Source organism: Copidosoma floridanum, unplaced genomic scaffold (genome assembly GCF_036245765.1).
Source record: "Copidosoma floridanum isolate Cflo_tuat_1 unplaced genomic scaffold, Cflo_Japanese_pri ptg000021l, whole genome shotgun sequence".
NCBI classification, from domain to species: Eukaryota; Metazoa; Arthropoda; class Insecta; order Hymenoptera; family Encyrtidae; genus Copidosoma; species Copidosoma floridanum.
In genome coordinates this window covers 12,702,995-12,844,117 of record NW_028321898.1, presented here as the reverse complement: position 1 = coordinate 12,844,117, position 141,123 = coordinate 12,702,995, and the positions used below count along the sequence as shown (strand labels likewise).

Sequence of the window (141,123 nt, the reverse complement as noted above, 5' to 3'; positions counted from 1 at the left end):
ATCTTGATTGCGATGTGCATCTCCTCCCATGTATGCAACAGTTTCATTATTTACGGAAAATATGGCCTGGTTGTTTTTACGAGTTACTACCACCTCGTCTAGTTCCCCTAGATCGTCTTCAATCTTTTTATATGCGTCATTTAGCATATTGAGGGCATTTTGACCTAAAATTAACAGGGAATTAAAAGGTAAAAGTATTTTATATTTTGTTATCGTGCGCGTTAGGTTATTAGTTTTCTTGTGAAAGTGACACGGAGATCGGGCGTAAGCAAATGCGAAGGAAAATGGCGCTAGCATCATGTGTGACATGCATAGAGAGAGAATTAAAATGGCCGATCAACATCGCTTACTACGACGCGCGCCACCAGCCGTAGCATGAGAGGACGCGCACACTCAGTTCAGCCGAACGCAAGCCATAACCAAGACGCGCAACCCCTCCTCGCCTCAAGGCGTCCCCCTTGGCAGTGACTGGCAGGTTCATCAAGAAACGCGCTTCCTTTGTCACGATGCGGGCCTCTCCCTCACATAAACAAACGCGTGCCGGCTCTCTCGAGTTCTGCGAATCTCCGTAAAAACAAAGGAAAGCCTTCTAATTAAGGGAATCTCAATCATGCAATCTTAAGTGAGCTGTCTTGCTCCATCTTAAGGCAAGACACCAATTTTTGTCTTTAGAGATTTTAAGCGAACGTGACCCAACGACAACAACACCTTACGCAATTACCGAGTCTTCAAAACAATATCTATTTCTAGTACTTACTACTGCTCACTTTCTTCTTCACTTCCTCCCTTCCTACAGCTCCGCCCGAAGCCTCGATAGTAGGGGCGACGTCCATATCTCGAGGCGATTCGGCCGCTGTACCTCCATCTCGATCCCGATCCGCTGCCTCCTGGGGCTGTTCTTCTGCCGCTTCGGTGGTAGTCGGGGTGAGAGGACTGCCAAGCTCTTCCATCTTGCAGTGCTCGCTGCCCGACACAGAGCTCCCGGTTGCTTCCGCCATTACGTTTCCCGCGTAATAAACAGGTAAAAAGAAAGCACACAGAGAACGCGCGACAAGCTCAAGCGCGGAGCGGAAAAAGAAACTAAAAGAGGAGAAGAACACAAGACGCGATCGAACAGATTTCACACCCACACTACCAATTAGGGCCCATAACCTGTTAGCAGTATGGGATTAGGCGGGTGACTTGGCGAATAAAACACACTCCAAATATCGAATTGAACTTAAAAACGTTTATTTATACTATCTTAAGGTTTGACTATCTTTACACTTTACTATCTTGAGTACAATGGATAAACGAACAGAAAAAGGTAGGCTAAAACGTAAGAGAAAAGCGAAGACAGAGAATGCGTGTGTGTACAGACTGGCTGACTGCGCGAGAGTGAACAAAAACCGAAGTTACTTGACGCTGAAGTGCAGCGTCACAGCGTCTCGTCTTGGTCTTCTTGCTGTTGCGCATGCGTAATAATTCAGTTACGAGCGCCAACAATACATCTAACAATTATTTAAAGCATTAAATTTTAAAGTGGCCAGAAAGCGCTCCGGCTTGTGTGGTGATTGGCGCTTGTGTTATTTTATGTATTATTTTAATTAACAAAGCGACCAGTAAGCGCCCTGGGTTGTGTGGTGATTGACGCTCATGTTATTATTTTATTTATCATAAATAATTAAAGCAACCAGTAAGCACCCCGGGTTGTGTGGGGATAGGCGCTTGCGTTATTATTTTATTTTATCAATATTTAAAGCAACCAGTAAGCGCCCCGGGTTGTTTGAGCATTGGCGATTGTGTTATTCTATTTATTTAAGGGGGCTCCTACGACTACTGCTGAGGTCAAAGACAAACAAAAAATAAAGTTTTGTTTTTCAATAAACAAATGTGTCTGAAAATCATTATGATATTTTTAATAACGTATGAAGTGGGAAAAATGATATTTATGTGTGTAGTTTAACTTTGTACGAAAAATTAATTATTATTTTGACCAGTCTAGTGCATACGAGGGTACACCACCAGACCAGACCACCTGTGTTGGTGTAGTATAGCGATGTAATATATAGGTATATGGTATATATATGTCGTGAACAAGTACGTCTGCTACCCACGTGACCTTCTAAACTCCCGGACACTATTTATTTATTTCCATCACAAATATCTCGCTAAAATGGTCCTTTATCCACAATTTTTAATACAGCATATTACAGAGGAAGACTTCATCTACAAAACGTATATATTCAGTCTGCTGAGACATTTAATTTAGGTTTATTATAAACGAAAACAAATTGTTTTTCACGCTGCCCCATAGGAACACGTGCTAATAGTTACAACTTTGAGCTCGGATTTCTCAAAATTTTGACCCATTTGAAATATAATTTAGACCACAATTAAATTCAGTAGACTTTTATTCACAAGAAATAATATATCTCTGTTTGGGGAGTTTCGTGAAGGAGCCCCCTTAATTAATAATCAAAGCGGCTCGTAAGCACCCTGGGTTATGTGGGGATAGGCGCTTGTGTTTTTATTTTATTAATCATAAATAATTAAAGTAACTAGTAAGCATCCCGGGTTGTGTGGGGATAGGCGCTTGCGTTATTATTTCATTTTATCAATATCTAAAGCAACCAGTAAGCGCCCCGGGTTTGTGGGGATAGGCGCTTGGGTTACTATTTTATTTATAGTCATTTAAGTAAGCGATCAGTAAGCACCCCGGGTCGTGTGGGGATTGGCGCTTGCTTTGTTAATAAATAAATTTTATTATTCATTCAAACTCATGAGTCTGCTTATTGGCCCATTGGGTTATTGGGTTTAATAGCTTGGGATTAGTTATTATGCATGAAATTGTGTAGAGTTATCTGGGGATTTGCGTCTTGCGCCACATTGCCAATTTGAATTTCCCGCAAGTTTGCCAGTCACATTTGGGGAGAACCACTGGCTTCTTCCCTCCTCCTGTTTAGCTTTTGCATTCTTCTTACTAGGATCTGTAGCTGTATATAGGTCCTAGTGACAAAAATGCAAAATCATATCCTCTTCACCCAACACTGATAGTAAAATGTTAAATAACAACACAAGCGCCTATGACCCAGTGACTCAGGTTGCTCACTGATTACACTAATTAGTAATAAAATGTTAAATAATAAGGCAACCACCTATTACCCAATGACCTAGGGCACTTTCTGGCCACTCTATCTATGTTTATAATTGTTTATCAGAGTGGCCTATTGGCTAATTAGCTCATTAGCTTCCTAGATTATTAGGTGAGCGACGCTTGTGTGATTAATTACCAATTTTTTGATTGATTGAGTGGCCAGTAAGCAGACAAGATCATCAGATGATAGACGCTTATGTTATTATATAACATTTCATTCTTTTATATAGCGATCTGTAAGTACCCCAGGTCATCAGGTGATAGGCACTTGTGTTATAAATTAATATTTTATGATTTAATAGAGTGGTCAGTAAGCACCTTAGATCATTGGATGATGGGCGCTTGTTTTATTAATTAAAAAATTTTGAATTTTTGAGCGTTGTGGAAACCGTCTTTGGCAATGCCCCTAGCACTGCTGTCTGCCCGGCGGAACATTTTTCCTAGATATATACGATCTAGGGAAAAAGTTCCGATATTTAATCCGTCTCACCCAACGCTGAGGGTTATTTATCAGTTAGTATTTAACGAAGTTTCAGTTTAGTGTGAGCAGTCCAAAAGTAGGTGACGAGTCCACTAACAGCTCTGAGACGAAACACGTTAATAGACCTGAGTATCGGTCCATTATTTTACCCCACATTGGTGTGACTCTGACGTTAAAATTCACGTCTCACATATATGGTTTCCGAGTTCCTACTTTGCCATTACTCTGCTTTCTATATTATCTGTATGTCACTTTCCAACTCTTCGTAGTCGTCGTGACTGGGGGGAAAGTATGTGGGGAACTTTGGTATCACTAGATGATACTTCGCTAACTGTCCGCTAGGCGTGTCATCTCTCTCTTGTGCTTACTCGCTTACTGCTTATCCGCAAATGGCAGGATTATCCATTAGTTTGTGTGTAAGGAAGTTTCAGTTTAGTGTGAGCACCCTAAGTAGGTGTCTAAGGCATGGGAGCTGGCGGGTATGACTTACTGAAGAGTCCACCAACAGCTCCGGGACAAAATACGTTGGACCTGAGTGGCGGTCCAATATTTTACCTCAAAAGTTCGTTACCCAATAAGGCACGAAAGTGCCAGGCCAAGGCCAGGAAGATCCCTGATACTCTGGGAATCGGTCTCTAGGTATTTGGAAGCTTTTGGTGCTCGGGCAGCCGTTTGTATTCCTGATGAGAAGTTCTTCTCCAAAAGCTCGTCGAGATGATGTCTAGGTTGTCAACCTGGGCCTAGGAAATCGTTTTTTGATTTTCGGACTACCCTGGCTAAGCATAGAACGTATACAGAGGCTTACGAGCCTTTTGGTTATTAGAAGAGCGCCAAACTGATCGTTGCAAGCTCTACAGCAGTCTGGCCTCGATGGAACTCAGAGTTTCACTATCGGCCTGCCTCCTGGTGTCTGTCCCTTTTATATGCTCCTCCGGGTCCGGTGATGTGGATCTCGCGTGATTTGCAGATCGTGTGGGTCCTGGGTACTATGCGTCAGTTCGCAAGCTTGCGTGATTGCTTTGGGGTGAGGGCTGGACCGTGTTGACCTAGATATCTTTCGTACAGGTTCTGGGGATATGGGTGTGATAGAAGGAAAGCGAATGAGTCAGAGCTTGTGCTAGGGCTTGCGCCGCTTGCGGGCTTCTTGGAAGGAACGTGCAGGAATGTAACTGAGTCAAAGCTTGCACTAGGGCTCCTTGGAAAGTACGTACATGAATACAAAGAGTCAGAGCTTACATAAGGGATTCCGTACAGCTCTTTTTATATTAATTAATGTGTACTAAAGTCGTCTGGTATCATTTTATATTATTCATTATTATTATTATTATTATCATTATTGTTGTTGTCATTGCCATTGTTACAGCTAATTTATTATTTGACTAATAATAAAATGACATTTTCATTTTGGCGCACATATCACTCGACTTTTAAGGTCAGTGCGATCGGTAGCGCTATATTATCGTGAGAACTGTGAGAAGCCCATACTTCTCTATAATACATATATGTATTCGATATATCGAAACAGTACGCCCTTGGATCGATAATACACGGAGCTGGCTCCTTACGCAGTCCTTACATGTAGTCCGGGAGCCAGGGTACTTTTCGAAGCCGATGGAGGTCTATGGTTGCACCAAAGTTTTTTTTATGTATTTTGATGCACTAAATCCGATTTTCGAAGGTGCTTGGCTGTAAAGTTGGCCGATTAATTGTTATAAACATTTTTTATAAACAAATAAGAAATTTTCATTTTTTTGACATAAAAAAATTTTTTTTAGATTCTTTGGCCAATTTTAAGGCAAAAAGTATTCTTGTCATTTTTTCGTAAAACCCTTCGTTTACGAGTAAAAAATTCACGAAGTTTCGAAAAACAGGGTTTTTCACGAAATTCGACCATACGTTGCACATTTATTAATGCATATTTTTTAATCCAACACGGCTTAAAACTTTCGTATAATATAGTACTACAATAATATGGAATGAGCAATGTATGATTTGAATTGGATTTTTATCTAGCAATGCCTCATCGTTAGGTCTATTGCGCGCTTACGCGGTAAGTATGTACTGGAGACCACGCATGAGAGTTCATTATGTTTATTTATAAAGAGCTGCATTTAAACTTTCTTCCGATATTCTACTGTAAAAAGGAAAAAGAATAAGTAGTAAAACAAGTTTATGCAATGCAAATGATAAACTGAGACTAAGAATTCAGTTAATTTAAGTTAACCCCTGTTTTTCGAAACTTCGTGAATTTTTTACTCGTAAACGAAGGGTTTTACGAAAAAATGACAAGAATACTTTTTGTCTTAAAATTGGCCAAAGAATCTAAAAAAAATTTTTTTATGTCAAAAAAATGAAAATTTCTTATTTGTTTATAAAAAATGTTTATAACAATTAATCGGCCAACTTTACAGCCAAGCAACTTCGCAAATCGGATTCAGTGCATCAAAATACATAAAAAAAACTTTGGTGCAACCATAGACCTCCATCGGCTACGAAAAGTACCCTGGCTCCCGGACTAATGTAATAGGAGGATAGCAGAAGGTACGTAATACGTATGGACTCCGCCACATAACTACAAGACTACAAGATGTGTTCTTTTCGACCAAAATGATCAGCTAAAATCACAGCGTTGAAGCAAACAGTCTTTCATGTTGAATTTTCTAATTTTCTACCTGTCACCATCAAGCGCACGAGAAATACGAATAAAAATTATGTACTCAAGAAAATACAAATATTGAAATACAATATTATTACTTTTTTGATCATAAAAATAAATAATAAACAGCATGTAATCTATTTTGATAAAAAATCGATACTGTACATAAATTTTTAAATTCTCTGAAACGTTTGAGAAGTTTTGACGGAAAAAAAAAAAACTCCGGAACCAAAATCTAGATTTATTGACACAAATCAAGATGAACATTGAAGAAAAAGGTCATGTATCAATTACAATTGAGTAGTATGCGTATGTGTGACAATGTAAGGGGAAGGACCCAATGGTGACGACTTCCAACGGTCTAACTTCCAACGCTTACAATTCAAGGGCAAGAAATGACGGAGGAATTGAACTCCTGTGTAAACCAGTGGACATCAGATTCCGCTTCTAACGGACGAGTCGGGTAGACATGTGTGATTATTTCAATTAGAATCCCTAACTCCTTAACTTTACGGCGATATTTTTTCAGCATGAGATTTTGCTCTAATTAGTTGTAAAAGAGACTTATGTTTCCTTATTGCTCGTACATGTTAGCTATATTGCAGGTAATGTAACTTACATTACATTCACAAGCGACAAAGAAATATATATCTTTTTCACAACTTATTAAAGCAAAACCTCATGCTGAAAAAAATATCATAGTGAAGTTGAGGAGTTAGGGATTCTAACTGAGATAATCGGACTATAAGAAATGATCTTGATAATAATAAAAAAAATTATTGACATTAGGCAACTATGCTACTCCGTGTATTCTCCCGAGTAGAAATTGAAAGTGGGCGAAAACTGGGCCCAAGCTTGGCTGCCACACCGCCCAACTTGGCCACAGCTTACTTGCCACCTGACTTGGCCTCCAGTGGGTTTGTAATACAGCACTGACTTGGGCGCAGCTTGGCCTGACTGAGCATAACTTTCGCCCAATAATCGCCCACTTTCGCCTGTAGATCAGTATAATACAGAGACGTCTATGAATAAGTATACAAATATAGTATGATATGCGAGCGCGCATCACACACATGAATATGTGTACATACTTGTATGCTTGTATATAACCAATATCAGTGCAAACGAAAGTGGGCGATTACTGAGCGAAAGTCATGGCAAGTCAGGCCAAGCTGCCCTCAAGACAGTGCTGTATTACAAACCCACCTGCAGCCAGGCTTGGTTGCTTGATTTGGACCATGCGTTTTAGCTTGGCTGCCCACTTACATTTTTACTCGGGCTCGTATGCTCGTAACCACGTGGACTCACCGTTGAGCCACATGTTGGCGCTGGGGGTTTTTGTGCCTGGAGCCTATACTGCAGTGTAATTACTATATCTTACACCACGCATCGGTCACAGGGTATAGTCCGCAATCGCCGCCAGCAGTTACATATGTAAAACGCGACAACGTTGCATGGTTGGGGGCACTACTGTCGATTTACTGGTGATGTGATCCGCAATCCCGCCAGCAGTAAAGCAGACGACGTCAGTCTACTTGCTCTTTTTCGTGACATTTTTGCTGTGATCCTGCGCAATCCCGCCAGCAGTAAAGCTGCTATTTCCATATTTGTTTTTGGCACTAGAAACTATTTTTTTTGGTCTGCGTGTTTGTTTACGTCTAGCACAATAAGCTTTGTTTACCATCAGAAAATGTCACGAAAAAGAGCTAGTAGACTGACGTCATCTGCTTTACTGCTGGCGGGATTGCGGATCCCATCGACAGTAGCGCCCCCAACCACGCAACGTTGTCACGTCTTACATATGTAACTACCATAGATCTATGGTAACTACTGGCGGCGATTGCGGATTACACCCACAGTCGGAAGCAAAGTCAGAATAGTCCATAGATATATAAGAAATAGACTGCTCGTTCTTATGTACGGCGCTAAACATAGAGATATAAGGAAGTGCGCTTATTACACTAATGTACGTAAAGGTGTGTGATACGGTAGAAGAAAGAGATGGTCGCCGAGTGTCCTCTCCATCTCTTTCTAGCTGAGCGCTGTGATTGGCTTCTGCTCAAGGGGGTATTCTGGCCGTCAGCGGCACTTACTGACACAGCTGTAGAAAGAAAGGAGCCTAGGTAGAACCTAGGTTATTGCCTCTTGAGCATCAGCCAATCACAGCGCTCGAGTAGACAGAAACAGAGAGGACACTTGGCAACCATCTCTTTCTTTTACCGTATCGCTGTATTCAGCCTCTAGCGCCCTCTATCCGTATATCTCTATGGCGGCATGGCGCTAAAGCACAAGTAGAGAGAGACACAACATCGAAGTGTGTCTCTGTCTCTCTTGCACGTAGCCAACGGTGGGAGCGTAGGCTACGCTACGGAGCGCACTCAAGGAGTCCGTAATCTTCATGTGACCGCACCCTAAAACAAAACCAATATCACTATAGATCTAATTATTACGTAAAATTAGAGACGTGATTCGTATATCAATTTAGAGACTAAGATAAATTCTTTTTGAAATTTCTCTATTCAAGTACAATACATTCGGTTTTATTTCATTCAGACATCTAAATAGCAGTTGTTATTTTTTAATTACTTTTTTTTCTACATTGATTATACACGTAAAAGAAGATGCTGATTCATCATTTTAATTCATTTACAGGTCGTCTTCAAGAGTCTTCTTGTCTTCAACCCCTATATCCTATTGTGAGTAAAATTCGTTCTTGAAACATTACTTCGAGAATTAATGGCATATTACTTTGGTAATGATCCGTCGTATTCTTTCACTTTATTTTGGGTAGTTGTTGCTAGTAAAAAAAGGAACTATTAGATTAGCTTAAGTTTTGTAGAATACTGCAGTACTTATGCCAATGCCTCCATGACACTTATTACAATAAAGAATTAATTGTTGTCATTATCATTATGAAATTCACGTTAAATATCAAGAATGATGCCGAATAAAAAATTTTTCGCTTGACAATATTAGTATATTTATGAATATTGTAGCCATTGTTGTATACTGACTTGTTTGTAAAGTATACTATATTTTAACCGTATTTTCTGATTAGGGTACTGAAGATAAACTGAAATGTTGGAACATATTATTTTTTTAATACTCATCCTCATTAGATAATGCTCAGAAACATTAATATGTCTATTAAGTAAGTGATTAGTGACTTTAATGTGACAGCATTATTATTCAGGATCATAAGTGATTTCAAATAACCAAATTAATAAAATTAAACAGAGAATTTTTTTTCTCAGTTTTAAATTAGCAGTTATGTTGAAATTAAATTATGAAATCAAAAATTAATGTGCCATCAAAAATTAATCAATACTATTCATCAAAAATTGAGCTTCGAAAAAGAAAACCGAAGTTCCAATAGCATTTGAATAATAAATTTTTAATTTTTGCAAGCAGACACAAAAATCAAATTAGACAATTGTAGAACTATAACATATATTATTAAATACATTTTCTGAATTTTAAAATTTAAACATTTTAATATGAAATTATTATTTAAAGTTATTAAAAAACATTTATCCGTGTGGTCTTCCTTATGTCTTTCATGTAATAAACAAAATATAAAGTGTAATGTTAAATTAAAAAATAACACTTTCAATACTTTACAGTCAGTCCACCCATTGAACAAAGTAGATTCGCCAAAAATGATTTGGGACACCGTCAAAACCAAACCACTCAAAACCATATCTTCTACAGCTTTTTCTACATTGGATCCTAAGTTGCTAGCCAAGTATAAAAAATTTCAGGTAATTCAAATATATGATACTTGTGATTTGTAAGAAATACATAAATTAAAATTTTTAGGAAAACGTGGAAAAACCGGTGTTTCTCATGGGTGGACCTCGTGATAAAATATTGTTCGGCATAACTGTTGGTTTAGTTATTTTAACTACAGCGAATAGTTTTAGGCTGCTGTATGATATGGCATTCCCTAAAAAAAATTAATATTGATTATAACATAGTAATATTTAAATAAAGATTCTGCTGAGAATTAAAATTTTTACTAATTTTAATTCAAGATGTGTATGGTGTTAAGTATGTTTTCATTAATATTATTTTTCACAATCCAAGCTAAACTTGAAATTACCTTGAAAATTACATTTTATAATGATCCCATAGTATAAGACCCTATATCCGAAGCAAAGACGTATTAAACGACATCGTGAATAACATCTCAAACATCTTTAAGGATATCTCGTAGGTAGGGTTGCCATAGGGCCGAGACTCACCGGGATTGTCTCTAATCGCAGACATTTCTCTCAAGTCCTGAAATTTTAAAACAGTGGACAGTGGGTTCTTGGGTTCCCAAGTATGAAGGTATACTCTAAGGCAGTCAGTTAACGAATATAAATATATCCTCCATGAAACCATGTTCTGTACGAAGGTGGTGCAATCAGCATTGAAATGACTTCATGTACTTTAATTAGGTTTGGTTTTGGTATATATTTTTATATTTAATACATATCAAAAAAAAGCAATTATAAAGAATTAAAGAATATAAATGTGAGAAAAGTACAAGTATAGCCATAATACGTCTTGCTACCAGGCAGGCCAGTACGAGAGTACCCGTTTCACTGCGTTTTCCAATTATTTCAAAAAAACTACTTACTCTAATAACATTTGACATAGTGCTCGCATCTGTCACATATGCTGATACATTCATTCATACAGTTGCGTATACAACACCCACAATAGTTATGTTATAAAAAAATGCTTTTAAAATATAGGAAAACTAATTTTATTAGTAAATGTTTATTAAAATTTAATATCATGTGTAAAATAGATCATCAACATTTTTTCAATAAAACATGTTACAAACATAATGATAATGCATACATAATCAATGATCGTAAATTTTAAAAACCGAAGATATATGAAAACAATTGCCGTTAACTTGGCACGGCTTTCACGCTTGTTATTAGATCCATTTGGATTATATTCTAAGTATGACACGATTGTCTTGTGAAAACTAAAGTAAAAAATATAAACCTTGTATTTATAATATAGAATAATAAACGTTATTACAAAGAAAAAGGTTATGTTGAATTTAAAAAAAAAAAGGTTCAATTAAATGAATTATTTAGTAACAAACATGTGTAATGTATAACTAAAGCAATTTAATTAACGAACAGTAAATAAATATTTATATCAAAATAACGTTACAAACCACACAATAATAAGAAGTTTTATTTTACCGGGATCACTGGAAGAAAAGTGGGGTTGATTTCAGCTCGCATGTCGAAGATCGCAGGTTTGATTCTTGGAGAAAATGTTTTTGTTTCTGGATTAAAAAAAAAAAAATGTTTTTTTTTTCGAAAAACCAGGTGAAGAATAAAAAAATAAAATTGAATAAAAATAAAAATTTGTTTTCATGTAATAATGTGCTCGTTGGTGATGCTACGAGAAGTGGTGGAGTAGAGTTAGTGTGAGCAAACTAGATAAAAACTTCCCCTATTTGATGAAAATCCAGGGCCAAAAAATTTTTTTTATATATCTCGAGCCCGACAACAAACGTAACTTCTTCAAAACGGGAAAAAATGTCAGCAATAGGTCCAAAAAAATGGTAAAAATGGCCAAAACGGGTTTATGGCTTCTACCGGAAAGCTGGAATTCGGACAACAAAACAATCTGCTGCATCAAAAAGATGCGCAATTTCAAGACAAACAAAATGAGCCCTGATTAACCTAAATCAGCTATGTCGTTTTTCCGCCAATTTTCAAAAAGTGCCGATTTCGCCCTCTTTTTAGGTAATTCCAGTAGGCCTTAGGTAAGGCCATTTTAGTCTAACTGGTAACATGCACTGTGGACATCTCTTTTTGAAAGATCTCTATTTCAGCCGACGAACCAAGGACCCTGTTTTCAGTTTATTTATCATATCATAACATTCATAACCGTACTATCCTTGTCTTCTATTAGTGTGTAAATACTTACTGATTTTTCACTTTGCCTTCGAACTTTGGAGTCTAAAAGTTGTAGCTAGTATACGCACTTTATTTAAAAAATGAATTTCTTTACCTACAATACTATATTTAGTATTAAATACCCTATTTCTTAAATGTATATAAAAATAACTGAGTTGCAAACAGCTTGTTGTTATTTAAAAAGTTACATATTAACAATAAAAAAAGCTACTTCATACGAATTTCAATATTTTCATTTTTTATTCCACTGTCTCATCGAATTTTTTTGAAAATATGTGTAATTCTGTCTTATTAGTATTTAATTACAATGTCACTATTTTAGGCTGACTTCCTAACCCATTTTGAATGTGGCGCGTTTTTACATACTAGTAATAAATGAATAACATTAAAATTTGAATATTAAAATTTTTTTAGATTGACAGGTAACCTGTACTGTTTTCGTAACTGATCGATAGGGTTTAGTTAACACTATCTTCAATTATTTTTTTGTGCAGGAAAACGGTGTTTCATGGTCTAAATAATGCAATTTCCGATGAAAAGTTCAGTAGCTATCATAAGAGACTAGTCATAACCTACAAAAAATTTGAAGTTTCAACAGCTTTTTATCAATATTTTTACTGGCAACCGTACTTGAAACTTTTCAGGTAAATTAATAAAATAATTATTTAACATCAGGTCAAATTTTTTGGAAATAAGCGATAACTTCATTTCGGTATTGAGCCTGCTAAGGCAAAATTAAGTAAAATGTGACTTTAAGGCAAAGCATTACTCTCCACCAAAAATGAAATCTTTGACACCATTGAAGACACCAATATTTTTTACAAACATATTTAGATCCGTAAAAACATGGCACAAAATAATGGATGAACTACTTTAAAACTAAAACAAAAGAAGAAAGCGTTATCTCCTTTCCTAATAGAGTTATTAATAGAGTTAAAGGCACTATCCAAGAATTAATTAAAGATGTCTCCGCAAAGATCAAATACATCAGGAATTCTATTCGCAACTAGAACAGGACATAGAAATACTTCATCCCTTACGAAACCTTCCTGCAGAAAATGCTGCACCAAATCCTGCAGGTCAATCTGCAGTAATCCCTGCAGAGTTATTGCACTCATTTTCTGCAGGATCTCCTGCAGCTTTATCTGCAGAAACCTCTGCAGACTTAGATGTCTCTAATTTTCAAGAAGAAAAGATGTGTCCAGATAATCTTATTACGACCTCCCTTTCTTTGAATGTAACCCCGACTATTTGGCGGTAGTTAAAAAGGTTCGAGGCAGAGTCCCCTCTACCCACGCAGCTTAGCCCTCTTTACCGCGCACCCCCTCTAGTATCCCACAAACGTTTAACGTTTGTTTGTTTAAAATGCACTATAAAATGCCTCTAAATTTTGCTCACCGAATAATTAAACAAATTAACTCGTAGGTAGATTTTTTTTCAATACCTTTGCATTTTTCAAAAAGTTTAATCCATTTAAGCGAGGCAAAGAGGTTACTTTCCACAAGAGCCTATGTTAATCACATGATTTTCGTTTGTATAATTCTTTTAAAAATGACCTATAAAAAATATTTAAAAAATTCTTGTAAGTTCTACGTATTCTAAACTATCAAGAAAACTCAGTATTATTGTGATCTCTGCATTTTGTTACTACTCTCGAACCTCCTTAAGGAAGAGCTAAGAATTTTAAACTGTGCCGGGAAAACTCTAAGATTCGGAATCAACACACAATCAGTATCAGTAATTATATGTTGGAGGGCGGGTTCGTTGCCCAGTGTAAAAAAGCGAAATTGCTCGGGTTACCCATTCTATGAAGAAAAACATCTTAAAGTACCTTTTATCCAAATTAAAATTAAGTGTTAAATAATCTATAAATCCCTGCAATATATACAGAAATTATTTTTGATTATTGATTTATAGATTTTTCCTTTGGTAATTCTTTCTTATATGATAAGTAAATTTATTTATATCTCTTTGGGCAAAGATAGAATTCTTATATGTTAAAACTTATTTTTATGTTATATAACAAAATTTCTTATCTACTCGTTAACTCAGCAGAAGATAAAACAATCAAAATTCCTAATTAATTAAATTGGAAACTAAGTAACAAAATCCTTTGTAATTACATTCTCAAATAAACTATTAGGATTCGCAATTACCTATAGAGGGGTAAGTTGAAATAAATAAATACAACTAATTATTCTTCTTTTCAAATTCATTTGCTTTTTTAAATAAGGAAATCATGTTTTTAATCACGAGGCTTTCCACTTACATTGATAAAAATAATTAGCGCAATTTTTAAATTAACCAAAAAATTTCTTTTTTATTTCAAAGACTGTAAATCACTTCGAGATGAGTTGAATTTCGCGCTTAAATACAAAATAAATTATATTTTTAACTATAAATTTTGCCAAGCTATATTTTAAAGAATTTTTCAATTTTCCCGCACAAATTTTTTTCGACGATTTTGGCCCGTCACAACAAACCCCCACCACCTACGTAAGAGCTTTCCATGATGAGCAAAGACGAGGCACGCGGGGCGGGGGACATGACCCCACTACGGTTAGGGCCCCTCCCAACTTTAAGCGTGGAGAGAGGGCGCCCCACGTTTGAGTTACTAGATAGGTTAAAAATTCTCCCTCTTGATTAGTATGGGTATTCTTTTTATAATATTAATAGGTTTCTCCAATATGAAGGGTCCAACATATTTTTTAATTTTTTTCATGACATCAAAATAAAATGTGATTTATAAGGATGTGGGGTGAATTTTAGGTAAGTAACAACAAAGATTCATACGTTTATTAATTTATTTTAGAATTTAAAGCCTCTACAAGTGCAATTGTTTGAAATGACGCCATATTGTATATAAAATCGCATGTACATTCTTTTGTTAAATATTCGCATTTCGTCGTATCTGTAGACACGACTTTTTCATACACACTCTCTAAATCTGAATTATTCATATCTCTTACAATTTTCTTTACAATATCGGATCTACAATAATCGATTTGCGCTTAATACATATTACTACCTTTTTTTGAAATGTAATCTACAAATTTCTGCACAACAGTAGGCATTAAATCCGACAAATCACTCAATACACGTAAATTACAATCAATACATTTGACAATAAATTTACTTAAATGATCAAAGGTCATATTTTTTAGAACTAAACTACGACGATATTGCTTCGTGACACTACCACTCACGCCTTGTTTTCGTCCTTCTTCAAGCTCAATAGCCTTGTCGTTATAACTTACAATAAACTTTAGAGACCAGTTGGAGCCATAAATTTTGATATCCTGCAAGTTGCTGTCGTCCGTGGTAAAACACTTCTCAATGTCTGTAAACGCCAATTTGAATTCGTTCCAATCCGAAATTTTGAAAGGAATCCCTTCGAAATCTGTACCTAATAGACGAACTACAGGTTCCCAATCGTTGTCAAGTAATTTCTTATATTCCAGACCAACTATGACTTTTTTGCCAAATGATTTATTAAATCCATAAAGCTCGTACAAAATCTGCGGTGGTGACTGTTGAAACTGCTTTGCGCTTGAGAGATCGATTGCTACCGACGCCCCAACCCTCTTTTTCTGGAACTCCATTTTTCTGTTTGATTGTATTGACGATATGACGAGCAGGCAGAGACTAACGACTAATCCGACTTTTTATACCAGTTGTAGCTCGAAAGAGACAGTGTGAAAACCGTTTGGAGGTGGTAAGTCACGTTTCAGCATGAAAAATTGCGTCGACAGCACATTCAGGATCACGTTAATTAAAACAAGTATGATCGTGTATCGCGTACGGATAAAGAAACGCTGCGTATGAAATTTTTTACAAACTATAAACATTCAGAGGTAGGATTGCAAAACGCAGACATCGTTTATTTTTGGAATTCATAATAATGTAACATTAGTATCTGTCACTAGATGTTCAAGAATACGCAAACTACAAGTATATTTATGGATAAACTTATATCAAAGACATTTCACTAACTTTTTTGTAAACATTTTACCAGACAACCGCTGCCGACCGACACCGAGCTTCTCAAATTTTTTTTGCTACATCTCAATGACATAAAACGTCTGGCAATTTCGTCATTCTTTTTTAAATCAGCGGAAAAACTGTCGAGAAATTTTTGAAAACCTAAACCGTTGCTCACGTAAAACAAAAACATCAAACAAAACTGACCACATACGTTTGAAGATATGCTTTGTAACTGTTTGACATTCCCCACCGGAAAAAGTTAATGTGAAAAAACGTAGCAAACCGTAACTTTCTGTGATGTAATGTACAGTTTGGTTGGATTTCGGACCATAGTTACAGTTTGTCACGTTTTGTTACGTTGGATTATAGTCAACTACAACTCAACACATTGTCTTACGATTCGTTACATATTATTATAATTCTAAAAAGACACTTGAATCTCGTGAAAAAGCAACTGTAGTAAACTCTAATAAACTGTAAGGAAGTGTTGTCATCTGTAATGTTTTATAACAGCTTACAGTTTTTTGCAGTTTATTACACTTTTTTATTTTTTTTTTTATTATCATTGATAACTTTTAGGCACATTTCCTTACATGTTCGAATAAAATTTGCCTTAAATAAAAAAAACTTGAGTAACTATTATGAAAAAGTATAAGTGTAACAGCATGTGGTAAATCATATTAAAACGTAAGAAAATGTAAGAAAACGTAACAAGTAGGAAAACCATGGCGGTTCTGGCACCCCCCCCCAGCTCCCCCCTGAGGTAGTGGTGGGGGGAGAGTCTCTAGCTATAGCTGTGGGTGGAGGAGAGACGGTGGTGGGGGAAGAGGCTGATCGGGCGGTAGAGGAGAGGTGGTGGTGGGGGGAGAGGCTGATCGGGCGGTAGAGGAGAGGCGGTGGGGGGGAGAGGCTGATCGGGCGGTGGGAGGAGGGGCACGGGTGGTAGGGGTGGTGGGTGGTGCGGACTACTCGGATGGTAACGTCAGGGGGAGGGGGCCTCTTCCGGATGCTGTGATGTCGGATGGTACTGACAGCTCCCTTCCTTTCCGACCGCGAATCAAGCTCCGACGTCATCAGGATGGGTCCGAAAGGTGTAGGTGTGACAAGCCCAACGTACAGCGCGAGAGGAAGATCAAGCATGAACGTGTATTTCTTACCAGTGGATGTAGCGGATCGCGTATCCCGTTCAGCTGCGACCAACGTTGGCTTACTCAACGCAGTACCTTGCCAAGTAATGGAGCTATTATTTCTTATCTATACGGATGTGTTAGCCGTGGCCGATGACTTTTCGCTTCTTATTTATAGGCGTACAATGTACCAGTGTAATATTTCTTTCTTAGCAACAGCGGGTGCAACGAGTCATGCTAGGATACACGTATGTGTAAGCCGTAGCCGATAACTCTTCGCTTCTTATTTAGGCGTATAATGTACCAGCATCATATGTGGGTGTAGCGGATCGCGGATCCCGTTTAGCTGCGACCAACGTTAGCTTACTCGACGCAGTACCTTGCCAAGGAATTCAGCCAGTTTATGAATTTAAGTTTAAGATTTTTAGGATAGTATGTAAATGGGTTTCAATAATAACAAAACTTTAAATTTAATACACATACATTTTTGCTAGCTTCAAAAAAAAAAAAAAAATACACAAGAATTTCATGGTTATTGATTTTTTTTTTCAATGTATCATATCCATCTTTATTTGGATAAGAGCGAATATTTTCGGAATAATAATTTCCCTTCACTTTTGGTTGAGATGCCTCAACGTGCTTTTCTAAAAGAGGTTTTCGGCTATTTTCATCTTTGTCCTCCTCCTCCTTCTTACCGAGGCTCTCATATTTTGGTTTGCTAAAGATCGGACCCATGTTGTTGATGTTGCCTGATCTATCGTCACAGGATAACTGAAGCAATACGCAAATTCTCATCAGCTTATAAGACGGCGCTAATTTCTTTGTACTACCACACGGCAAGATGTACTTTAATTTTTTGATCTTAAATTTTATGCTTACTTTACTCTTTTTTTTTTTTTTTGCCTACACACAGTCATCGTTTTTGACACCAACATTGGTATCAGTTTCAGAGTCACTATCAGTATCAGTATCAGTATCATTAGCATTAATTCCATCAACAGTATCCCAACTGGGAAGCGTTTTAGAAAATTTCTTCTTATAACTATTAAGCGCATCTAAAAAACATTCTGTGTCTGGTTCAATGCTACTTTCCACCAAAGAGCAAAGCCACAATTTTATTTAATGAGCTTTACTAAGTGCGCAATATTGCTTTCTACGTAGACTTTTTTGTACATCATGAGTACCACACATTAACGCCTTTGTTGAATATCCCATATTAAGAATGTGACGTGATGGTACCATATACTGCTGAATGTTAATCACAGTACACCCTATGGTCGATTCCAAATAAGTGGCTGTATTATCTTCATAAACGTAAATTCGATGTGCATTTTTTGCTACAGTGTACAAATGTTGCTGTAACTTTCTAATGGAACAATCACCCTCGAACCAGCGAAGTCCATGCACTCGCTTCGACTGAAAGTCGTTGTTTTGGCGCACATCCATTAGTAAGGTGGAAAAATTGCATGGGGGCCGCACAATCTAATGACTGATCGCTGGTCTCATAAGCGACACCACAGCGACTTCTTTTGGTAAAAACTGTCGAGAAGCGTTCAGAAAACCTCTAATCTCAATAACATAATCCTCGTAAAACTCCATTTTTATTTTGCAGCTCAAAAGCGTCGTACTAACTGCGATATAAACGCGTATCCGTCGCGTTTAATGCTGCGTGATGAACTAAGCAGCACTCTGCACCGAAATTAGTTTATATACACGTTAGTGTAGGCACTGCGCAAGTGTGTGTTTTATCAGAATGAATCATCGGTTCTTAATATTTTAATCTTAAACTAGTTTTGAGGGAAAGGCTACATAAATAATAACAACAATATAATTCAATACATTTATTTATGACATAATTTTAAAAAAAATACAGTTTCATTGAGTTTTTTTATTATACATCTTCTTTAGAATCAGTAACATCTTCCCATTCCATATGAAAGTAGAATTTTTTCATTCGTTTGACATTGTGGGTGGCACACATAGATCTATACGCACCATTATGGTGAGGACATGCAGTAGCTAATGCTGGGAGTTCAAACTCTAGATAATCAACCATATCATTAACTTGAAAATTAAACCTTTCGAGCCACCTTTTCTTCACTTCTCCAATCACAAAAATCTTCTTAGCATCTTTGAGATTCTCCCGAAGAACATTACCAATTTCTGTGTAGTCGATAACACCTGATTGCCAATCTAATCCATGATAGGATAGCTCAAGCCATAAATTTTCATGTTTGTATTTATCATTTTGTTTGCGCCAAGGAAATGGCGGCTTGAAGAGAAATACTTGAGGCTCATCATCTCCATGGAGTGGAAGAATCGCCAACTCTTTAAGCACATAATCGTTGCCAGGCTTCTTACAGCCCTGCATGTCCACCATGTACTCCATCATGATAAAGACTGACTTTACTGCTAGTATTTTTTTTTTTAATTTTATATACGTGCTTAAACAAGTTTTCTCACGTCACTACTAATGGGATTGTACTCTACGATGCGATCGTGTAGAATGAGACAGTAAGCAGATACATTTTCCGGGAAATTCTCTCGTGCTTCAAACTCCAAGCGCACGTCCACTGGCGTGCTTTTCAAAGCTTCATTCTGCTTAGAGCAGTCAATTACAATAAGAGGCATGTGTGTGATAAATCTTTTTTATTCAGCATAGGTTCTGGTTCTTTCCCGTAATAGGCGGCTTGAAAATTCTTATGCATATCATATAATGTTGAAAACTGATTTTTATTGATATCAAGATTAAGATTTCCATAAGGATAGTACTGCGAGTTTAAGAAAAGCTTTACATTGCTGATATTACAGTGATCAAAGAGACTGGCATTAAAAGCAGGATCATTTTTTCGCTTATTCTGAAAGCCCAAAATAACAAAACGAGGCTTTTCCAACTGATTGGAAGTTTTGACAGTCCACACATGCCTAGAAGTTTTTGGCAAAAGAGGATACTCATACAACTCCCAATTGCGGAAACTCATAGAAATAGGCTTGTCTTATTCAATAACATCAAGCAAACGAATTTTTCGTCTGTCTGATGCTGTTATGTAAGGCACAAGCCACTCAATCTGAGTCAATTTAAGCTTATACTTTTCGAAAATTTGATTTTCAGGTACTTGTATAATGGCACTAACATCATCTCTTGATCTTGTGAGAATTAATTCATGTTTTGCATTAACCACAACTTTGCGATAGTCTTCAGCGAAACCAAATATCATACTCAAAGGTATTGACACTTCAAAATAAGAATGATCATTGATAATAGATTTTTTCTCTTCAATGTCTATCCAACCAGCATTTTCAAGCATTAAACTCTGACTGGGAGAGAAAGATATCCATCCTTTCATTAAAGTTGTCAATCCAACATTCTTACACCTATCAATTTCTATACCATTTAGTTCGTATCGTATTTCTTCAAACAGATGGCAGATGGCGTTATTAACTAGTTTTGTTTTCTCAAGAGATTTATCATCTCCAGTTGTTATACGTCCAGAAATACGTAGGGAACTTTGAGAGGGTAAAAGACATAAATTTTGATGTTGAATTAAGATGCGAATTTCATCACTGCTATTAAATGCTGATGCAATGTGGGGTCGATGTGCATGAATTTCGTAGTGTGCAACCGACTCATCAAACACGACAACTGACTGAATCCCAAGAATCTCTTCCATCACAACTTTTTCTCGTTCGCAGGCAGCAAAAAAAAGCACAAGTTATTTTCCACCAAGAGCTCTTACTTTTAGGCCTAGGTTTTTTAAGAACTGCACGTTGTGACGTGTTAATGCTTTGAGCGTTCGTCGACGACTGATCCGTCTCATCCATTTTGGTTTATTCTTATAGCTTCGTCCAATTTTGTTGTCTCGTGGATGACTATTCGTCCTCACCCTCGTTAATTTGTTTTCATAGCCTCGTCCAACTTTACTATTGTTGTACACTATGCCCATTTCAGTTGAGTTGTTTCAAGTGTAGTCTTGTATTTATAACTTCTCCACGAAAATTAATCAAGTTACTTTTCTGATCAACAATGCGTACTTGAAGATGATCTATAATTTTAACAGCAACGGGTAAATAAATGATTTGCGATGGAACTTCGACAATCTTGTATCCCGGTGGTACAGCAGAGAAAAACTCGTGGATGGTATGAACTTTTTCTCCGTTTATATAGGCTCCACTAGTGATATTACACTCAACTCTCAATGTGTTAACCTTGAGAATAGCAACAGGTAAATCTGAGATGTGAGTACTGGTATCTCTAAGAATTTGTTCAGTAAAGCCTAAAAGACGGCCTATAGAATCTTTTGGCCTCAAGTCAATAGTATGACTACACGTTATCACACTGCGAAGAGTATTATTATTTGGTTTGATGCTAATAGCTATATCGTCGGGTTGTAACACGTCTATCCGAAATGACTCAATATCTTGAATTTCGTAGCTGCCAGTTGGAAAAACAACCACTTGATCGCCTACGTAAAATTTATTATTACCTTCGTCGATATTTGGAATTGAATTGAAAGTTAGGAGTTCTACTAGACCAATAACGTAGTTATGTGCTGGTGACAACTCGATAGGTGGAAAATATTGTGCTTTAAGAATAGATGATGTTCCTGATAAACTTAATGTCAATGATTCTTCCATGACGGTTTGTCAATGACTAATGTTACTTGAGTATTGGGATACATTTATATTGGCTGATAATTAAGTTTTTTACAAAGAAAGCTTAAGCAAAGATGGCCGCAGTTGTATGTACCAAAATCTTGGAACCTTTCATAATTATATTTGACACATCTAACACCAAGATATAGCAGTAGATCAATCGGTGGCTGTAGGTCACCAAAACTGTCGAAATACGTCACGTTATTGCCTAGCTTTCTATAGGCAACCCAGTGAGTACCAGGACCATCCTTATCATCGAGATTGACTATTGCTGATTCGGAAAAACGTGAGCCATCGGCTGGCAAAGCATTTCTCATTAAAACTCCACGGAAATGCGGTATTTTCAAAATTTTTGCATACTTGATGAGGTCATAGTCTGTGAGAGCTCGGTAAGGCAGTTTTACGTGGAAATTTTTTTTTTTTTCCATCTTTTAAGCCTTTTCCAAGCCTTAAATGTAGACCTAAGCCGTTCTTATGTGGTTTTAAAAACAGCCCCTTTCCAAGTAAGAGTGCTTCCATTTCTTTATTATGCCTCTCACTCTCCTCTAGCTGTTTTCGAGCAACTTTAGCATCATTAATAGCCTTGACAACTCCAGTTACACCATTAGTGTTAGTGCCTACAGCACTTAGGCCAGCAAATGCAGGAATAAGGTATGGTAGGAATCTTCCAGTTTTCTGCGGGATAGGCAATACTCGAGGTATTACAATATTTTTCCTACCACCAGCTTTTTTCACAGCATCCTGAGCTCCCTTTAACGCCGAACTTATAGCTTTTCGAGCACTACGATTAGAAATCATGGACTTTGAAGCACTTCGAATCAAGCTTTTCAAAGTAGTTTTCTTCGGCTTCATTTTGTTCTTACTCACTTTACTAGAATTCGTACTAGGGAATGCTCCCATGCCGAGTTTGGATTTCAATTTCATGGCACTGGTAATAGTAAAAGCAGCAGCTTTTTTCCCTAAACTAGCGTCTGTGGCTTTGAATCTTTGCCACGCCTTTTCAGCGAGAATTTTGTCAGCGGTGTTTCTTGCTGTAATATTTTTTCGATCCTGCGAATAGGCTATATCGTGTTGCTTGCACGCCTGATCCAATGGATTGATACCCGGATCTCCGCGAGCTAATCTCTTGGCCAATTTAGTGCCCAGTCCACAATATTGATATCCTGGTACGTGCAGCTCTATAGGCAGTTTATTGATAAGTGTGTTTATAATTCCACAGCCTTTGCGATGATGAATGATCATTACTTTCCAAGTGCTTAACGATGAATGAGCTCGAAAATATATTTAGAGCACTATTTATAGTTTCATATTTCAGCATGCAGTAACCACGAGCTCCGAGGAACAGAATATTTAACTTCCTGTCATAAATTTCAACAAACTGATAAGCAAGATTAGGAAATTCGATGACAGATGAGTTTCAAAATATATAGGCAAACCATTTACAGTATCATGTTTCAGTCTCAGTTGAGTCAGCATACAGTAAACATGAGCTTCATAGATCAGAATATAAAACTTCCTGTCATGAATTTCGACGGAATCGTTAAGCAAGATAAGAAAATTCAACGCTATGGTGATTTGCTACCCGATACGATAAGAGCTGTTCTTTGTGGTCCGTCAAACTGTGGAAAAACAAACAGCTTGCTGGCTTTAATTACTCACCCCAACGGATTGAGATTTGAGAATGTTTATCTATACTCAAAGTCGCTGAATCAGCCAAAGTATAAGTTTCTAGAACAACTGTTGGAGCCCATAGATGGTTTAAAGTATTTTTCATACAGCGATCATGAATCAGTCATATCTCCTGATAAGGCACTACCCAACTCCATAATGATATTTGACGACATTGCCTGTGAAAAACAAGATAATGTGAATGCCTTTTTCTGCATGGGACGTCACAAAAGCGTTGACTGCTTCTATCTATGCCAATCCTATGCTCAAGTTCCGAAGCACTTAGTCAGAGATAATTTAAACCTTTTAGTAATATTTTGACAAGATGACATGAATTTGAAGCACATCTATAATGATCATGTTAATACTGATATGACGTACAATGAATTCAAAAAATTATGTGTAAACTGTTGGAGAGTTGGAAAACATGGATTTGTCGTAATAGACAAGGAAAGAGATGTTGATAATGGTAGGTATAGGAGAGGATTTGATTCTTTTGCTATAAATATTACTCATGCTTATTAAGTGCGTATTAGTCTCTTGTTAACCATCAAGCGATCAACATGGACACTTTTCGTGAGGAAAAAGACGTTCTTCGGCAAGTTGAAAAAGCTAGAGAAGCTGTTCGACGTAAGCATCGATTGTTAAAGTCAGGAAGAGAAAATTTTGAAAAGCAGATTGGAGATACTTTCAAGCCTATTACTGATCCACTTCTTATTTTTATTTTTTTATTTTTTTTTTTATTTATTTCATACTCCGTCCCTTACGGGTTTGGAGGGGTTCCGTAACATTTTGTACATTTAATATATACTTAATCTACGCTATATACTGCATTCATTTTTACTTTAACTGTTCTTAATATCTACTTTGTCTTTTTTATAATATAATTGAAATAAAACAAATTTAATATCACTACAATTCCAATTCTACAAAACTCAATTCTCAAACTTCAAAATTAAACACATGCCTATCAAAAATTCAACAATTTACAACTTACATTATCAAAAATTATCAAAATTTCCTATATTTAATTCAGTAAACAAATTTTCTAATACTACTTAACTATCAAAAATTTCAAAAATTAACAACTCTTTTCTTTAAATTGTCCATATATTTTTTGTATTCTTCATTCTTCCTTGCATTTCTTTTTCTCTCTTCTTTCTTGTCCTACTAATCCTTCTTCTCTCTTTACTACCTTAACTTTCTGCATACTTTCTTTTATCTTTTAGATCTTTTCTGACTCCTTCCTTTTTCTGATTACTTTTCTTAGCACTTCTATCTCTTTTGCATCGTGGCTTAGTATTTTTTCCATTTCTTCTTCATTTCTCGTATCTCCGCAAATATTTAGTATGTGTTTAAGATCTTCTTCCTCCTCCTTGCATAATCTACACTTTTTATCCTCCTCTCCTTTCCAGTATTCTCTACTTCTGCATTCATTTCCGCATCTAAACCTTGCTACTAACTTTCTATCCTTTAATGGCATATCCTTTTTCAAGTATTCTGGTTCCTCTTCTGTTCTTATACCTTTATATGTTCTGTTGTACCGTGAATTCTCTATCTTTTCCATTCTCTTCTCTTTTTCTTTTCTTTCCTTGTTCATTAATATTTTTTCTCTTACTTCCTCCCTAAATTCTACTCCTTTCATAAATCTTGTTTCTTTTACTTTCTCTTCCCGTAGTAATTCAGCTCTCTTTTTTGAATCCTTTCCTATTCTCTCTCTTTCCTTGTCCTTGTCCTTTTCTCTTATGCATTCTTTTACTAATTTTATGTCTGACTCCCTAATTTTCTCTTCAAACTTTAACGCTCTCCTTAACGCTTTTATACTCATCCTTTCTAATCTGCACTCCTCTTCCACTATATAATTTGGTGTATTGCTGTCTAATCCTAATATCCATTTCATATATCTTCTCTGTATACTTTCTAGTCTTTCTTCTTCTTCCCAGCCCCACACTTCCGCACCAAATAGCGCTATACTTTCTACTAGGGCTGTAAATAATTTTCTTCTTCTTTTGTAGCTATTCTTAAATATTCTTTCTCCTATGCTCCATGCATTTTTCATAGCTATCACTGCTTTTCTTTTCCTTTCTTCTATATGCCTATCGTTTCTCCCATTTTTCTGTAGTATATATCCTAAATATCTTATTTCATTTACTTCTTCTAATTCCTTACTCCCCCACTTCTATCTTCTATCATTCCTCTTTCTTTTTTCGAACACTAAAATTTTCGTTTTTTCCTCACTCAAAATCATCTTCTTTTTATTTGTGTACTTTTTGAATCTTTTTAACATCTCTTTCAATTCTTCTTCTCTATCTGCTATTAATACTATATCATCCGCGTAAGATAGACTCCATACTTTTTCATTACCAACTCTGCATCCTCCCACCTGCCCTTTCTTTAATTCCTGCTCCAGATCCGCTAAGTACACGTTAAACAGCGTCGGGCTCAGTGGGCAGCCTTGCCTCACACCTTTCTCTGTCCAAAATTCCTTGGATTCCTCTTCTCCAACTTTAACGACATTTCTCGTTTCTTTATAAATATCCATAATACTATTTCTTAGCTTTTCACTCACTTCCATTTCTATTAATCTTTCTTTTAAAACTTTCCTATCCACTCGATCAAATGCTTCCTTTAAATCAATAAAACATGTAAATAATTTTCCTCTTTTTTTGCTTAATTTTTCCTCAACAATGTGTTTCAATGTATATATAGCTTCTATTACTCCTCTCTTTTCTCTAAAACCAAACTGACTTTCTGATAATTTACCTTCGATTTCCTTTTTTAACATCTCATTTAACATACTCGCATAAATCTTATAAGCTGTACATGTCAATGTAACTCCTCTATAATTTTCTAACATATCTTTATCACCTTTTTTGTGAATCAAACAAATCGTACCTTGTCTCCACTGATCCGGTAATTCTCCTTTTTCCCATACTTTTTTCAGCAATTCCCACAGAGCTGCATCCACTTCTCCTGGCATGTACTTCCATACTTCATTTTCCAGCTTATCTTCTCCTGGTGCTTTTCCTACTTTTAATCTGGCTATCTGCCTCTCGAACTCTTCCTTGCTCATTTCTTCCTGATCCTCTGCATTTGTTCTTGCCTCATCCTTTCTTGTCTCTTCCCTCACAATTCCTTCTTCATTCTTCCCATCTAACTTTTCCATAAAATACCTTCTCCACTCTTCTACTGTGAACTTTTTGGATATTTCTCTCCTTCGTTTTTTCCTGTACTTGTTTATATATTTCCACACTTCGCCTTCCGATGTTGCCTTTTTTATCTCTTCTTCTTCTAATCTTTCAAACCTTTCCCTTTTTGCCTCACACCAGTTCCTATACTCTCTTTTTTTATCTATGTAATAACTTCTTTCTATTTTCTTTTTCCTCCACCTTTTCATTATTCTTCTTAAATCCTTCTTCTTCTCCTTCCATTCTTTATCGTGCCATTTTTTATCCCCCATCTTCCACACTCTACACTGTTTTTCGACCTTAGGTACTGCACTATCTATTTTTTCTTTCAATTCACTTCATCTTTCTTCAATCTCTTTTCCCTTTCTCTCCCAGTCTTTACACCGTTCTCCATACTGATCAATCAATTCTTGAGTCCAATCCCTCCTTGCCTTTGTTCTCTCTTCTTTCTCTACAATTCCTACCTCTACTTCTTTTTCTAGGTATACTTCTAGCGGCATATGATCTGATTCCGTTCTTTGTCCTATCTTCATTTCCTTAATCTGATCTATCGCTTCTTGACATCCTATTGCGTAATCTATTACCGACTCTCCTCTGCTACCAACGTATGTGAATTCTCCTTCTTCTCCTTTTTGCCCATTTACTATACACCATCCTTCTTCTGTTAATTCTTTTATTAGTCTTCTACCTTCCTCATTGATCTTTTCGTCTTTCGACTTTCTTAACCTTACGTCCTTGTCGTCACTATCACTCTCACTATCACTTTCATTAATCCAACCTCCTTCTCTCCCAGTTCTTGCATTCCAGTCTCCTAGTATAAGTACGCATCCACTTTCCTTCGTTTTTACTTTTTCCTTTATAATTCCCATCGTCTCTGCTACATTTTGACTATATACTCCTATGATCTTCCAGTTCTGATTTCCGTGTTTAATCTCCTGCATTACTATATTATCGCTCCATACTTCATGATTTCTACTCTCCAATTTTTTGCTTATTCCTAATATTACTCCTCCTTTCGCTCTACCTTTTTTATGCTCTCTAGTCGCTGCTATATACTTCCACTCATAGCTTTTTGGCAACTCACTTTCTACATTAGTCCACTTGTCCTTTTCCAACCATGTCTCTACTAACATTATCACATCAAACTCACTTAAATACTTCCACACTTCACTGTCCTTATTTAGCACTCCCGCAATGTTCCACGCACAAACAATAACATTTCTTCTTCTCACTCCCTCCTCCTCTACATTTTCTTGTTCTCTTCATTCTTGGCTCCTTCTTCTTTCCTCTGTAAAATCTCCTTTCCTTTCATCAAATCTAAGCCATTTACCATCGATCAAAATCTTCATATATCCAACTTTTGTATTTTTTCCTTTGTTCCTCTGCTCTTTTGACTTGTTTAAAATAAATCTTTGGATCTCTCTTTCTCTCTCTGTTAAATCGCTTTCTATGTAAACTCCTCTCTCCAGATGTTTTTTATTTCTCATTACTTCTTCTTTCATTTCTTTACTTGCCAGCCTTACTACCACCAACTTCCTCACATTTTGCCCAGCGTTTACACTTATCACTTTGGCCTTCTCTATCTTGACTTTTATTTTTATCTTTTGTTCAATATACTCTTCGACCTTCTTCTCCAGATTCTCTCCTTCAATCTTTGCTCCTTTTATAACAATGTTCGGTCTCCTTTTCTCTCTCTCAGCTTTTTCTGTTTCCCATTCCAACTTGCTTATTCTTTCTTCTAACGCCTTCTTTTCTTCTATCCACTGTTGCCTTTCTTTTATCCACATCTGTTTTTCCTCTTTCCAATCTTCTTCTCTTCTTTCTAGACTACTAATCATGCTGTCCAACTTCCTTTCCAACCTGCTCATCTTCTCGTTTAATTCTTTATTCTCCTGATTTTCTTTTGTAAAATTCAATAGAGTCTGTTCCTTTAATTTTGTACTTGTATTATTTCTTGTATTCATACTTGCTGCAGGCGGCTTTCCTGTCATTTTTAATTTTTGCCGATAATGCAGTTTTCTTCTTTACTGACAACCACTTCTATCTGTCAAAAATTCTATTTACCGGCCTTACTCGACAAAGTAGTGATCTTCCTTACCGACCTCACAATTGTTTTTTTTGTTGTTTTTTTCAGGGACCTTCCTTATCTACCTCTCAGATTACCCCTTTTATCGACCTCTTTCTCCAATTGCCGCTTCTTTCTTCCTGTAATATCTTTTCTAACCTCACTTTCTTTCGAACTTCACTGCACTTTTTCTTTTACTATCACCACTTTCACCTGTTTTCCTGTCCTCTTGTCTCTCGTTTTTCCGCTCACTAATACCTTTCTTTATTATCCCCTATTCTTACTACCCACTCCTTACTTGCCTTACACGTGTTCTCTTTACCCAGACACTACCACACTAATCTCACTTCATCCTTTCAAACTTTCATAATTATTTACTTTACACTTTTTTCTCTGCTGCTTCTTCACTTTTTACACTTCCTCGTACTTTTATTTCTTTTAATTTTCACTTTCATTACTTTTTAATTACTCTTTCCTACGGAGCGCTCTCTCGACACGTCCGCACTCTCTCGCATGCACAACGGAACTCTGATCCACTTCTTATTTTTATATAAATTTTTACATAAATTATCGATGACACAAAGAAAGTCAATAACGTGCCACTTAGCTTTGAATCTTTACTTAAAAAACGCTTTAAGCCTTTTAAGTCAAAAATTAATAATACCGACGCATCAATGTTCCAATCAGCTAATAGTAACAGTGATGATGAAGAAGATACTTTTTCGTTGAATGATACTATCAAAGACTATGATACCGTTGTTGAAAAAAGTGACGATGATGATTCAGCGCATGACATCGATAAAAATGAACCTATGAATCCATACTTACAAATACTTGATAGAAAAGAGTCAGAACTGGATCGAATTTATGGGATAAGAAAGGAAAAAAACGGACAACATATACTTGGTGATTCGCCTATATATTTCAAAAATAATCAAATTCAAATAAAGGATCTAAGATATCCAATAACTGATGGATTAATGGAGTTACTTATAAAAAAGCATCCTGATAAAAAAGCACATGACACCAGATAATTTAGTTAAATACAAACAAATCTTGGAAACGTCAAGTGCGCATAAAAGAAAATTTGACAAAAATGAGACGATTTGTCCATACAATAGTAATAAATTCAACAATGTTATTGCCCCATTACTTAATCTCACTCAAATTAAGAAGAAAGGCGGGTCCATACCTTCATTTAAAATTGCTAGGCTGAACATGCAAATGAACTACGTTTAACGGGACGATCCTAACAAGCTGGTCAATCGGCTAAGATTACTAGTGGCAGAAAAATCAGCCGGTAATCCTAGTCACACTCATGAAATGAATTCAATCGTTGAGGAGCTTCGTGAAGCTAATATAATATATTGAGAATCGTTACCAATTCTACTTCAGTGTAAAAATGAGCATCGACGTGTTCGGACGTGGATCAGCTAAGTCGAAAGGTGGTAGTCGAGGTCCTCGAGGAATTGGATGTAATCTCACCACAGATGGTCAATTTGACTTGGAAAATAAAAGGTTGTGCAATGTTGCACCAGCTATTCAACCTCACGATGCTGTAAATCTCACTACTTTACAGAAAGAAAAAAGTTTCATTCTGGATGAACAAGAGAAAATAAATCTACTATTGAGCAATTTAAGTGATGTATTCTCAGAAACAATACTAAATTTGCAGCGTGAAATAAATACAGTGAAAGAGATTGTAGCACATATATCTAGTATAACTCCAGAAGACAGTTAAGAGAGATGGAAGCAGTAGTGGAAGAGCTTCATAAACCTGCGAGACGCAACTACCTTCGCCGAAAGTTTGATATTCGAGGCTTGGATGAAACATGGCAAGCTGATCTTGTGGAGATGATACCTTATGCTCATGAAAATAAAGGTTATAGGTATTTGCTTACAGTTATAGATGTATTCTCCAAGTATGCATGGGCTGTGCTCGTAAAGAATAAAACCGGTAAAGATGTGACTGCAGCTATGAAGTCGATATTAACAGAGGGAAGAGTTCTAACTAATTTGCAAACAGATCATGGCAAAGAGTTTTACAATGTGAGTTTCCAAAGTCTCATGCAAAAGAACAAAATTAACTTGTACTCGACTTATAGTAACCTTAAAGCATCTATATGTGAGCGATTCAATCGTACACTAACCCAAACAGGAAATAAATTAGGGATCTGATCAGTCCCTGATCACGCTATCCTTTTTAGTGATCAGGTCCTGATCACGCTTGTAACGCTTATCTGACCAGGTACTGGTCAGACAGCATGATTTTATCCTTACTTATTCTGACCGCACATGCGCATTGCTTGATCTATGAATCTTTGTCATCCAAGTTATAACCATCTGATATGAGTATATGATTTTTATTTTCTTATCTTTATTATAAATATAATTATTTGTAGCAAAAAATTTAATTATAAGTATAAGTTTTTAGCAAAAAATTAATTTCTGTTATAAACTGATCTAAATACTTTTCTACTGAAAATGGTTTCCCTTTCCCACAATAAGTTGCAATATTAAAAGGTTTGTAAATGTTTGATTCACACTGAACTCTGCATAAAATTGGCCAAAACTCAACTGAACTAGACTTGTACAAAGGAAGACCATCTACATTAAATTGCAGCATCAGAACTTTCTCTTTATGTAAGTCTACGTTTATAATTTTTTTCAGTTGGTTTTCTATCCCGAAGTATACAAATTCAGATTTTTCACGTTCATTTTCCTCATTAAATTTTTCAATATTATAAAGAGAAGCACCAGCAGTTTGCAGCAATGTTTTTGAAGTCTTAGGTAGGCCAGTCAACCAGTCAGCATAATTTTATCTGGTTTGTTTGTTTTGATGTTATTTTCAAAATTATCACTGTCACTGCTATCACTACAAGAACCAACTTTTTGAGTTAACCTATACTTACGGACTCTATATTTGGTAAGCAAAGCCTTTCTTTTTTTGCTGTCCATTTTTTAGGAATTGTAGTCAACTTAATAATTTTTTTTTTTATTTATATTATAGTTATCTTAGTTTGCTTTTACTCATATATTTATAAAAATTTGACTTATTTTGGAGCAGTACCTTGGCTTTCTGCTAGACATATGTGAGTATGCATACACGTATATGTATATATACCAGACGCTCTAAGGATGAAATCATGCTGGCTGACCAGTACCTGATTAGATAAGCGTTACAAGCGTGACCAGGACCTGATCACGATGACTGATCAGGTCCTGATTTGAAATAAGGATGTCCTCCTTCATTTCTGCTCGGGAAAGCATGATATGTGGAAAAATTTCAGCTTGCGTGGCAGATATAAGTGGATTGACATCTTACCTAAGTTACTGACGGCCTATAATAATCGGAAACATCGGACAATAGCTATGAAACCAAAGGATGTGTCAGCTGCTACTGAAAATGAAATTTTGAAAAAAATTTCATCAAGAACAATCGGGATAAGAAAACAACCGAAATTTAAAGTGGGAGATAAAGTGCGAATAAGTAATACTAAGCAAGTATTTGAAAAAGGATACACACCTAACTGGTCGACTGAGGTATTCACTATAACACGAGTAGCTCTAACCAATCCACCAACTTACCATTTGAAAGATTACCAAAATCAGCCAATTTCTGGAGGCTTCTACGAGCAGGAACTGCAGAAAACCAAGCATCCTGATACTTATCTTGTTGAAAAAATTCTTCGTCGACGAGGAAATCAAATATTCGTCAAGTGGTTGGGCTTTGAGAATACCCATAACAGTTGGATTGATAATAACAAAGAATAAAAGTGATATGTACTTTAAAAAATTATTAAAATTCAGAAGTTGTAAAAAAATTTGTATAAAACTTGTTGTGGTCTTTTAATGTTATCAATTATGTGTGCAAATGAAATTTTTTTACAATACATGGTAATGTTATATCTTACATAAGATTCATTGAGATAAATAAAAACTCTAAACATGTAATAGATTGTATCATTTATTTTTTTTCACGTTAAACTAGTTTCACAAAAACAACTTTTTTTTTCTTGTATTTGTATAATTAAACATTTATTGGTTAAAAAATTCAACACTATCACCATTGTAGCGAACTGACAGCTTCTTTCTATCAATAGATTCCAACAAACTATTAAATGATAGTTCGTTACTCACAAGATACTCAGATACTTGATGAGGTAAAAATATTTGGAAGTGATCGTCTAGTTCAGCGATAGCTTTCGTGCCGAATTTAGTGTTAGCTTTTCTCAGCTTCGACACTACATGACTTTGCCCCTTGACCATTTCGTTGATCGTCTTTGTTGGAAGGAATCTTCCACAGGCCAGCCGATTAAGTGCTGCTAAATCAGCCATCTGAAACATAAGAAAATTATATGAGTTTTATAGATAGTAAAAAAAAAATATATGAATAAGAAAACACGTTACAAACCTTTATTTCTGAGCTTTGCTGTTCCAAACAGATCTGCTTATCTCTGTAGAAATTTTTCAATTCCAAACCTGTTCTTTTGAGAGCTTGTTGTTGTTGTCCTGAGCTGCTTGCGTTGGATGATGAAGCGGTCGATACTTTTATCTGCTCACTACAGCTCTGACTTAGCTCTGCTGGTTGATGCTGCCGATGATATAGGGACTCTCCCACTACTGGAGAAATATCCCCCTCTACATTGGCTGCTTTTTCATTGGCTGCTGGTCTGCTATGATTTTCTACACACTCTCCAGTTCTTTGTTCTTCTATTATTTTAATCCTATAATGGCCCCAAGGCAGCGTATCTGTAGTGTTTGATAAAACATATCGTTTATCATCTCGGGAACTAAGAGCAATTTTATTTTGCCTCTCAGTGTAGAGCTTATGATGACGTGATCTTATATTAATTTGCTCTCGATTAATGTTTATAATTTGGTCACGTAGGCACTCAGTATAGTCGTTGAAATCGATAGTTGCTTTTACGACGTTACTCTTAACACCCTTTGCTTTTTTAATCACATTTTCATTTTCAAGAAGAATACTATACATCTTACTTCTGAGCCCAACAAATTTTAATATAATATTTCCATTGCACTCATCTTTCATGAGCCCAACAATTTTTTTATTTTTTAACGGCATCGTAAATTTATTATTTTCTGGATAATCTGATGTGTCAAATTCATTAATATCCAATTTCATCATTTTATAAATATCATGGTTTGTTACCTCATATATCAGATTGTCTGTATCAGTGTATAAGAGTTTACAATCATTTTTGAGTTTGGAGAGCATTTAATCGTAGTGAAAACGATACACAAGTGTCTTCGATAAATGTAAGACACTAAGCCCAATGTATATTGGCTTTTACATCGTCACTTCTGCACGTTGTAGCTGTATGGCTACAAAATTCTCATCAAAAATATCACAGCTGTGAAAATTTTGCTTTGCAATGTACGATGCCGCACCATAGCGTCCATCCCAATGGTTGAGAAGTTTGACATTGATGCGCTTTCTCTCATTTTCCATCGTTTTTCCAAAAATAGCATTATTGAATAGTTTGAAAAGCATTTTTTCAAACTCATTCTTAGCCTTTTTTCTCTCAATGCTAATGAGATCAATATATTCTTTAAGCCATGCACTTTGCCAGAATTTTAAGGCTCGATATATTTTTGTCAGTCGTAATCCATGATTTGTGGCTTGCTTGAGGGCTTCATAATGAAGTACATATTTATGCTTGTTACTTAATGTTGTCATTAATTTAGGCTGCTTCGAACCTGGTGCTAAAGTGTGTTCGGAACAAAATGGCAAATCTTTATGAGAATCGTGGAGCTCCTCTGGATACTTCAAATCCGCTTCTAAAATATATCCGTAAGCACTTTCATTTCCAATATTATAAAAATCATGAGGCTGTTGCTCAACATTTTCGACCCACTGAAATCCACCATAAGGAAGTTTTTTAGTCATTGCCCAACCATACAAATTATTTACGTCAAAATATGCTATATATCTTTCAGTTTCATCTTTTTTATAATTTTCCATATAGTGATTATTAGCTTCTGCATATCTGTTACAGCACTGGCTTATTCCACCTCGTATGCCTTTTTCAATGAACATAAACATATCTATATCAGTAATGAGTTCTAGTGATATCTGAAAAAAATTCTCAATTAATAACTAAAGCACAATCGACATTATATTCTTATCTATAATACTTACTTTCGTTTTTTTCAACATGGCATCCCAAGTGAAGCCTGGAGTAGTGAAATAGTGAGCAGGATCTAATTTATAAACCTTGAGGCAATTATTTCTAAAGTTTTCAAATACTTCTGTTAACAGAAGTACATCAGTTTTGAGGTAAAGATCTGAACATTGTCCAAGAGTTATAATATCAAAAGTTTTCCATACTGTTTCAGCATGTATATAATCTTCACTACTTATATGTGCATTATATAATTTACTATAAAAATCATCTTTAGATGGGAGCCCGATTTCTTCAAGTTTTTCGAATGATGCTACATAATCGTATGGAAATACACCCTTCCTCTTCAGCATATTGATTTGCTCGAAAGAGTATTCATCATCTTGACTGAAAACCTTTTCTAGAGTATCATACTGCTCTTAGTAAGATCCCAACTTATCAAGCGACGACGGCAAAAATCTATACGAGTCAATGAAGCGTAAGTTTATGCGTGTCCCTTTGACGTACTTCGTAAAAGAAATGTATTTTTCTTTAGTTTGAGGGATAACTTGTACTCTTTCGGGAAATCAAGTTACAAGTTCTTGTATAAATAAGTGGGCATCATAATTGCTGAGATTATGGAAAACTATTGGTACTGCTCGCGAGTCCTGATACTTGAGATTACATACATTGTGAGCTGGGCCTCGATATCTGAGTAAAAAAAAGCGAATTTTAGTTTAAAGGGAAAAATTTTCTCAATTACAAACTCATAAATATAATACTTACTCTCCAGTAAAATAGCAATGATCGTAAACTTTTTCATCATTTTTAATAGACTTCTCACATATGTGACATAAATCAGCATTAAAAAAATCAAAGTCCTCTTCTTCAGTTAATGATCTCATTGGCACTGGATTATTGTACATTCTATGTAAATCTAAGGCAATATCTTGGATTTCTTTCACAAACCAGGTAGCTGGATTCTCACTGCTTTCAGTTCTTTTTCTGTAGAAAATGTATCGTGATTTCGCGTTATCAAAACTGCACTTTACATAATATCCAACACTTAATGCTTCATGGTGTTGTATTGCTCGCTCACTATTATGCACAGGTTTTAACAAACACCCAAAGTTTTCGTATATTATAAATGGTACACGATTTTTATTTATGTGATTTTCAAATTTTAAAATTTTATCATCATACTTCGGCAAGCTTATTTTACACTTATTCACTTTAACGCACTCCGCCGTATGTGTTTTTAACATTTCATCAGTTGTAAAGTAGTGAAGACAGCGGTCGCAAATATATATTTTATGTTGATGTTTTGTTAAAGAACTTCTAACCAACCTAGATAAGTCTTTAATATATACGTAGTGGTATTTTATGTCATTATCAGCACTATTATCACCATCTTGGATTCCTTCTAAATATTTTTCTCTATCTTCTTCTACCTTATCTTCGTCCATTGCCTCTGCATTAAAAAAACCTTCTCTATCTTCTTCTACCTCATCTTCATCCATTGCCTCAGCATCAACGAAATCATCACGTTCTCCGTCAATATTTTTTTGTTTCTTTGATTTTCCCTCACTATACGTGTCAATATAATAATTTTGTATAAGCAGCAAATTAATATGTTTATCCTTTTTTTCTGCTGTCAAGTGAAGGAGTAAAGTTTTATAACTATTTGTACTTTTCTCCAAAAAATACACGTTAATAGACACATTATTCTGTTTTTCAAATTTTGTAACTTGCTTGGGCTGCACTGGAAAGGTGTCCCCCTCGAAACTCTAACTGTTTTCGTATTGAGTATAATTTGACACTCGTTGTGCATTTTTATTCACTGGATGTAAAGCTGACATAATGGCCCATTTGAAGCATTGCTGATCTGCGTTCTGTACATTCACGTAAGCTTTTTTTTTCTCGATAGTAGTAGGGAGTTCTATGTAAGAACTACCACTCATTGCATTGTACTTATTTACATTTACTACTAAATTTAAAATTGAGCGTAAAGTCCATCCAGAATCGCGCTCCTAAAACTCTTCTGTATCTGTAAAAATAGGCTTCTGGACATTCGTTTTAAACCATTCATGTAGGTCAGTCGTATCAAAAATGGAATCAGATTTAGTATTAAAATATTTAACTTCAACAGTCTCTGTATCATTTTTTACTGTCAAAAACTCTGCTGTTAATACTGTATTAATTTTTAAAGCATTTTGCTCGTCGTGAATTTCTCGCACTTTTAAAATGAATATTTTTTCCGCAGACTTAAGAAATTTTATTACATCTAAATGCCTACTATTTGTTATAACAGCCGTTCTTATGCGATTTTTAAAAGCACTATTAAGATCTTTCCATGTCACAAAATTATAATCATCTTGATTGTCTAATTTTTCATCGAGCCCTGACCCTTGCACTTCTAGAATTTTATAAAATGCTGCTAAAAACGTTGATAAAAGACACTTAATATTCAACAACTTATTTTCCACTGGCGATGACAAATTTACAGACAGCTTATAGTTGGAAATACTTTTAAGCACTATTTCACTATTATCAATAAAATCTCGTATCTCGGTCATATTATCACTATGCAGCAAGCGTTGATATTCTATTCGCGCTATTTCACAGAAAATCACGTAACGCTCCACGGCGTTGGCGTTAGCAAACTCGCGGAGTTGCTCCATTATACTTACAGCTCGCGTTAACGTACTCAAATGAATGACAAGCAGCTTGAACTTTTCTTTTATACTGATTTACCTCTGCGAAAGCGATACGAGTGATAACTAGCGGTGACTAGCAGTTGTATATAAAGAGATGACACATCGATAGAGGGGTTAGTTAACTAATAATCGTCACAACGTTAAGATGACGAAGTACGTGGTTGATGTTTAAGGCTTTAAAACCATGCACAACGAATTTCTTTTTAAAGAGGTCGCTATTATACCTCTACAAGAAAATGCTACACCGTCAGTTTTTGTCTTTAAGCCCCCATATTCTTGGGCACAGCTCTTACCTAAGAACAAATGTGAAAATCGATGGTTGGAGTTTAATTACCACGGTCTTCGTTGGAGCTCAGGAGAAGTTCCCTACGAGGATCTAGCTACAACCTTTCGAGCCATTATTAAAGAAGATGATGTTATTTACGTAAAAGGTCTTGAAAAAATCGAATAGTTGCGCCGTGTGCTATTTAATAGGTACATTACTTATAGTATGATTATACGCTTTACTAAATATTTGCATAATATAATTATTTTTATAGGTACATTTATGATATTAAGCAATGTCCAGCTTTAAAAAAAATTAGTATGGATGATATCAAATGCATGAATCACCAATTTAATTCAGCTCATTGTGCTGTGAAAAATGCTACAGCTTTAAAAAAATAAATTTTTAAAGAGCAGCAACGACAAAACGATATTTTTTAATCAATGTACACCGGATACACAATACTTATGCAATAAATTAGTTCTTCATAAATCTATATCGATTTTTTTCATTCACGCCTCCTTATTACTGCGCCGATTAAAATTACTTTATCGTATTAACTGACTCTATTCGTTGGCGAGGTACTGCGGTGAAGAGGAGTAAGCCAAGCAATGTTGGGATACGCTTTCGGTTATGAAATGTTATACATGTTCTCTGGCAGCACGCATCACTCGATACGCCCGCTCTTGAGAAAAAAATATGATACTGGTACATTATACGCCTAAATAAGAAGCGAAGAGTTATCGGCCACGGCTTACACATACGTGTATCCTAGCATGACTCGTTGCACCCGCTCCTGCTAAGAAAAAAATATTACACTGGTACATTATACGCCTATAAATAAGAAGCGAAAAGTCATCGGCCACGGCTAACACATCCGTATAGATAAGAAATAATAGCTCCATTACTTGGCAAGGTACTGCGTTGAGTAAGCCAACGTTGGTTGCAGCTGAACGGGATACGCGATCCGCTACATCCACTGGTAAGAAATACACGTTCATGCTTGATCATCTTCCTCTCGCGCTGTACGTTGGGCTTGTCACACCTACACCTTTCGGACCTATCCTGATGACGTTGGAGCTTGATTCGCGGTCGGAAAGGAAGGGAGCTGTCAGTACCATCCGACATCACAGCATCCGGAAGAGGCCCCCTTCCCCTGACGTTACCATCCGAGTAGTCCGCACCACCCACCGCCCCTACCGCCCGTGCCCCTCCTCCCACCGCCCGATCAGCCTCTCCCCCACCACCGCCTCTCCTCTACCGCCCGATCAGCCTCTCCCTCCACCACCGCCTCTTCTCCACCCACAGCTATAGCTAGAGCCTCTCCCCCACCACTATCTCAGGGGGAAGCTGGGGGGGGTACCAGAACCGCCATGGTTTACCTACTGTAACACAACATAATAAAGTGTAAGAAACGTCCGAAATCCATGAGACTGTTACAGTTCCTTACATTTTCTTACATTTTCTTGCGGGTTACGGCATATTATTACACATTTTCACTTTTTCTAACATTTTGTTACGTATTAAAATTTTTGCTGGGGTTCCAATGCAGTTTCTTACAATTGCGATTGCGATTTATGGATGATTGAGCGTATTAGCAGCAACTAACCCGAGAGACGATTGGCATGTCCGAGTAGCGAGTGTAAGTATAATATATGTAGTTAGTGGCGCCATCTAACCGCTAAAGTCGACCATGATCGCCATTATAAGCTTGATTTTTCACGAAACCGACGATTATCCGCTTAGGTAACTGGCCCAAAATAATATTATCTAAAGTTTCGCCATGAATACCACTATGCATTGTCACAGCTTTCACTTGGACACGCGTGAGCGGATATTTTTCTGTACTCTTTGACAGAGCTTTGGTATGGGCTAATAAAACAGATGGGCTTATTTTAATGCGTCTCACTAAAAGATTTTCTTCTTCGGTACGAACGGAAACCAAGTTGGAAATGTCTATGAGACAAAATGCATCGTGAGATCTTACTAATCGCATTCTCACCTCGACGCCACTGATGAGTAATTTTTTCTGATTGCATTCATCGCAATAAAGATAACCAATCAGATCAATCGATTTCTTTGCTAGTAGTAGTGTACGTCGCTTGACGAGACCCGCGTTGGCATCCAACACATCGTCCATCTTTGTCGCCATATCGTCGCACCATAATGCACTCGTTAAATGGGATGATTTTGCCGCAGGACCGTAATTCAATAAAGTTTTCAAATACGCTCTGTCAGCGTACGCGTTGTTAGGAGGCGATACAGGCTTCTGATTGAAAAACTCATCGACTTGATTGAACAACGAATGCATAAAATTATTGATTGGTCCCGTCTTTGAGATTTTAGATGCTACGTCAGTATTTAATTCTTCATCTTCATTGACGGCCAACTTGACACGAAGACTGAGCATCGTGTGTGCGAGATCGATGTATTCATCACCATTACCTGGTACGACAAATTCGATTGGTGAATCGTCCGTGAGCGATGATATCGGCTTGTATTGAATCCAGTGCGATCCCTCGATAGTTGTTTGAGTCGGTGGAGTATCAAACAACAGAAGCTCAGACTTTAAGCACTCACATGAGTGACTGTGTAAAAAAGCCATTTTTAAAAAATTTAATTTTCAAAAATATCTCTTGCAGTTCTCTGTCCCTTCTTCTTGTTTCTTTTTATTGTTCTCTTTTTCTTCTTTATCTTGCTTACGCGCTTACTTAGTTTTTTTCTTTTTACTCTTACGCCGACCACGCTTTGACTGCATAGTTCTACGAAGCAATTGCAACTGAAATGGTTCGTCGAATCGGCCAAGTTTATATTGAACCTTTCATAAGCTTGTCCAATTTTTCCTCGGCTTTTCTCTTCAGCGCATTACCAGACTTCATCACATGATTGCGGAATCTTTCTTTAAAAGGTATATTTTTAGCGGTGACGTCAGACATAATGTTCATACCTGCACGAGCAGCTTCTTTGCCAACAGCTTTGGCACCTCGTTTAATGAGTGGTAAAACTCGTCAAAATACTCTAACAAGAAACGATCCGATACCTCCATGCCCTCGTTGATAGGGAGAACCAACGTAAATGCGCCCAACACCTCCTCCACTGTTTCCATAAATTGTGGTCAGACTTCCACCACCACCACCACTTAGTGCAATAAAGTAATCCTCGTAGGGATCCATAATTTTAAATCTATTCGTTTAAAGTGAAGCGTTACCATCAGCGTCCAAAATTCAAATGGTATGGGGGCACCAATCGGGTCCCTTATATCGATTTCGATGTTGTAAAAGCAGTTAAACAATAATAGTATATACATAGGTGGTGAGAAAATTTCATTTTTGACACATCCGTACGCGTAACCTTGAAGGTCCAACGACACCGACCGCCACAAACGCGATTAAACGTCTCCTACAATGTGTAGTTTACAGATGTCGCTGTAAATCATGAGCATTGACGGTAAACGTTGGCGAGATTTGCTGGATGAATGGATCGAATTTCATTATTTTCCAAGAAAAGACTCGTTGCACTTTCAAAGCCCAAGATTATACGTAATTTTTCGGACAATATTAAATAGCGATTCATGTATTCACTGCGCGTTGTTTTCGAACAGACTAACTTAGCCACTATGTAACCACCCCTTTCTAAACTAAAAACCACGTGATTTCGTGTGGTATCAAAAATATTGATTTCTTGTATCATTTCTTCGATATTTGTGTATAGACCCCCACCTGAAAAAGAAAGACGGAATTCCACGTGTGATTACTTCTGTAATATCTTCAGGAATGCCATGTGGCTTTACATATGGTTTTACGTATGGCATTACATACGGTTTTAGCTTGGTTATGCCATATGTGATTCCATTTGAAAAAACACATAGAATTACAAATTTGAAGAAGGTAAAAAATTTTGTCATCTAGAAATAACTGCAGAATACTGCGATGCGTCATTTACTGTAAACAATTAATGTTACTATCAGGATGTTGACTTCAAAACAAGGGAATTCAAGTTATATTTCAGGAATAAAAAAAAAAATTGAAAAATTAAATTTTTTTATATGGAAGTAAAATCAGCTGAACCCCCTTGTTATCAAGTTATCATCCCGATGGTAAGACAAATTGCTAACGGCAAATAACTTATTATGGTATTTTGCAGTTATTTCTAGATGATAGAAATTTTTTCTTTTTCCAGTAAGTAATTCCATTTGTTTTTCCGTATAAAATTACATATGGCATTACCAAGCTAAAACCCTTTATGTAATGCCATATATAAAACCATGTGTAATGCCAAATGGCTTTCCTGAAAGTATTACAGAAGTAATTCTATATAGAATTCCGACATTTTTTTCAGGTGGGCCGGGTCGTATGGCATGTACAGAAACGAACCCTGAACACTCCCTTAAAGGAAATAGAACGAAGTAAGAGAAACAGGAGTCCATCGGACAGCCCTGAGAAACGCCAGCAGGCTATGCCTCCAAAGAAAAAGAAAACAGGCAGTGGCAAACAAGAAGAAATTCTTCCGAAGGAAAAAACAAGCCAGAATAAAAAAGAGGATGCGACAACAACAGTAGTAGTGAAGATGGCCAAAGGGCAGACCTTTGCAAAGGTTCTAAGGACGATGAAGGCAAACTTTGACCCTGATAAGGCTAATGTGGCAGTCCAAAGTGTTGTCACTACTAGAAAAGGAGACATACTTATTAAGGCCAAAGGTGTAGAGAATGCTACTGCATTCTCACAGCAAATTGAAAAGTCGGTAGCCGGGCAGGGTACTGTCCAAATTAGCAACAAAAAAGTGACATTAGAGGTCCGAGACCTGGATGCCATTGTAGAGGAAGATAAGGTCAAAGAGGCTTTTGCTAGAACTTTTGGACATCAGAGCCAGGAGCCAGGAGTAGCTCTCTTAAAGCCAAATGCCAGGGGACCGAGGCTGACGTTGATAAAGGTGGACGGAGCAACTGCCAGACAAGTAGAAAAGGAAGGCAGGTTACGAGTTGGTTTTATAAGCTGCCGAATTCGAAGAAGAATTGAAGTAACAAGATGTTACAAATGCCTGGGATATGGTTACGTCTCAGGCAAGTGTAAAGAAGATAACAGATCCAAGCTTTGCTTCCGCTGTGGAAGCTCAAACCACCGGTAGAAAGAGTGTCCAGGCCCAGCACGGTGCTTCCTTTGCCCAACAACGGACAACAAGCACGAAGCAGGCAGCGGAAGCTGCCCTTTATTCAGAAGAGCCTTGAAAGAGGCCAGGGGCAAGGCTCAAGCAGGATTAAAATAAGGCAAAAAGGCCTTAAGTTGAAAGACAGGCTTATGTGGACCCACGCTGCGCTGGGTACATTTTACCTATCAGCAAGGGAAAGCATAAGGCTTATAGTGGTTCTGGCTGAGTAGGCGGCCTACTATGAAGCGCTAGACAAGGTGCTGGTCCTCAGGGACCCCGAGTCCTTTTCAGGACTCGAGAGCATCAGCACCTCTAGCAAATGGTGGCGAGTTAGCTCGTTAATGCTGTGAGATGCGATGGTCTCTCTGGTGGCTCTACCCTGAAGTAATGCTAACGCGGTTCTGGGGTGGATCAAAAGCCACGCAGCATGGGGAGGGTTTTAGTGGGTATGGGTGGTCTAATAAAAAAAATCCACCGAGTCCCACACTACTGCTGTCCCTGCGGTGTGCTTCAATGCATTTTCCCTCCCTCCACAAAAAAAAAAAAAAAAAAAAAAAAAAAAAAACTCCTACTACTACTACTACTACTACTACTACTACTACTACTACTACTACTACTACTACTACTACTACTACTACTACTACTACTACTACTACTACTACTACTACTACTACTACTACTACTACTACTCCCGGGTGGGGTTTTCGCTAGTTTCTCCATACCGAGCGCTTCCCCGGGTGTCGGATAGGGGCATCCTCTTAAAATAAGAGGTGACGATGGGCAGCTGGGGTGGCTCTCTGTGGTGGTGGTTGGGGGCGTGGATCGGGGGGCGTGTGTGGCGTTGGCGTCTGTATCTGCGGCGATGTAGACGGGAGACTAGCGCCCCATGCCTCTATCGGTGTGGATGCATATGCCGGCTCTGCTTGTGCTCCTTGTTCTTCGCTTTTTTCTGCTTTCGTGGGTGGCACTCCATTGCTTGATGCGGGCCAACAAAAACTAGCACCCGTCGTGTATAGAAGTAAGCGGCGGTTAAAACATTCTTCTCAGATACATGCATCACACAGTCTCACTAAACAAACACAGGGACACTTACGAATTATTCTGGGTTGCGTGTGGCGGGTCCTTTTTCGGGCTTGCGTTGGGGACCCGGTGACGGGTGAAGCCGGATGATGAGGCCCGGGTAAGTCTGGGTAACCACATCTGATATGGCTGTACGCCTAATGAACAAAAAAGACGTGGTGGGCCGACTCATCTAGGCTTACCACCACTGAGGAGGCTATATGGCGGCACCTTAGTGCCTTACGCCAGCCCGTTTTGTTGGGTTGTCTGCGCGGTCTCGGGACTGTACACCTGCCGCTCGTCTCGCTGGGATGACCGTTGTATACCAACAAATACATACATTACACACAAACACTATTCTTACACTTGTTACTCAACGCCAGGGCAGTCTCCGTGGGTGGGACTGAGGGAGAGTGGCGACTCCCGGCCGGCCCGAGCAAGTAGCGGTCTTCTCTGGTGACAGAGAGGGCTGCTGCCCTGGTTTTAACACTTTCCAAATACTTATTTCTAGAAAAAAAGGTAGTGCTCGCCTTCGCGGGTCAGTACGATATTAATAAAGATGCCAATATGGAAAACGTCAATGCAAAACCTGTACCTCAGGCGGTAACCTCTCTGAGGGAATCCGCCGGCAGTTCCAATCCAGTGAAAGCCCGGGTGACTGACGCAGGCCTCACAAATTCTGGGGGGGGGGGCACAAAGACGTGTCTCATGGCCAACAGGGACTGCTAAATGTTCCATGGCCTTTTCTTACAGACAAAGGACGACGAGGAAGCCTGTCGAGTATAGGCACTAACGACACCGAGGTTAGCAACGTGTCGGTATTTAACCACCAGACCCAGGAAGAGCTTGCCTGTTTAGAAGAAAGTATCACTAGGCTCGGAGAAAAGCGACTGCAAGTTGCTGATAAAGTCCAATCAGCAACGAATGACATTATAGAGACGCTACAAATGATTAACGAAAAGTACGGCAACACAGCGAACGGTGTTAAAAATGGACTCAAAGCAGCGCTTAAGCATCTTCAAGAGGCAGAGGTGCTAAGAAAAGGCTGTCTTACTGAAGAAGATTTGTATACCAACGCTTGGAAGTCGTCATTTGAATCCCTGCAGTGGAGGGAAAAAAGGCGAGATAATTTCCGACGGCATGTACAGAAACGAACCCTGAACACCGCCTTAAAGGAAATAGAACGAAGTAAGAGAAGCCGGAGCCTATCGGACAGCCCTGAGAAACACCAGCAGACTATGTCTTCAAAAAAAAAGAAAACAGGCAGTGGCTAACAAGAAGAAATTTCACTGAATGACAAAACAAGCCGGAAGAAAAAAGTGGACGCCACAACAACAGTAGTAGTGAAGATGGCTGAAGGACAGACCTTTGCAACGGTTCTGAAGACTATGAAGGCGAACTTTGATCCCGATAAGGCTAAAGTGGCAGTCCAAAGTGTTGTCACTACAAAAAAAGGAGACATACTTATTAAGGCCAAAGGTGTAGAGAATGCTACTGCATTCTCACAGCAAATTAAATAGTCGGTAGCCGCAAAGGATACTGTCAAAATGAGTGACAGAAAAGTGACATTAGAGGTCCGAGACTTGGATGCCATTGTAGAGGAAGATGAGGTCAAAGAGGCTTTCGCTAGGACTTTTGGACATCAGAGCCAGGAGCCAGAAGTAGCTCTCTTAAAGCCAAATGCCAGGGGACAGAGGCTGGCTTTAATAAAGGTGGACGAAGCATCTGCCGGACAAGTAGAAAAGGACGGCAGGTTACGAGTTGGCTTTGTAAGCTGCCGAATTCGAAGAAGAATTGAAGTAACAAGATGTTACAAATGCCTGGGATTTGGACACGTCTCAGGCATTTGTGAGAACAAAAACAGATCCAAGCTTTGCTTCCGGCGTGGAAGCTCAAACCACTGGAAGAAAGAGTGTCCAGGCCCAGCACGGGGCTTTCTTTGCCCAACAACAGACAACAAGCACGAAACAGGCAGCGGGAGCTGCCCTTTATTTAGAAGAGCCCTGAAAGAGGCCAGGGATAAGGCCCAAGCAGGATCAAAATAAGGCAAAAAGGCCTTGAGTTGAAAGACAGGCTTATGTGGACCCATGCTGCGCTGGGTACTTTTTACCTATCAGCAAGGGAAAGCATTAAGCTTATAGTGGTGCTGGCTAAGTAGGCGGCCTACTATGGAGCGCTAGACAAGGTGCTGGTCCTCAGGGACTTCGAGTCCTTTTCAGGACTCGAGAGCATCAGCACCTCTAGCAAATGGTGGCGAGTTAGCTCGTTAATGCTGTGAGACGCGATGGTCTCCCTGGTGGCTCCACCCTGAAGTAATGCTAACGCGGTTCCGGGGTGGATCAAAAGCCACGCGGCATGGGGGGGGTTTAGTGGGTATGGGTGGTTCAATTAAAAAAAACACCGAGTCCCACACTACCGCTATCCCTGTGGTGTGCCTCAATGCATTTCCCCTCCCTCCACAAAAAAAAAAAAAAAAAAAAAAAAAAACTACTACTACTACTACTACAATCTTTTTTTTTGCTTGCTTCTTCCGTATCTGAATGTTTTTTATTATCACCACTAATATCTTCGTATATCGGTCGATTTAAACCACTAGTCGATGGTTGTGGATTTTCTCTGCAAGTAAAAATGTAAAAATTATACCTGATCAATTAATATAGTAATACAGTCTGCTTACCACCCATTGTGGGCGGTGTACATTCCGTGATTATATCAACATTAAAAAGTACTCCGTCCCCAAGTGTATCATCATGCATTTGCCTTATCACTAGGTATAACTTAATTTTTAATGACTGAAAGTTAACAAAAACAATAATTTCAAGGTATACTTACGGTAAGAGCGCACGATATTTTTTTCTAATGGATGATTACGATCGACAAATTTTTGAACAGCTTTTACAACAGTTTCGTGAACGACTGTATTATTAAAAAAATCACGTTTCAACATGTCACTCACGGTTGTTATTCGACAATGTAAGACAAGAAAATACAATTTTTTAAGTAATGTATTGCTCGATAATGATTAAAAATTACTACTCCAGGCGTTACCACACATAGTACGAATGTGTGGTTCACGAACGAGTGCAACGCGTAGCAAACATCTAAGCACGCTTATCAAATGAGCTTTTGTAATAGGATCCATTGGTAATGTTGAAACGATACTGAGGGCTGAGCGTCTTTCTCCTGCTTTTAATATAATATTTTTGCAAGAAATTGTGATTGGTCGACTTTTTCCCCCGTGAGTAGTTGCTTTACTTTAAGGAATGTGCTGACTCTTGTATATAATAAATCAATTACTTCGTTTTTAAAATTATAAAATAAAAGTTATCCCATATCTAATAATAATCAGTCGCCTCCTTATTTTTTTAGGAATGCGCTGATTATTTCGTATAGAGTATCCATCACCTTGATTTCTCAAGAATTTGAGAAGAACAGTTATAAAACAATCGTTAATTTATATTACATAGTGGATATTCGACGTCTCACTTTCAGGAATGTGCTGACTTTGGTTCATAGAGTATCGATGTGCTATGTCAACGCGTGGCTCGCTAAAAAACGATCTCATTACTCGCGCAATCTACCTCTGATCTCATATGTATGTATGATTATTTTCATACCTAGCGTTTTTACTCATGTCTGTAATGGGAGGGAGGGGTGTAAGGTAGGAAGATTCTGCAACATTGTGTAAAAAATGATTTACAGATTTACGAACTTAGAGAAAAAGAAGTCAGTTACTAAAATGCTTCCAACTGAGTCGACGGACCTCTTTGAAGGTGCAACTGTGAGTGATGCTAACGATCAGGTGGCAATTTAAGAAGCGCATATACCACCATCTGTACGGGAGTTTTTCCGTTTGCAGCATTTACAACGATTACGGCAATACTCGTTTACCAGACCATCAGCGGTTAATGTGTTGATGGAAGTGATTGTGTACGAGAATCAATATCGATATTACCAGGGGTACGTTGTTTCATTCCCCGATTTACAAGCAATGTGGCCGCGAGAAATATTATATGATGATCTAACGTGGTACACTTACAACTATGCCGTGGAAGTACCCCGGAATGACCCTTATTTAATATTTGCGTATTTTGAAGAAAACCGGTGGACGAGCATATACGCGTCGAGATTGGTATATTACGAGAACATTGCAGGTAATAGACTAGAGCTGTAGCATCAATAAAGGAAGTGAAGTGTTATGTAAATTTTTAATGTACATTGGTTATTACTATATGTTGTGATACTTAATATATAATATACGTGATAAAATAAAAACTGTAAAATTATTCTTGTAATCGACAATGTTTGTTAATAAATTGTATTTATACAAATTTCAAAATTTTTAAATAAAATTTAAAATACCTAGTGTGACTTCGTTCATTTTCACTAAATTAATACAAAGAGACAAATTGTAAGATCAATTTGCGCGCTTCGAAGCAATATACCTCGTATGTAATAGAAAACTTATTATATTACACATCATCGCTCTCCGCGTCTCCAGGATTTCATATATCTCTCTGTCTCTCTCTCTCTCTTTCTCTCTTTCCGCGACGTTTCGATTTCGCATGTTCTCCCTTCCACTCGACAGTTTTTCATATTCCCACCTCACAAATACTTACATGCAACACTTTGGTTTCGTCAAAGTAGACCCCTTATCCGAGTGGTGGGGGTTTGTTTTAACAGGCCGAAGTGTTTCATCAACTACTACTATATAGTCTAAGACTACGTCATAGTATGAATAAGAAATATGAGTACATGGGTCGTTCTACGAAAACCGGAATATTTAAAGAGCCAAAATGGAAAAACCCTTAAAATGGTATTCAAATTGTTACTATACTTTTTTGGTATTGTCCATGACTCTAAAAAGTTAAAAAATTTTGGACCCTGCTGGATCTGTACGGGAAAAATTTTCACAACAACTTATATTATTTTTTAAAAATAAGAGCGTTACAAGATTTTATTAAATCCTATTATAAAAAAGGTAACGGCGCTGTCAATGATAACTTAATTAGAAATTAATTAGAAATAAAATGTGATACGCTTATCACTTACAATAGTTGTTGATGGTGAAAAAGGTAAATCAAATAATTTCAGGTTTGATTTGAGTGCGTTTGTAATTAAGAACACAAGATAATTCGCGATGTTAAGTGACAAGTAGCGCCGCCCTAATGGAAGCTGATCCAATTCTACTACTAAGTATATAGTTCAAACTGTAGACGTGCTAATAGAGTCAAAACATGAATTAAGTATTTCATAAGTTTATTAAATTTATTTCATTATGTAGGTGAAGGACAAAATGTAGCAAATGCAAAACATCTTTTATTGTACCATAAAATTAAAAACGTCGTAAAAAAATGCGGTCTGTTTATGTTAGAAATCGAATAACTGGCTTGGAAAACCATATGAGCTGGAGATTAGAATAAGCCCTATAAGCTCGGAGAAAGAATTTTACAGTATTATTGTAGCTGTTCTTACCCTTCTGGTTCTGGAGAAAGCTGTAATTATATTGTAGGTGTCTTAGTACATTTTTAAGGTGTATAGGTTTTAAAATGTGAACAATATCTGACCCTAACGGACATTAATTTTTACATAAGAAATATCATACATTATAATCAAATTACTTTAAAACTGGTTGTCTTTCCGAAAATGTTTCCTCTGCCAACCATTGTTGAAGTAGTGACTTTTTTGGTCATGTTCTACGCCTTAATCTAATTATCTTTGAATATACTATTATTATTTGGTATAGTATTAAAAATAATTTCATTTACACTTAAACCATTATCACAGCCAGATACACTACAAGGAAAGCGCTCGGGCTTTTGCTTATTCATTTTAAGACGAAAAAAATTGGTGCTTTTGTTTACTACTGTTCGCCGCCAATACCGTTTGAACTACACACTTAGTAGTAGAATTGGTTCAACTTCTAACCATCAGGGTGGCACTACTTGTCGCTTAAGTTCTAGAAGCTTTGTAATGCTTGACGATTAATGTAATGCTTGAGAATTAAGACCTGCTTCTGTACGACACATTAAAGTAGAATACACAACGAAGGTAAGCGTTTGCTGTCCAATGACACGACGCAGAAAATGATGCATTGTAGACTTGATGGCAGCCTTTCATAGACCTCCGAAGTGTGGGGTTGAGGGAGGGTTGAAATGCCAACGAGTCCCAAGATTCAAAAACTTGGAGTCAAATGATTCTAAATCCTTAAAGGATCTTGATGATTTTTTAAATTCCGCTTTTGCTCCAATGAAGTTGGTGCCCTGATAGCTAAAAAGGTCAGTGCACTGAGAAAGATTTGGTGCAGCAAGTGTCCCTCCCCCTACAGCAGCTATACCAAATCACGATTAGTCTGCTGTCTCTGACTACTGGGATAGCAGGTATCCCAGTCGGAACAGCGTACGTACGAGCCCAAGTATAGTAGCGTTACCTATAGTGTGGTTCAACGTATGTACCATAGGTTAGGTGCACCGCATATACAAGTCTTGTGCAGCTCTCGTCTCAACTGGTATTGCTGACGCACTAAACTTCCGAACTAGCACTGTACTACCGGTGGTACGCTGACGGCGCCAAATCTTCCTCAGTGTACAGTGACTACGACATGATGAGAACCAATGAAAGACTGCTAAAAAGGCTGCTTAAGCGTACCCTTACCTCGCGTTTTAGACAACCGCACCATTACTGGGCCAGCTAGATCAACTTCAGTTTTAGAAAAGGGGAGGCTTGGCAGAACACGAGCGCTTAGCAACTCACCCATAAGCTGGGTTAAAGTTCGCACATTGTAACGACGGCATTGTATACAAAGATTTATCTCAACAACTTGTCTACCTCTGAGAATCCAAAATAATTGTCTCAAACTCATAAGTGTCAATTGTTTTCCCCCATGTAAAGTTAGTCGATGGTAAAAATCGATAAGAAAAAAAGTAATATTATCTTTATCGAAAAAAATAAAAAATGTTTGACGTCATATCCAAGTAATGAGTTACTCAACCTACCTCCTACCCTGATTAAGTCGTTCATCACAAGGGGTGTTAGGGATCTTAATCTACTCGAGAGAAGTAAAGGCAGCTATTTCTCTAGAGGTAGCTCTAGATTCTTTTTAAGAATGATAAACTCAGTTCTAAAGCAGCTTTGTTGGTGTAAATAAATCAAAAGTAAAAGGGTATTCCTTAATTCACCTATTCTTAAGTTTAAATTTCGAGAAAAGGTACTATCTACGTTTATGAAAGGTAAACTAGCCTGTAGAGGGGGTCTCGTGTAACCTGTCACAAGGCAATTGTCCAGATCGAGGAGTTGGCTGGTCTTGCCAATAATTTTATGATAGTATAGATAAAAAGATCTAAGGCAGTAGGCCGTCACTCTCACAAGACGCTCCCAATTTGAACTATCTTAACTCAAATCCTTTAGGAATAACATCGCCGAACTTTCATTTGCCTCGTATGCGTACGTATTTACATGAACCTTAACCCAGTCCGTAATTTGACTATTGAGTAAACTGACTTCAAAAGCCGGGTGGACCAGACAAAGTTCATGAAGAAATTTGGATCCCTGGAACCAGATCTGCTTCTCGAGCAAGTGTGCATGCATAATCCCGCGAGAAGCCACATCCGCTGGATTTTGTTTCGACTAAACATAATGCCAGGTGGCGGTTAGAACTAAAGTGTGAATATCAGAACACCTGTTAGCAATAAAAACCGGCCAACGAGAGGATATGGACTTAAGCCAACACAGAACGTTCGTAGAGTCAGACCATAAGGGCAATGCTACGCTGTCAAGAACAGCTATGTCCTGGAAACGCTTCACAAGCTTGGGCAGTAATTGAGCAGCGCACAACTCTAGACGTGGTATACTTATTACCTTAATTGGTGCTACCTTTGTTTTAGCGATTTGCAAGGAGACGTATACCAAATCCTGTCTGACCACGCGGAGATACACGACTGCTGCGTATGTATTTTTTAACACACCAGCGTATCCATGAATCTCGATCGTTTCTTTCACAGAAGAGTAGAAATTCCAGCGAGGAATCTCGATTCGATTCAGTTTGTTTAGTTCGTCTAACCAGCTAACCAAAGTTTTTAGTACATTAGCCGGTAACGCTGTGTCCCAGGACATTTTTAAAATCCAAAGGGACTAAAAAAGGATCTTGGCGAAAATTACTGTGGGAGAGGCCATTTTCATTGGATCAAAAATCTTTTACGAGTTGCGCAAGTAACGAGCGTTTGGTCCATATAGTATTGCTTTCAATGGAAATCACGCGAAACTAAAAGCTATCAGTGCTGGGATTCCAACTTAACCCAAACACAGAAATATTTTCATCACCCTCCTTTAATGATTGGGATCGTTTGCGAGCAATTCCGTGGGCTAATGAGATAATATCGAGGAAGTGTTTGATGACCTCTTACAAAGTTGAAGGCCACCCTTTCTTAGTAACTCTAAGAGTTATTTGCATTTCAGCTGGGCTTCCTTCTCAGTGTGACCACGTGACAGGCAGTCGTCAACATAGAACTCCTCGTGAACTATCTTGGCGGATAAGAGAAGTAAGATTTTATGTTCTAGCGCTAATTATCAGAGTACTCGAGTGGCTAAAAACGGTGAACTAACTAAGCCATAAGAAACGGTCGTGAGTAAATAAACAGTGATAGGCAAAGATGCATTAGGTCTCCAGAGTATGGCTTGGTATCTTTGATCTTCATGTTGAACAAAGATTTGTATCAACATTTTCTCAATGTCAGGTAAAAAGACAAATCGATTGAAGACACCAGAGAATAATAATATCGAAAAGACTCGCAACCAAATTTTCACCAGTGTGTATGATCGAATTGAGAGATAAGCCTCCTATCTGTTTAGCTGAGCCATTGAACACTACTCTTAGTTTAATAGTAGTACTGATGTCTTTAAAAACGCCGTAATGAGGTAAGAAACAGAGAGCTTCATCACGATTATTTATTAGTCTCATGTGCTCGAGCTCTAAATACTCGCACATGAGTTGAGTATAAGCTTGATGAAGTTTATGGTTACTTAGGAATTTGTGTTTCAGGTGCTTGTACATAGCTACAGCACTTCGGTATGAATCTTTGTCTTTGTATGTTAATTTCAAGCGGATCACCTTTAAAAGGTAAGCGTGCAAGAAAACGGCCTGTACTACCTCATACTGTAATTCATCTTGATCGAGCTTATGTTTGGGGGAAGGAGGTTTCTCAACTTTCCAAAACCTTTGCACCAATTCTTCTAGCTAAATGAGTGAGTTCAGTATTCATTAACACAAGTAAATCTTGGACAGTGCTACTCGGCTTAATAGACGCGGGATCCGATAAGAGCTAACCTAATTTCGAGGAGGAAGCTATAGGTTGGTTAGCATCACCTTACCGTACCTTACTATTTATTATATATGCATGTACAGCGGCACCTAGTAAGATGTCGATTTTATCTAGGGAGAGAAAGTCCGGATCCGCTAAAGTCAACCCTTGAAACCTAGTTAAATCTAACAAACTGCAACCTGTAGGTGATTGATAAGAAGAAACTCTTGAAACAACCAGAGATTCAACTTCGCAACTGATGTAGATTCAAAGCGAGGTCGAATAGTCAGAACGACTGGAGACTTAAAAACAGTTGACACCAGTCCGCCAACACCAGAAAGAAAGATGCTAACATACCTATGCTCTAATTTCATAAGGTCAGCAACATACTTAGATATTAACGAGCTCTAAAAGCATTGATCTATCAAAGCACGCACAAAGAAATGTGACCCATCAGGACTCGAGGCATAAACCCTATTAGTGGTAAGCAAGACTTCGGAAGGCAGTCGCAGACTGCGACTAAAGGACTGCGTATTGATGTTGACCTGAGAAAAACTGTCAGGATTCTTTAAATCTACCTTTTCTACTCCCAGGAAGACTGGCCCGTCGACTGCAGCGCGCACGATTCAAGAGAAGACGGGAAAAAAAGGACATCGAGCCATGGCCGACTTCACTTCTGCAATTTCGTTCCGCGTGTCGTTAGAGGTTTTGCTTTCCACCGTAACGTTACTGTCCTGTAAAACCTAAATAAACTAACTGACAGAAAATCAACACCTGTTCTTCAAAGTTAACATTGGTCCTTAGAGCTGGATATCAAGCACAATAGGGTGCGGTTGAGTGTATGATTGTTTTCTTGTTCGATCAATCTGGCCGTGTAAGGCTGCCGCGGCCGCCAGAGGGTCCGCGGTCCAGCTCTTGCATTCTAGCCACGACAGCTGAGTGTCGCGTCACTGGCCGTGCATACCGTGACTCGTATCATCAGCTACTACGGCCGTCTTCTGACTATAGTCCAGCTCCAGCGACCTCGACGACGCCAAAAGCCGTGCTGCTACACAAACGGAAGCCAACACGCGCTTGCACTGGCGCTCGCGTTCGCGAAACGTTGCTATGGCATTGTTATGCCGTGGTCCAATAGTGTCGCTCCTGCGGTATCGCTCTCACGATATATGAACGACGCCATATTGCCCTGCCTCTAAAAAACCCCCTGATCGCGTATCACGGTTTTTTGTGCAGTCGCGCCTAACTTTAACCACTCGGGACTAACATCATGAAGGCTCTAACGTCCCTCCGTCCTGGTGCACTGAACAGTTCTACGATAACGCCAAGCGTTAAGTTAATAAATTATTAATTTCAAGGTCAAAACGATCATCAGCAGCCTCTGAGGCGCTCAGAACGCCCTCGCCGGGGTCCTGCAGCAGCTCACAAACTCCGTGCAAGCAGTGGAGGCCGACGAGTAGACCTCCGGCTTTGTCGACGTGAGGGTGAGACTCGAGCCCCTCGATGGTTATTGGGGTGATTTCACCGCCAACCACCTTTATCTATTGAGGACCATCCCTCCCGAGGAAGCCTCTAACCTTAATACGCTGTACGCTACAGCAGAGACAAGCTACATTTGCGCCAAAGCGCATATCTACAATACTAGAAAGGCGCTGGTTTCGCAAACGGGACGTACTTCCAGCCAAAACGGCCTCATGCAGCAACGCGAGTTAAAGCTTCCACCGAGAAGCATTTCCATCTTTTCTGGCCAAAGAGCGGATTGGGAGTCGTTCCGAGATCTTTTCCGCGCCCTCGTCCATGAAGATCATCAGCTCACGAATGTCTAGCGCCTAATACACCTTAAGACCCTCGTGCAGGGGGAAGCTAAGAAAGCCCTCGATACAGTGCGCGTAGCTCACGCCAACTACGTGACAGCCCGGGCAGCATTGGAGACCCGTTTTGAGCAGCGGCGCTTATTCATCTACGACCACATCACCGCCCTGCGCAACATCAAGCCGCTGCGTGACGAGTCCGCGGTAGGATTGCAGCTTCTCTTGGACACGCTAGAACGTCATCGAGAGCAGCTTCGAACACTAGGACGTGCCATGGATCATTGGGATGATTGGTTCGTCTCCTGCACCGTGTTAGCTATGGACCTGACAATCCGGTGTGATTGGGAAGATGAGACGGAAAAGCTGAAAGAGACGAGTCTGGCGGGCGAGAAAGATGTGGTGATGTTCTCTGCCTTGACAACATTCCTAAAGCGCCGGGGCCGCGCGCTCAGTTTCATCGAAACTTCACGGCCAAGTCGTCAGCCCAGCACGTCCAGCCTGTGACTGCCTGCATCAACAGTGGTCGGGTGTACGTCTAGCTCGTTCGCTTTCAGAGCTTTGAGCCCGGTGTTAAGGAGGAGCTGGTCGGCCGTGAACGTCTATGCTTCAATTGCTTCCGATCGAGGCATTCCGCAAGGGACTGCCCCTCCAAGTCCTCCTATCAGCACTGCAGGGCATCACATTACAGCCTGCTGCACGATTCCAGTCGTCGACGCCCATCCAATCCCTGCGACGACGCCCCACCGTCGAAGGAAGCTTGGTTAGATAACCAACATGCTCGCGACAGCAAGAATAAGGAGAGTTCGCAGGCCTGACTAGTCGTGCTACCTATGCCCCGAGTCCAGCTGATTGGGCCTCCCGGTCGGCCTGTCTTCACCCTAGATCTACTTGACGCGTGCTCAGAAGTCACCATTGTATCTACTGATCTCGCACGTAGGCTCCATACTCGTCTACAAGCCATCGACCTGCTCATCTCTGGTGTTGGAGGCAATCTTGCAGCTCGTTCCATGGCCAGAACTCACTTGGTCCTCCTCTATTAAAAAAACCGTGTGATATTACCACAAGGTAAAATACATGCTTTTACCATATTGTTTTTAGTCATTTATCATATGGTATTGTCTCAAATAATCATGTGGTTTTTAAAAATCATGTAGTTACTTGAAAAGTCATACAGTTTTTAAAAACCATGTAGTTATTTAAGAAAAAAACCATGTGGTAAATGATTAAAAACCATATGGTAAAACTACGTACTTTTACGATGTGATAAAATTACATGGTATTTTTCAATAGAGTCGTGCTGCCGGGCTGTGTAGCTACGCTCCCCTTTACCACGCTGTGTCTCAGCCAACATGGTAGCGTCTCACTGTCAGCGACTTTACGTCCATCCGTGGCTCTATTGTGGCAGATCCCCAGCCGCTGGCCGACCCTTCGTTTGACATTTCACGAAATCGACCGCCTCATCGGAGCCGACCTATATTCCCAACCAGTGCCTCATCCAGCGTGGCGATATGGTGAGCCAGCAGTCAGCTCTGACAATCTCCCCATGACATCGAATGTGAACGCAGCTTCGCGGACCACCGACACGCCCCGGATTGCCAGTACATAGTGCGCCTGCTACTCAAACGGGACGGGCCAAGGCTTCTTGGTAACAATCTCTCGAGCACACTTGCCGCCCATCGGGCGTTAGGTCGACGCCTCGAACGAGATTCCGATATGGCAACCAAATACCACCATTTCATGCAAGAATACATCTCTTTGGGGCACACAAGGCCTGTACCATCCTCTCAAATACGGTATTTGGCAATACAGCGATCAGGGCCTAAAACTGCGCGTCGTGTTCAACGCTTCAAAGCTGACGTCCAGTGACTGAAGTTTGAATGACGTCCTCCACACCGGACCGAAGCATCAGGCAGCATTGCCTAATGTGCATCTTCGTTGGCGTTGGTATCGTATTGCATTCTGGGTTGATGAACGGGACGTTGACCTGCAGCAAATCCTATGAAGTCGGCGCCTGCACACGTCGCCTACCCACTACTAATTGCTCACTGTCACGTATGGTGCAAATGGTACCTCATGCTCACCGTACTTATCCCTGCGGACCATACAGCGATCGTACGAGAATGAAAGTCATAACTGGCCGGTTCGTTATGTGGACGACAATCTCTCGGGTGCCAACGATATCGTGACGGTCCGACGCATTCGTGATCAGGTGATTGGCTTCCTGTGCACCAGTGGTTTTTCACTGCGAAAATGGGTGGCTAATATCGGCCGTCGAGAGCGGCCTTCCAAAATCTGTAGTGACAACAACGCAACCTATTTCCATGGTGCCGACGCCAAGTTGTGTGCTGCGTTGCAAGCCTCGGAATTCAACTGGGATCTCATCACTGAGGCTTTAGCACATGAGGTAATCGCCTGGTAATTCATCCCACCTCAGGCTCACCACTTCGGCGGCCTCCGAGAAGCCGCCATCAAGAGGCATCTTCGTCGTGTCATGGGCTCATGCAACCCTACCTACGAGGAGTTCTACACCGTGCTCGCCGGTTTTGAGATGGTCTTTAACAGCCAGCCACTGACGTCCTTATCCGGCGATATCGCCGATCTTCAGATTCTCAAGCCCGGATATTTCCTAATTAGTGCGCCGCTCAATGCTGTCATCCACGACCCGCCTCCAGACAAGCAGCTCGATGTGTTGACTCACTGAGACCTCGTACGCCCGGTACGCGCCAAATTCTGGGCCAGATGGAGCTGCGAGAGCCTAAATACTCTATAACAGCGACGCAAGTGGGCTATCGTCTGCCAAAACATCTCCGTTGGGGACCTTGTCATTATTCTGGACGCCACCCTCCTGCAAACAAGTGGGCGATGGCCACTCGGCCGTGTCACAAACGTCCACCCAGACCCGGATGGATTAGTGCGGACTGCCTCAATCAAGACGGTCGTTGGTCAGTACGACTGGCCAGTCACCAAGCTAGCCTTGTTATCGGTCGCCACCCCTCAGCCACCTTCATCAAAACCCTCCGCAGTACCGGAGAATCGACCGGGCTTGGCGGGTAACATCTGATTTTCGCTCCAGGAGCGAGGCGGGCGGCATGTTAACTCTCTCTCATGCACCGTCGAGGTGCTGGCACTGGCTCTGCGCTGTGGCCGAGTCACCGAGTGCGCAAGAGAGAGAGAGAGAGAGCAAGGGAAAAAGACTGGCACGGCGACTGTAGCGCGCACGGTTCAAGAGCAGACGAGAAAAAAAAAAAGGACATCGAGCCACTTCGTTCCGAATGTCGTCAGAGGTTTTTCTCTCCACCGTGACGTTACTGTCCTTTAAAACCTTAATAAACTAACTGACAGAAAACCAACGCCTGTTCTTTAAAATTAACATTGGTCCTTCGGGCCGGATATTCAGCACAGTAGGGTGCGATTAAGTGTATGATTGTGTGTACTTTTTTTGTGTGTTAGTTTCACCACTGTGGAGTAACGTGTTGTTTTAATTTACATTGAGAGCATCGTTTGTGAGATGTTCAGGAATTAAAACTTTGCGAACCTAAACAGTTAAGGCAAAAGCGCTTATACTTTAGAAATTTATTTTTGTCTTCCCATCTTAGAGCTTTACATTTCTCACAGTTAAACAGCGAGTGTTGTTGTCAGCAACAACGGCAAAACGACTTGCTCTCATTACTCGATTAGTAAACAAAGGAAGACTTATTAGGCTTCAAATAACGATTACTAGATCGAGTGGATTCCAATTTCTTTTCAGATTGTTTTGGGTATAGGCGTTTAATGTCATGACCTGTGTAGTAATAAAATCGCGTAACTGTTGCAATGTGGGGGGGGGGGTTAGAGCTGCCGAGTTGTTTATGCCAATCTCGGTTTGTTTGACCATCGAATTTACTAACAATGTATGCTATGAGAAAGTTAGAGTCTCCAACAGTCCTACCAAGAGAGATATGAGAGAGTCGAGAGGACTTAAAATTTCCTTTGATATTTTTTTGACTTCAGCGCAAGAGCCATTTTTCATTGGCTGACAGTCCAACATTAAATATGTATAGCTAGCAACTAAACGACGATTATTATCATAATATTGTAGTAAGGCTTTCTATGCTTGGGTGTAATGTGCCTCAATCAAATGAATATTCTTTATTAGGTCAGAGACCTCACCCTTCAATTGTGTCTTTAAATGTTAATATTTAACAATAGGAGGGACCTCAGTTTTTCGGTGAACCAATGCTCTGAAGATGTCCTGAAAATTTTCCCAATCCTCGTATTTACCTGTAAAATAGGGAATACTTATTGCGGGGAGCGAGGTAACATTGTGGAACGCTACCAAAGAGTCGAGATTAGTTCCCGTACCGGGGTTATTTATTGCAGTGTCTAGAGACATCAGATAATCGTTATAGTCACCACAAGCTGAATGGAACGCATCCTCGATTTTATCGAAAAATTCCTTAGTGAAATACTCGTGTCTAACGTCAAGAGATTCTAATTCTAACATCTCGGAATGATTGAATTTAGCTATTTCAAAGTTATCTTTAATTTGCTGTACTATGGACTTGGACGCACCTCTGGTCATTTGGTTTTGACCTCTTTTTTAAAAATTACACAACAAATTGTTTATCTTAGTGTGTAAGGCTATTTGTCTTCAATAAAACTTATCCATATTAAAGGTAAGTAAATACTAAGATAACAGTTAGAGCAAATAAAATAAAGAGGTAGCTTCTAAAGCACAAACCATCTCTGAACTTCAAGTTACGTATACACTCGTTAAATAGAACGCATTAACTTATAAATTAAGAAAATAAAATAAATGAATTCTCCGACTTTACACTAATATTAATAAGACGATTATTGACTAATAAGCGCAGTGAGGCTGCTTCTTATTATTTAAAGTCTTAGTCAGAGTAAAGAAACGTCACACATAATTTAATTAGTAAAGCAATACAAGATGTGTGTGTGCTCGTTGACGACGACGTGAGCAGTCGCTACTCATAATGATGACTCTTTGTTTGTCCAAATGCAATGGCGACACATGGAAGAACACTTGGCAGCCCGTTGCGGCTACAACGCCAGCGAAGCGAGAACTGGGAGGCCCGTAGCAGCAACAGTCGACGTAGCGAACACGAGGTGGCCCGCAGCAGCACTAACCGACGTAGCAAGCACGAGGTGGCCCGTAGCAACAGCAAAATGTCGTGATGAGTGCGAGCTCTGTAGTTGACTAATTAAGCACGTATACGTGCAGACTGGTGTAAAGATCTGGTTATAACTTTGTAAGCGGGCCGCGTGCTGTATGTGTGTAGAGTGCACAATACAATTACAGGTTGAAAGCGAGCCAGTTGCCATAGAGTGTGCGAGAGACAGCACACTACTACAGCCGAAGCTGATGGCTTAGAGCGAGCTGAGCGCTATCGAAAAGTATATGTAAATGTATAGAGCTGACAACAAAGGTCAGGGGCTAAGAGAGCCGAGCGCTGAAAGAGTGTGCGAAAGAGAGATAGATAGAGCACACTACTACAGCCGAAGCTGATAAAAAAGACGGCTGACGCACCGGCGCCCCAACCGCGTCTGTTTCGTGTAGACAGGAAGTCAAGATGAAAAAATTTGCACTGCACAACACTTTTACACGTATATGTAGCAAAAAAAACAATAATTATTTATTGTAGATACACTGAAGCTTGGTACAAATTAAACGAAAAAGCGCCACACGACTCGATCTTAACATAGTTCTCATGCTTTCAAGCGAGAAAGCAAGGCGGAAAGTAGAACGTATTACATGGTTAAGCTCTCAAGCCGAACGTTCGGAGCAGACTGACTGCAAAGCAGTTAAGAACACCCGACCTGACGCATAAGTGCGCAGAGCGCTGTGATTGGTGGACGTGTACAGCGAAAGTAATTACAATCGTTTCGTTTTGAGCGTTAAACTTTCAAATATTATCTTTATAATTAATTAAATCAAAGTCAACATCAGTATAATTTATATTGATGTTAAACAGTCGTCAAAACGTAACAAAAAAATTGGGGTACGAGCGCATAACGCTATTTTAGCATCCTTTTTAATTACAAAACTTAAGTAATACTCTTTTATGGTCCTAATTCTATTGTACCTGAAGCAAAAAACAACCCCTAGATAATTAAAAACGTTTTTAGATTAATATCTCTCAGAACATCTTCATAATTAAGTGGGACATGAAAAATACCGCTTTTAGTAAATTGATCTCTCTCTCTCTCTCTCTCTCTCTCTCTCTCTCTCTATATATATATTAGTGGGGCATTGCCCCCCTGCGCGCTCCGCGCGAGAACCCGCTACTGTTCTAACTTAAAAGGGGAGTCTTTAAATTTCATCTGTTAGTGGAAAGAGGTTAATGCCCAGAATTTCGTGAGGAAGAAAAGTTTTTGACCTACATCGTTAAGCATTAGAGATATATTTTTCAGTAAATTTCCACACCACCCTCAAGGTGCTATTGTGGCACGTTGAGAGTTTTTTTCGGAACTCTCCGATATGTTTAGAGAAAAAAGGTATATGTAAGCTTTGCTAGTTTTGACAACTTTCGTTTCATTCGAATATGATTGAAAAAAAAAACAGTCCTCTAACTTTTATATTAAATGTTAATACTACCACAAAATAACAAGTAATTTCATCAATAAAAAATATGATAAATAATTTTGATGAATTAGATGATCTAAACAATAACTTTCTGTGTTTTTTTTTTTTTTTTAATAGTCAGAAAATATAATTTCTTCTCTAAAATAGCCATATGAATATTCATGAATATTTAAAAGTCTTAAAAAACTTATCGAAACTTTGACAAAAATTATGAAATAAAATCCAATAGCAAAAAAGTAAAAACATTTAAATCAAATCACGAATGTAGAAAAACTACTAAATTATAAAATGATTTTTTTAAGAAGAAGCGGACATGAAATACATACACACAATAAACCATTGACAGCAGAATGCGGTACTATTATAGTTTCAGACTCTGGACTACCAGAAAGTTTCGATCTTTGTGTATACCGGAAAGAATTACCCGATAATTATCCAAAAAAAACATTTTTAAATAAACTGTCTCATTTTATCGATCCCATGGTATTTCCATTATTTTTTCCCTTAAGATATTTAGAATGGAGTACCGGTTATTTTAAAAATTACTTAAATAAGAGCAAATAACTAACTATGTTACAACATTATTCCTACAGACTGTCTTACAGACCAAATAAAAAAAATTTTAATCCATTATTATACGAAGAACGGCTGACACACCAATTTTTTATTCATTCTTACATCATGATTGAATATAACCGTTTAAATTATTTAAGGTATAATCAAAAAAATTAAAGAATAGAATGTTATTCAGGTTTATTAGATGCAATTGTCAGTAGTGCATCCAACATTTCTAAAAATTTCGAGACAAAGTAAAAAATTGGAAATCTTTTCATACTTCCATCTACATACATTAGAAGTCTAAGATATATGCAGAAGCATTATCAAGATACAATGTCTATAATGAGAAAAAGTGGTGGACCAGACTTATTTATAACAGTAATATGCAATCCTAAACAAAAAGAATTAAAGTTAATTTTATCAAAATTTCCTGAAAATACAACACCAAATGATATTCCAAACTTAACTGTTGGACTACTTCACTTAAAATTAATGTCAGTTTTGGATGACATCATTAAAAATGATATATTTGGTAAAGTATAAGCATACGTCTATGCCATAGAATTTAAAAAACGTGGTCTACCTCATGCACATATTTTAATAACTTTGCATCCTGATAAAAAAATTGTTACACCTTAACAAATTGATGCGATTATTTCAGCTAAAATTCTTTCTGGTAATACGAAGCTCACAAAATTGGTGATTTAACACATGCTTCATGGACCTCAGACAGAACAAAGTCCTTGTATGATTGATGAAAAATGTACAAAAAATTTTCCCAAATCTTTTACAAAGGTAACTTCATTTCGAACGAATGGTTACCCTGAATATAGAAGAAGAAATGATACTTCCTATCAGCATGTTTATAAATATTTGGAGAAAAGATGAAATTTTAGTAGATAATTCAATGGTCGTACCGTATAATAAATTTTTATTAATGAAATATAAATGTCATATTGACGTCAAATTCTGTGCATCTATTCAAAGCATAAAATATATTTATGACTGTATACATGAAAGTAGTGACAGAGCATACATCAAACTTCAAAAATTAAAAGACCAAGATGAAGAAATATTTAATGAAATTAATAGTTACGTTAATGCTTGATATGTAAGTCCAATTGAAGCAGCTTGAAGATTACAAGAATTCACAATTTGCGGTAGAAGTCATACAGTTGTAAATTTAGCTGTTCATCTTGAAAACAAACAAAAACTGGTATTTAAAGAAAATAATATTGAAACTGTTATAGATAACTACGAGACACAGTTAACATCTTGCTTCAAATTAAATAAACATGATGACTTTGCAAAATCCAAAAGGTATGTAAACATTCCAGAATACTACATTTTTAATAATAAATTAGAAATTTGGCGCAGAAGAAAAAATATAATAAGAAATATTGCAATTGGTCGATTAAACATTGTATCTCCAAAAGATCATGAAAGATTTTTTTTAACTTGTACTAAATAAAGTAACTGGTTCGACATCGTTCGAAGATATTAGAACATACAAAGGAATAACTTAAGAAACTTTTAAAGATACTGCGATTGCAATGGGTTTCATAGACAATGATGAAAAAATCGATGACATTTTTAAAGAAGCAATTGCTGTTATGTTTCCATATCAATTAACACAATTTTTTGCTTGGTTTTTAATTTCAGAAAAAGTTCAACGTGACAAAATATTGAAATAGATATATGAAATTAATACAAAGAATTTTTTTCGGGGGGTTTGCCTAATAATAAAAATAATTTAGCTCTTTTATGTATTAACAAAATTTTAGAATCAGGAGATAAATCATGTAAATGCTTTAATTTACCTACACCAAAAAAAATGGAGAGTAAAAAAGAAAATATGAATAATAAAATACGTTTCAGTAAAGGAATGTTTAACTAGATGTATAAAGGTTTGAATAATGACCAGAAAAATATATTTCGTATTATTTGCGAAAAAAAAAAAAATATTTTCTTTATAGATGGTCCTAGAGGGTCAGGAAAAACTTATTTATTTGAAACTTTAATTATTTTTTTATTTTTCAAAATAAAATCATGTCAATGGCATGGACTGGCATAGCATCAATTTTGCTTTTAAAGGCGAGAACCAGTCATAGAACTTTTAGACTTCTATTACATCTTAATAATATAGAGAGTGCATTTTTAGAATTCGAATCAGATAAAAAAAAATCAAGAGAAGTTGATTTAATTATTTAGAATAAGGCTTAAATGATTCTAAAAAAAGCATTGGAAATAATAGACAGAACGTTAAGAGATTTATATAATACTGAAAAATATTTTGGAAATAAATTAATTATTTTTGGAGGCGATTTTCATCAGATTTTCCCAGTGATAAAAAACGGTAACAAAAAAAATTATACTTGAACAAACTATTAAATCTTTATTTTTATGGAACTCATTCCAAATTTCAAAATAAGAAATCAATATTCGTTCAAACGATAAAAAATTTTCAAAATTATTATTAAAAATTGGGGAAGGGGAAAAAAAAACTTTTAACATTCCTACAATTTGGATTTCAAATGATGTATTTTCTTAAATATTTTCTAATAGCTACAATTGTTCGATGAATAGTGTTATACTTACATCACATAACGAGTATACTCTTAATTAAATAATAAAATTCTTGAAAAATTAACTAAAGAAATTTAAACTTACTATAGTATAGATAACGCATCTTATAAAGGAAATGATAAATCAGACGATAATATTTATTTAAATTTTCCGGTGCAAATGTTGAACAATATTCGTGAAGGATTACCACCTCGTGAAATAAGTCTAAAAATTGGTACAATAGTGATGTTACAGAGAAATTGAAGTATATCAAATCGACTCTGTAATGAAACACGTTTACGAATCACATAATTATTACAGTATAATATAGAAGGAGAAATAATAACTAGAAAAAAAATTGGAAATAAAGTCTTCATTTCAAGAATAACTTTAGACCCAGGAAACTCCTCAACATTACCGTTTATTTTGTATCGTAAACAATTTCCAATCGTTGTGGCACTTGCTATGACAATAAACAAATCCCAAGGTCAAAGTTTCGATTATGTAGGTTTGTATTTAAAAAGACCCTTATTTTCTCATTTTGAATTATATGTGGCTTTATCAAGATGGAAAGATAAAAATAATTGATTTTTTCAAGTAGAAAGGCAAAAAAATACAGAAATAGAAAATATTATTTGGAAAGAGATTTTTACATAATTAATTGACTTTACTTGATGATTTTTATGGATAAATCAGCAATATTCATGGTAATAAATTGAAAGTCACTTATGAACATTTCATAATTTAACAAGTATACATGACACGATGTATATATTTTTTACGATAATTTTTGTTAAAAAAATTTAATGATTTACAACACTAAAATACAACAATAATTATTTTATAACACGTATAAGTTGAAGCAATAGGTAATAGACAGTTGGGCTCTATACATTGAGATAACATATATAAATATACGTATAAAATATTGATACATCAAAAACTAGTATAAATTTATAATATATATAAAACAAGTACACATGTGTATCGTTTTAAATATTATCAGAATTTACGATTGAATGCGGGGAGTTCTATCTCTTCGTGGTTATGATGGAGCTAAATTTAATAGGATATTTACTTAACCTTTTAAATTAGGCGATACTTCCACGGTTATTATTATTTAATAATTATGTAACGTTTTAATTTATACATGTAGTTGTATCATGTCATACATGTACGTATAAGAATCAACGAATGTTATGTTGTTTTAAAATAATAGTAAACACAAAAAAAGTTGAATGCACCAAGAACTTTATACTTATTAATAAATTTTAACAATTTGATAAGTATTATATTACGATTTTAAGTAAATTATTTATTAAAATTATTGCATAATTGAACATGAATTAAATATTTCATTTATATGCATAAAGTCTATCTATTTTTCTTCTTGGCGTTGTGGAAAAATAGATGAAAAAAATAATTTAAAAATTAAGTAAAATAAAAATTTATTGTTATTAGACGTAATTTATACTTAATAGACACAGTTGTAAGGAGACAAAAAAAATGGTGTGGAAGGGCTTTGGGAGACAAGAAAAATATCGTGATGGGTTTCTGGGGGGACAAGAAAAATAGTAGGGGGGGTATGTGGGGGGACAGGCAAAATTGTGGGGGGGCTGTGGGGGGATATGTGGAATGCCCTACACAAATAACTTATAAATATAGAGAGATGTGTGTGTGTGTGTGTGTGTGTGTGTGTGTGTGCGCGCGCGCGTTTATGCAGAGGTGACTTGTGCGCACAATCACATGTATGTGAGGGTTATTATGAGGACAAAAGTGGAATTATGCGGACGTCCGCATACTTCCACCATGTTGTTGATATATATGTTAGGAGCACGTAAAGTCTACGTAAGTGGTCAAGGTAGCACTTTTTTTCAATTGCTACGTATGACAATTTTTCTACAAATCTGTAGTTCAACTGAAAAAATCGAGTTGCCTTGGAAATCTCGAACTGGATGGGAAATGTCGATAAATTCAATTACTCGCATTGATACTTACCTAACGATTAAAATAAGATTAATTTCTAATATTCTTATATCTTACTAATATATGAAGCAAAGTCGCTAAAACCGTTGTAATCACTAACCGCGAAAACTACTGAACCGATTTTGCTGAAATTTTGCACACTGATTCATGATACTTCCTAGATGGTTTTAGTTTAGTTTTTCTCTTAAAATATTTAATATCAATAGCAATAAATGAGCTCAAAGTTTTGCAAAAATACGCCAGCTTTTTACTTTAGTTCAGTAAAATCCGCTAGGTGGCGTCGACATAAAATCGAGGCTACCTGCAACAGAATTAAATAAGTGTGGTTATAATAGGCTGAAGCGTCTCAATAGTGATGCAATCGTGCTTCGGCAGTTCAACGAGCTGCATAGAGAATGCTGATGATAATCTTGCAGCTGGATATCCCGGTTACGTACGACACTCTTCTGTAAGGGGAAAAGGACCTAGGTGTCCATTCACCCTGAATCTCGACAAGTGCGAATAAAAAAAAATTCATTCTAACCGATGACGTCTCTGGCATAATACTAGGAGAGATATCTAGCCAGAGCACAATCTGCACCAACTCTTCAGAGTTGTGTGGCAGACCCACCATCCCGACTGGTGCAGTCAGAGAATTTTTGGCTACAAACGTAAGCCAGGGAAAACAGCTCTGAGGGGCACGGGTAGCCACAACGGCTACCTTTTTAGTTGCCGCGTCCCCAACGCGCTTACCCACATGTTCCCGTCTAACGATGAGCGGTTGGTTATCCGAAGACGAGATATTCTTTGGTCAGCAGCGTACCTCCCTCCATCACAGTCTCCATACATCGAGGTTCCCAGGTTACGAATCAAGCTACCCGTAGCCAGCTCTTCATCATCAGGAATAATAATAAAGAATAGCCTGGAAGTTTCAATACTGGCGCTTTTTAGGGCCATCATAAGTATTTACGTTCCACTTAACCATCAATTTAATCGGTTCTTTTTAGGGGCCACCTAAGTGTAAACTACCTTGCCAACAAATACATTTTAATTACCATTCCTGGAAGCGATTCGTCGACTAAGACTATATAAACTAAATACGGACACTATTAAACCAAGTCAGCCATTCACTAGCAGACGTCACCTGCGGAGTTGTTCTTCGCAAGGCTGGAAAACCCAGTGACTGACGAACCTATACTACCCTCTCGACTCTAAGCATTGAACCAGGAATCACTGATCCTCTTCAAGGTCTGCGCTGGGCAAACCTATAACAGCTATAAAGGAAAAAAAACTTGAGCCAACGGGACAGCCTTTACTGGACAAGTATCACTAACCAATCTCCCTATCTAAGATCACCAAAACAACTGAATCTGCAAATAAAAAAGGTGCTTTAGACACCAACGTCTTCAACGTTATACCAGGAGACGTTGGAAAAAAGCACTACAACTAGCCCCAAAGCTTCGGACTTTGTAATTTTTCTCCCGATCAGTCTGGATCTTCAACAGCAGGCCAGAGAAGATCACCCTAGGTATCGAGGCAGTCACAATTGCTGTTGCAGTCAAAAAAGAGTTAACTTAAGAAGCTCACCGGTCTTTTTAAGGGCCATCGGACGTCGAACTACCTTGCCAACAAATATATTAGAACTTAACAAAGTTGACAGAAAACAGCCTTTAGGGGTCACAAAAATTTTAAGCATGCCAAAAGTTGCAAGAGGGTGAATTGGGAGAAAAACTTCAAAAGTATCTAATAAATACAATTTTACTTAGGCGTCATGAAACTGACGCAGAAAATTTAACGAGATTGAAGCAGCAGCGTCAAAATCGACAAATAAAGAATCCATTGCGTGAGAGATCAGCTTTTCATTGTACCCTCACAGCAATCTTTGAAATCTTTGAAGATCCTACTTCAGATTTTTAAATAAGTAGAAAATGTATTTGTGTTTTTGTGGCAATAAAAATGTAGGGTTTAAGGTCCAGGACTTTGTTGCTCTGGTAATAAAGTTGTGAGATATTAGAAAAAAAATTTTTTTTTATTATAAATTTTTCGGGGGTTTAAAATCTTAACAGCTATGAAAAATAGCCCTTTTCGTGAATTACACTGGAGAAACTGTAAATCAACGGCTTCTTATGGCCACCGATTATTGTATGGCATAAAGAACGCACGGTACTTTTCAGCATAATTATTTTTTTGAATTTTTACACCCTATTATTTAATTTAAACTATATGGATTCCGAAAAAATACATTTTTAATAATAAGAGTTTTGTTATGAGATGTGTCAGGAATATGTGTAAAATTTCTAACTGAAAACGTTTCACATTACATGTCAACACACTACGGTGTTTTATTTAGCAAGTCTCGGGCGAAGCTGAGATGGGGGGCTGCTAGTACAATATAATTTTGAGTATGAAAATAACTTTTATGAAACAATATTGTGTACAAAGGCGGTGCAATTATCAAGGGAATGATTGTACCTACGTTGATTGGGTGTGATTTGTAATAATATTGAATGAGTTAACGATTATAAACAATATTTTACGGCACAATACAATAAAAATAATATATAGGCTGGCTAGTACAAGACTGTGCTTTCATCGAATCTTCCGTTGATTTCAGAACAACTGCCAACACCATTTACATCTGTAACGTCACGCTCATACCTATTACATACGTTTTGACACTTATTTTTCGTCCATATTTAATACCCAAAATATAATTATACGTAGAAAATTAAGGAAAACCATCCTGTATTATAGCTTTCTTAAGTAGAGTAGTATTACATGCCAGTGAATGTCCCTTTAGGACGTTCATCACACGTAGGTTTTTTTGACAGATATATTCAAACGGCAATCGTATATTGAAATAGCACAAAAATTACCCACAAAAATTACAGCTTGTTTGACTGTGCCATTATTTCATAAATGTTATAATTAAAAAAATCGATATTTAACATGTAAACTTATACAAAAATAATGTTGAATGGCCTTTATATGTTTTGTAGGAATGTCCCAATTTTTTGGGTACTAAAAAATACTTTTAGATAAACCTATCAAATTTTGAAATAGACCCACAAGTTGGTTTTTAATGAATTTTGAAAGAGGGGATAAAGTGTGCGTAAAAGCATTTTTGTGAGTACATCTACATGACAAAAACAATTGCTATCTTTACTGTACACATTAGCGTTTCTCTCACATCTCTGAACTTTTTCCCCAATAAATATGTAAAGAACGTCCTTAAGTCAAAAAATAACTTTTATCACGAATGGAAAAATTGTAAAATAATAAAACAATAAAAAAATATAATGAAACATAATAATAAAACACATTAAATATTAATTATTGCATCTGTACAGTACAAAAAAATTTTTTTTAATTTTTGAAAAAATAATAAAAATTGTGTAAACAATTATTTATTTACTTTAGAAGGAATAAATTAATGATGAGTAAGGAAATGTTTATCATTTTATAATATAAAAAAGGCTCTGCTAATAAATACTAATTTCGAAATTTTTGAAACATATGCCTAAAAAATATATTTCATTAAATAAATTATCTATTTATTTAATGTATAATTAAACTGAATGAGTTAATACACAAAAAAATGAAAATGTCATGTTGCGTCAGATAGTGTAGAGGAAACCAGAAATACGTCACGGGGGACGAGGCGAACGGGGAGAATCAATCAAAATCCACTTCCGTCACACTTTTTCTCAGGCTAAAATCTGAAATTGTTGTATACACTCGCACATAACGCGCTTATAGATGTACAACTTCAAAGAAAACTTTTTGGTAAAGTATTAGCATATGTTTACACTATTGAATTTCAAAAACGTGGTTTACCACATGCACACTCATTTATAATATTACATCCTGATAAAAAAAGTCATATTACCTGAACAAATTAATAAAATTAGTTCGGCTGAAATTCCTTCGAGTAATATAGCACTCACAAAATTAGTGATTAAACACATGCTCCATGGTTCTCATACAGATCAGAGTCCATGTATACTTAATTCTCACAAAAAATCTACAAAAATTTTCCAAAAACTTTTACAAACCAAACTACATTTAAAAATAACAGTTACCCACAATTTATAAAAAAAAAATAATACGTCTGAAAAAACATATTTACATAAGTCTGAATAAAGATAAGACTTATGTTGAAAATTCAATGGTTGTTCTATACAAAAAAATTTGTTAGTTAAGTATAAATGTCATTTAACGTTGAATGCTGAGCATCAATACAAAGCATAAAATATGTTTACAACTACATACATAAAGTTAGTGACAGAGCATACATTAGAATAGGAAAATAAAACGAACTAAATAAAGAAATATTAGATGTAATTAGAAGTTACGTAGATGCTAGGAATGTAAGTCCAATGGAAGCAGCTTTGAGACTTCCAGAATATCTAATTTGTGGTAGAAGCTATACAGTTGTTATTTGACTGTTCATCTTGGAAATAAATAAACACTCATATTTGAAGAAAATAATATCAAAAGCGTAATAAGAAAGTGTCAAACACCCTTACAGCTTGGTTTGAATTAAATTAAATGGATGACTTTGCAAAATCACTAAAATATGCTGACATTCCAGAACATTGCATTTTTGACAATAATCTTGGAATTTGGAAAAAAAGGAAAATTATAATGAAGAATATAGCTATAGATATATTAAATATAGTATCTCCAAAAGATCATGAGCGCTTTTTTTTAAAATTTGTTTTAAATTAATTACATAAGGCTACATAATTCGAAGGCGTTGAAGAACATAATGAAATTACATATAAAAATTTCAGGGATGCTGCAATTGCAATAGGTATAATTGAACATGATTCTGAAAGTGATAATATTTTTAAAGAAGCAATAACAATTACGTTTTCATACCAGTCAATACAATTTTTTTCTTGGTTTTTGATTTCAGAAAAAATTCAAGGAGACAAAATATGGAATGAATATAAAAAATATTTTACGTAAGACTTCGATAATGATAATGACAATTGCGCTCTTCTACATATGAATCAAATTTTGGTATCGGAAGGTATATCATCTGAGTCTTTTAGTTTACCGACACAAACCAGTAGCAACTATATAAAAGGTTGTAAAATTGAGGAAATATCTTTCAGTAAAAAATGTTTAATATAACATATATAAATTTAAAGAAAGATAAAAAAAAATTTTTTCAACTATTTGTGAACAAGATGAAAAAGTATATTTCACAGATGGTCCTGGAGGATCCGGAAAAACGTACTTATATATAAGATACTCATTTATTGCTTCTTTTTTAGAGGTAAAGATATTTTGTCCATGGCTTGGACATGAATTAAATTTTTATTACTATCAAAAGGTATAACCAGTGATGAAACTTTCCCTTTACCTCTAGACTTAGATTATATTGAGGGTGTATTTTTTAAATTTGAAACCGAACAAAAAAAATTAAGATAAGTTGATGTAATCATATGGGACGAAACTTCTATGATTCTACGAAAAAAGCTCTAGAAATCGTCGGTAGTACGTTGAGAGACTTGTGTAATACAAAACTTTGCTTTGGTAATAAATTAATAGTATTAGGAGATTTTCGACAAATCCTTCCAGTTATAAAAAATGGTAATAGAACTATGATGATTAATAGAAGAAACTATTAAATCATCATTTTTATGGAACTGCTTAAAAATTTTACGATTATGAAATAATTTTCGTTCTAGTGATAAAGAATTTTTAAAATTATTGTCAAGAGTTGGAGAAGGAGACATAGAAACATTTAACATTCCTAAATCCTGGATAACAGATGATGTCTGTACCAAAATATTTGGTATTTACAGCAACTGTTTTGGTAATAACGTAATACTAACTTTACATTATGAATATACTTTTGTTTTAAACAATAAGATTTTAAGTAAATTATATGGAGAAACTAAAACTTATTACAGCATAGATAATGCAACTTATAAAGGTGTTGATAAATCAAATGATAATATTTGTATAAATTTTCCCGTAGAAGTATTTTACAATATTCGTTAAGGCTCGCCACCTCATAAACTTAAATCAAAAATAGGTACAATAATAATGTTAATTTGAAATTTAAATAGATTAGACGGCTTATGTAACGGTACACAATTGTGAATTACTAAATTCTTGAAGTATAACGTAGAAGGCGAAATAATCACGGTAGAAAAAATTGGTAATAAGTTTTTATTCCAAGAATTACATTAAATACCAGAAATACTTCATTATTACTTTTCATTTTATATAGGAAACAATTCCCATTAGTTGTGGCATTTGCTTTTGTAGCCTTAACGTTTACTTGAAACATGAATGACATGTTGCGCTCGAGCTCGTGGCAAAATTTGGAAACCTTATGAAAACCTACCCTAGTATAAATTGAAAATAGATAAAAAATGGGCCCAAGCTTGATCACTGCCACATCACACACTATGGCTGCAGCTTGGCACCTGAACTGGACTTTAGAAGTAAATACGGTGCTGGCTTAAGTACAGCTTGGCTTGACTTGACACGAATATCGCCCAGGCCAAGCTGCACCCAGGTATTACAAACCCACCTTTGGTCAGGCTTGGGTGCTTGAGTGGGCCATGCGATTCAGCCGTGTAGTCCTCTTTCATTTCATAAAAAATGAGTAAACAACAATCCTTTGTCAAATATAATTTTAAATTGTTATATCAAATAAAAAGTTGATGATTTCGAATTATGAAAATTATTATAAAAATTTTACTTTACAATGTTATTATTTATAAAATATGGAAATAAATTTTTTATTTAAGAATGGCTAGAGAATAGAAGAAGAATGTATACATAAATTTTCGGCAATATCTTTTAGATTGGAAGATTTTAAATAAGAATACATTAATCTACGTGAATAATACATTAACGATTCTTTTGAATTTTGAAATGAATTATGTCAAGGTAAAAGTAAAAGGTGACGGGAACTATTTATTCAGAACTCTTATATTCTTTTATACGGTGATGAAAATTTACATAGGACAGCTCGTTCTGTAGTAATTGGAAATATAATAAATGAATGAATTGATTTTTGTGATTTCATCGTAATTATTAATCATCGTAAGGAAATAATTATTATAAAAATGTTATAAACCACAGAGATTATTTTTCTTTGATGTCAGAAATTGGTACATATTGAACAAGTATTTAAATCAAAAGTTCTACACAACCATTCAATGTATTCATAAAAGTCATTTTAACGACTAACAATGTTCATAAATTTGGAAATCCAGATAGTCTTTTAAAGCTAACGTTACTTTTCACGGGAGACATTGATTCAGGTCACTATGACATATTAGAATATGACAATCAAAATATCCACAGGACAATAAACATTAATTTAATAAAAAATAATGAATCTGTTTTAGGTAACTTTTATAAAGAATTAAAAGAACATAGTTATCATTCAAAAAAAAACATTGATACAGAAAAAAAATTTCATTACTTATTAAATAGAAAAAAAGTTCTTGAAAAAATAAACAACCAGAAAAATATAAAATATATAAGAAGAAAATTTGAACACAAAAGTAATAAAACTGAATTACTTGTTAGTAAAAATAGAAAACATTAAATTCTCTTCAGACGAAAAAACAATTGGAAAACAAAAGCTCAGTGAAAGTAGTTTACAAAATTTATTTCAAAAAGTAACAAAAGTTAATGATGGATTAATGATGAAACAGGACAAGACATGAAAGAAAGTAATTGTAAAACAAAAATATCCAAACATGCATTTATTAACCAAGAAGACTAATTATTTAATGATGGAAATGGTTTATTTAATTTTTAATATTTTTATACAATAATGATAATCATCATTTAGAAACAAGATTAATGGTGCTTAAAAATGTTATGTCGAAATGATTTTTTATTAAAATTTTATCATCGAAAATGACAAGTCTTAAGATCAAAGTTTTGATAATGTGGGATAATATTTGAAAAAACCTTTATTTTCATATAGTCAATCGTACGTGGCTTTATCGAGATGCAATAATAAAAACGAAACTTTTGTTCAAATCGATAGAGAAAACATTTTAGATATTGAAAATATAGTTTGGAAATAAATTTTTGATTATAAGTAATAATGTATCTAATAATAACAATATGATTTGAATATTCTTATATGTATACACAAAATTTATTACTTGATAATACATCCCATAAATGTATATTGTGTTCATCTATTGTACTAATTTTAACGTTAATTTAAAACATAATAGGAATAGACCTAAGTCTTCGTGGTTTGATAGGGCTTTTTAAGTTGACTCATCAAATGAGTCGCCTTAATGCGAAACTTACACGGTTTGTATTAATGATAAACTAAATGTAATTTAAATTAATGCATGTATTAGTATTATTAACACATATACAAAACCATATCATACATACACATAAAAATTAACATTTTACACATAGTTTATCATAAATGGTAACAAAAAAGCTTAGCGCACCAAGAACTTTATACTTACAAATAAATTGAAATACAATTGATCTAAATTGGTTTCTGATCGTATTCTTAGTTGTATAAATAGAATGGTTATTAATTATTCGTATGTATAAAGTCCATCTATTTGCCTCCTGGGCGGTGTAGAAAAATAAATGAAAAAAAAATTTATTTTAAGAAAAGAAACATGTCTTATTAGTTAACATTCTTTACAATTGAACATTTTTACAGTACGAAAATATATATGACATATTATTTGTATGATATATTAAATTATATTTTTATTGAAAGACTTTGAGTAAGACAAGAATGAATAAATAATCTTTTAACTACCAATATAAATGGTTTTATATGGTGGAACGTTGCTTGGAATGCCCCACACTGTTAACCATATAATTTAATATATAATAATAACGCTTTGCGCAACGACCCTCTAGAAATCAATTATGACTTTAAATTTTTTCTTGACAATGAGATAAGTCATAGCAATAAGATATTGTCTTAAAGTTGTTTGATAATAATAGATTAATACATATACGACACGTACTAGTCTGTATACACATCAAGGTCCGAGAAAGATGGTATGATCCCTGTCAGGTTCCCTAAAAGTAGTGAGGGAGGGGGGGCGTTGTAGGGTCATGAAAACATACGTGGAGGGCTGTGAAGGGTTTTGGGAAAAACTGCGATGTGTCAAAATAAGGGAGGAAACGACGGGTTTTTACCTTATTTCGTGGGGGTCTGTTGAGGGGGTTGTGTGGAATGCCCTACCCAGATAACTATATAATACATATAATTACTTACTGTTAAAAATTTTTAATGAGAAATAAGACGAATATTCCCTTTATTTATAGAGGGCGGGGGGAGGGAGTATGTGGCGGACATATATACGTGTGTATAAAAGCATGTTCGATAATTTACAGAAGTGTATTTGTATAGACATTAATAGAACGCAAACTATAAAAATTGTGATTATTTGTTATCCTATGCATTACGAGATCTAAAATCTTTTTTTTTCAACTGGTGTTTAAAAGCTAAAAGAAAAAAGAGCTTAGGTCAATTAAAATTGATAGAGAGAACGGTAATGTATGACTGATGGCATTTACTTTTTTTTCTCTCTCTCTCTCTCTCACACACACGTGCGGATATATTCGATAGTAATAAACTTCGACTATACAGCTTAGAAAAAATAGCTACAGCATCTTATTTTCCTGAGTAATTTTTCGACTATTTGAAAGTTTCTCATCCAGAAAGCGAAACTTGATTAAACCATACGAAATACTATTATTACTAAAGGGGTGTGCCCTAATAGTCTATATTGCAAGTTTTTTTGATTATTATTATCATATAGAATTAACTTATTTTATGACTCAAAAAAGTTGTTCTTTGTTGAGGGTTGTAGCACATTAAAAAATGGATTTGAGTTACGTTAGAACTTGAAAATGATGTATTTCAAGGAAAAAATATTAATTTTAAAAATTTTTTTTATTTGAATGCGACAGCTTCATTGATAAAAATTTTTTGTTTGAATATTACCATTATTTTTATGGTGGATACAAAAAATAACATCTTAAGCTTTTGTTTTAGTTTTTACTTGAGCCTGATGAAATGATAGTTGCAGTTTTTCCAGATTTTCTCTATGAACTTCTTTTTTTTCATCTAATGACAAAATCAAACCTTCTGTTTGTTTCCTGCAATTGATAAGTTTAAGTAAGTAGTTTCATGTAAATTTGAAATGTAGATTATTAAAAGTATAGTGATCTACTTACATTTCAGACGTAATAAATTTGATGCGCTTTTGAATATTTTCTTTCGCTTCAATTAATTCTTGTTTTACTAAGACAGGTCCTATAAGCTTATATACATCATTTCCATTTTGCAGAAGCTCTAGCTCTTGTTGTACAACAGTGTTTTCATTTAATTGCCCATCCAATTGTTGCCTTTTAGTTAAAGCCTTATGGTACTCTGTATAAAAAAACATATGTATGTATATTTTATTTCTTGTTGTATATTATTATTATTATAAACGTAAAAATTTTTAAATTGACTAAAATGAATTTCAAGAGTAATTACCGACTCAGTAGATTTGGTCGATTGAAAGTAAAGCAATTTTAAATAACTTGTTTGTAATTATATTTTTATGTAATGTGGAATTGAATATATTGATTGAACTCAACATATTAAATTAGATCGAACCCATTACCCTGCATAACATACAAATTTCAAATCGACTTCAGATGCTTCAAATGTGACGATCATATAATCATAATTGTCTTATGATTTGAATTACCTCAACAACATATTATTATGCGGTAGCACAAGGGCATGACGAAGTAAGTTAGCGAAGCAGATGACGACTTAGTGACCACGACACTATTTACTTAAAGTTCGAGTGGACTTATTTTGAAACTGTAAAAAAAGAAATTTTTTTTGGTATGCTTAATGTTTTTGATTTGATTTATCATCTTTGATACTAATCAACAGTTTCACCAAAAAATATTAAGAACAAAGTTGCTACAGTACCAAAAATAAAGTACATGTAAGTGTATTAGAATGCCAAAACCATGATTCCTCTAACGGTAGTTTTAATATGACACTGAAAGTGGCTTTACCCTTCTGTTAAACAAAACAAAAACATTTTATTGAGTGGTAAATATACATGGGTTCTTAAAACGATGAAGCCAACCCTACTAAGTTAATTAAGCGTTAGCTACATATTTTTGTTAATTAAAAACAACGTCCATTGATGGTACTGTCATATTTTTGTATTTATTTAAAATCAAAAACAACGTTCCGGCTGTTTAAACAACATCCCGGCCCTCATCAGGTAAAAAAAGCTGTGAGTAATACGAAATAATTTTTACATTACCAATTTCGGTAATATACAATAAACGCAAGTTAAGTTGAGTGTATAAAGTACCTCTGACTCTTATGAAAGGGATGTAAAATCATAACGTAGTCAAAGTTTCATGTTTAGCTGCTTTTATACTCTTCACATACACAAATGACATAGTAAATGTACGCAATATAATCGAATTAGAATTGCAAGCAGTTTCTATTGAGAATCATACAAAGAGGAAATGTGTTCCTAATACTATAAATAAAAGATGCCCGCCAAATCATGTTAATCAAGTAAGTCTTCTTTCCTAACAGACATAACGAGAGACTTATGACAATATTTTTATTTCTCTGTATCCTGTTGTCTATTAATATTATTATTAAAGTAATGCATAGTTAACATTTCGGAAAAAGCGTTCTCTGTGATTTTGTTCTATGTTTCAAACTTTTATTTTATTAAAATTAAAGTTATGAGCAAATTTGATGCTATGTCGTTATATTGTTATGATCAATGTTACGGGGTGCGCACGATGCGGATTTAACAAGGCGGAGACTTCGTCCTCGACCGGACCTGTGATGCCCGGATATCCGCAGCAACGCTCTCTGCAATATTTCTGCGCGGGTCTCGTCCGTCAAGACACCGCTAGGGACAGATATCGCGGCTACAGGTGTCGTTGCTTCTCACGACGACTTTAGAAACATAACACAAAGGGGAAATAACACACGAATAAAATAAATACTCGCGAGTATTATATTAAAATTGAATCTATATTCAATAAAGGAATGTCCAAATACAAACAGTATTCGCAGGTGTATGCCTCTCTCTCTGTGTGTGTGTGTGTGTGTGTGTGTGTGTGTGTGTGTGATAGCACGTCGAACGCGATTGCTCGACGTGCTCACGGCGTAAAATCGCGGCACAGGCTGACTAAATACGCGGACTAATTGGGGGCCACTGGTATTCACGGGCGCTGATAAGCTCCTCGGCGATGCCTTTGCTAGGCCAGGTCTGGAGCAGCCATCAAGCGGGAACGCTGAGGCCAGTAGCCGTTCCTACTGCCAGCATTTGAAAGATAAGGTCGTCGAGGTTGGCCCTGGTAACCTTGAGTCCAGCGTCGCCTGCTATCTCAGCAGGGCAAGGACACTTCGTACCAAGCACTGCACCGGGGATACTCAATGGCAGCGATCACAAAAACAGAGAAAACTCTAACCGATGCTTCTCGCGTAAAAAAACAAAGAAATCTCGCTTCTCGCGTAACAAAACAAAATTGCTTCTCGCACGCTTGAGAGCCCAAGCTAATCTGATCTCTTCGCTTTTACCCTTTTCCCTATTTTCCTAACTGTCCTCTTCACTTTTTCTCTTTTCCCTCTTTCCCTATCTGTCCTAGCATACCAATGATGACGTGACGGTATCTCACCGTCATAGTTGTGATAGTACATCAGCTGGGCACGTGCAAATATCGTGTATATGATCTTTTGAGTAACAAAGTTACAGCTATGAAAGACGTCATTTTTGCGGAGGAGGAAAACGTCAAAGTAAGCCGTTTTCTTGGCTGATCAAAAGATATAGAGGCGTAGAGTCTGCAGCCAACGGCAGCCTGGAGAATTTCTTGCAGCTTAAAATCGAGTAGGCGCAGCAAGAACAAGCGATCCCGGATGACTGCCTTAAGTAAGATGATCAACATGTTCATGAGAAGAAGCAAGCAGAAGTGGGTGAGCTGATGGAGTTGGAGGAGGAAGAGCAGTTGGAGTCCAAGAAACAAAGAATCGTGGATGCGAGTTTAAAACTCAGAAACCGCTTGACGGTTAATAAGCCATCAAAGTACCTCAAAGCCAAATTTTCGACGATACAAGAGCCAGTGTCTTTGAGCGAGGCCATGAAAGAACCTGAGAGAAAGCACTGGGAAAAAGCAGTTCAAGACAAATTGGCTTTTTATCACAAAAATAATTTCTGGAGTTCAATACCTCGAAAAGAATGTATAAAAAGGCTTGAAATGAACAGGATATTTAAATCGTGAGAGAACACCTGTTTACGATTGAGATAACAGGGACATTATTTCTAGTTTAAATTTAAGCGCTCGACATTTTCAACTATTTTAGGCACTACATTACTATATCTCGATATTGTTACCAACTTATGTCAAGTGAGCAGCGGCTCACTCAGGCAACGATAGAGCGCCCTCAGTTCAGTTCCCCGCTAATCGTCGAGTAGGGCACATCTGCGCGACACTTTCCCTAATTTTGTCAATTAAAAACACGTGGTAGTTAAGTAAGTTAATTTTTTCCATTTTCTCTCAAAGTAACTTTTCCCACTGCACTAATTATTAGCTCAAGCAATTTCTGTAATTACTTCCGCTAAATTCTTGTGTTTCGCAGTTCTCTATATTCTAATAAAGAGTACAAGTGTTAATTTCAAGTGAACTGAATCATTTCAAATTCCTGACCATTAAGTTTTAGGTTGCTGCGGATCAATTGGTTTTTCAACAACACTACTAGGCGAGTAACAAGGAACGAAGCTAGGCTATGCATAAGAAAACATCGATAAAAAGAAAGAATTGACTACGCACAGACTTATGCTTCGGTGTTGAAATACTAGTCCCTGCACATTCTTTTAACATTCGTAGCACACAAGGACCTCAAGATAATCCAGTTCGATGTCAAGACCGCTTTTCCGTATGGAGAGCTGGATGAGAAATTGTATGCCATGGTGTCTGAGGAACTACAGGTAAACGGAAATACATACAAATGTAACCTCAAAAAAGGTTAATGTTGTTGTTTCTTGGATTACAAGATTAGTTCGACCAGTTATTATTAAGCGTGAGAAGTGAGATACCTATACAAATAAGTGCATCTTCAATATTATTTTTACTTAATTAGTAATACTAATAATAAACAGCACAGAACTTGTATTTATGAGTAAATTAATTTTGTTCATTTGTTTTCAAACTTTGTAGAAAGTTTCAGAAATTTTAAAGTAAAAAAAAAGTTAACCTATTTCTTTGTATTCATTCTCATCCCAAGTTTAGAGTATAACAATAAAGTACTTTATTATTTAAGATCTCAAACTTTTTAGTTGTTATACATGTCAAACTATTATAAATACTTCTGAAATATTTTATATATTCATCTCCATATACTACTCAATGTTCGTTTAATTTTTTTTAGAAATTTTGTTTACACCACAAAATGTATTAAAAATTCTTTTACTTATAAAAGCGCAATTATCAACTTTAAAAATATTTAATCCCATCAATATTTTTGTTGTAATTTTTAACTTTATGAAAAAGCGCAAATGATGTTTCTAAAAACGTAACTTGCTTGTATAGTCATACATTGTGTATCATCTGTTGAGCTACGCGGTTATTACACTTGTTTAGATTAGAAAGCAGATTTTTTCCCAAATAAAAATTATTCTAAAATCGTATTTATATTTATAACCTTAAGGAAAAAAAATCTACATGAATTATAACTATATCTCAAGTTCCTGATGATTACATGTATATTCCCTGCGCATATATAATATGAATATATATTTTTCTTCTCTAACTTGAATATAAAAATTATTTCTGAACAAAGTAAAAATTATTATGTTGAATGACAAATTTTAATATAATCTGATTACAATACAGTATAGTAATTTCTATAATATGCGGAGTATGTTTCAGCTTTTCTAAAAAATATGGTAATTTTTATTATAGTTGTAACACTTTTTCTAACACTACTTTTTTTAGAGTATCAAATTGGCGTACGTATACATGGTGGCACTTTTAAAATCACCCACGTCCTTTTTCATTAAAAATATACTCAAAACTGAAAATTAAAATTCACTTTAATTTTCTAGAAATTTTCAGAAAACGTGATTAATTTTCTTCTATGATTTTTACAGTATAATTTTTTTATCAACACCATAATTTTGACTTAACAATGTTATCGTAACATTGCCCCTACAATGTAACAAGAAAATTTATACAAAAAAAAATTATGATTCATTGATTAGAATGCAGACTTCAAAAGTCTCATTATGGTACAAAAAATCTAAAATGTCAGACTTGCGAGGTCAGTGAAAGGACTGGTCACATCCACGATCATAATTGCAGACTTAATTTTTTATGGAAGTTCTAAGGCGATGGAAATAGCTGTGACTGTGCAACTCGTAACGAAAAACAAAGTTTTAAAAGATGCTAATATTGAAGTTGAAGTGTTCGTTGGTGATAACGATAGTAGTTGTACATCAGCTTTAAAAAACTCGGGTTCAATAGCATTGTAAAACAAGCCGACATGAATCACACCATAAAAGGCATTGGGAACCTGCTATACGAATTAAAACGAAAAAGTGATCCAGACAAAGAATTAACAACAGATTTAATAAAGCGTATTCAAACATGTTTCTCTTACGCAGTGGAGCGAAACAAAAGTGATCAAGACAGTATTCTGCCGAAACTGGAAAAGAAAATGCTGCAATTTCACGATAAAAAATAATATTCTTTTTGTAACTAACAACCAGTACCGATGCTACAGCAAAACAAGTTAACGGATTCAGTATTACCCAGAATCAGTTGTTTCATGGAGGTAAAAAAGTTAACCTGGTATCTCAGTTGCTTTTTTAAATGTACTTAAATTATTGAAAAGCTTAAGACAAAAATGTTTTCTAATTGCGTATAATTGTAGATTTGACAGTACATGTATGATTTCAGCTATCGTAGACTTGAATCTTGTGAATGAGTTAAAATATGTTAGTACGAGATTTGCTGACACACTATTTTATTCCGAAAAAAGTTCCTCAAACGTGGAGGAGGATATAAATTAACATCATTAGTCTCATATTTAATGGCTTTCTCTCTCGTAAAGGTGCACATGATGCTTCTTTCGATGTTTTTTTATTAGAAAAATTAATAATCACATAATTAAATTCAGCTGATGTCCTGGTTACTGCAAAATCAATCAACCTTATTATTCAAAAAATGGAGAAGTACAGTAAATGCTAAGACGCTTGTGAGTTCATTTGAACTAATAAAAAATGTTTTCAGTAAAAATACAATGACCCAATTCTAAGAGATACCAATACTCATAACTTAGATTTACTTATCACTATTCTCAAGGTCAACACATTAAGAGTTGAGTGTAATATCGCTAATAAAGCCTATATAAACGAAGAAAAAGTTCACACCATCTACGAATGTTTACCTTCCGTACCACTGGGATACAAAATTATCTAAGTTCTATCGAAAATAATTGATTTACCTACTATTGCTGTTAAAATTATAGATGGTCTTCAAGTGCACATAGTTCATCAGAAGGGTATCTTGATTAATTTTCATTTTCATAGAAAAGTTATGATTATACGGTTGCACTTAAAACAGCTCAACTGAAACGGGCATAGCGTACAACAATATTAAAGTTAGACGAGGCTAAAATCACGCAAAAAAATTAGACAAAACTACCAGAATAAAACAAAATAGATGAGACGGATCAGCCGTCACTGAACGCCTAAATCGTTAACACGTCAAAACGTACAGTTTTAAATAAACTTAGGCTTGAAAGTAAGAGCTCTTGGTGGCAAAAACTTGTGCTTTATTTTGCTGCCTGCAAACGAGAAAAAGTCGTAATGGAAGGAATTCTCTGGATGCAGTCAGGTGTCCTATTCGATTAGTCGGTTGCGCACTCCGAAATTCATGCAAATAAATCCCACATTGTATCAGCATTTGATAGCATTGATAAAATTAGTACGTAACGTATAACAACTGAAGATGATGGTTCTCTTGAGAGAACAAATGTAGGAACTTTTGGGGTCGAGAGTAAGCTAAGACAAATGAGAACTATTTAAGTATTATAATAGTACCTTTATTAGATGTCTATATAAAGAGCTTAATAGCGTGTCTGATGGCTTAGCGCAAGCGGGACGATTAAAATTGATTTTTTTCCTTTAAAAAAAAAAAAAATTAGAAAAATAAAAAAAAAAATCCTGATAACTATGACGTAACAGTACTTAAGAAAGCAATTGCAAAAATAATTACATGAGATCGAATAATCGACGCAGGACATCAATGTCGCTTGATTACGAGAATATTTACATAGTTATGGCATAGAACAGTATTTTTTTAAATAACAAGAAGAAAATATTTACAACTTAGCTTTTATTAGGCAGCTGCTCAGCAAAAATTACTTTTTTTTAAACCTAGCAGTACATATCTCTGAGTAGATTTCAAGTAGCAGTCGTAACAATAAAGTCGCTTTCTTATTACAAGTGATTTCCGGCAGTTTCGGGGCTCCCTTAATCGACGGTGAGCTCTTTGGTGCCGACAATTTCGATTGGCGTGTCATTTGCAGCTATGAGCTGCAGGTCAGACAGGTTCTCGAAGGATTTAGGTAGTAAGGAGACTTCAGCTCCGGTATCCACCAGAACTACTAAGCCGGAGCTGTGGTCAGTCATAAAAGTCTTTTGCTTGTAATTGCTTCTGGCACTCCGTCGGCGAAACGCTCTTGCCGTTTTTTGATGAGCCGTTCCAGGAGTATGGACTTGGGCAGCGGTTGGCGCGCTTACCTCATTTGCGGTGAAGAAAGCAAAGCTCCCTGCTGCGATCGCTGGATATACGCTACAATTTGTGGGTGACAGACTCAATAGGGCCTGATTCCACGAAGACTAGGGTAACACGTTTGGGCAGGGGGGATGCCTCCATACATTAATCATCTGTTGATGCTAGGTCGTCGAGGCTAGAAGATCGAGAAACCAAAAGGACCGCACAGCAACCCGGAGTCAGCTACTCGAAAAATATAGACTTCAGCATGTTATCGTTGCATTATATCCCAAGAGACCAGAGTGATGATTAAATATGCGACACTTTCCCAGAAGAAGACACTTACCCTCCGGTCAATCTCTTAAAGCGGTTCTCCGGTGAGGTGCCATAGATTTATCGCGCTTTAACAAGGTCGTAGATATTGTTGGGGCTGGGTTGTCGCTCAAAAATGTCCTGAATGGCACGGACCGCCTCTACGTCAAGGTTTTCAACTACCGAAGTAGTCATAGAGGCTTGAACAGAAATAAAAACGGCTTAAAAGAACCAAGCTTGCGGGTCATCACGGAAAAAATTCTTGCGTTGATAGCTGTCCGACACACTCCCGAAGTGTGGCAAGTTCGTCAGTCTCGGGCATTGCTAATGACTCGTCGGGTAGAGACTGTCAAGGTTTTGGGGGCAGCAAGCCAGGGAGTGCTTGAAAAAAAAACTCCAGAACTATTCGGAAAACAATAACCGCCGCTCAGTGAAATCTAATTAGAAAACATGCAAAAATTAAAAATATAGTGCGCAAAGCATACTCAAATACTATTGAATGTGTATTTTGGCGTATTAGTTAAAGCCTTTAAAATTTAAAATAAAGTAAAATAGTGTTTTTGTAAGTATTAAAATATGGCTATGGATAATATATAACAAAAAATGTATGAGCAATGATGATGCGTGTTTCTTTCACAGTAATAAAATGATTAAACTTAAAGTACGAATAGAGGTTGAAGTTCCGGAAAATGTATACATCGCAAATAAAAGGTGATACGATACAAACATAAAGGTTTGGTTGGTGCTCCAAGAATTACATATACTAGAAAATTCTGGGGCGCAAAAATTAAACAAACAAGCAACGCTATAAGGTACCGGCCGAAAGAACCGAAGTAATGCTTATGATGGCAAGGTCGAAAAGGTTGCAGCCAACTAACGCGTGTTTACGTACTTCCTTAGTAATAAGCGGCGTGCCGTAAAAGTAAAGACACAAGAAAATATGTTGGGTGCACTACAATGAATATGATAGCGTGGTATTATTTAAAAAAATTTTTTTAAATGGCGACGGCAATGATGATGTGTCGAAGACGGCAGCAGTAATTTGCAAGGACCACGTTGAATACGGCACTAATTAAATCATAAACGATGATTCGCTTCTACTCCGCAAAACTTTCTGCTGCTCGGGTTGAAAACAATGTCAGTGGTGTATGATGGCTGCTGGGCTACGCACTTTCTTCAGGTGCAGCTGTTCGTCGGGGTCACCAATGTAGAAACTGTCGAGGTCGAGAGTAAGATAAGACAAATGAGAACCATCTAAGTATTATAATAATAGTGCCTTAATTCGATGTCTATATACAGTGCTTAATAGCGTGTCTAATAGCTCAGCTCAAGCGGGAGAACTGGCGCTCAACTGCTCTCCGCAACGGCCTCTCTTCTTCGCTTTCTCCACTCCGCTCGGATAGACAGTGGGGTCCCTACACAAAACCAGTTAACAACGCCATCTGCCATATGTTTGCAGAAATATGATATGAACTAAATACTACAGAAATTAACAAGTGTAAAAATGTTGAATTGACAACTTTAATGAAAAGATGGATATCTTTCTCTCTCAGTCAGAGTTAAATGCTTGGAGATGCTGGTTGGATTGACAGTGAAGAAAAAAAATCTATTATCAATAATAATTCTTATTTTGAAGTGTCAATACTTTTGAGAATGATGTTTGGTTTCGCTAAAGACTATCGCAAAGTTGTGGTTAATGCAAAACATGAATTAATTCTTACAAGATCAAAAGATGATGTTAGCGCCATCATACAAGTAGCTAAAAATCAAACGTTCAAAAAGTATAAGCTTACATTGACTCAGATTGAGTGGCTTATGTCTTACATAACTGCATCGGAGAGACGAAAAATTCGTTAACTCGATTGTTAAAGACAAGCCTACTTCTATAAGTTTCCACAACTGGGAGTTCTATGAGTATCCTCTTTTGCCAAAAACTTCTAGACATGTGTGGACTGTCAAAACTTGCAATCAGTTGGAAAAGCCTTGTTTTGTTATTTTGGGCTTTCAGAAAAAGCGAAAAAATGAGCCTGCTTTAATTCCAGTCTCTTAGATCATTGTAATATCAGTAATGTACAGCTTTCTTAAACTTACTCTACTATCTTTATAAAAATCTGAATCTTGATATTAGTAAAAATCAGTGTTGAATGTTATACGATGTTTAAGAATTCTCAAGCATTACGGGATAGAACCAAAACCTATGTTGAATATAAAAGATTTTATCACACACATGCCACTCATTGTAATCGACTGCTCCAAGCAAAATGAAACTTTAAAAAGCGCGCTAATAGACGTACTTATTTGTCGGCACTTTTCTTTAATTTAAACATAAGCAAAATCTTAAGCGGCTAATCCACAATGATCTAGTGCGCTTAATTGTTCCCACTTTTCTTTAATTATTTCGTTAGCAAAATCTCAAATATCTCATCTCCTATAACCCAGTGTGCTTACTTGTTTGCAATTTTCTTTACTTAATACGTAAGCTAAATCACAAGCGATCAATTCCCCATGGCCCGGTGCAATCACTTCTCCGCACTTTTCTTTAACTACTATGTTAGCAAAATCTCAAGCAGCTCACACCCAATAACCCAGTGCACTTACTTGTCCGCACTTTCGTTTATTTGTAAAATAAACAAAATCCCAAGCGATCAATCCCTAATGATCCAATGAATAAAATTTAAATAACAAAAGCATCCTCAAGTAAAGGTTAAGATATGGTACATACTATGAATACATTTATAAGTTTTTGGTAACGTAGATCGTATAGTGCGCTAAGTAAGTTTGGAACGTAGTTTGTTTCGAACCTAGAAATCGTGAGCTTAAGACTAAGATTTTTTTTTTTCATTTTACTTATTTAAATAAATTTAGATACTTATTTATCCATGAATTGTTAGCGACAGGAAAGCGTGCATACATAAAAAGCTAATCCCAGTAATCTAATAACTTCTGTCCGCACATTGTTAAAAATATTCTTTTATCTAAACTTAACGCAATTTAATTATCACTAGCTACCCAATATATCTACTGTCTGCACTTTTGTTTGTATAATCAATAAACAAAGTTTTAAGCAGCTAATACTGAATTACCTAAAGCGCGCGCTTGGCCACACTTTAACTTATTTATTTATTAGGAACATTTTGAGAGTTTATTCCTATGCAAATCGAAGCACTCTTTTGTGTGAGCTTTTATGTATTTACAAAGTATTTTACATTTCAACGTATACGCGTACGTACAGCGTACTCTCATGCCAATAATTCAAAGCACTCGCTTGTAATTGCTTTCGTTTATGAAGTAAGTAAATTGATTATTAATATAATAAACGTAACAATTATACTAATCAAATATAAAAAACATTATAAAGTCATAATATGATGTTAGAACTGTTCTTATGTTTTTGTTAGAGTTTCGTTTTTTTTGCTACTTTTTTTATGTTCCTATTCATTAGACAGGTGTCAACACCACCGCAGAGGTACAAAATCTAGCAGTTAGGTCTCTGCATGAAAAATTCTATTTGGTCCGTCTTATATAAAAATGTATAAAAAAGAAAATAATGGTATTTTAAAAGTTGCAGAAAACACCATACATGTGTGACGTTGTGAAGTATACATTACACGTGAATGTTCTACAATTAAGTACGAAAAAAATAAGCCCCGAAACAGATACAAAACGATTCAAAACTATGAAAAATACAGCATTTTGAAAAAAGTATTGAACATACATATAACCTTAAATAACGTTTTAACAGTTACATTTAATTTTCTTAAAATTTAGCTTCGTCAACTTTATACGAAAATTAAGTCTTCCTGAAAGTTTTAAGAAAAAATATTTATTTTGGCTCGAGTTATAGTAAAAAATTAAAATGACTATTTTCCGAATGTATTATTATGACGTCACATACACAAGGAGTATATCTATAGCTCTGAAAAAAAGAATTTTTAAGGGGCTATACTTTGTAAAATTTTTAATTAAAAAAAAAAAAAAAAAAAAAACAAGAAAAACCACGTGTCGATTATTTTTTAAAATTATGCAAGATAGACCTTGTATAATTTTTCATGCTATTAACTAAAAATTGAGCCATAAACCACTCAAACTTACTGCAAAAATACTGTCTTTTGTATCAAATCAGAATTTAATGGAACAAAATATATAGTTAAGTTAGTCAGAAATTTACTTGGAGTACAGCACTGTTAAATTCATCGAAATGGTTTTTGTAAGCATAAGTTTTCACAATCAATATAATACAATTTTCCGTACGATTGTAAAAAGCATCGCGCATTAAGTAAGGTAATACTAGTTTGATTACTTTCTTCATCCTTAATTTCATTTACAGCAGAGAAAGTTTGCTCAGGTTCCGCGTTTGAGTGAGGTATAGCGAAAATTAATTTAACTTTAGATATTACCACGGTATAAATATACTCGTTGGCCTGATTCTTTAAGTTCCTGATTTTACTAAAAAATGTTTCCGTATAAAAATTAATTGATAAATTCTTTTAGTGTTCGTTAAATTTCGTACTACTATTTCGCTATTCAACAGCAATACTTTTGGCATTTAAAAATGGAAAATACTTCAAAATAATATTAAAATTTGGATATCGTTGTCGTTCCGTTCCATTTAACACTACTTGTGGATTAAGAAATGTTTGAAAATATAGTCGATTTAAAGAAAATACTTTTTTATCTCATTGAAACTACGAATGGAAAATTTTTTGCCTAAATCCATACATTTTTGACCTTCTCTTTCGTTAATTTTTTTTCTATTTCCAAGCACAAGAGTCCTAAATACATATTTTCCAAGGACGCCAGATATCTCGTTACATCAAACTTTGGTGACAAAACATTTTCTAATACATTTAAGTTTATAAAATTCTTTACAAGTTGCGTCAATAAATTTTTTATAGATTCATGAATCAAGTGTGTTTTATAAGCCTTAGACTAAAAGGCTGCATTAAAAAAAATTTAAAAAATCTAAGTTAAAATGTAAAAAAGTAACATAGGCTTTTACAGTATTATTTTGCAGTAAATTTAATATTTTTTCTGCGTTCGATTCAAACTCATTTTTTGTCCTTGACAGGCATGATTTTTCAAACTTCTACCGAAAAAAAAAAAAATTAAAGCTGACCTCATAGAAAGAAGACGATCGCAAAATTTATAAACTTCGAGCCATCGCGTTCTCGAAAATTTGAGCACTTTGTTATCAGGACAATTTAAGTCCTCTAAATTTTTCGACAATTCCGTGGAGTGCTTTGGACTACAAAATAAATAAGAATATACTGAGTGAGCAAGTTCTTTTATTTCTGTAAGAAGCATATTACAACATTTTTTGCCACAATCGCTGCCAAGCGACAAATAAAATTTTGGACAATTAAATGAGGAACATGATACCGAAAATATTTTTGAAAACTGTTTACCGACTATAACACTAGCGTTATCACACGAAAACGCAACCATATTTTTAATATTTATTGAACTATCGTCAAAGAATTGTTTAAATACGTAAAACAGCTCTTGTCCTCTACCTTTCTAAGCCTTGATTTCAATTAATTGCAAAAGTTGTTGAACAACAGCATTTTTTCATGGTGACAAATATTATACACAAACACAAAACAATTTTTCATTAATAATATCAGTGCTTTCGTCAATAAGAACCGAGTAATACGAATTATTTAAAATGTTTAAAAAAAATTTTAATTCATTTTTATACAAAACGTTATTGATGACTTTTGCACAATTATGTTCCTTCAAACGAATATTTTTCGCTGCTTGAAAATCCTCTAAAAAATTTTTAATAAATTAAATCAAAGTATTAACTATTCAAGAGACTGACAGGGTTTTGCGCAATAAACATCGATACGCGCATTTCCACGGCATAAATTCTATATTAAAATGATAGTCCTTTATCAACAATTGTTACGATGGCACGTGAATCGATTGCGACGTTTGAGTTATCAACGGAGGTAGAATTTGTGCTATGAGAAATCAAATCAGCTTTGCTAAAAAACTTCAAATCTTTTTGACAAGCTTTACAGTAAGCTTTTTGCTTATCATTCGCATGTTTTACGACCCAATCTTTCAATACCAGATCGCGTAACCAGTCTTCCTGAAACGAAATATCCGACCACCTTATTTTTGCTGTTCCACTTGCACTATTCTTCGGCCGCTCGTTGTTTTTGGTGATGTCATCAAGGTTAGCAAAGAAAGCACGACAAAAAACCACAATGGTTAGTACAACGGTAAACAAAAAAACAAAAGAAAATAGAATCATCAAAAGATTTATGGCGATAGACTGCCTGCTAACAACAACAAACAAGTAAGGTTGAGTGCAGAGACTATTACAACTTACATACGAAGGATACAAAAATTCACGTAAAGAAACAGGATCTACAAACAATGCTACAATTATTTACACGATACTGTACAACTCCTACTCACACCACGCAAATATGTGTGTGTTTTTGACACACTTCAACACAAAAATTAATAAAATACCTTATAAATCCACAGAAAGCACGAAGAAGTAGTTGCTGGCGAAGACATCCAAGCTAAAGAGAGATATACCTGTAGCTGTTCGCTACGCTTTGACGTGTGTTGACAGTTGACATGAGCGCGAGCATGCCTCTGCACGTGCAGACTGAATTCTTTTGTTTAGGCGAGAATCACAACAACTTAAATAATAAAGTTTACTTGAGGATGATTTGAAGAATGAAGATCTTCAAAAAATTGCCAAAAATATCGGCGTCTAGTAAAAGCAGCTAAACGATGCATATTCTAAGAATTATGAAAGTAATAAACGCATACTCACAGCGCATCACATTAATAGGTAAATTTATTAAGTATCAGAAAATCATTGAAAAATACAATGACCTAAAAACAGTTAGAAATGACCAATAATAATTTTTTTCAGTGTTTTTTGGAAAAAATTCTGCTCCGATTTTTGTACTTAAACATTTCGAGTGCACAACAAACAACTTGCCCAGCTAAACAAGTACTTCGAATAACTATCGTTATATGATCAGTTTATAACTATTTCAATTATTACAATATTGATAATAAGTATATTTCATTTGAAAGTAAAAGCGCACACAAGCGAGAGCTTCAAATTTTTTGGGATTAGGGTTTAAAAATGTTCGACTTTTAATAATTAACTAATACTGCGGCCAAGCAAGCACTTTGAATTATTAGCATGGAAATACGCTCTTGGAGTGTAAAATACTTTGTAAATAAATAATAGAGCACACAAGCGTGCGCTTTCACTTACTTAGGATTAGACTCTCAAAATGTTAAATATTAAATAAATAAATGGAAACGCTTAAACTTATTCGGTATTAGCTGCTAGAAACTTTGTTTGTTAATTTAATAAATAGAAGTGCAGGCAGTGAATGTATTGGGTAGCTAGAGATAATAAAATTGCTTTAAGTTTAGAGAGAATAATATTTTTAACAATGTGTGGACAGAAGTTATTGGATTACTGGAGTTAGTTTTTTATGCATGCAAGCTTTCCTATCGTTAATAGTTTATAAATAAATTAAAATCTAAATGTATAAAATAGGTAAAAATTACAAAAAAATTTAGAAAAAAAAAAGGGATTTAGTCTTAAACTCCCAATTTTTTAGTCCAAAATAATCTACGTTCCCAACTGATCTAGCGCACTAAACGATCTACGTTACCAAACACTTACATATATTCATAGTATGTACCGTAGCTTGACCTTTACTGGAGTATGCTTTTATTATTTAAATTCAATTCACTGGGTGATTGCAGAGATGAGTAAAGAGATTGCCAACGCCAATGCTACGGCGTAAGACAACTTTTTTCTACTGATCGGGGCGACCCCCCATGGTCAGCCGTCGAACCAAGGCGCACATTTTTCGAGAGTGCGAGACTCGTATCGAACAGCGTGCACCTACGAATAGAGAAGTGGATTCGCGTGGAAATGAGCATATAGGCGCACGTTTTGGAGACACGTAGAAGGGGGGTATACTGAATATGTGCGCCTACGAGGATGAGAGGAGTGGAAATGACTATATAGCTATATAGCTGAGCGCACAGCCAACGCAAGCAACGACACAAGTCTTTCTCTCTATACTTATGTACTGTAACCAAGAATACTTATAAGTATATGCTATTCAATTGACTCTTGTTTCAATGTCATCTAAATCAATCTCATTTAATTAAAATGTAGAAGTAAAATGCTCAAAGTTACATACAATATCTTTGTATTTCAAGACATTTCTTTTTCATTAGATTCCGTACTTTCAATACTTATTCAGAAAATCCACTAATATTTTTAAAAAATATTCAGCTTAAACTATTTTTTCAAAGATGTCAGTTCAGCTGTAATCTCAAGTTTATTATTTTTATCATCATAATTGCTGTATTAGCAATAGGACAAGCTCCGGAGGTTATCCATAAACATATATGACTTTTACATCAGGAACGTCCAAACGTTGAATAGCTGAGGTGTTTAGGGCTTAAGCTGCTGATTGTATTATTTTGCGATCTTGGTCTCGATTCCAACTATGGGCATTTTTTTTTTTTTTTTCATGCAATTCATCATTCTGTTTTATTTTTTTATTTTTTTTATTTAAGTGTCTTTTAAATTCATACATTATGTCGACAACACTTTTTTCCGATTCGTCGAAACAAAACCGAAGGCACAATAAAACTTACCTTTATTACAATAGTAGCAAACATGATTATTACCAGCAATGTCCCTGGTCATCTGATGATAGGCGCTTTAGATTTTTATTTATTTCATTTATAAAATGGCTTGTAAGCGCTACGGGTTATTCAGTGACAAGCGCTTGCGTTATTATTTTATGTTTCAATAATCGATGAACTGGCTAGTAATTTTACCCTAGGTTACGTACTGACAGGCGCTACAGTTATTTATTAGAATTTCATAAATACATAAATTGGCTTTAAAGCTCTCTGGATGTATTCATTACTGTTGCTTATGCTATTAATGCAATGCAAATAATTTGCATTTCATTTCAAAGGTTTATTTGTAACTTTATGATTATAATTAATTTTTTTATTTATAAACTGAACATATTTGTAAAATATTATTAGGTTCAATATGTTTGGAGTACAGAGTTATGTGGTCAGATGTCAAAGGCACAGAGTTATTGGGTTAAATAGCTTGTGATTAAATTATTTAGGTTTAGTTTTTTAGAATTTGCCACTTAACGCGTGTCAACTCCGCCCACAGGCTGTCAGTTCTGACGGCGCTTATATGACAGTCATGTCTTCGGTTTTCTGCCGCAGTCGTAAGCAGTGTAGTATACAATTATACATGCATATGCATAAGTACGGTTACATACACATACATACGAGGATGCATACAAACAACTACATATAAAGAAAGTAAATTTACTGTTTATTCCCGCGCTTGGACGTCTTCTTAGGACCAATCAGCCGTACCGCTGCTGCCGTGCCGCGAACCGCCACACGTGTGATGTGTTGACAGCTCGCTGTCGAAAAGAAGTACAATTAGGTATTTCCGTGTTCTTTGAGCTTCTGAATCAATAAGTATTTGGTTGATACTTTAAATTGAAATTTTTTATAGCTATTCTTTGCCGTTGCACAGACATTGTTATTTTTTTACGCTTATTGTAACTACAGTGTGTGTAAGTGAAAATAATAGTGCAACGATATAAATAGTGCAGTTTAGTGAAGCTGTTGTCGGAGGTCAAAATGGTTATGAGAATCCACGATGTTTGTTAGTACCAAGGCTGTCATAAATCGAAGCAGTCTGCGAAGATGTTCAGGTTCCCAATGCTACAACGCAAAAGGATCGTCAAAATCAATGGATCATGCACTCTGGTGAGTTTTTATATAAAGCAAATTATGATAAAGATATGTTTAGAACGATGTTCTTTGTCGTGCATGCGCAGAAAAGTTACATTAATTTTTACCGTAAAATCAACGGTAAAGATAGGACGCCATCCCAGGCACCTTATTTTTTATAAACGTGCAAAGAAAATTTTACTGCTATTACCGGTAATTTTTTTAGTGTACATAGAATGTATCGGGATTCATCTATAAATTTTACTGTAGGCTACGGTAATTTTTTCCCTGATGAAAAAAAGTAACATATATCGGAGGTTGGTATAGTAGGGTTGTTGTGGCCTATTATACCAACCTCCGATATCAGTTACATTTTCCCAATAGGGAAAATAATACCGTAGCCTACAGTAAAATTTATAGATGAATCCCGATAAATTTTATGTACACTAAAAAAATGACCGTGAATGGCAGTAAAATTTACTTTGCATGTACATAAAAAATAAGATTCCTGGGATAGCGTCCTAACTTTACCGTTGCTTTTACGGTAAAAATTAATGTAACTCTTATGTACGTGTGGGTTATGATAGGATATATACTTCCCATACATTTCCGAATTTACTGCCCACAAGGACGATTGGGAACGGGGACCCACCAGAAAGAGTAAGAAAAAAGCGCGTAGTTCCGTTTTCGCTGGAGAAGAAAAAAAAAAGAATTTATTCAACGTGCATACACACGACTTTCATACGTATATTTATAATATTTCTAATACACCTATATTTATATATTTGGAATAAATCGACAAGGCGCGTAATTTTCCATCGAGTTTTTATCATACGCGTACATAGGAAATGACCAAGTTCCGACTTCTGGCGCTCATAAGAGAAAAACCAGAACGAATGCCCTGCGGAAAATGATCGCGGAAAAACTTACAGGGCGCGTGATTTTCTATCGATTTTCCGATATACGCCATAGCGCGAATATTACCATGTTCGAAATTCTGGCTCTTATAATTTGAAATCCATAACGAATGCCTTGTTGAAAATGATACACAAAGCAGGGATAAGGAGACCGTAAATTATTTCAGGGTCGATAGCATAAATGCGGCATATTTTCTTTCTGATAAGAGTGTAGTAAACGTCTTTAAGTCTCAAAAACGCTTCGAAGTAGGTCATAGTGTATATTGCGAAGAGATTACGTTTTTTTAGGCTCCGTGACACGTATACGTATTCACACGCATACGCACACACACACGCACACGCACACACACACGCGTATGATTTTTTTTCGTACCAAGTTAGCTTTTTTCATCTTGGTTAATATTATTTACAAATCGAAATAAAATTTTGAAAATTAATATACAATATTTTTGTGTTCTTTAACTTTGAACAATGATACTGTTGTTGTGTGCACGTCACTGGAGGGGGTAACAAAGCTTATGGTAAGATAGAAGTATAGAGTTGCAGAAGTTATTGCAAAGTTAAAACATTATTGACTGTATATTTTTTAGTTTCATAACTACTTCAGTGCTTTGGTATATACATGAGAGGAATCGTAACAAGCGCATTCTCCACAGTTCTCTCATTGACAAGAAATTTTAGGTAGCTTGGGCGATTTTTATCGGCTTGATCAAAACTTCTGAAATTATGGAATTATGTTAATAATGTATGCCAAATTCATTTGCGATAAAAAAATACTGGGGTCAACGACTTAATTTTTTCGCAAATCGCTACTGAAAATTTACCAATTTAGCATGCAGTCTTATGAGAATTGTCACTAAAACGGCTGTTACTCTAGAAGTAGTCGATTAACCTCTAAAATTTAAAATAGTTCTCGTGTTTTTTTTTTTTTTACAAAGAATCTATAAAATTCTTGAAAATATACGGTACTTTTCTGGCAATCACTTGATCTTATACTTTAGTTTTATCGAAATAACTATATTTATTGAAAAGTTTACCGTCGAAAAGTGTTGATTTTTTAGGGGCCCTTATGGTACCGTACTCTAGGTACGGTACTAACCGCCCAAGCCACCTTAAGTTAACAAATTAATGATGTCATTGTTGTAAATAATAAAAAATAAGTGGCATGTAATCGTAAGCATGCAGTCACGCACGTCTCATCCACGTTACTTTACAGACTATCTCAGTTCCTGCTTCAACACGATGATATTTAGATTATATTATTGATTTTGTTAGCGACTTTATTTCAGAATTCCGAATGTTTGCTTACAAATTTTTTACAGTAAACAATCATAATGCACAGTCTTTGTTGTTCTTTTCATATACGAGTCTCGTATACGTTCGGCATTGTAATAATTCACAATAATATATTATTTAAATTAGACAATGAATGAAGTCTTCAAAAGATTCTGCAAATTGTCATAAGTCTGGTATTAGATGGCGCCAATATACTCGCACACAGCAAATAATGGAGATTTTCAACTTGACGAAACATTTTTTCTTACTTATTATTTATAGTAACGTTGCGTTCATTATTTTGTCGACAAATAGAGCAGGTTATTCAAAAAACATATATTTTCAATAGACAGGTAAATTGGTGAAGTATTTTTCCACACAGGCAACAACGATCTCCTTACTTGGTCAGCATCTTCTATACGATCAGCAGGCCTGTGCAGTGATCATTTTGCGGAGGATGATGTGATACAGAATAAAGACGGTACTCTACACTGAAAGAAGGTCGCGACTGCAGGTACCTACACAACAGCGACCTCATGCGTGCTCTCAATTAGCGGCAGCAGAGCTCGCGGATTTTGTACGCGCGACGTCTCGTGCCAGGTGGTACCTACAACCTCGAAGGCCGCGTGCTCTGCTATCCCTTAAAGCACGTAATATAGCGTTGCCCCAGGCCAATAGTCTCGTAGTAGCAGCAGCATTGCATCAGCAACTTGTATCAGCTCGTGCATGCTTTCGTGCACATACGTATTTACTGCGTTTGATAATATATATTGGTGTGTATAGACAAAAGAGCAGCAGTCGCTGATTACTCTTCGTACCATCGATTGTGTTGAAATAAAATTGATCTTCTTTTCTAGCATTAAACAAGTGTGTACGAGACACATTCTACTTACGTTAAACGTGCCTGACGCGATTTGATTTTTCATAAAACTACTGCAGATATAATTACTTGTAATATTTTAATGATTTATGTATTTCGTATACCGCATAACGCTTAAAAAACAGTCAGGTTCATGATAATCAATATTCTAAGATATGCATAGCACGTAATATGTATGATGTTGTTATGATTATAAATTATTAATTATTTCTGATATCAATATAAACTTCATTAGTTTTCTTTAATTTATTATTCCCCCCCCCCCAATATTGTCTTAAGCAGCAAAAACAGAGAAACAAAAAACTTTTATTTTTAAAAAAGTATACTTTAATTTTCATAACATATTCAAGTGAGGATGTATATATAGAGCAACTTTGTGGTTTAAAAAAATCATACAGTAAAACAGAAGATTATTCACATGAAATCATAATATTGCAATGCCTCAAGCAGTAAAGAGTGAATAGGTTTACAGGTACCCCTTGACTTGGTTCATCGCGCGTGCTAAAGTCGCGAGCTCTGCTGTCGCTAATCGAGTGCCCGCATTAAGCCGCTGGTGTATGGATATCTCATAACGCGACTTTCTTATCGGCTGTGCGGTAGCTGTTACTATTGAGTGTATAGGCATCGTACGTGCGCCCATCGTACAACATGGGCTCATAATCCGCGGGAGCTGCTGCCGCTAGAGACTTGACAAGTGATGCCACAGTATAAGAAGCAAACTACGTGCGCTCAGAGGCAGCGGAGCTCGCGACCTTCTTTCAGTGTATGCTTGCGTGCCAAAGCAGTGCTCATCGATTGGCGAGCGGATAAAGGTCAGATTATGGAGGAAGAATGTGAGCTAGAAACTGCTGAATCTGAACAAATGGCGCAACTGTGTTGTATGGATCATAACGCAAGTGATGTACAAAAGGGACAAATGGACATTGATGTGAGTAATCAGCGAGAAAGTGCAGGTAATAGTGAAGCGTTTTCAATCCCTGCATACCAAAATAGCGTAGTTAGTTGCAGCGTCGAAAATAACGGTGAATCATTTGTCGTAAGAAAACACATGAATGATTTATCATACCCTTTGAAAAACATTTTTTCAAACGTTGATGAACGTGAATCCAACGAAGTTTATTTGAGTCATGAAGTTGATCATGATAGTAATAATATCGCGAAGGAAGTGATGATTGAAAACTCAGAAGCATGTAAATCAGCGTATTCAAAGTAATAGATTTCTGAAGAAAAAAGCCACTATCCAGAAATTTTGTTCAGTCAAGTGTGAACAGAAAACGCGGTTTATTGAGCGTCGGATAAAGTTTCTTGAACAAAAAGTGAAGCATTTAACTACCGTATACAGAAATGTCAAACAAAATAGTTCTCGATTAAAACAACGCGTAGACCTTGAAAAGGCCAAACAAATGACACATATAACTGATTTTATGACTGACCTTAAATGTAGTGAGTCTCGTAAAACCTTAGTAGCGATGCAATTCAAACCGAAAAACAGACAAAAGTTCACACTTGCTGAACAAAATTTGTGTAAAATAATGTATTATCATTCTGCAGCCAGATATTCTCAGTTAATCAAATTAGGGATAAGGTTAGCCACGGAATCAACCGTTAGGAGTTGGATAGCGCAATTAAATGTAAAGCCGAGATTAAATGACAATGTTTTCAGAAAAATCGAACAGAAGTTAAGTTTGTTACCTACTGAGGAGTGTATATGTTCTTTAAAATTATACGAGATGAGCCTTGAAAAAATGAAAGAATATTCTCCAAAATACGATGAGATAGAAGGTTTGGAGGAGATGGGTGGTAATATGAGGAATGCAAAAGTTGCTAGATATGCCCTTTTATTTTGTTTGGATAGCATTAATGCTAAAAATCCTTGACGCCAGCTGTTTTGTTTCGGTTTTAATGAAAATGGTGCATCTGCTGAACAGTTGCATACTCTTTTACGTCAAATGTTATCAACACTGTTTAAAATTGGAGCTCTTGTTAAAATTATTGTATGCGACCAAGGTTCAAAAAATCAATCACTGTTTAAAAAATATTTAAAAGTAGACGTAGAACAACCATACTTTGAGCATGAAGGAAAGAAAATTTTTGCAGCTTTTGATTGGCCTCATCTTATCAAACGTTAGATTTATCAGTTGAGAACGCATAAGTATATTTTCGTATACGATAAAGTTATTATGTCTTGGAAAGATGTATTAAACACGTACGAGGTAGATAAAATGAATTCTTCATCTAATTTACTCGCGTTTTTGAGCGATAGGCACTTCAACCCCAATAACTTTGAGAGTATGAAAGTAAAATTAGCTTTCCAACTTGTTAGCAGACGAATGGCAGCTGCTATGGTAATTGCTGGTGAAGCTGGTGAAAGAGGTGATGAAAACGGGTTGATATCAGACACGTGGGAGCAGTCAGCTGAGTTTGTTAAACGTTTAGATGCTGTAATTGATGCATGTAATTCTTATGGATAGCGTAATGTAGAAAAACAAAAGCGCCCACTGTTCCATCTCAACCCGGAAATGTAAAAGCGTCTTGAAGAGTTTGTGGAATGGTCTAAAAAGTGGACGAGACATCCGGTACGCTCGGGTAAATGTGGAAAATTTGAGACAGCTGGTAGACCACCATGTTTTATTGGCTTATCTTTAACTGCAAATTGTTCATTACAGTTATTTGAATATCTTAAAGTAAAGTTTAACAATCCAGAGTTTAAATTAGCAACTGGTCTCTGTAACCAAGATAGCGTTGAACATTGTAATTCCAAATGTCGAGGTAGAGGTGGCTTTAATCCTAATCCAACTTGCCGGATGTACCGTGTAACTTTTAGACACATAATGTCAACTGACTTTATCGACACTCGTCAGCACGGAAATGTTCAAACAACAGAATCAAATTCATTGATAAATACGAAAAATACTGAATGTGGCGATGAAAATGTGGACTCGTTAGCAGCTGTTGCAAACAATTTACCTGATTTAGAATTTTCCAAAATACAAGAACTTTTGCCAGCAGCCGAAATGATGGAAACATTTTTACCCGTAGACTCATCGAAAAAAGTAGATTTTGAAACCAAAGGCATGTATGAGAGAAACGCTGTTACTTACTTGAGTGGTTACACTGCTAAAAATGCTTTAAAAAATAGTAAATGTCCTGATTGTAAAAAAGTATTTGTTAAAACTGTCGAAGAAGTACTTACCGTTGATGAACATTACACTAAATGCAGAGAAGACACTTATACTGACGAGTCACTATCAGAAGTTGCGTATTTAACTAGACCCACAGATGTTTTTTCTAAAATTATTTTTTGTCAGTTAGATGCTTATGAACAACATCACGCAAGTCTTTGGCCTCAAAGGAAACTCATTGAGTGTATAATCGATGATGTAGTAGAAAAAATTACTAATGATGAATTTCCTGAATGGTTGGAGAAAAGTAATCCGTGCTACCAACACCGAATCGATGCGTTAAATTTTTTATTAAAAGTTAAAGTATTTAATACTACTCGACAAAATAATGAAACACGCAGAGCAGAAGCAAAACTAGCGATTAAAACAAGTAGTCGTAAAATGAAAATATTAAAAAATGCTTAATTTGATTTATCAGTATTCAAATAACAAGACAAGATTTTGTTAACGTTCTCTTTAAAAAAAGTTATTGCCCACATTAAGCACTACATTAAATAAAATATATTTATAAATATGTATTCATTACAAGAAATTAATAGTTTTTTAAGTAATTAACTACTAGTTTCAATAAGTAAAATTTAGTCTTATGTTTAGTGTCAATTGACACTTTTTTAGAAATCATAAATTTATTTTTTCATTCCAACATATAACTTATGCGCTCTTTTCATATTGGATTTTTATCATTGGTAGTTTTCTGAAAATAATTATATAAAGTCATATTATGCCTAAGAAGCAGCAAACACAAATTAAAGTGCAAATATGTTGGTTGTTGAACATGTAGTTCTGCTCTCAGTTGTTTCCATAACGACTTGAGGGGCAGTGCATAAGCACACGATCAGTTATGAGCTCATCAAGCAGCAAAAAAAAACTCCAAAATGTTGGATGCTTGTTAGAGCAACGCTTCGTTAGTCTTAAGGCCAATATCATCAGGCTCACTTTATTAACACAGAAACTACAAAAATTTTTTTGTAAATTACAGTGTAGAGCGTCTACTTAAAATATCTTAACAATATATATATATAATAACGTATTAAATTTTAAGGAACAGAAATTTTGTATTGTAGCGCGTATATTGTGAATTAGTAAATTGTAATTTTCATTGGGGGTATTTTTTATTTTTTATTCGTTTCAGTTTACCAACAGTGTATTACGATCCTCATGATGAAATAGATGTGATTAACTATTTAATTTTATAATATTTATATTTATATTCCGTATTCAACTACTTGCATACAATAATTTTTTTCATATGTTTATGGTTATAGTAGTTTTCGTACTTGGTGGCGCACCTGGTGCAAACCCTATTTTTCTTACTACGGGCACACCACACTCTCTGAAATTCCCGAAGTAGGAATAGTATATTTCTTACCTAGGGTGAAGAGTATAACTTGCGTGCCCGCGGTTTTTGTATATTTCTGCCCAAGGTGTGAACGACATTTTTTGTATCAAGGGCAGAAAGGGCAACTTTTCGCCCGCGGGTACACTTTCCGCCCGCGATTTATGGTTTTTATGGTAATTATGGTTTCACCCTATGGAGGGAACAAACTTTGGGCCCGGTAGGACCAAAATGTCTCTTCCCACCCGTGAACAAAACGTAATACGCGGGTGGAAAGTGTTCCCACGAGTGAAAAGTTGCACTTTCCGCCCTTCTTAAAAAAATGTCGTTCTCACCGTAGGCAGCAATATACAACAACAGCGCCCTTCGGGCGCGCAAATTGTACTTTCCGCCCTAGGTAAGAAATATACTATTGTAAGTATTTACCCAACAATGTAATTTACAAATTTTTTTGTGTTTTTTTGTTTATAAATTGAGCCTGATGAGGTTGGCGTTAAGACCAACAAAACCTTGCTCAAAGAAACATCCGACATTTTGGAGATTTTATTCCCACTCCTTGATTAGCTCTTAACAGATCGTGTGATTATCCGCTGCCCCTCAAGTCATTATTCAAGAGTAAATATATGTCTAAATGAGTACGCATGAATAAGTATGCATATACAAACGTATAGCTCTAAATATGTATATAAATGTATATATGTAGATATGTAAATGTGTATTATTTGTTTATGGACATGTAAATATGTATAATATATGTGAATACTTATTGCTTATGTAAATATGTATTAGATCTGTAAATAAGTAATTATGTATCAATGTATGTATATAGACCTTTTTTATCACTGTATATAACAAAGGTGAGTTTTTATGTGCCTCTGGCTTTTTTCTCACATAAAAGTTGTGTTATTCTTGAAGTGATACCTCATATTTTAACCTTTATAGTAAATAGCTTCAGATACTGCACAATACTATTGGACTTAATTAGGATGGTTAAAATCTAAAGTATCATGTTAATATGGTAGTGCATGATAATCTTCTTTTCATATATATACGGCTAAATTTTAAAAGTGCTTTATGATTAAATAATTATATACTAATGCATGTGTCATTAAAAAAAAATTAAATTTTAAATATATGTGTGTGTCAGTTTACAAATAAAAAAATTAATTATAATCATAAAGTTACAAATAAACCTTTAAAATGAAATGCAAATTATTTGCATTGCATTAATAGCATAAGCAACAGTAATGAATACATCCATAGAGCTTTACAGCCAATTTATGTATAAATAAAATTCTAATAAATAACTGTAGCGCCTGTCAGTACGTAACCTAGGGTAAAATTACTAGCCAGTTCATCGATTATTGAAACATAAAATAATAACGCAAGCGCTTGTCACTGAATAACCCGTAGCACTTACAGGCCATTTAATAAATGAAATAAATAAAAATCTAAAGCGCCTATCATCAGATGACCAGAGACATTGCTGGTAATAATCATGTTTGCTACTATTGTAATAAAGGTAAGTTTTATTGTGCCTTCGGTTTTGTTTCGACGAATCGGAAAAAAGTGTTGTCGACATGATGTATGAATTTAAAAGACACTTAAATAAAAAAAATAAAAAAATAAAACAGAATGATGAATTGCATGAAAAAAAAAAAAATGCCTATAGTTGGAATCGAGACCAAGATCGCAAAACAATACAATCAGCAGCTTAAGCCCTAAACACCTTAGCTATTCAACGTTTGGACGTTCCTGATGTAGAAGTCATATATGTTTATGGATAACCTCCGGAGCTTGTCCTATTGCTAATACAGCAATTATAATGATAAAAATAATAAACTTGAGATTACAGCTGAACTGACATCTTTGAAAAAATAGTTTAAGCTGAATATTTTTTAAAAATATTAGTGGATTTTCTGAATAAGTATTGAAAGTACGGAATCTAATGAAAAAGAAATGTCTTGAAATACAAAGATATTGTATGTAACTTTGAGCATTTTACTTCTACATTTTAATTAAATGAGATTGATATAGATGACATTGAAACAAGAGTCAATTGAATAGCATATACTTATAAGTATTCTTGGTTACAGTACATAAGTATAGAGAGAAAGACTTGTGTCGTTGCTTGCGTTGGCTGTGCGCTCAGCTATATAGCTATATAGTCATTTCCACTCCTCTCATCCTCGTAGGCGCACATATTTAGTATACCCCCCTTCTACGTGTCTCCAAAACGTGCGCCTATATGCTCATTTCCACGCGAATCCACTTTTCTATTCGTAGGGGCACGCTGTTTGATACGAGTCTCACACTCTCGAAAAATGTGCGCTTTGTTTCGACGGCTGACCGTGGGGGTCGCCCCGATCAGTGGAAAAAAGTTGTCTTACGCCGTAGCATTGGAGTTGGCAATCTCTTTACTTATCTCTGCAATGACCCAGTGAATTGAATTTAAATAATAAAAGCATACTCCAGTAAAGGTCAAGCTACGGTACATACTATGAATATAAACGTAAGTGTTTGGTAACGTAGATCGTTTAGTGCGCTAGATCAGTTGGGAACGTAGTTTATTTTGGACTCAAAAATTGGGAGTTCAAGACTAAGATCCTTTTTTTTCTTAATTTTTTTGTAATTTTTACCTATTTTATACATTAAGATATTAATTTATTTATAAACTATTAACGATAGAAAAGCTTGCATGCATATAAAACTAACTCCAGTAATCCAATAACTTCCGTCCACACATTGTTAAAAATATTATTCTCTCTAAACTTAAAGCAATTTTATTATCTCTAGCTACCTAATACATTAATTGCCTGCACTTCTATTTATTATATTAATAAACTAAGTTTCTAGCAGCTAATACCGAACAAGTTTAAGCGTTTCCATTTATTTATTTATTATTCAACATTTTGAGAGTCTAATCCTAAGTAAGTCAAAGCGCACGCTTGTGTGCTCTATTATTTATTTACAAAGTATTTTACACTCCGAGAGCGTATTTCCATGCTAATAATTCAAAGTGCTTGCTTGGCCACAGTATTAGTTAATTTTTAAAAGTTGAACATTTTGAAACCCTAATCCCAAAAAATTTGAAGCCCTTGCTTGTGTGTGCTTTTACTTTTAAATGAAATTTACTTCTTATCAATATTGTAATAATTGAAATAGTTATTTATTAGAAACAAGAGTCAATTGAATAGCATATACTTGTAAGTATTTTTGGTTACAGTACATTAGTATAGAGAGAAAGACTTGTGTCGTTGCTTGCGTTGGCTGTGCGCTCAGCTATATGGCTATATAGTCATTTCCACTCCTCTCATCCTCGTAGGCGCACATATTCAGTATACCCCCCTTCTGCGTGTCTCCAAAACGTGCGCCTATATGCTTATTTCCACGCGAATCCACTTCTCTACTCGTAGGTGCACGCTGTTTGATACGAGTCTCGCACTCTCGAAAAATGTGCGCCTTGGTTCGACGGCTGACCGCGGCGGGTCGCCCCGATCAGTGGAAAAAAGTTGTCTCACGCTGTAGCATTGGAGTTAGCAATCTCTGTACTCATCTCTGGTCATTGGGGACTGATCGCTTAGGATTTTGTTTATTTTATAAATAAACGAAAGTACGGACAAATAAGCGCACTGGGTCATTAAGGATGAGCCGCTTGAGATTTTGCTTACGTAAGAATTAAATAAAAGTGCGGACAAGTAAGCGCACTGGGTCATTGAGGGTTGATTGCTTGGGATTTTGTTTATTTTATGAATAAAGGAAAGTGTGGACAAGTAAGTGTCCTAGGTCATTAGAGATTGTTTGCTCAGTATTTTTTTCATTTAATAAATAAATAAAAGTTCGGACAAGTAAGCGCACTGGGTTATCGGAGATAAGGCATTTGGGTTTGATGTATTCGGGCTTTAAGCGCTGTGTTTTCTAGTTTTGGTTGTTCGAACGACGTGCAGATGCTTGGCCTATTAGAGGTCGGTTGCGCACAAGCGTGCGCGAGTTCTTGGCTTAATCTCAGTGCACTGGCTACGTCGCAGCAAAAAATGCATACCGAATTTACGTTTACGAAGATAATACAGCTGAGTATTTGGAATCTACTATTCGCTACGTGCACAAACTGAAAAAGCGATCGCAGCAATACCTGTGCTAATATGTGAAACTAAACGATATGTTTATCTTCTGCTAGCAGACTGCTAAGCATTGCTATTATCAGAAAGTTATGTGTTTATACATCGTCAACCATTCTAAGGGTTAAATTTTTAATAAAATTATGAGTATTATGTACATATTTTACTCATGCATGTTCATTCCAAAAACGCAATGAAATACATTGTATACTGTGTATTTCTTAGAGTTTTTAGCTGGGGCCTGATCCTCTAAGCGTATTGTATGAACGTTTGTACATACTGTGTGAACACACCGGTATAGGGCTAATGGAGCTCCCTGATTGGTCAGAGGAGGTCTGTGTTGACTACATTGCAAACTAATAAAACGTATCATGTATCACACAGTACACGGAATTGTGTTGAAGTAATACTCATGCACTTATAGTGCTCGTAGTACAAATTTTGTCTTTAGTTATTCGCATAGGATTGTACCACTTGAGACATTGTATTAATTCGTGACATAATAAGCACAGGACCTTTCGTGTATCCATCGAGGTGCTGTGTTCCTATAGGTATCAAGCACATATCGCGAATATTGCCTTCTGCTGTGCCAGCCCATTAGTTCTCGTTTTTCCCTTCGTGGCACTGCTTTAAAATTGTGCACGTAGCGAATAGAGTGTGCTGTGATTAACATTTAGTAGTATTACATTCTTAGTATGAAATATTTAACAAAGGCGTTGATGTGTAGTACTTCGGAGGCACAAAATAGTATATTACGATACTCGTGCGCGGGGAACACAATTGATGCAGACATGTCAATCACATAACCTCTCGCACGTGTGGTGTATACAACGTTTCGACACAACGTACGCGGGAAACGAGATTCAGAGCCATGCGCATCTGCAAAGATCTCGACGTACACACGCACTCGCACGAGTGCGCAGCACGAGCTGTGAGTCGCATGCGTAAATCGAGGTCTTTAGAGCCACAACAGATGGCTCACAACCAAGTTCCCGCGCACGGCACGTGGAGTGTCGAAAAAGTCTAAGTAGAAAGAAATTTTGCACACTTAGCAAAGCTTATTAAATTAAACTATTTCTGCACTTTTAGGTAAAAAGTTGCGCTGAACTAGACACGGAATGGTTTATAGACGCACTTAATGGTTATAAATAGAACATTTCTTACATGCTTTCTAGTTGGGATATCTTTGATGGACGTTATACTGCTGATACTGACTGATAGTGACTCTGAAACTGATAATAATGTTGATGCCAAAAACGATGATTATGTGTAGGCAAAGAAGAAAAATAAAGCGTAAAATTTAAGATAAAAATATTAAAATACATTTTGCAGTGTAGAAATGAGTGTCTTCTTATAAGCTAATAAAAATTTGTGCATAGCTTCAGTTATACTGTTACGATTGATCAGTCAACATGAAAAAAAAACATGGGTCCGCTCTCTGCCGAAGCATCGGATCCAGGCTAATTAGCATCCCTGGAGAAGCCCGTAGTTTCAGGGGCCACTCCTCGCTGGTAAGGCCGGCGATCCCTGCCCGACGCCTGGCATCGGGTCCGCTAATCCCTACCTATAGCCCTTACACTGTTTCGCATTCACCCAGGCCCGAAAACCTGTGGGGCAAGGAAAAAACCCTGGAATTACTCTAAAGGAAAATTCCACAGAAAAACCCGCCCCGAAACAGCCGGGGTTACATAGGAACTTTTTCCGATGAAAACAGTTTTTGAAAAAATCTGCATTCACCGGGAATCGAACCCATGACCCTTAGAACTGCGTTGTATCAGTAACAAGCACGCTTACCACTGAGCCAACGCCGCTCTTCATGGGTCCGTACTTGAGCAAACCAAAATACGAGAGCCTTAGTAAGGAGGCGGGTGAAAATAGCTGAAAAACCTCTTATAGTAAAGCACGTTGAGGCATCTTAACCAAAATGTCAAGGGGAACTATTATTCCGAAAAAATTTGCTCTTATCTAGAGAAAGATAGATATAATATTACAAAAAAAAATCAATAATCGGTCTTTGCTAGGACTATGAAAAATTTTTTTGTATTTTTTCAAGTTACTACAAATATATGTATTTAAGTTCCGTTGTGCATGCGAGAGAGTGCGGACGTGTCGAAAAAGCGCTCCGTAGGAAAGAGTAATTAAAAAGGAATTAAAGTAAAAATTAAAAGAAATAAAAGTACGAGGAAGTGTAAAAAGTGAAGAAGCAGCAGAGAAAAAGTGTAAAGTGAATAATTTTGAAAGTTTGAAAGGATAAAGTGAGATTAGTGTGGCAGTGTCTAGGTAAAGGGAACACGTGTAAGGCAAGTAAGGAGTGGGTAGTAAGAATAGGGGATAATAAAGAAAGGTATTAGTGAGCGGAAAAACGAGAGACAAGAGGACAGGAAAACAGTGTTAAAGTGGTGATAGTAAAAGAAAAAGTGCAGTGAAGTTCGAAAGAAAGTGAGGTTAGAAAACATATTACAGGAAGAAAGAAGCGGCAATTGGAGAAAGAGGTCGATAAAAGGGGTAATCTGAGAAGTAGATAAGGAAGGTCCCTGAAAAAACAATAGTGAGGTCGGTAAGGAAGAGCACTACTTTGTTGAGTAAGGCTGGTAAATAGAATTTCTGACAGATAGAATTTGTTGTCGGTAAATTAGAAAACTGCATTACCGGCAAAATTTAAAAATGGCAGGAAAGCCGCCTGCAGCAAGTATGAATACAAGAAATAATACAAATACAAAATTAAAGAAACAGACTCTATTGAATTTTACAAAAGAAAATCAGGAGAATAAAGAATTAAACGATAAGATGAGCAGGTTGGAAAGGAAGTTGGACAGCATGATTAGTAGTCTAGAAAGAAGAGAAGAAGATTGGAAAGAGGAAAAACAGATGTGGATAAAAGAAAGGCAACAGTGGACAGAAGAAAAGAAGGCGTTAGAAGAAAGAATAAGCAAGTTGGAATGGGAAACAGAAAAAGCTGAGAGAGAGAAAAGGAGACCGAACATTGTTATAAAAGGAGCAAATATTGAAGGAGAGAATCTGGAGAAGAAGGTCGAAGAGTATATAGAACAAAAGATAAAAATAAAAGTCAAGATAGAGAAGGCTAAAGTGATAAGTGTAAACGCTGGGCAAAATGTGAGGAAGTTGGTGGTAGTAAGGCTGGCAAGTAAAGAAATGAAAGAAGAAGTAATGAGAAATAAAAAACATCTGGAGAGGGGAGTTTACATAGAAAGCGATCTAACAGAGAGAGAAAGAGAGATCCAAAAATTTATTTTAAACAAGTCAAAAGAGCAGAGGAACAAAGGAAAAAATACAAAAGTTGGATATATGAAGATTTTGATCGATGGTAAATGGCTTAGATTTGATGAAAGGAAAGGAGATTTTACAGAAGAAAAAAGAAGGAGCCAAGAATGAAGAGAACAAGAAGATGTAGAGGAGGAGGGAGTGAGAAGAAGAAATGTTAGTGTTTGTGCGTGGAACATTGCGGGAGTGCTAAATAAGGACAGTGAAGTGTGGAAGTATTTAAGTGAGTTTGATGTGATAATGTTAGTAGAGACATGGTTGGAAAAGGACAAGTGGACTAATGTAGAAAGTGAGTTGCCAAAAAGCTATGAGTGGAAGTGTATAGCAGCGACTAGAGAGCATAAAAAAGGTAGAGCGAAAGGAGGAGTAATATTAGGAATAAGCAAAAAATTGGAGAGTAGAAATCATGAAGTATGGAGCGATAATATAGTAATGCAGGAGATTAAACACGGAAATCAGAACTGGAAGATCATAGGAGTATATAGTCAAAATGTAGCAGAGACGATGGGAATTATAAAGGAAAAAGTAAAAACGAAGGAAAGTGGATGCGTACTTATACTAGGAGACTGGAATGCAAGAACTGGGAGAGAAGGAGGTTGGATTAATGAAAGTGATAGTGAGAGTAATAGTGACGACAAGGACGTAAGGTTAAGAAAGTCGAAAGACGAAAAGATCAATGAGGAAGGTAGAAGACTAATAAAAGAAATAACAGAAGAAGGATGGTGTATAGTAAATGGGCAAAAAGGAGAAGAAGGAGAATTCACATACGTTGGTAGCAGAGGAGAGTCGGTAATAGATTACGCAATAGGATGTCAAGAAGCGTTAGTTCAGATTAAGGAAATGAAGATAGGACAAAGAACGGAATCAGATCATATGCCGCTAGGAGTATACCTAGAAAAGGAAGTAGAGGTAGGAATTGTAGAGAAAGAAGAGAGAACAAAGGCAAGGAGGGATTGGACTCAAGAATTGATTGATCAGTATGGAGAACGGTGTAAAGACTTGGAGAGAAAGGGAAAAGAGATTGAAGAAAGATGGAGTGAATTGAAAGAAAAAATAGATAGTGCAGTACCTAAGGTGGAAAAACAGTGTAGAGTGTGGAAGATAGGGGATAAAAAATGGCACGATAAAGAATGGAAGGAGAAGAAGAAGGATTTAAGAAGAATAATGAAAAGGTGGAGGAAAAAGAAAATAGAAAGAAGTTATTACATAGATAAAAAAAGAGAGTATAGGAACTGGTGTGAGGCAAAAAGGAAAAGGTTTGAAAGATTAGAAGAAGAAGAGATAAAAAATGCAACATCGGAAGGCGAAGTGTGGAAATATATAAACAAGTACAGGAAAAAACGAAGGAGAGAAATATCCAAAAAGTTCACAGTAGAAGAGTGGAGAAGGTATTTTATGGAGAAGTTAGATGGGAAGAATGAAGAAGGAATTGTGAGGGAAGAGACAAGAAAGGATGAGGCAAGAACAAATGCAGAGGATCAGGAAGAAATGAGCAAGGAAGAGTTCGAGAGGCAGATAGCCAGATTAAAGGTAGGAAAAGCACCAGGAGAAGATAAGCTGGAAAATGAAGTATGGAAGTACATGCCGGGAGAAGTGGATGCAGCTCTGTGGGAATTGCTGAAAAAAGTATGGGAAAAAGGAGAATTACCGGATCAGTGGAGACAAGGTACGATTTGTTTGATTCACAAAAAAGGTGATAAAGATATGTTAGAAAATTATAGAGGAGTTACATTGACATGTACAGCATATAAGATTTATGCGAGTATGTTAAATGAGATGTTAAAAAAGGAAATCGAAGGTAAATTATCAGAAAGTCAGTTTGGTTTTAGAGAAAAGAGAGGAGTAATAGAAGCTATATATACATTGAAACACATTGTTGAGGAAAAATTAAGCAAAGAAAGAGGAAAATTATTTACATGTTTTATTGATTTAAAGGAAGCATTTGATCGAGTGGATAGGAAAGTTTTAAAAGAAAGATTAATAGAAATGGAAGTGAGTGAAAAGCTAAGAAATAGGATAATGGATATTTATAAAGAAACGAGAAATGTAGTTAAAGTTGGAGAAGAGGAATCCAAGGAATTTTGGACAGAGAAAGGTGTGAGGCAAGGCTGCCCACTGAGCCCGACGCTGTTTAACGTGTACTTAGCGGATCTGGAGCAGGAATTAAAGAAAGGGCAGGTGGGAGGATGCAGAGTTGGTAATGAAAAAGTATGGAGTCGGTCTTACGCGGATGATATAGTATTAATAGCAGATAGAGAAGAAGAATTGAAAGAGATGTTAAAAAGATTCAAAAAGTACACAAATAAAAAGAAGATGATTTTAAGTGAGGAAAAAACGAAAATTTTAGTGTTCGAAAAAAAAAAGAGGAATGATAGAAGATGGAAGTGGGGGAGTAAGGAATTAGAAGAAGTAAATGAAATAAGATATTTAGGATATATACTACAGAAAAATGGGAGAAACGATAGGCATATAGAAGAAAGGAAAAGAAAAGCAGTGATAGCTATGAAAAATGCATGGAGCATAGGAGAAAGAATATTTAAGAATAGCTACAAAAGGAGAAGAAAATTATTTACAGCCCTAGTAGAAAGTATAGCGCTATTTGGTGCGGAAGTGTGGGGATGGGAAGAAGAAGAAAGACTAGAAAGTATACAGAGAAGATATATGAAATGGATATTAGGATTAGACAGCAATACACCAAATTATATAGTGGAGGAGGAGTGTAGATTAGAAAGGATGAGTATAAAAGCGTTAAGGAGAGCGTTAAAGTTTGAAGAGAAAATTAGGGAGTCAGACATAAAATTAGTAAAAGAATGCATAAGGGAAAAGGACAAGGAAAGAGAGAGAATAGGAAAGGATTCAAAAAAGAGAGCTGAATTACTACGGGAAGAGAAAGTAAAAGAAACAAGATTTATGAAAGGAGTAGAATTTAGGGAGGAAGTAAGAGAAAAAATATTAATGAACAAGGAAAGAAAAGAAAAAGAGAAGAGAATGGAAAAGATAGAGAATTCACGGTACAACAGAACATATAAAGGTATAAGAACAGAAGATGAACCAGAATACTTGAAAAAGGATATGCCATTAAAGGATAGAAAGTTAGTAGCAAGGTTTAGATGCGGAAATGAATGCAGAAGTAGAGAATACTGGAAAGGAGAGGAGGATAAGAAGTGTAGATTATGCAAGGAGGAGGAAGAAGATCTTAGACACATACTAAAGATTTGCGGAGATACGAGAAATGAAGAAGAAATGGAAAAAATACTAAGCCACGATGCAAAAGAGATAGAAGTGCTAAGAAAAGTAATCAGAAAAAGGAAGGAGTCAGAAAAGATCTAAAAGATAAAAGAAAGTATGCAGAAAGTTAAGGTAGTAAAGAGAGAAGAAGGATTAGCAGGACAAGAAAGAAGAGAGAAAAAGAAATGCAAGGAAGAATGAAGAATACAAAAAATATATGGACAATTTAAAGAAAAAAGTTGTTAATTTTTTGAAAATTTTTGATAGTTAAGTAGTATTAGAAAATTTTTTTTACTGAATTAAATATAGGAAATTTTGATAATTTTGTTAATTTAAGTTGGAAATTTTTGAATTTTTGATAGGCATGTGTTTAATTTTGAAGTTTGAGAATTGAGTCTTGAAGAATTGGAATTGTAGTGATATTAAATTTGTTTTATTTCAATATTATTTTAAAAAAGAAAAAGTAGAATATTAAGAACAGTTAAAGTAAAAATAAATATATTATATAGCGTAGATTAAGTAGATATTAAATGTACAAAATGTTACGGAACCCCTCCAAACCCGTAAGGGACGGAGTATGAAATAAATAAAAAAAAAAAAATAAATATATGTATTTAATTAAAATTTTTGTTTAATTCAAACCCATTTACACACTATCCTAACAAACTCAAACTTAAATTCGTTAGTTGGCTGTATTCCTTAGCACGGTACTGCGTCGAGTGAGCCAGCGGGGGTCAGCTGAAAAGAATACGCGGTCTGCTTTTCGTAATCAAAGAGTATACATTTTTTACAACAACTTTATACGCCTGCTGTCAAGAACTAAAAACCAAAAACTTTTGCTGAGACGACTAAATAATGATGAACAAAATAAAAAACATCCGCTGATAAGAAATACTCCTTTATGCTTGATCATCTTTCTCTCGCTATACGCCGAGGTTGTTAGTAACCTACCGATCAACTTCTCTTCTCACCACCCACGCCAGAACCAGCACAGTTTACCTACTCCCTCTCATTTTACGATTATTTTCAGCTTGTTTTAGTATTTTTTTTTGCAAATGTCTGGTAAGGTCCATATTTTTTGATACCAAAGTCTTCCTTAACCATTCAAACTTTTTCTTCGTCATAAATTAATCTCTAGCTTTCAAATTTGTGCACCAAACGCTGGAATTATTGCTCTTACCCGTAATAGCAATCTTAATGCGATTTAGGGATTTTTTAAATCAAAAATTCGTTTGAATAAAACTATTGAAAAAAATTAATCTTTACTGAGAGCATGTCAAAGTATAAAAATTATTTTTTTCAGCTAGTAAATAAATCTCTTAAAAAACGACCAAACCTTCTTAAATTGATGTTTCAACATTGGGGGAAAAAGCTACATGGCTAGTCAATTTAAAATAGTATGAAATCGATAACACATACTTATTACTAGTTAAGGCAATTTAACAGTGCTTTCAAATACTAGACAATTAAAAATCTGCAACTGCAGAAGTACATTAATATCTCTGAGATGTTCTTTGATGGAAAATATTTCCAGCAATTTATTAACTGACCACACTGACCCTGTAACATATTAAAATAATATACTAACATAAAGTCGAGAACCTACTAGCAAAACATGTTAGTGTTAATACAACAGAAAATTATGAAATCAGCAGAAGTCGGAAGCATTAAAGTCCGCCAAATTGTTCACCTCAACGAAACTATGTAAGATCCATTATTTTTTCAAGTAACTCAAAAAACAAATTTGTGTGATTAATAGTTTTATAAAAGTAATAGGATCAAATACAACATGTTGTTACCACCCAGGGCATTATTTTACTAATTATTGTATATTAAAATAATCATTTTTCTTAAATTAGATCGTTTTTACATAAATTTGAATTTTGAAATTTCGCGCGCAGCTCTGACTTCCAACTTAGTACTTGATAGTACCACCTATCGCTCGCCAGGTGGCGACCACTAGTCTTTATCGCAAGTAAGAGAGCGACGTTAAGTGTATAAGACAGACTGTGTGACGACTGATTAGGGTCAATCCGAGATTTGCAAATACGTGTAATGCATATCTCTTAAGCTACTCAATTGACTTAAAGCAGTGGTAGATAAGTACATATTCAATAAATATCACTGTACTAATATAAGACTCTTGTCTATATTTTCTATATAACCCAACCTTCCACTGGTCCCACTAGAAGTGATCCAACTCAGAGGGTACGGACCACCCCCTTAAAACCAAGTACCTTTGCCCCCTCCGACGGCCGCCTTCACCTACTACACCCTCTCCAGCTATGAGCCCAGAGGCGTTGGAAGCTCCCAAGCCGCTCATCTGGAGTATAGTCCAGGTATTACCCCCACTTTAAGATCCCGAGACCTCTCGACATCGAGAAGATCACCGAGGCGAGTCCAAGAGACCCTGGCGAGGGTAGGAGAGATGGTGTCTTGTAATAATGTAGTAAATAAATAAATAAATAAATAAAAACAATAAGAAAAGAAAAAAAGAACTAGACACACACTAGTCAACCTGGCGACCAACTCGTCGAGGCCTCTACGAATTACCACCAAATCGCCGCACCTCTCCGATAAGTTGGATTCCAATGAATCAAACGGAGCCACAACGCCAGCAACATCGGAAGCAGTGCCATCGTCGTTGTTCGACTTAAAGGGACGGCTCGAGTCACTTGAGAGTGACTCTGATCTCTTCCAACCGTACTTCCCCACTCAAAGTCGCCAGACCCCAACGGCCACGTTTAACAATGTCTTTTTCAGTGGTACGACTTTGTAATTATTGAGTTATGTTATGTTATGTTATGTTATGTTATGTTATGTTATGTTATGTTATGTTATGTTAGTTATGCAGTTTGACAAACGCAGAAAACTTGTTTATACATTAAAAAACAGTCTTACAATTGCGTTTCACGCAATTCTTTTAACAACATAATCAAATATTTTGAAATACGGCAAAACGATAAAATTATTGTCAATAACTACTTGATGTGAGACTTGCTTATTATGTGTGTAATCCTTTAGTGATGTATTTATCAAAAAAGTTCAATGGATAGCTGTTAGCTAATAAGATTTTTTTTGTGATTCCTAAATTCTCACATAGGAATTAACGGTGAGATAGTTAAATGCTGTTATCTACTATCGCGTACATTATGGCTATTTATTGACATAAGGAGTGTTGTGAATTGAAATTTAAATACCTCCTAGAATGAGTAGGTTTTCTGAACCAGTTAGTTGTTATAGAATTGTTATTTTGAATGATGAGTCTCAAATCAATAAAACTAATTTTTTGTTATTTGCTTTTTCAACCATAAATTTAAAACTTTCGTCAGAATTATTAAAAATTCTTGCCATTCCGTCAATTAAATTAATAGAAACTTTTATAAATACCTCGTCAACATATCGCATGTATAAAGGCATGCCAAACCTCAGTTTTTAAAGGCAAGACTCTTCCAAAAATCTCATGGCCAAGTCAAACAAAACTAGACTCACAGAACTACCTATTGGTGAACCGAAAATTTGTTTAAAAATTTTTTTATTAAATTGAAAAAAAAAAAGGAATTACGTATAATTTGAGCTTACAATTAAGCTACTGAATATTGATTGACATTCTATGAATTACCTTTGGTTTTTTTTCAACAGTTACTTTAATCGTTAGTATAAGCATTGCTCAAAGACCAACGATACACACCTACGTATAACCAGTATTCAAACGTAAATCAGACGATAGGTGCACCAATACATCAGAAGACATCGAAGATTGTTGGAAGATTTAAGAAACAAAAGTGCTAAATGCTTGACTTCCTAGTTTTCATTTTTTCCTAGTAGTAATAAACATAGTAGTTCTGACATTATGGACACGTACAAAAATCGTGGCTGATGTAGGTTCGAGCCTGCGTTACGAAAGAAGTTTGTTATTCTGAGGGAGTAAAATGCTAATTTGCATCCACGGTCATACTTTGCACGTACAATTTACTTTGCGCTTTTCACAGTTGTTTAGTATAGATTAATAAGATATTTAATGACGTTTCAATTAATATATTATAATATGATCCTATGTTTAAAATTTTTAAAAGTGCTAATTTAGTGAAATTTGCCAAAATTTTGAATAAGTTTTTTTTATTTGTTTAGTATAGTCTTAGTTTCATCGTTTTCCTCGAAAACAAAAACAGAAAAATACACCTTTCCTAAAGGCTTCTGTTGCGATATCTGACTTTATCGCTTTGTTGATTAAAAAATCACAGTAATAAATGTTTTTAAAATTCTCTAATTTTTAATAGTCTAATTAGTTGTGTAGCTAAATTTTATGGGGTTACTAATTTTGTTGTAAAAAGTAAGATCTTCCTTAAAAGTGTTAATCATACCACGTTATTAAGACGGTGCATGAAATATTTTTAACTTCGTCGCAAATAGTTGTGTAGACATCCAAACAAGGATAAATGTTACTAAAAATGTACCCCATATTTAACATAACATTATTATTCACTGTGAGGATAAAAACCAGCAGCACTTCAGCAGATTTTTTCCAAGACCTGAAGGTGTCATGAGCCAATTTTTGTGCCGTGATACATAAGCAAAGACATACTAGAGTTACTGTCAGCCACTTATTAAATTTTTCATGAATAACTTATGGCACTAACTTTCATATATTGAAAGTGCCGAGTACCATGAGGTCTCAATTAATTGCAATGAATATTTATGTCACCGAGTCCGTATGTATCACAGCACAACAATTGGCTCAAGACACGTTCAGGTCTTGGAAAAAATCCACTGGAGCGCTGCTCATTTTTATTCTCACAGCAAATAAGCAGTAGAAGTATGAGCGTATGGATCCGCAAATAAAAAGTTCAACACATGAACAGTTAGGGAGTACGAATGCCAGAGTGCGTATCGACTGATTGATCACGCGGGACTGAACTAAACTATGCATTTTTGATGATGTAGTACAGCGCCGCAGCATCTCAACTCCTTGTTACTGTGTACACACTAAAATTCGGCTACAAGCGCACAACACATATCTCACAGTTATAAAAGCAAATTTGAATCTACGAAAATTCTATAACTTTTATAATGTTCATACAATTATCACAGTTATTAATTTTAGCATGCTTGTTTAGTAATTAATAGTGGTATTTATTATAAACAAAACGTCTAAATCACCCTCTGTCATGCGGTTTAAGGGACCGGTTACGTGAATATTCTACTAAGTATAACTAAAAGAAAACAAAATAGCTGCCTTGCGTTGTACACGGCTAAGGGTGCTTTTTAATGGTCAATATTATCAACTGCAATCAGATAAATTTATGCAGAACATTATGTGTTGTATACAATGCACAACTAATCGACAGATTGCCAGAACTGAAGTACAATTTAAATTGTAGGATTTTAATATTTTTTATGGAAACAACTTAATCAGATCAAAACTGGTAACAATAAAAAGTGTAAAACAAATTTTTAGAAAGTTTTTTGCTTATAAATCAAGAGTAGTGTTTTTTGCCTAGAAGTATTTTAATGATTTTGATATATAACTTACGTGTGTATTTTTAAATAAAAATATTATAGTTATTGTATAGTAAAATAATAATATTCTTGTTCGGAACAGCTTAGTCCTTCACAAGCAAGAAAAAAATACTTCATAAATTAATAAAAGTTATTTCTGAGCTAACCAATAATTTGTTAGACATATTTTCCTCTGCATATAATTGATATACTATAAAACTATTTCTGCAAAATTAAAGTAACAAGTATTAACTAGAAGTGTAAATACAAGTGAAAAACTATAATGTATGTATGTAGACAAATATTTATATGTAATTGTGCGTATGTTGTACTATGCTGGAAACAATAATATTTGATATTTTTATAGTAAAAGTAAATTTTCATGTGCCGTCAGCTATTTTCTCTCGTAAATTTGATGTACATTATTTCTTGGGAGTTTGAATAATTATGAATTATATTTCTATTTTTAAAAAACTTTAAGTATCATAAAACTAGGTAAATGCCATAATAACAAGAAATATCCCATTAACAAGTCATTTCATACAATCAGTATTAAAAATATATTCACTGGACGTATTTTTAATAAAATGACAGGTGTGGGTCTCGAGACCCCCGGCAGAAGTGAAACTTCCAACTCAAATGTTATTAAACTCGATATAACAGAAACTGAGAAAATTAGCTTACTCATAATTTTAATAGGTCCTTAAGAATGCGATATTAAAATACTAAAAAATTTATGATTATTGCGTATTAGAGCATGCGCGTGCATAAAATACATATACTTATGGTACATGTAATTCGCGAATTCTAAGTACTTCCATGTTTGCTATGATATATGTATTAATATGTATACGAATTGTTGATCATGTAATTCAAAACGAAACAAAAATTTTCACCATAGTGCCCTGAAAAATGGTACTTTTGTCCAATTACGCAAGACAAAAATTCCTTTTACACAAAATTACTATTCGTGTATTTGATGTGATATCATTTATGTACAATCGATTCTTGTTGGAATCATTGCATTCGACAATTTTGTTTTTTTAATTTTGGCTACCACAAAAGTTAAATAATCCACTCTATCTGATTGACAATAAGGAAAACAATAGACACGTGATTCTGCTGTAACTTGCTCAGATCGTGTCCAGTACTCATACTCACGTGCTGGAATGAAATCCAAAACTTTAAAAACATCAAATTGTGTTAAATGTTGTCAACTTAACTTGACATACTATCTTATACCAATATATTGATCCCTTCATTGAGATAATCGATCATTTAGAGTCAAATTGTCCATTCCAACCTATGTCCTTAACTCAATTTCACTCATAAAATCTTTCACTGGTAAACAATAAGGCTTATATGCCACTTGGGCGTGTAATCATTATGTACTCTAGCCATTGGTGATGAGATTTGTACCTTAGTCCCACCAAAATCGACAAAGGCGAGTGAGTTTTCACTGCATACATTTTGTCCGCATATTTGCACCATAACCGCTGTTTTAACAAAAATCAGTTCAAACTAATAACTTTTTGGATTGGAAATGCTAACCCATGGTCACTTTGTAAAGTATAGGACTAAAATGAATAAATCCTTACGACAGTAGTACTTGAAGTTGTTACCTCTCGAATAGCCAAGCTTTTCTTTTTGTGTACTTCGCACGTACAAACATTTGATTCCGTTTCGACCCCCATGGAATAACCACTCAGTGTGCGTGTGCAGGTACGCAAACTACAGTTTCTTATTGCATTTGAGTCTAGTAAATAAATTATGAGTGGACAAGTCATTGTAATACGTCTATAAGTCGCACGAGCACTACAAACTTTGAAAATTTCATTCCAAAATTTTCCATTTCAACCCTACCTCACCTCAAAGTCCCATTTTTTTTCGTTTTAGAGCCATCAATCCTAGCCAAACTTTTATTCATCACTGTTGGGCTAAAAGACGCAAAAAGACACTTTTTCGTAATCCACATTAAATGCCTTAAGTATACTTGCATCTAAAAAAAATTTTTAATCCTTTGAACTGTACCTTTTTTTGTACATTAAATTTTTTTGAATCTCAGTTTAATATGCAACCTTGTGAAAAAATCACGTAAAATTGCATTTATATGATCTGTAAAAGTCTTTCAATTTTTTAGGAATAAAAGATTACTTTCAGATCAGTATATTAAATTTTCAAATATATTCACAATTTGGTTTTTAAGTAAACTTAGATTGAAGGGATCAAATATGCATAAAAGCATGTGTGTGAGTATATCCATATAAGAAAAACAATTGCCAGCGTTGCTGCATATACTTGCGCTCCTCTCACCGCTCTGGACTTTTCTCCCCTAAATATGTGATAAATATCCTCAAGTCAAAAAATCACCTTAATCAGAGAGGAAAGCTTGTGAAATAATAAAACGGAAAGAAAATAAAGTACTCTATTTTTACAGTACAAAACGTTTTTTTTAATACGAAAAAATTGTATGAACAATTATTTATTTATTGTAAAAGGAACAAATTAATGATAAGTAAATAAATATTTATAAATACATAGGAAATCTGCTCTGCTAAAATATGCTAATTTTTAAGTTTTCGAAAAACTTTAAACCAAAAAAAATTAGTTTATTAAATAAATTATTCATTAATGTAATTTTCAATGAAATCAAATAAATAAATATGCAGTAAATAAAAATTTACATTAAAATGAGTCATTAACTACAGTATAAGAAGAAGTAATGGAGTTTCCTACATCCAAGTCACTCATGGCAGAGTAGGTAATGGTCTCGGCTAGTGTGCAAAAAGTCGAGGGTTCATATCTCTTCGGAAATTTTTTTTTTTTTTTTTTAGAAATTGGTTAAAAGAAAAATAAATAAAATTTAAAACGTGTGATGTGGCGTTATGTGTTGTAGAGGGGACCAAAAGTACGTCACAGGGATGAGGCAGAGGGCGAGAATCAATTAAAATCCACTTCCGTCGCACTTTTTTTCAAGGCCACAAATCTGAGATCGTCGATTTACCCTCGCGCATAACGAGCCTATAGAAATATAACTTTAAATAATCCTGACAACGATCAAAATTGAACCCAAGATCATCCTTCAGTTCATAGCAGTTATGACGAGTAAAAGAAATTGATTGGTACCCATAGCCGTATTGTCAATTTAAAAAAATAGTTGACGCTGAATTTTTTTTTAAATATTACTGGGTTTCAGAATTTTTCAAGTACTGGAAAAATAAAAATAAATTTCTCGAAATCAAAAGCCCATGCATATAATTATAAACATTCAATTCTACGGTTTAATTTTGGGAAAATCATATGGCTAGTCTCTCTGTAATTTTAATGTGTTCTAAACAATTTTGAAGGGTAAGAATAAGATTTTTATTATAAACATCAGTCGCCGTTTGTTTTCACTTTCACTCACCTCTAAGTATAACTGTAGCTGACATTTCCACTCTTCTCCTCGCAAGCGCACACTCCACGGTATTCGTTCTGAGAATAACATGTAGCACCCTTGGCTGCGGCAAAAGTTGGAAACCCGAGGGGAAGCTAGTGGCATCAAATTCACATAGTTCATAGATATCTTTAAATATCTTGAAAGTTAAGCATTCTGTGGTAAGACATGAAGCGTCACAGTGGTAGAAAATTAAATTATAAGTAACTACAATTCTATCCCATGCGAATCAAAGCAGGCGTTTTTATGATGTAGCAGTTAAAAGAATAAAGAGCCTGCGAAAGTATGATGTATATATGTATGTATATTTTTTTATTTAATAAATACTTACTTACGTAGTGTATTTATTTTTAGGCTTTATTATAAATGAGTACATATAGCCGTGGTACAGTAAGGCACATTTTTACATTATATTTGTTACATATTACAAGTAATGGTTACATATTACATTATTGGTCATACATTTATGGATTTACTTTGGTAGTTTGTTGGTACGGTGATGATGTCACATAGACCACCTCGAGAGCGAAGGATCTATGTAGTAGGCATTGATGCAGTTGTACTTCGTTGGCACGTTGATGATATCATATAGACCACCTCGAGAGCGATGGATCTGTGTGGTAGGCAATTTTTGCTGCGAGAAGGTCGCCCATCCCTTCACGAGGAGCATTGCGTGGTGAAAAAGCACATGTAAAAATTCACAGAGGTACTTGCTCGGGAGAGTCGCACTGGCCGGGAATCGAACCCACAGTCTCCCGCGTGCCATCCCACAAACCAGCCGACCGAGCCATCGCGCGCTCATGATGTACATGTGCAGTGTGCAGTCTATCCAATTGTCAATTTTTTTTATGACAAACACAATGCCGTTTATTAAAAAAACAAAATATGCAAAATTGATTCCGATACCTGAAATTGTTTAAGTTGCTAAGTAAAATTTTTTATGAGAAAAGATCAAAATGTACAAAAATCAATTTTTTCTGTTTATTATTGTTAACATAAAAAAAAATGTTCTGACCAAGGCAAAATGTCGATAAACCGACTATCAAGTTCGTAATGACACTTTTAAAGTTTTAATTTACGAAATTAATTTTAAAGTAACTAATAATTAGTTTTTAATTTCACGATTAGCTTTTTGCTGTGCAACTTAATATCTACATTTTTCCATTGTTACATTCAAATTGACATGATCATTTTTTATTCACGTTAATCGAAAGTTTCTTGGTATAAAAAATTTTTTTTCGCACTGTCTCGCCATTAATGTGGTATTAACAGTAAATTATGGATTTAAAAAGTGTCTATTTGATAGGAAATTTGATGATTAAGAGATTGACGGTCATAAATGCCGACAAGAGCAACAGAAGCGAAGGTATAAGCAGAATACACAATTAAATGTTGGCATTTGTTTATAAATTTTTAAATAAATAAATAATGTCGACTTCTAATTTAGACTAAAATTTTTATCCCGTATTCCTGGAGAAATTTTGTAAGGGAATGACCAATTCTTTCTCTACTGGAAAACATAAGATTTAATCATTTTTTTGTCTGCAGGCAATGAACTACCAAGCGATGCGTCTGCTTGATATTTTGCTCTAAATGTTGCTATATCTGTATAGTTAAGCAGGCGCAAAGAACAGTTCTTGCTTAAATTTATCAAACTCCTGACGACGGTAATGCTAGAATATCAGCATACATTTACATGAGATGGAAAGGCACTCACTAATAATGGAAATGGCTGCATGTTTTACGCTGTATGTACCATTATAAAACGCTTACTTTTTTTGTTATTCAAAGATATCTACAGACTACGTGGATTCAATGCCACTTGCTTTCCCCCAAGTTTAACTCAATCGACACCATCGGCGCTGGGGCATATCATTCTATTCCCTACAGGTTCATGTTCTGAGCGAATACCCTTTCCAAGCATTTCCAAAATGTGAGCCTATATATATTAAAAGAGTACACCGCATATAGCTGATTCGTCGGATGGTGTTACGTGGGTTTCTCGGTGCGGAAAAAAATGAAAGCGTGACTTGTTGTTAACTTATGCTTTATGAGAATTACTTATACTAGAGGGAAGCTGTGCATGTCCTAATCTCGCGAACCTGGTCCCTCCGCTCTCGTGTCTGTAACTGACCTCCCTTTTACTCTGTTGCTTCATTTCCCTTCTTATGCTTTCTCTATTCCCCTACCCTTTTGAGCCCAGGCCAGCGGGGGCGCACGCACGCATAGCTATATGCTATCGTATGTAACACGTCCGAGGCCGCGACGCCGACTTCCTTGGCGGCGATTTCCTTCTTGATTTGTATATTTTTGATAAAGTAGTGTTCGTGTTATGTTGTTTGTGTTGTATAGTATTTTCGGTCAGAGGGAAGAGGGTGGTTTAAAGTGCTCAGTCCCTATTTTCTCTTCTGATTTATTTCGCTGTATTTTATGTGTATAGATTTTTGTTCATGTTTTGAACACTTCCTTTAGATAAAATGATTTTGTTTCAAAGTTCTCTTATTTACTTATAATACATAATCGCTTACATGTATTTTTTTTGTCATTTCTTATTTCTATTTACATGTGAGCTGTATAATAAATTATGATAACAAGCTTTATTTTCGCCTTAAACAAAAATTAATCTCTATACATTAACATAATTGTCGATTTCATACTCTTTTTTTTTGTGTTTTTTTGTCGTGGTCAAGAATGTCGAGGGTCAAGGACTTACTGCTTTAACCTATTTATAACATTGTTATTAGTGTCTGTCTTTCTACTAATCTTACTATAAATTTTATCGTTGCTTTAGTTATTCTCGTCGTTATTTTTATTACCTACAAAATTTTTCACTTTTTTTTCGCTTATCTTAAAATACTTATATTTTACGATACATTTCGCTTCGTAAATATTTCGATCATGAGAATACATTTACTATTATATTTAATTTACAAGAAAAATTCATAATTTCGCCTATTCTCTGCGTATTTATTTTAATGTGGTAATAACAATATTAGCTTTTATGACTAATACGTGTTTTATGACTTTTGTCGAGGATGTGCTGGTCAAAGTCTACTGTGTTCGGCCTTATTTTTTATCATTCTTATTATTATTCTTATAACTATTATTGTTATTATCTATACATACATATACTACTTTAAGTATAATTTTATTATCATAGCTATTCCCCCTTTTTTGATTATTGCTATTGATAATCTAAGTTAACCCATCGGCTGCAGAGTGGTGTTGTTCTCCGAAGTTGTCTCTGTTACCGTTCATTGTCTGTTGCGCCGATCGTTACCTATAAACGTTCTATAACACATTAGTAATAGGGGCCCCCCGTTTTTTTTTAAATCCGAACGATCCTGCAGCTACTTCTAATAATATTTCCGTCGCTATCTACGCGTAATCCTTCCAGTCTGACAGCTCTCCTTTTATTTGCACTACCTCGTATTCGTATGTTTGGTGATACGCACCACCGTGATGTTTTCTTATTTCATATATGCTACTCTATTTCTGCGGGTATATGTTTGTTTTTGAAATATTTTAAGAACCGCAGTAGAGAGAGTGAGGGGCGAGAAAGGAGAGCGATTGGCCGTATGGCTATGCGTCGTCTTCATTTACGTTCTATCTGAGTTTCTCTTTTTGTATTTCTACGCCCATGCACATTTGTACCTGGAAGGTGGTTTGCTCGAATATGACGCGATCCAATGCATTGTACCAGTCGAGAACCGTGTTCTTATTCTCAGCTGCGAGTGTCACACTCTCTTTACAGATATCAATTTCTTATCTTATGTTGTGGCATACCCTATGCATTATACATATATCTATTTTTCGCTATCCTACTACGGCCAAGTTTCCTTCTTGCCGTATGCTTAATTTTTTTTCTTACTTTGTCATTATTGTTTTTTTCCAATTGTTTGCTTTTTCTAATTAATTATTTTTTTCTAATTTGCTGTTTTTTATCCTTTTATATTTTTTCATTCTTTTTGGTAATTGAATAAGTATACTTTATTAATATATTTAATTATTATTACACTCCAACAGAGGCGAGTTCGGAAAGATTGTCAATCTCATGCCAAAGGCTCAATTGGCTTATATTGGTCTGATCCAATTTCCTGTTCGTAAAATTCTCTTGCTCCCTTCCTGCCGTTCTTGTGTGTCATTCATGGAGACGAAATTATGATGGAGCCTTGTTGATTTCGATGATTCAACGGCGCTGGCGCCCATTCACTGCAATTATTATTTTCCACTTTCTTCTCTAACGCCACCGTAGCGTTCGGATAATCCGTTACGTTCGTTTTTTTTTTTTTTTTGCAGATTTTAATGCGTTGCTTATTTTGTCTTTTCCTGGATATGAGCGTCAGCTAAGAGGGTTCACTGCGCAGTCTGTGGGCTTCCGTCGGGTTACGAGAATCGCTTTCGATTGCTCCAGGTCCATGCCTAGCGAAGGATCTTTGTGGAATTTTTGAGGATAGTGGGGTACTCTTAGAATATCTTCGAGGAAGGAAGGGGTGGTCATTAAACGCCGCGGATGTGATTGCTTTAGGAGATCCCGGTATCCAGCGATAACGATCAGTGAGTTTGCGTTACCTAAAATCTGATCGATTTTCTTTCCGGACTCTTCTCTGCTTTTCGATTTCTTTTTTTGTTCGTCTGTTCAACCTTCTATGTTCCATGCTTATAGCCTAATTTTTGTCATGTTTATACGAGCTATGTAATTTTTCGTTGATTATAGCGCCTCGCTTTTTTTTGGTAATGCTACCTGTTAATTATCTTATTCTGATTATTATCATTATTGTTACAATTGTTTTTATTTTTTACATTATTCTTATTATTGTTATAAAAAAAAAAAATTTTTTTTGTGACATTTTTCGTTAGAGAATGCCACGCACACATCACGAATGTTCTATGATTTGTTCCCATATCGTTCATGTTATTGTTATAATATCTCACTTTTAGGCTACGGCTCGTCCGAGGGCTGTGAAAAAAAAGTATTTATTCTATAGTAAAGTATTTATTTTAAAAGTGTTTATTCTGTAGTATCTTGCTCCTTTTCCTTTGTGGGAATTTTAATATACACGGCTTTTTGATTTTGTCTGTGCTACGCGCATTTCGTTGTCTCTTTGTAATTTTACGTTGTGATTATTGTAATATGTTATAATAGTTATTTCATATGGCCCCTCGAAATAGTCGTCACACTTCCCTTGGAGCGGTTCTTTTAATATATATACCATTTCTCCTTCCATGAAGAACTTTATATTCAGTTTCCTGTCGTAATAATACTTTGATCTATACTTATTTTGTGTCTATGTCATTGCCACCAGCGTTCTTAGTTATGTGAGATTCCTTCTTATTTGTTCTATCGAATCTGTATACGTATGTCCTTTTTCCGGCTGTTTAAAGCTTGACGGAAGTTTTGCACGTTGCCGAATACGAGCTCATATCGGGAGTAGCCTGTGCTTTCATGCTCTGACGTGTTGTATGCCAGTGCACACAGTGGTAATACCTCATCCCATTTTTCAGTTTGGCTGACGTATGCTTTTAAATATTATGTCAGGACGTGATGCATGCGCTCGATCGCACCATTACTTTGCGGGTGGTAAGCTGTGTTCCCGATTTTGTCGACTTCAAATAGTTTAGCAAATTTCTCCATGGTTCTGTTCGTGAAGTGTGTCCTCCTATCTGATAATAACTTTTCTGGAGCTCCGAAGTATGATATCAATGTGTCCGTTAGGGCTCTTACTGTTTCCTCTGCCGTCGCTTTCTGGACAGGGGCCAGCACTATAAATTTGGTTAGCCAATCCTGTATTGATAAGATATGTATATTGTTATGTACCGATTGTTTGTTTATTGGCCCGTAGAAGTCTTTCGCTATTTTGCTAAATGATTTATTAATACCCCGGTGTCCTACTGATGATTCATGATATTCCTTTATTAGTTTATATCTTTGGTCTACTGGTGGCACTACTAATGTATTTGTGTATAACGTGGTACTTATTTTTATTCCTTTGAGAATTTCCTCAATTTGTTCGACTACGTATATCCATTGGTTAAGATTAAGTATGGCTAAATCTTTTACCAATTCTATTGTTTTTAAATTGTTTACTATTACCAGTGACCTAAGGGCTATCACGCATATCTTTATGTCGGATTTTAGTGCTGAATTCTTGAAGTGAGTTTTCGCATACATCTTAATAAAGCACACTTTCCTTACTTTGGTTAGCATGACGTCACCTACTACCTTCTTCTCGTTATTCATGACTATCAGGTTTATATAGCCTCACTCGTCTAACGCGTCGATGGTCTCTGTGCCCGGAATATCGTCCGTTACTGTAAAGAGTGCAAGATTGTCGATATATCTTAACGGGTGATCTTCGACCTTTTTTATTTTTTTAAACGGGGTATGGGGCCCATGGAGGTATGCCGCGCGGTAATCGTGTTCTACATACTCTGTACTTTTCCGTGGAGCCTGCTTTGTCAAACATTTTTCTCTCCTCGCCCGCGCCAGGACTATCGTCGCTTTCTTCTATTACTGCTTTGTTTAGGCCCCTGTCGCTATCCAGTGAGAGAGAGTCTCGTTTGGTATTAGTGTTTAGTGGTGGTGGAGGTTTCGACGGGGGTATGATGCGTTCTTTATCAGCCTTCTTCCTTTCTTTCTCTCTCTTGCTTTCTTCGCCGCTCTCCATCCGTATCCCATGCGTCCTCTTCCCCGTTTTCTCCTTCTCGCTTGTTTACGGATTGGTCGTTGATATCTCCTTCAAGATCTTCTTCTGTGTTATCTCGAAGTTCCTGGTTATCGGAGTTGTCGTCTTGATTCTCATTATTATTTTTATGCGAGTGGCCGCCACCACTGGTTTCCTCTGCGAGGACTTGATAGTGTTGGCTCTTAAGATGTATGTGCTTGAATTATGCGTCTTTCCCCACCATAAATTGGTGGTATACTGTCTAATTGGGTGACACTAACAGGCGTATGCATATGTTTGCTTCACACTGTTGTGAGAATATAAAAGCGCATTCACCGTCGCCGAATTCATGGCTCTTATTTAGTATTTGTTTGGTTCCTTTTGGTTCTTTACATTTACTTATCCATTCTGACCTGCGTAGTATTACTCTAAGCTCGTCTGTTGATTCTGACAATCCGTACAGAAGTTTTAGGCAATGGAACAGACAGCTTCCGTCCCTAAGGACATCGATCATTATTAGCTGTTTGTAGGGTTTTGCGCATTGAATTTCCAATTCTCGAGTCTTTGCATCTTCTTCGTCATTCATTGCGATCAGTGTCATCGCTTTTCCATACATCGATCCTTATGCCCTTTTCCCCCCTGTCTTTCTTTTCAACGTCGATTGAGACCTTTGCTCGATTGGTTGATTTATTAAATATTGACTTTGAATTGATAATTGAGCCTTGATTATTATTATAATTATTATTTTCGCCGTCAGGTTCGTGTGTATATGGCGGTCGTTTAAACGCGTACCCGTTCGGTGCTGTTCGGCTTGCTCCGGTTATTTCCGTTCCCCGCTCGTCTACCTGCTGTCTGTCTTTGGCTCTACTCTCTGTTTGGTCATGAACCTCTCTTTTATTTTCCTATATCTCCTTACCTTCTTTGTCTCCATCAGTTGGTTTTGCTGCTGCCGTTTTTTCTACTGCCTCTCTAGCTTTCCGCTCTCTCTTTCTTTTTCTGTTCTTTCCACTGCCTCGCTATTCCGTGCTAGTTGGCATCCGCAATATTTTTCTGGCTCGGATTCCCTCTGCGTTGCTGCCAGTATATCACAATGCGCGATAATAATTTCTCTTGAGTTGTGTGGTTGCTCGGTAGTGTTAGAAAAGTCTGGAATTTTCCTATGTAAAGTATCCAATTGTCGTTTACGAGTTCGGTGTTGTCTTTTCTCATTTATACCGTCATTTATTAATGGCGTACTCGTCGTTTTTCTTCTTTATTTCATGTTTTTCTCTTGACGCATGTATGATAGTTTATAATCTGCTGGTCCGCGTGAAAAAATTTCTTCTTTGTTGTTCACCGCTGTAAAGTTATCTTTTGTTGTCTTATTTTTTGGTTTTTCCATTATCGCCCATTCTGATCCTGTATCTCTATTATTGTAGCTGCTGGTGCTTGATACGTGTTCGGTTCCTTTAAATTTCGTGGGCTTCTTTTTAATGACTTGCTTGTCTGACTTGTTCGAGTCAGATGTTTTTATTCTGACTTCCTTATTCTTTATTATTAGATTCCTCTGTCTTCTAGTGCGCATTTTATATATACGTACCGGTGGCGCGTTAACGTCTTCGTGATTGTCCCTTTCCTGTTTTTCTGCAAGCTCATACAGGTTTCGGCACGGTAGTTCTGAATTTTCCTCCCTTTCTTTTAGTACTGGATTTCGCGAAAGAGCATCCGTGCTTTATTTTTCTGTCCAGGTCTGTGGACAACATCAAACTCATATCCCTGGAGTTCTGCTTTCAGTCTTGTAAACCTTAAGTCTGGTTTCTATGATGTATGGAAATGCTTGAGCAGTTCATGGTCAGTTACGACTGTAATTTTACGACCGAACAAATATGTTCTAAATTGCTCTTTGGCGTGCACTATAGCCAACAATTCCTTATCGTATGTTGGATATCGTAATTCACTGCCTTTCAGGCATCTGGATGCGTATTCACAAGGGTGATATTTCCTTATCTCTCGTTGGCTTAAAATTGCTGCGATGACATAGTCAGATACGTCGGTTATTACGATAAAGGGTTCGTTTATATCCGGAGCTTTCAGTACTGGCTTACTGCACAGGGCGTCTTTAAGTTTTATAAACGTATGTTCTTGTTCTTCTTCCCATTTGAACTCGGCTGTTTTTCTTGTAAGCTTTGAGAGGCTTTTGTTGCTTAATCCTTAATGAAGCGTCGATAGTAATCCACTAACCGAAATCATTTTCCTCGCATTTGTTGATTTAGGAAAACTTCTTACTTCTTCAATTTTTTTTCGATTTGTTTTGATCTGTCTATTATCTACAATATGACCGAGCCCTTTTGCTTTTTTCCTAAGAAATTGGCATTTTCTCGGTTCTATTGTGAGGTTTGCGTCGGCTAACCGATTTAAGAGCCTTTTGAATTTTACCTCGTGTTGTTCCAAGTTCTCTGCGAATACCATGATGTCGTCTATACATACCTCTATCTCACGTCCTTGCAGGCCCACTAGTGCCAGTGTTATCACTCCCATAAATGTGCTTGGGCAGTTTATGCATCCCATCGGCATTCGTTTATAGTGGTAATGTCCGTTCGATCCTGAGAACGCAGTTTTATGAGCATCCTCCCCGTGAATTTCTACTAGGAAAAATCCGCTCTTCAAATCTACCACGGTTATATATTTTGTAGCAGCTAAATTTTTGAAGATTTCATTCTGGAATGGCAGCGAATAGCATGTTCCGACGGTTATTTCGTTTAATAGCCGGAAATCCGTTACGACCCAGCGTTTTTCTTCGTTTGGTCCCACGTTTTTCAGGACAATCCACATATTCGAGTTATATGAGAATTTTGAGGGTTCGATTATTTGTTGCTGTAGTAGCTCGTCAATTTCTATTTGCATTTGCTCTCTTAGTTTTATTGGATAACGCACCCTTTTGGCAACGATTGGTTTCTCTGTTGACGTTGTCATTCTATGTTTAAGTGTGTTTGTAACCTTTAGTGGCTCGCTGTCGAGGCCAAATGCAAAAGGATTGTACTCTATGAGATTCCGGATGTGATCTGATTCCTCCATGTTGCAGCCAGATGTATCGATGATTTCCATTATTTTGTTTACTCGAGCCGCTATATCCGATTTCTTAATATACTCAGGATTTTTAATGTCACTCTTTATATTGTAATTATTTTTACCACTTATGGCTTTTCTTTTCTAACTTCATCATCTTCCATATTTCCATCTGAATTTTTAGAACTGATAAGCCCGAGCATGTTTTCGTTTGAGCCTTCAGCGTCGTCCCCAGCGATGCTGAGTGGTTCCACTCCCTGTCCGATTTCACATTCAAAAACATCTACCTCTGATACTGGAACGTCAACTTGTTTCTCTGTTATGTTTATAATTTCCACATATATTTTCGAGTCTTTATTTTCTACTATAAAATTTTCGAATAAGATTCCCTCTTTTATGTTTTGTACAGGGACTCAGCTCACTTGTATGTGGCTGCTATCATCTTTTATGCACGCAAATATTATTTTCCTCGACTTCGTGGGGACTTTAAAATACTCTGGTTTTAGTAATGGGATTCTGATGCCTTTTAATTCTAAATAATTTTCTTTGGCGCTTATAAGGCCATTATATAACTTAAAAGCGTCCCAGCCAATGATGCCTTCCATCTCGATCGGAAAGGTATCTGGGATTACATGTAGAGTAATTATGATACCGTTAAAAGGTATTTTAGCCGTCCCTTACGTGCAGTTATTAGGACTTTTTCTCTGATTTCTATACGCATGTCTATAGGGAGAGCATTATTTTATAATTCATACTTCGGCACGAGTATCCGCGTGAAACTTTGCGATAATACATGATTGCAGTTGATTGCTGCTTAATATTACTGATAGTGGTGTGCTTCAAGTACTTGATATATTTACCCTGCGAATAGGTAGGTTCATGTTTTTGTTGATGTTTTTTTCGTTAGCTAAAGGGCTACTAGTCATAGGTTCCATTTCAACTGTAGTTACCGTACTGGCTGTTATAATTGTTATTATTATTTCTTGGGTAATTTGTTGTTATATTTGTTGTAACCTGCATTATTATAAGGGTTTCTTTTATAATCGTCATTATAGTTTGGCGTATGCGTCTTACGGGGGTAATTATGATTATTTTGGTGGTTAAGGGCAGTTCAGAAAAAATTTAAGTTTCCTACCTTATCGATTGAGTGGATCTAATTTTTCAGGCTGATAAAATGATTTATTAAATATTTAACTATTTCATGAGAAAAAGAGGAGTTGACGCACATTCTTAACATTTCTGAGAATAATTCAAGCCTAGGCTTGGCGAGATTCGTTATAAAATAGATGAGAAAGACATAAAATCAGATACCAAACGAACGATGCATGATCTGATTTTTCGCTTTTTTTCCTTAGACAACAATGGATTGTACTAAAATTATTTTTAAATTGTACTATAATGTGAAAAGAATGTGCATCAATCCTTTTCATCGCGTAAAAATGAGTAGAAAAAATTAATTACAGTAAATAAAAGTAATTAGTTAAAGATCGGTAGGGTACGAAGCTGATACATCCAATGTAAACTAATTGGAGAAATCAACAGGAAGTAATGTTATTTTTATAAAAACCTTTATTTGATGCAGTTTATTGTTAAAGAATAGTTGTCGCACATTCTTGATGCTCTAAAGAATATATAAGGCCTGATTTAAGTGAGATTAATTGTGATTTGGAAACGAAAGACGAAAAATTAGATCACGCGTCGTGTTTTTGACATCTGATTTTACGTCTTTCTCATCCAATTCTCAACGAATCTCGCCGAGTCTGGGCTTGAAATATTCTTAGAAATGTCAAGGATGTGCATAAACTCTTATTTTTTTCAAGAAATAGCTAGGTATTTAATAAATAATGTTAGAAGCCTGAAAAATTAAATCAACGCCATCGATAAGGTAGGAAACTCCAATTTTCTCCGGACAGCCCTTAAAATTTCCTTCCGTATTTTTCTAATTATTATTTCTGTATTGTTCGCATCCGTGGCTCCGATTTATTCTCCCACTCTGTGCGTTTCTCACTAGTGTGCGAAATTCACTTGTATCGTTCCCTTGCGTTTGCAGTAAGCGCAATTTTTAACCGTTACATTTTGTTTATCTTGTGCTGCTTGCGTTGATGGGTCATTCGCTTTTATATCCGGGTTGTGAATTTTCTTACTCATAGCGTCTGCTACTAGTATCATACATAATTTTGTAGCATGCTCCCCGTATTCATCGCAATACGAGCAAAATTGATAATCCCAAGTTGTTTTACCTGTTTCTGTCGTGTCGTGTGCTTCTGCTTGTTCTTGGTTGCGCACGCGATCGTCCGTATCTCTTGTTTCTGTTCTTGCTAGGCATACTTGAGCCTCGATTCGTGCTGGCATTATTTCGCGTAGTCTTAGATCGCTTTCCATTATTAACGCGGCTACTATAGCCAATGTTTTTGGACTCAGGCATGTTACCCTGTAGTTATAAACCGATTGTATCCTGTACATACATTTTTTATAGCTTCTTTTTCAGCGCTTTCTTTCAATGCTTGTTGTTGGCTAGGGAGTGGTGTCGTGTCCGAGTCGTAGAGTTTTATTATTATATCGTACGTTTTCTGTGCGCGGCTGCTGTAACCTTCTACGAGTTCGCCTCTGTATTGCTTTACGACTTTGAATTTTGCTAATAACGTATCGACGCTCCCAATAGTGCTGTATCTGTTTTCCAGTTCTACTAAAAATTGGTCTATAGAAGAGAACTGTGCTAGCCGTGGTATAAATTCGACTGCCTTGTCCTTAAATTTATTTGCTAGAGAGACAATAAAAAACTTTTCGTATAAGGGGCCTAGAGTCCATGATACAATTTTTACCATTTGCTCAAATAGAGGTAACTTAACGGGATCGCCGTCAAATGTTGGCACGTTCATTGCTAAGTGACTCAATAACGACATCGTGTTCTAAATTTGGCATTCGGAATTAAAATTTCCTGTATGATGCAGAGGCACCGTCAACTGGTCTTGGGCATCTAAGTAATTTGTATTCGCCCGACTTGATTCGAATCCCTCTGCAGGATGGGGTTGAGCCGTTGCATTTTGCCTATAATTATTATTGTTGTAGTTCGTGTCACGAGTAACCCCCTCGCTCCCAATTACTTGCATTTCTTGAACTACTGGGATTCGCATTTGTGTTTGACGCGATGTAGCTCTTCTATGGGTTTGTTGTAATAATGGATGTTTTGATTATGTAAGTATTTGATTTGTATATTGTTGCACCAGCTGTGCAGCTGCTTTTCTTATTATATCGTATAGACTTGTGTTATGTTTGGTTTGCGCTTTGTCGCTAGGTTGATTAGTGAAGGGTCGGTTCCTGTTAGTTTTCACATTTTCACGCTCGGCGTGGGTATTTAGTTTTTCAAATAAGGGGGATCCATGTGTTTCTGTTGGGATGGCGCATTAGCTCCTTTATCGCTTATGTCTTGCCTAGAGATAACTGCCCGCGTCTTATGTTAAGCGTTAATTTCCTTAGCATTATCATCATAAAGTGTTTCTGATTTTGCTAGCTTTCTGTAACTCTGCCCATGCTTCTAGGTCATTATTTAAGTTAATTTGTATCACTTCATCCTCTGTGTTAATCGGTCCCATCGCGTGTACGTCTGTGCACCTCTCCACTTCCTGTACTCCTCCTCGCAGTGTATTGTTTGTTTCTACGTCACTCATAATGTTGACCTTTAGTTTTTTCTGTAGGTTGTTAGTGAATGGCCTTTTTTTCTTTGTTTTGGTTTTCGGTTAAATACTCCTTTTAATTATTAATTAATTTAAAAAAATTTTGTATCAAGTGTTTGTCACCTGGATATCGGGTAAAAGCTTTAATACCCGATATTCATGAAGCTAAAGCTACCCGCTAAACGTAGCCGCTGCACTATATGACGCGAACCACAAAAAAAAATTTTTTATAGTAAAAAAAAGGCAAAAAATAGGCTGATTTTCAATCAACAGTAACATACAAACGATCTGACATAGTAATCATCGTATCAAAATAGCTTTATGCAATTATTTAGGACAACGAAATTAAAACCAGTTACAAAATAATATGGTATTGCTAAGTCAATTAAATATATCTCTGCTCCACGTTATGATTAGAAGGTCAAACCTAGCTCATTTTCTTTGTTTTTCACCTACTAATATTATCCGCTAGAAATAGTTGTGTCAGAAGGGCAATAAAAATAGATTATTATAAACAAACACGGAAAAATTTAAGAATTCTAAAATTTTCTGCAGTAAAACGGCTATATCTCAGCCCCGCGTTATGGTTCGTAGGTCCAATCACGCTTATTTCCTTTGTTTTTCACTTAATGATATAAGCTGCAAACAGTTGTGTCAGAACAGCGATAAACGTTTAATTGTTAAAAACAAACATCAAAAGATTAAAGAATTTTTAGGATTTCTGTGGCAAAGTGGCCATATGTCAGCCCCACGTTATGATTCGTAGGGCCAACTACACTTTTTTTCTTCGTTTTTTACTAATGAAAAACGTACAATTTAAATTGTTGTGTCAGAATGGTAATAAAAATTTAATTATTATAAGCAAACACCAAAAAACTGCAAAATTCAAACATTTTCTGCAGTAAAAAGGATAAATCTCTGCCCCATGTTATGATTAAAAGGTCAAACTAGGCCTGTATTCTTTGTTTTTTACCTGTTATTGTTATTTACTCAGAATGATTGTGTCAGAACAAAGATACAAATTTAATTATTATAAACAAACACCATAAAATTTAGTAATTTTGACATTTTCTGCAGTAAAATAGCTATTTCTCAGCCCCACGTTATTATTAAAAGGTCGAACCAGGCCAACTTTCATGGTTTTTTACCTGTAAATATGATCCACTGAAAATTGTTGTGTCAGAACAGCAACAAAAAACATATTATAATAAACAAACACCGATAAACTCAAAAATTCTAAGATTTACAGCGTCAAAAACGCTATATCTCAGCCCCACGTTATGATTAAACGGTCAAACTAGGCTTATTTTCTTCATTATTCACTGATTAACAACATTCACTAGAAGTCTATGTGTCAGAAGAGCAACAAAAATTTAATTGTTACAAACAAACACCGAAAAATTGAAATATTCAAACATTTTCTGCAGTATAACGGCAATATCTCAGGCATACGGTATGATTTGTAGGGCTTACTCGGCTTATTTTCTTTTTTTTTACCTGTTAATATCATCCACTAAAAATCATTAAATCATAACAACAATAAAAAATAAATTATAATAGACAAACATCGAAAAACTTGAGAATTCTAAGATTTTCTACGGCAAAAAAGCTATATCTCAGCCCCACGTTATGATTGCGAGGACAAACTAGTCTTATTTTCTTCGTTTTTTACTTGATAATTACACTTACTAAAAATCGTTGTGTCAGAACAACGATACAAATTGAATTATTATAAACAAAAACCATAAAATGTAGAAATTCTGACATTTTCGCAGTAAAAAAGCTACATCTTAGCCCCACGTTATGATTAAAAGGTCAAACTAGGCCTATTTTCTTCGTTTATTACCAGTTATTACTATCCACTTAGAATTATTGTGTCAGAACAACAATAAAAATTTATTTATTATAAACAAACACAAAAAATTTTCAAATTCTGACTTTTTGGGCAGTAAAAAGGCTTTATTTCAGCCACACATAATGATTAAACGGTCAAATAGGGCTTTTTTTTTATAACCTGTTATTATCATTCACTAAAAATCGTACTGTCGGAACAGCAATAACAATGTAATTATAATAAACAAACACCAAAAAATTTAGAAATTCTGACATTTTCTGCAGAAAAAATGCTATATCTCGGCCCCCTGTTATGATGGAAAAGTCCCACTAGGTCTATTTTATATGTTTTTTACCAGTTTTTATTATCCACTAAACATCATTGTGTCAGAACAACAATCAAAATTTAATTATTCTGAACAAACACCAAAAATTTTAGAAAGTATGACATTTTCTGCAGTAAAAAGGCTACATCGTAGCCCCTCGTTATGATTTGTAGTTCCAACTAGGCTTATTTTCTTTGCTTTTTACCAATTATTATTATTCACTAAAAAATCGTTGTATCAGAACATAAAATATAAATTATAACAAGCAAAATCTGAAAAAATAAAAAATTCTATGATTTTCAGCGGCAAAAAGGCTATATCTCAACCCCATGTTGTAATTAGAACGCTATGACACAACGATTTTGAGAGGATAATATTAACAGGTGAAGAATAAAGTAAATGAGCCTAGTTGGACCTACAAATCATAACGTGGGCCTGAGATATAGCCGTCATACGGCAGGAAATGTTAGAATTTTTCAGTTTTTTGGTGTTTGTTTATAACAACTAAATTTTTATCGTTGTGTTTGGACACAACGATTTTTAGTGAATGTTATTAATCAGTAAAAAACAAAGTAAAATAGGACTAGTTTGTCCTCGCAATCATAACGTAAGGCTGAGATATAGCCTTTTTGCTACTTAAAATCATAGAATTTTCAGTTTTTTGGTGTTGATTTATTTTAATTCATTTTTTACTGCTGTTCTGACACACCGATTTGTAGTGGATAATATTAACAGGTGAAAAACAAAGAAAGTAAGCCTAATTGAACCTACGAATCATAACGTGGGCCTGAGATGTAGCTGTTATACATAAAATGTTTGAATTTTTCAGTTCATCGGTGTTTGTTTTTAATCATTAAATTATTATTGCCCTTCTGACACATCGATTTCTAGTGAATTTTATTATCAAGTAAAAAATAAAGAAAACAAGACTAGCTTGACCTTTTTATCATAACGCGGGTCTGAGTTATAAGTAGGTCACTTGTTCCGTTGCTTGGCCGTGACAAGGCGCTCGAATCGTAGTATGGAAGAATTAGCTAAAACGATATCCCGAAAATTCTGTCTAGCTCGAAAAAAAAATTTGGTAATAGTTTCATTGTATTATAACAAAATGACATAATTTAACAAGTAGAAATGTCACCGAGAGCACCCAAAAAATGGCAAAATTGGCCAAAACATATTTTTCGCATCTAGAAGAAAATTGAAGAATTGTACATAAAAAAGTGTTCCACAAAAAAGATGTGCAATTTTAAGACAACCAATATGAGCTGAGTTGGGTTTAAATTAGTTTAGCCATTTTTTCGCAAATCGCAGAAAAATATCATTTTGAGCCATTTTTTCGAAATAATTCGCATTCCATACATTATTTAGAGCTAAAATTTCAACACAAGATATATATCATAGCCCTTATCATACACGCTAAATTTCAGATTAATCGGTTCTCAACTTTTTGTGAACCGCAGCAAAAACCGAAAAAAGGTCTTCTCGAAAAATGGTGATAAAAAAGTTGTTAGCCAACATAAGTACATTTTTTAAACATATTTCGCTTTGTCTCTATTTACTCTATATTAACTCTATAAGTACCTAAAACGCCATTATCACCAAAGTTTGTGTTTATGTTTTAGGACTACAATATCTGCCTTGTGACCAAATTTCAGCTCTAAATATTGGATAGAACGCGAGTTATTAAGTATAAAAAAAATAACTTAAAATATTAGATTTTTGCGACTAACAAAAAAACGGCTGAACCTATTGATACCCAACGCAGCTCATTTTTTCTTCAAATTGTACATCTTTTTAACGAAACACTTTTTTATGAACGATTCTTCAGTTTTCTTCAATGCGCGAAAAACATGTTTTTGCTATTTTTTTGGGAGCTCTTGCTGACATTTCTACTTGTTAAATTCTGTGTCAATTTGTATTAATACATTAAAACTACTACCCTATATTTTTTGAGCTAGTAAGAATTTTCTGGGCCAAAAAACTAAATTTTTCTAGGGCTCCTATGCTGACTCAAAATCAAATCTCTATGGCAAGTACATTATGACAAACATCATGCAGCTAGATATAAAAAATATTAATCTAAAATCAGCATATAATCCTATAATCCAAATACTTCTGTAAGACATCCTGAATTCAGAATTCACGATTTCATTTAACTGACTTTGATCATCAGCACTTGAGTACATTATTTACTAATGTTTACCAGATGCACACAAGCCTTGACAAGGTTCATGTGAACTAAATTACATGAACATGAAAAAAATACGCTTTTAATGAAATATAGTTGAGAAACATAGTTGGTAACTAGATTTTCATTACTACTCAAAGAATTTGCAGTGTCTTTTAAAAAACTTTGAAACTTACTTACCGAAACCTAACATTCAAGTATTAATACTGAAACTGCCAAAATAGTTTAAAAAATTTCTGTCTACTAGCACTAAATTCACGTCAATACGTGGATATAAGTAGAGCTAAATCTTGGTTACGTGGATTTAGAGTTTGGGTATAATAGCCATGTAAATAATACTGATACTATTCCCATACCCATCCAGATGTAATATATACTTCATAATATTCTCATATTCACATGGATTAGATGCGTATACACCTGGCATTTTAAAATAGGATTCCCAAAAAAGTAATAAACTTAGCAAACACGCATTTTTTACATTAATGTGCATTTCATTATAGACATAATGAAAATAATTATAAGATGTACTTTTTATTACCTTTTTGAACTTGCTTATATTTGTCAATTTCATCTTGTAAATGTTTTTGTGTGTCAACCATTTCTCAACTATTGATTGCTTGACTAATGCATATAACTAGGAAAGAGTATTTTTAAGCGGTCTAATGTAGTACCTACTTTAATAAAATTCCAAAAATTTAAAAGACTATAAATTCTGACTTTCGTTGAAAAATTATTAAATTTTTTTTTAATTTATTCAATCAATTTTATCACTTATATTATGTTACATGAAAATCCAATTGGATATTTCCAATCATGGAGGTTTCCCATCAGAAAACGAAACTGCCTAGCTTAACAGACCAAGAGCTGTGGCCCAAAAATAATCAAAAATCTGTACCAGCCGCCACTCTCACCACAGATAAAAAACTTTGTGATTCGTAGACATTTAAAGTACTTTTATCATATTTCATTCTAGTAAAGAGTGATGTGGTAATTATAGTAGTGCCATATAGTCTATACTTTGTAAAACAGCCACAACTTAGACCATTAACTGAAAGTTGTAAGGTGCCATTTTCGGGTACAAGATGCATCCTAATCTTGTCGCAAATGGCATTTCTAGTTTACAACTTTTTATTTTCTATCCATTGGTGTAAGTTGCGGCTGGTTAATAAAAAAAAATCATATGGCATAACTATAATTACCACATAACTCTTTACTACAATGAACTATGACCGAAATATTTCAGATCTCCACAACAAGGTTTCTCAGTTCTGCTGAAACTGGCGGCTGGTTAAAATTTTGACCACCCTTCAGCCTCAGCCAGGGTTGTTAACATTAACAACCCTGGCCTCAGCT

The 141,123-nt window shown here is 35.9% G+C and overlaps 4 protein-coding genes across 5 annotated transcripts; 1 reads left to right on the top strand and 3 right to left on the bottom strand.

Annotated features, from left to right (window-relative positions):
- Positions 1–8,770: 8,770 nt before the first annotated feature.
- Positions 8,771–10,323, top strand: LOC149374122 (cytochrome c oxidase subunit 7A1, mitochondrial; the record flags this gene model as incomplete). The annotated part of the gene is made up of 4 exons (XM_089594730.1): positions 8,771–8,840; positions 8,926–8,969; positions 9,897–10,034; positions 10,093–10,323. Coding segments are annotated over 4 exons (393 nt in total), but the record flags the coding sequence as incomplete, so codon positions are not given.
- Positions 10,324–32,062: 21,739 nt separating this feature from the next.
- LOC149374121 (uncharacterized) lies at positions 32,063–34,133 on the bottom strand. The gene is made up of 3 exons (XM_089594729.1): positions 33,540–34,133; positions 33,148–33,232; positions 32,063–32,148 (listed from the first exon to the last, which is right to left on the bottom strand). Exons 1-3 carry the CDS (start codon positions 34,131–34,133, stop codon positions 32,063–32,065), a joined length of 765 nt encoding a protein of 254 aa, XP_089450855.1.
- A 5,549-nt stretch (positions 34,134–39,682) lies between these two features.
- Positions 39,683–40,606, bottom strand: LOC149374120 (uncharacterized protein F54H12.2-like). The gene has a single exon (XM_089594728.1). It carries the CDS (start codon positions 40,604–40,606, stop codon positions 39,683–39,685), a length of 924 nt encoding a protein of 307 aa, XP_089450854.1.
- Positions 40,607–76,939: 36,333 nt separating this feature from the next.
- Positions 76,940–140,685, bottom strand: Pfdn6 (prefoldin 6). 2 transcript variants are annotated; one of them, XM_014349610.2, is made up of 3 exons: positions 140,309–140,685; positions 77,208–77,403; positions 76,940–77,129 (listed from the first exon to the last, which is right to left on the bottom strand). In XM_014349610.2, exons 1-3 carry the CDS (start codon positions 140,367–140,369, stop codon positions 77,009–77,011), a joined length of 378 nt encoding a protein of 125 aa, XP_014205096.1. In that variant the 5' UTR covers positions 140,370–140,685; the 3' UTR covers positions 76,940–77,008. The 2 variants fall into 2 exon arrangements, with proteins under 2 accessions (XP_014205096.1, XP_089450602.1); XM_089594476.1 differs by lacking the exon at positions 140,309–140,685 and adding an exon at positions 139,948–140,028.
- Positions 140,686–141,123: the final 438 nt, after the last annotated feature.

Bases quoted from the DNA above. Each gene is read 5' to 3' on its own strand.
- LOC149374121 (XM_089594729.1), bottom strand. From the start codon at position 34,133: ATGCTCTCCAAACTCAAAAATGATTGTAAACTCTTATACACTGATACA. The intron at 33,233-33,539 runs GTAGAGGGGGAT...CTTATGTTTCAG, and splicing joins CCAATGAAAAAGCAGCCAAT to ATGGCTGATTTAGCAGCACT. The intron at 32,149-33,147 runs GTCATGTAGTGT...TTTCCCGAGCAG, and splicing joins CGAAATGGTCAAGGGGCAAA to AAATGAAGGAGGACATCCTT.
- LOC149374120 (XM_089594728.1), bottom strand. From the start codon at position 40,606: ATGGCTTTTTTACACAGTCACTCATGTGAGTGCTTAAAGTCTGAGCTT.
- Pfdn6 (XM_014349610.2), bottom strand. From the start codon at position 140,369: ATGGTTGACACACAAAAACATTTACAAGATGAAATTGACAAATATAAG. The intron at 77,404-140,308 runs GTAATAAAAAGT...TTTTTTATACAG, and splicing joins ATATAAGCAAGTTCAAAAAG to AGTACCATAAGGCTTTAACT. The intron at 77,130-77,207 runs GTAAGTAGATCA...TATCAATTGCAG, and splicing joins AAATTTATTACGTCTGAAAT to GAAACAAACAGAAGGTTTGA.